The sequence below is a fragment of the Nycticebus coucang genome, chromosome 15 (genome assembly GCF_027406575.1).
Source record: "Nycticebus coucang isolate mNycCou1 chromosome 15, mNycCou1.pri, whole genome shotgun sequence".
NCBI lineage: Eukaryota > Metazoa > Chordata > Mammalia > Primates > Lorisidae > Nycticebus > Nycticebus coucang.
In genome coordinates, this window is record NC_069794.1 from 95,507,583 (window position 1) to 95,638,440 (window position 130,858).

Genomic DNA, 130,858 nt, shown 5'->3' on the forward strand with positions numbered 1-130,858 from the left:
AAAGTGAAAAAACAAACACAGGGCAGCACCTGTGGCTCAAAGGAGTAGGGCACTAGCCCCATATACCAGAGGTGGCGGGTTCAAACCCAACGCAGCCAAAAATTGCAAATAAAATAAAAAAATAAACAAACAACTGGGCAGACAGACATTTCATCTCATTCTGATCTCCAAAGCACTGTCAGACTCAGCCTTCTATCTGAGGATTAGAAAATTACACCCAATTTTTCTGTTGATTGTCATGTGAATCTTTGATAAAGAAGCATAAGTGTTCGTGAGAAGGCTCTATCTCTTCTGAAAGTTCTGATATAGTGCTGCCGTATGTCACTATGAAGGTAATTAGGGATACGATTCAGTGCCTGATTTGTCTTTCCAAGCATTATAGTCCATTCCTTTTACATCAAGAAAGTGAGACCTATTCCTACAATGATTTATGAAGCTTGATTTTGGATAATCTAATCTATTTTGCCATTAATCTTAGCTGAATGCACTTAGAAAAATAAACTAAATAGTGTATGTAACATGCCCAAAGTCAGAAATGATTTGAAGGTTATTCTTCAGAAGTAAAGTCTGTTTACTGACTGCCCTCTTCACCCCTTCCACCTGGATGACCACCTTAGTTCACTGAGGGACTGTGGCAGTGTATTTTACCTGTGGCCCCAATGAACCATCCTTCTGGTACTCAAATCCTTGTATAGACCACTCCCCTCAATCTGAGCAGGTCCTATGATTTGATCAATCGACAGACTGTGGCAGAGGGAACACGATGCTGGGCCCCAGCTTTAGCTTTAAGGCTTAGCAGTTTGTACCTTTGCACTGCTGGAAGCTCTCAGGGGCCATCTAATAATTCCAGGCACTGACTGGAGAGATCATATGGAGTGGAGAGGCTCCCTAGCCAAGCCCAGCTGCAGCCAGCCCACCAGTGAATGCAGCCACAGGAGTCACTAGAATGCTCAACAGAAGCCCAGCTAAATTGCAGACTTGTGAGCAAATACGACTGCTGTTTAAATTAAGCCAGTCAGTGTTGGGAAGGTTTGTATATTGCAATAGATAAAGCATGGAACATTGTCGAATCTTATGGTGCTCCTACTTAAAGTTTCTAAATGCAATTGTCCCACAGTTCTATTTGGCACATCATCTTCTGTTCTAAATTCTTCAGGATTGCCATGTGTGATTGTGTAGGCTGTACGCTGCTCAAAGGCACCCTGCCAAGGACGCCACAGAGACTGTTTGGCCTTTTCCTGGAGAGGACACTTTTTCATAAATTGAATGAAGAAGTCTGATGGGCTCCCAGAGCTCTGATAAAGGGTACTTTGTGGAATCAAGTCCAAAGCTGTTGAGCTGGCCTTGAAGACCCCCCTTTAACTGCCTGCGGCCTCCTGTGCCTGCCCCTCTGACTTTCTCCAACCCAGTCTCTCACTGCTTATCTCCAGTCGGCTTCGCTGAGTTTCCTGCCTCCCCCTGTAAGATGTGCCCATTCTGCCTGATTGGCAGCAGTGCACACAGTGCTCCCCATGGGGGCCAGGCCTCCTAAAGGAGGCTGTGAGGCCCCTACCAACCCTCTGTACACTTGGCACAAGGGCAGTTTTAGTCTTGTAAACCTCAGAGGATCTAATGTTCACGTACAGACACATTTTTGAGGAGCCCCAAAGCACAGAGAAGCCACCTGTTCTTCATGTTTTTGGTCTTCATACGTGGACAGCCAAGCCCCAGAAGAGTGCAGCTGCTCTGCACTCCAGCTGTGTGTCCTTGGCCAAGGATCCAGAACATGGGGCATCGGTGTCTGAGCAGGGAAGCTTATCTCCAAGGAAAATTCTCTCCCTCACAATTCACAGCACCAGCAGAATGCCGAATGTTCCAATACGCTGCACAAATGGACCACTGTGACATGGGATACACAGTGTTGAACTTTGCAATCTTATCCTTCATTCAATATTCAGCACGTGTATTTGAGCTCTTCCTTCTCTCCCTTTCCCCTGCTTCTTCTGAGCTCCTATTTCACTCCTCTCCCCACCTCCCTGCCCCCACGCTTACCTGCCTTCTGGGAAGTGCTGACTCAGAGTCACCTGTCAGGGACACACCCAAGGGGATTTCCAGATGTGCAGTTAGGGGAAAAGGTTCTGATGGTCGCCTGTGACTCAGCACTCTTTAGGGAATGCAGTTGCTGGCAAGTGGGATTAAAGGAGCCAGGACTTTGAAATGTGTGTCCCAGGGTTACCACACAACAGACACATCCAACTGAAGGGAGGGAGTGATGAAGGGCTGAGATGCTTTGGCATGTGCCCTGTAAGCAGGTGGGCTGTTCATGACAGGTGACCCAGGTAACATCTCAGGGAAATTTGGCATTGTTCATGACAGCAGGCTAAATAAGCGATTTCTAAGCTGATTATCACCTGTATGAAGGCTGTCCATTTGAGCCTGTGATCTTCACAATATGGATGGATGAGAGGCCTCTTGAATCATGACTGGATCTGAAATATTTGCCTGTGGTTAATAGTTTGTCAACTGTATGCTAGAGAGCTGCAAAGCGGAAGTAGTAGTAATATCTTTACATTATTAAAAAGTCGTAATTGCTGCTTTTGACTGAGCAAATAAGCCATTAAGCATTCCCTCTACATTATATCATTAAAAAAATTTTATTTTGTATATTTAATCTGTACATGATGTCTTGATATATATATAATGAAATGGTTATTATATTCAAGTCAATTAACTTATCCATCATTTCACTTAGTTCCCCCACCCCCTTTTTGGCAAGAGCCCCTAAAACCTACTCTTTTGACAAAAATCCCAAGTATAATACTATTATGTCACTACAGTTCTCGTGTTGCACATCAGACCTCCGACACGTTCATCCTGCGCATCTTCACGTTGTAGCATCATTCACAGCAGCCAGGATAGGGGACCGGCCGTGCGTCTAATGAAGAGACTGTGATACGTGTGGATGGTGGAGTGTTACTCAGCTTTTATGGAAGGAGGTTCTGCCACTGGGCATAACGCAGATGGACCCGGAGGACATTCTGCATAGTAAACTAGACACAGAAAGAAAAATATTGCAGGATGCCATTTATGTGGAATTTAGTAAAAAGTCAAATGCAGGGCAGCACCTGTGGCTCAAAGGAGTAGGGTGCTGGCCCCATATGCCAGAGCTGGTGGGTTAAAAAACTCAGCCCTGGCCAAAAAACTGCAAAAAAAAAAAAAAAAAGTCAAATGCACAGAAATAGAGAATAAAATGGTGGTTACCGGAGGTCGGGTGGGGATGAAGTGAGGTGACGGGAGACCCAAGTCAAAAGAGTGTCATCTCCTTTGATCATCACAACATGTCACAACAACCCTTTCTGATATGTGGTATCTACTTTTGCACTTGAGGGACCCAAAGCTTTGAGAGTTTAAGTGGCTGAGCTGTGATGCACACCTGATCCGAGCGAGGCCCGCTCTCTCGCTCTTTCCCACCACCCCGCCCTGCATCTTGGCTAGATGAGGCTTGCCTAGGAGCAGACAGGTCACCCTCCTTCTATAAAGACTGCCCCCCACTGCCGGTGGGCTTGGCTTGGAGCAAACCCTGTGGACTACGCTGCAGCTGCCCTGGGATTCTGCCCTTAAGTTTGAGAAATTCTGGAAGAAAGCAAGTTCTGTTCCATGCCTCAGTTTGTGCAGATTCTCTAGCCAAACCTCAAGGCTCTGATGCTGCTGTGAAGAGCAAGTCTGCTCTGTGCCCAGTGAGGGGCACACGGTGGCCGCAGGGCTGGGAGGGGGTCATCTCTGTCCCTGCCTAGGAGGTTTTCTGGTGTTTTCCATGATGCATGGAGAGAATCAGGCTGGGGTTCCTGACTGGGATTTGGTGGGTATTTGTAATGTCCTCAAAATACGCTTTGTAAAAACACAAGGTGGTTCATACCCATTTCTTAGAGCTGAGGCCAGGAGAAAATCTAAAGAAAGTGTGATAGAGACAGCCACCATTTCGGATGGCTTTCCTACATCCAGCAGAAAGGACAAGTATTTCTGCAGGGAGAAAGCATTCTTTCCCATGGACTTCCTCAGTAGGAGCCCAGGAGAGGCTGGCGTGGGGACAGCACAGGCATGGGAGGCAACGATAGCCAGCAGGTTGGATCATGGCTGTTGCTATGTGTCTGGTCCCGTAGTCTTTGTGAAATGCTCTGCAAGTTGAGGTCAGTACAATTTTCTCACTATTTTCTTGATAAGGTGGGTCCTTGAGAAGAATCCAGTGGGGAGGTGAAGAGAAGGAGAACATACAAGGAGATGGTTTTATCCACTTTACGATCGAGGTTAGTTCACTTGTGCATATGAAGGGAGACGTCATTTTCATCTATTTAAACTTTTCCTAAATTCATTTAAAATAAGCATAATTGTAAAGCCAATGGCACAAGCTCCTGAGAGAGGCTGTTTTGTCACGTGCCTGGGGTCCCCGAGAAGAGATTCAGGCAGCCGTGTTCATCCTGGGGGCTCCCACATTGTATCCACGTTGAGCCAGAGAACGGGCTGGCTTTCTAGTGGGAGCTTCCCCCACCCCAGAGACCCGGGAACCTGTGACTTCCCGGGTCCACAGTGACCCGGAGAGAGTGGGGTTAACACAGCGACTGGAAGCTGAGAGCTGGGGCTGAGGACTGGCTCGGAACTCACCTGAGGGGCACTTAGAGCAGTCCCCCCACATCTCCAGGGGCCCCTCTGCAGCTAAGTGATACAATAAGTGAATTGACAAGCACTGAGGATAATAATGGGGATGATGCTTCTCTACCAAGGAAGCTACACGGATTAAATAAACTTATGTGTGAGAATGCTTCACCACCTCTAAAGCATTCTGCAACTGTGAGGCTTAAAGGCTTCTCCACAGGCCGGGCTATGCCAGCCCAGTTCCCAGGACAGTGTCCTGAGCAGGGGGCACCCTGGCTACGAATACATTCATAATGTTATTTTATATCTACCCGGAGCAAAGCCTGGTTATTGTTCTAGAGCAGGAGAGGAACATTTTTAAATGTTTTTCTTCCTGTCACAGATCTCTTTGACTATCTGATAAAACCCCAAATGCTTTCTTTTTTCAAAAAAAGAAACAACAAACAAACTATGCTAATAAATCCATCCTGGAGACTGCAGGCTAGCTCCAGTGAGGTCCAGGAGAGAGACAGACCAGAAGAATGAAGGCAACAGCTGTGTTTAGCTTCTGCCTGAGGAAAGTCTTTGAGGAACGTCCCTGGAATTCTAACGTACTCATAAAAGGCTCTTAAAAAAGTAGTTTTTGCCTGTGCGGAGCTTGTGGCTCAAAGGAGTAGGGCGCCGGCTCCCTTACGCCGCAGGTGGTGGGTTCAAACCCAGCCCTGGCCAAAAACTGCAAACAAACAAAAAACAAAGTAGTTTTTGCCTGATTCTAATCAGTTTGAGTTCAAATGCGCTCAAGCTGAAAGACCCACGAATGGGTCTGACTCACGAACGTGGCAACCCTTCATCTCACTGGTGCCTTTGTGCAAAAAGCTTTGGTCCAGATACCTGAGTCCTCCGGTCTCCACAATGGGCGGCTATCCGGTGACGCCACGGGGTCCCCTTACTGCGGGGCTGGGCGGCTCCTGGACGCTCTGATGCCTGCGCGGAGCCGGCTTATCGGGGCATCTGCCAGCTTGTGCCAGCGCCCTGGCTGCGTCCACCCTGCCCCATCTCAGCGGACTGGATTTTACCCTGAGTGACACACAGTTTTACTAAGTAGAATTTCATTTTGGACCCAGAGAATTCAGGAGCGGGGCCAGTTCAGCCCAGGTGGGAATGTAAAAAAGATCCACACCAAGATCAAGTCAAACTGGGTAAGAACGTCCGGGGATGGAGAATGAAAAGGAAAGAAAATAGGGAGAGCCGGGCGGGGCGCTCACACCTCCAAGCCCCGGCCTCCCAGGGCGGAGCAGGAAGCTTTTTGCACCAGGTGGTTCTTAACCCAGCCAGGGCAGTTGCAGGTGAGCTCTCGGCTCTCCCTCTGTCTGTGGTTGACAGGGCACCTTGGCTCCCGGATGCAAGTAGCCCCCCATGAGCGATGCGCAGGTGACCCGCCTGCTGCGGTCCCCGAAATCAGAGGCCTCCCGGGAGGCAGATGGTGTGAGGCCTGGATGTCGGCTCCTTCCCTTCCAGCTAGATCAGGTGGCGGCGGCGCAGGCAGCTGGAAGGCACCCACGGAGAGAAATCGAGACCATGTTCAGAAAGATCCACTCCGTCCTCCACTCCGGACCGCAGCGGAAGGCGGCGGCCGAGAGCCCCTTCTACGACGGAGCCAGCCCCGCGGTGCGGCTGATTCGAAGTAGCTCCATGTACGTGGTTGGGGACCACGGGGAGAAATTCAGCGACTCCCTCAAGAAACCCCAGGGCGCCGGTGGCATGGACGGCAGCCTGCCCGGGCTGCGGCGCGACGAGGACCGCGCCTGGGTGTGCGCGCGCGCCCAGGACTGCCTGCTCTACCTGCAGGAGCTGCTGGCCCTGCGCCGCAAGTACCTCAGCGGCCTGGGGGACCTGCGGCCCCCTCGCACCCCGGCCTCCAAGTCCTCCAAGTGGGGGAGAAAGGCCGCGGGCCATCTCGCGCCCAGAGGAGGCAAGGTAAGAGCTGCCCAGCGCGCGGGGATGGAGCGCGCGGTGGATGGACCCGCGCTCTCCGCTGGGGTGGGAGCTGCTCATGCCCGTCCCTGCGGATAAGCAGTCCCAGCATTCTGAGCCTTCCCGGGGTCTCCCTGCCTGAGGAAGGGTGTGGGGTTTGAATGCTGCAGACATAGGAAGGAGCAGTGAGGGCGTCTGCAGAGCTGCCTGCTGTGGCCTCAGTGGCCGGCAGCCGAATTTGCACCAGGCAGCTGCCGCTCACTGACTTCATACACCACACACAGCTTATGTGCGTTTGGATGACAGCAAATAATTTTTCAAATCATGTATTGCTTTAAAAAAAATTGTTACCATATCTAAAATTCCTGGTAAAAAGTGAAATCATAGGAACTAGATACTTCCAAATTTCTAGGCACTGAGCCCCATACTAGCCAAATAAGTAGAGGGTTTCCTGCAGCCGACCCTCGGATCCGGGCCTGCCGGAGGCTCAGGCATGGCCGCAGAGAGAGCCTGTGCCTCTTAGAAGGGGACTGATGGCTTTGACGGCTTGAGGCCTCCAGACAGACAAAAGCTTGGAGTTCGTGAGAGAAAGAACTCGCGCTGGCTGATCTCGTTGTCCGAACTTACCACAGGGTCCTTCCTGTGTGTATGGCTTTCTCTGAGCGGTCAAGGCCCACTCTGGCATGCTGACCCGGCTCTAGGAGTAGGGGCGCCTGATTGCAGTAATGAGTTGCTCTCACTAACACTCCCTCACATGTGTTCCATACACCTGTGGTTTGAGACTGTTCTGTTCTCCTGGGCACTTTCCTGATGCCAGGCCAGCAGGTGTTCAGAGCCCATGGGTCTCCCACTTCTCTCTGTCTCCCAGGAGTACCCTGCAGGCCACAGCAAACTTCATTAATGTTGAATGACTGATTGGCCTTGGCCTGCTAGCAGATCTCTAGGGCTTGGCCTAGAGTTTCAGCTGTCTGAGTGTTATACCGGGTGGGAGCTGTTGAATCATTTTAGCTCTAAATGGATGTCAAATGTTGGACCTATACAAAGGGGCCTCGTCTTGGGTTCCAGTGCTGATCTGGGATCCAGCCAGCGGTGAGCTTGTGACCAGGCCTCCCCTCCTTCTGGGCTGTCTGTGATAACGGAGGGGTTTGCAGTGGTTTCAGAACTCCTTTCCAGTTTGAATATTTTGGGGTTCTAGGCTCTGGGCAGATTCCCTCTAAGCACTATGTTTCCCTGCAACTGAAGCCCTCACTAATTGGACATGGCAAGCTCGCTCCTTGCTGAGCTGGCTGAAGGTAGGGGGAGGAAATAGAAGCTGAATGGCCAGCTCTAGCCCCATCAGATGGCTGTAAGGAGGGACACAGGCCTGAAGCAATGTATAGATTTCCCCAGGAAATGTTTCTCACCACTGTGCAACCAGGGGAGGGTTTTGGAAGGAATTGAGTCAATCAGACCAAGGTTTGAATTTTAGCCCTGCTATCTACCAGCCAAGTGCCTTTGTCAAGTCAGCTTGGGCCTCTTTCTCTTTTTCTGTAGCACAGAAATGGAAATAATGAAATCCCCTCTGAGAAGTGAGCCAGGTCCTACACGTGGTCACACCTGGCATGCACTGGCACCCCAGTGGTCACCGACTCTGAAACACCATGTGCAGGGCTCTTAGCCGTCTTTAGACAAGCTTCTCTTCCTTCTACACATCTCCTTCAAAAAGAGCTGTATGCTGGGCTTGCCTGTGAAATGACGGGTTCAGGGTCCATGGCGAGCAGGGTGGCCTATGGCTGGCTGGGACTCTGTGTACTGCAGGGACAGGGACAAGCAGGTTCCTCCCCACCACCACCCCTCCCAGGGATGCCATCCCCCTCCTGCTTTGGGAGAAAAGCTTGGAATGTTCCAGGTTTAGCACAACACCTTTCTTTTCCCTGATTCCTCCCTACCCCCCATTATGGATTTAACTGTGCATTTTAAAATCAATACAACAAAAATCTGTATCTGAATATTTTTGTGTCGGTTTTGGACATGAGCTTTGAGACTCCTTGTTTTGATGCTCGAATGTTAGAACTTCTAACTCAGGGCACAATACATGTGGCAGGAGAGCATATTTGAAATAGGTCCTGTCCTGCCATGTAGAGCCCCCTCTGCCCTGGGCACTGTGGGTGTCTCTGCCAGGGAGGAAAAGCAGTGACGTTCTGCAGAACTCCTGTGCCACCACCCAGGCATCACCAGGAACCACCAGCAGTTACTGCTGACTTTCAGTTGTCCTCCAGACCTGACCTGTTGGCTCTTAGTCCCCTTTTCAGCCCAGGGGAGAATTCAGGTGCCAGAGGTATGGACCAACCATACAGCCTTTGTCAAAATTCTCTCAAGATGTGGTTCACCCAGGAGGGAAAAATATCTGTGAACATAAGAAGTTTTCTTGTTGTGTCCCTTGCTGTTTGCACCTCACGCCCACCCTTGCCCCCCTCCTAGCTGGTCCCTGTGCAGTTGGTTCTAGGGCACGTCTGAACACGGTGGCCTCTGTGTGTTTCTCCGCTCAGCTTGCTCCTTATTCATTTTTTCAAGCCGCAGCTTTGTCTCCTGCTGTGATGGGCTCTGGATTTTTCTATTTCTTTCTTTTCTTTCCTTCTTATAAACATCACTTCTCTCAGCTTGGCTTTTTAAAAATAATTTTGTATACAAAACTCACCCTTTCAAAGTGTACACGTGAGTGTTTTTAGTCTATTCAGAGCTGTATCATCCTCACCATTATCTAATGCTGGAACATTTTTCATCTCACATTTCAGCTTTTTTTTCTTTTTTGTTGTGGTAAAATAAATAGCATAACATTTACCGTTGTCAACATGACACTTTGTAGTTCCTTAAGTGAGTGCTTTTTAAAACGTCTCCAAATGATGAGTAATGAAATATATTAAAGTTAATAAATTCTTAAGAAATTAAGTGCTTTTCTTTGAATGATTTTGTATCAATTTTTTAAAGTAAAAATGCATACTGCTATACATCTTTCAGATTGATGATAGCCGAACAATAACCAAAGTCCTTTAGACTGGCTTCATTAACTTTTCCAAATTATCATGTATGTAAACCCGTAATAATTAATCTAAAAGATTATGGAACACTAAGTAACATATTTTTAGAAAATCTTATGAAACTCATTACTAGTAACATACTAGAAAATGAATTCCTTAAAGATCATAGGCACTAAAAATACTAATCAGAAGACTGTTTTTATAAAACGTTTGACAATTATTTCTTTAAAAGTAAAGCAGTCTTTTAAAGTAAAATACTTTAAAATTCCAAAAATTACCATTTTCAGTATTTTTAAGTATACAATTCAGCAGCACTGAGTTCATTCACAAAGTTGTGTAGTCATCACTACCAGCTGTCTCCAATAACTTTGTCATTGTTTCAGCCAGCAATGTTAGACCCATTAAAAATTAATTCCTCATTTCTCCCTCTCCCCACCCTGTGAGAACCTCTCTCCAGCTTTCTGCCTCTGTGAATTTCCCCGTTCACAGATAAATGGAATCACGCAAGCAGCATTTGTGTTCCTACATCAGTCTCATTTCACGTAGCAAGTTCTCAAGGTTCAGCCCCATCCTGTGTCAGAACTTCCTTCCATTGTCCGGCTGATAAGCTCGGGCTTTGATGGGAAGTGAAGAAGAAAAGTTTGAGGCTATTCTCTGACTCTGACTAGAGAGTGTGTTGGCATTTGGGGTCCTCCCTGAGGACAGCTCCCTGCAGCCTTAGGTCCAATAAACAGGCCAGATAAACAGGTAAGCAGCCAGCGTCTCACAATGAGAACCTGACCACATAAGGGGACCCTGCCCTGGTCACACCACAGAGAAGAGCCTCAGAGAGTCTGGCCACAGCCCCAGGGATGGCTGTTGGGTTTGGCTACAACATCTATGGGCCCCACACAGTCCAGATGGTTTGGGTTGGACATTTTCTCAGACTGGGGTTATTGGTCACCCACCACAACCGGAAGAAACTTCCTTGTTCTCCTAGGGATCTTTTATCTCTGAGCCGCTTGGATTTCTGTTATGTCTGCCTGGAAGAAATAGCTGCAAAATGGGTATTCTTCTTCCTGACACCTTGACTAAAGAAAGTCACCTACTATAAGAATGATTTTTAAAGAGTCAATTGGATTCTGGTGAATGGCTGCCAAAAGTAATGATTTTTACTAAAAATAGTTTTATTCTGGTAATAGTTTTCAGAATCAATTTTCTATCAAACCATGAGACATGGTTTATAATATTAGACTATGTTAACAGTGAATAGAAGGCTCTTTCTCCTCTATGGCAGAAGGATCTGAACTCAGTTCATCCAAAAGGGCTCTAAGTCATCCACGCATGAATTGCATGTGGGCCAGAAGGCAGATTCTGGGTATTTTTTTTTTAATCTGTTTGAGAGACTTTTGGCAAACACAGTAGTATTGAAATGCAGGTTTTTAATAAGCACCAGGTACTGGGGGTAGAGGCGTCAGTCTCAATCACTGGGTCCAGTGATTGAAAAGCAGGAAAAATTCAATATAAACTGCAAAAACATATTCCCTCATGCTTGGTTGTGGTCCCCACAGATGGCAGACAATATAATCATGATTGATGATAGCACATATGATTCCTGTGGCCTCGCTCAGCCAAGACACGAGGTGCACAATCATCTTCCCTCGTCTATCCTCCAAGCACAGGACGTTGCTCTGTCTCCCCCCATTTTTCTTCTTCCCTACACCCCATTCACCTGGATAACTTCTTATCTTTTTTTTTTTTTTTATTGTTGGGGATTCATTGAGGGTACAATAAGCCAGGTTACACTGATTGCAATTGTTAGGTAAAGTCCCTCTTGCAATCATGTCTTGCCCCCATAAAGTGTGACACACACCAAGGCCCCACCTTCCTCCCTCCGTCCCTCTTTCTGCTTCCCCCCCAATAACCTTAATTGTCATTAATTGTCCTCATATCAAAATTGAGTACATAGGATTCATGCTTCTCCATTCTTGTGATGCTTTACTAAGAATAATGTCTTCCACATCCATCCAGGTTAATACGAACTTCTTATCTTTTGAGACAGCAGAGAAAGCCCTTCCCTGGATGTCTTTTCTCACATCCACCTGTGATCCATCCGGCGAGCTCCCCCTCCCGGGGTCTGGGCTGTGTGTCATGTCCTGGCACCCAGCACACCCACTGTCATTTCTGTTCCTTCCCTGTGTGTGCCCCTGACCGTGAGCTCACTGAGCTGGGGTGATGAGTCCCATTTATCTATTTTATTCCAACACTGAGCACAGTTTTGGGCATGTAGTAGATGCTCAAAAAACCAACAGCCTGAGAAATCCCACATGCCATTTAAGAAGGACATTGTTAAAAACTTCAATGGAAGATTTAGGCATAGATCTGTTGCTTTCTGTTTTTAATGGAGTAGAAGATAGTCTGAGTATTAAAATATCCACCATGTAATTGGTCAGAGCCCACCATCCAAAGGACACTTTTTCAGCTGTGCTTATTTTTCTGATGATAAAAGTTATATTTGCTCTTTAGACGAAATTTATAAAGCACAGAAAAGTGTAAGGAAGGAAATACAAGTAATTTAGAATCCTACCATCCAGAGATAATAACTATACACTTTCAAGGTCTATTTTCTTTCCATCATTTCTTTCCTGTGTATTGCATGTGTGTGTTAGGGTTGCCAGATAATATAAAGACTGCCTAGTTAAATTGGCATTTTTTAGCATAACTATGTTCCACACAGTATTTGGTACATACCTATCTTAAAAAATTATTATCTAACTGAAATTGGAATTTAACTGCCATCCTGCATTTTAATTGCTAAATCTTACAACCCTAATGTGTATGCACACACACACATATATATTTATATGTAAATTTATAAATTTGGTTCATCCTATACACACATTTTCTTCTTTTCAGTCAATGTTGCATACTGTGGGTTCTCTTCCATCTAATTAACTAGTTCTTTTTTTTTTTATTAAATCATAGCTGTGTACATTAATGTAATCATAGGGCACCATGCACTGGTTTTATATACAATTTGAAATATTTTCATCAAACTGGTTAACATAGCCTTCCTGGCATTTTCTTAGTTATTGTGTTAAGACGTTTATATTCTGCATTTACTAAGTTTCACATGTACCCTTGTAAGATGCACCGCAGGTGTAATCCCACCAATCACCCTCCCTCTCCCCACCTCTCCTCTCCCTCCCCTCCCTCTCCCCCTTCCCCATATTCTTAGATTATAACTGGGTTACAGCTTTCATATGAAAGCTATAAATTAGTTTCATAGAAGGGCTGAGTACATTGGATACTTTTTCTTCCATTCTTGAGATACTTTGTAATTAACTCGTTCTTGATGACAAACGTTTGAAAGGCAAATCTAACAACTCACTTTTTGTAAACAATTGTTAAGCATTATAAATAAATACATTTTACTTTATGTCTATAAGGCATTATTATTTTTTTTTAGCAGAGATTCCTACAAGTATGACTAATGGGTCAAGGTTTGAAAGTCATTCGTTTTTAGAGATTATTTTACATATGACTTTCCAGAAATATTTTACAAATGTATACTTTTATGAGCAGTGGGTTTCTAATAAGCTCTTCTTGCTGACCTTGTCAGCACCGACCATTGTCATCATTTTTAAGTTTACCAATTTAATAGATAAATTACACTACTTCAAGGAACTTTTCTTGATTATTACTTGTGTGAAGAATGGCCTTTGTTGTCATACTAATGTATACTTCTTTAGTGGATTGATTATCCATTCATGTCTTTGTAAATTTTTCTTTTGGCTGCATTAAAATTTTGTTATTTATGTATAGGCATCATTTTATATTAAGTATGTTAACACATTATCTGACATGTATATTAAAAACATTATCTCCAAGTTTTTATGTATCTTTATATTGGACATTATCTGATGTCCAGATGCTACCAATTTTTATGTCTTTGATTTTGGTCTTTGTCATTTCTCCTTTTACTTTCATACCTAGAAAGTTCTTCCATTTCTCAAGGTCAATTGCGTGTTAACCATTTCCCCACTTTTTATAGTTCTATTTTTTTTTTAGAGACAGAGTTTCACTCTGTTGCCCTCCGTTGAGTGCTGTGGCGTCACACAGCTCACAGCAACCTTCAGCTCTTGGGCTTAAGCGATTCTCTTGCTTCAGCCTCCTGAGCATCTGGGACTACAGGTGCCCACACAACGCCCGGCTATTTTTTGTTGCAGTTTGGCTGGGGCCGGGTTTGAACCGGCCACCCTCGGTATGTGGGGCCAGCGCCCTACTCACTGAGACACAGGCACCACCTATAGTTCCAGTTTTTAAAAGCCAATCCTTTTGTCTATCAGAAATTTATTTTGATGTGTAGTAGGAACTGAGAATCCAGTTTGAATTTTCCCAACACTTTTTATTGGCAACTCCATACCTTTTCTCATTGGACTGTGATATTTCACTTATTTATTTATTTTTGAGACAAAACCTCAAGCTGTTGCCCTTAGGAGAGTGTTGTAGCATCACAGCTCACAGCAGCCTCCAACTCTTGGGCTTAAGCGATTCTCTTGCCTCAGCCTCCCAAGTAGCTGGGACTACAGTCGCCTGCCACAATGCCAGGCTCTTTTTGGTTGCAGTTGCCATTGTTGTTTAGCTGTCCCAGGCTGGGTTCGAACCTGCCACTGTTGGTATACGTGGTTGGCACTGTAACCACTGCACTACGGGTGCCAAGCCAATATTTCACTTATCGTATGTGAAGATTTTGTGCTATGTTCCAAGGATAGTAATTTGCTAATATTAGGTAGGCTTCTAACAGTTTGGTAAATATGAGCAAATTTTTTTCACTCACTGTTTTTTTAAAGTTGAACAATCATTTACAGAACACCTAAGACAAGGAATTATGAAATGCTAGCAAAAGAAGTAAGGGCTTTACCATTATAAAGCTGGGGGGAAAAAAAGCTGGGCAATAATAAGCCTAAAACTGTCATTTGGAACCTGTGAGTCTCTAGAACCTCTCTTACCAGAGGCAGAAAATGTGCAGCTGTGCTCCCCAAACTATTTTAATGTTTAATTTTAGGAGATAATGCCAAGGTTTTGTTATACTAGGCTTCCTAACACATTTTGTGTTGATTTTCTTAGCTCTGTTGTCTGTTTCTCTGATTTTTTTCTTTAGCCCTGGCATATCCACCACTTAGCTTATCTATTGAAAATTTGGGGGTGGGTTTGTGTGAATATGTATTTGAATTTCAGTGACTTTACTTATTTCTAGGATGTTTGTTTTTTATATCTACAGTTCTTGTTGAATAAATGCCCATTTTCCCCCACAAACCTTATTCCATTATGGATATACATTTCCGTAGGTGCTGCAATATAAAAGGGATTACGTGTCACTTCTTTCCCTCCCAAGCATAGCAGAAGGCAGAAAGGATGCATTAGATGGAGCTTTTAAGGTTTATACTGAACATCTTCTTTTGATAATGTTAAATTGCTTGTGGCTAAATTTGAGCTGTTTGCTTTTCATTTCACCTAGACGAATGATCCAAAGGTAAAGAGGTCTTCTCAATCCAAAACCAGTTTCACATCTAATACTGAAACTCCATCACTAATATTGACATTCAGATGTCTAAGTCTGGTTAGCCTGGAGAGTATTATCAGCACTTCATAAGAAATAAGAAGTACAGAATTTTTAAACTTTTCCAAGTTAAATCCAAAAGCATAAATTAGCAATGTGAAAATTGGTTGGAGAATATAACCATTATGTAAAGTGTTTATGTGCTATACATGTGCACACATGGGTACATGTATAGTGGCATACGTACATTCACTCAACAAATATTTATTTTTTATTCTTATTCTTTTTTTAAATTTCAGATTAATATGAGGGTACAAATGATTTGGTTACGTTGTTTGCACTTGTTAGGAAGTCCAAGTTGTAGTTGAGCCCTTCACGTAGGAGGTGTGCCCTGTATTCTCACATTGTGCCAGGACGTGAGAGCTTACCATTCCTCCTTCCTTATCCCCCCACTTGAATTTAATTATGTGTTTCTCTCGTGTGGGTGTGTAGTTTTGTTCACCTACTGCATTCATATTAGTGTTGAGTACATTGGTACTTGCTTTTTCATTCTTGTGATACTTTACTAAGGAGGATACAAAATATGTAGCCTCAGGGCGGTGCTTGTGGCTCAAAGGGATAGGGCACCAGCCCCCTATGCCGGAGGTGGTGGGTTCAAGCCCAGCCCCGGCCAAAAACTGCAAAAAAAAAAAAATGTAGCCTCAACAAATATTTATTACTCTGGGTCAGGCACTAAAATAGATACGCTTCATTCATAGATGAAAAAATACGTTTGCCCTGATGTAGCCCAGAGTTTGAAGCAGTGACTGAACTACACGTTTGTGAAGATGTCTTGGCAGAGAAACAGGTAGAATTACACCCAGAATGTTGGGAATTGTGAAGATCTTACAGTCTCTCTCACGTATGGAGCATCTGGCACCGAGCATTAGTCAAAAGGGGATATATTTGTAAGAGTTACTTGCCAAAGCCAGCTCAAAGAAGAGGTTCAGGATCACTTGTCTAGTGAGGATTAATACCAAGTGCTGAAGTAGACCTATCCATGCAAGACAGAAAACAAGCACCAAAAATATATCCTAGGTCTGTCTGCTGTGGTTGGCAAAGCTCCAGTGAGGAGGTGGCACGTGAGCCGTCCGGACCCTCTGAGGAGGTGAGGGGACTGCCCAGGAAGCAGTGAGGGGGGGATGAATGTTTAGTGACAATCTCCTGGGTGGTGAGTGGGTTTAGAATGTCCTCCACCTTTCCCCTCTGACAGAATGTTTAGGCTTACAATTGAAGGTTCAGTCTGTGGAATTCAGGTCTCTTGAAGATAAATATTGACAGAGCCTAGAAAAATATAAACAGATTGGAGAAGGGGGCAGCCCACGTACCCAGAGGGTGGGAGAAAAATAGGTAAGAGGACAGGCCAATATGAAATGCAGACAAATATCAGGAACTTCTCTCAAGGAATTAGAAATTAAAATGAGAAATATGCAGGAGTTTGGTTAGGGAAACTACAAAGGATTTCATCTGGGAAAAATAATCCAAGGCACATGTCTGGGGTGGGGCACAGAGGAGGTTTGGAAAATGATAACCCTGAGGCCACGGAGGATTCAATGTGAAAGGCAAGCTGGAGTGGAGTGCAATGGGATACAGATGCTCTCAGAGAAAGTTCCTTCTCCCTGGGGCTGCTTCAGGGCTGTGGGCAAAGGAGAGAGAGCTTGTGAAAGCCAGGCTGGTGCAGACTGCAGCACAAAGCAGGCCCCAGTGCACTCAGCCTTCCAAAGACCAGAAGGTCTGGGCTGGAGAGAGCCAAGAGGGGAGTTTTGAGTTCAGGGAGGGAGGACTCTTTGTGGTCTCACCCCAGGGTGTTGATGACCAAAGTCTCATTTTGCACAACCACCTCTTTGTAAAGTAGATTTTCTTGTGACATTAGCCAGAGTCCTGAGGGAATCACCAAGGGAATGTCACAGTGTATGTCAGAAAGTCCCATGGAAATTCTGAGCAGGCAGAACAAGCTGAAGTCAGCCCGAGTTCAACTCGGGACTTGAAAAGTCTCTCATGACTTGTAGCTTTGACTTGGCACTTAGAAAATAATCACAGAATCCACTTGGAGACATTTAAAAAGTATGCTTTGTGAAAGGGCAACAGAAACTTTGTTAACCAAACCCTGCCTAATTTGCTTGCTATATCCCTTGTGCTTATTATTCTCTCTTCAAAACACCCATAGAAAGCTGGGTACTTAGAAGTAGAAGCCTACCCCAAACTATAGTATTACAGGCAGAATGAAAAATGACTTATGCTCAAGAGTTTTCATTGCAGTACTAAGTGTAATAGCAAAAGATTGCAAACAATCTGAAGATCCATCAGTTGGGGACTATCATTTGTTCCTGTAGGGTATGGATAATGATGCAGCTGTTAAAGTGGGGTGGGAAGGACCTGTATTTACTGTCATGGGCTAATCCTCAGAACATAGTAGGTGAAAAAAGCAACGTTCACAGGTGGACATTGGATGCTTCTTTTTTTTTTTTTTTAATTAGTAAATACAAATATGAAAACATCCTTGCTTATATTTTTAAAAAGAAATGATGGAAAGATAAATTAAATACTAAAGAAGGGATAGAGAAAATGAGAAGGGGCTGGCATGGAAGCTGATGCTTTCTTGAATTTTAGTATCATTTTGGTTTTGAAACCATGCATATTGTTGACATGCCTTTAAAACATTAAATCAAAAAAGTAAAAATCAATCCCTAACACATGAAAACCAATGGAAGCATATGAACCTAACTGATTACCAAGTCGACAGCATAATAACACAGAAAAGAATTATCTCAAGGGACTTTAAAACAGAATGTTGGTTATACAATCCAAGGACAATACACACCCCTTAAATTGCATTCAGTGGGCTTACTAATGGTAATGTGGGTGTTATTTTGAAACTAATAGATGTAATAATATAAAGTACATAAGTAATTTTTGTTAATGCCATATAGAATCAAGATTTTCAGGGTAAAAGAGGTACCAATACAAATTTAAAAAGTTAAATATGAAACCCAAAACATTTAATTTGAATTAGAGACACTGTCAATTTATGTTCAGGATGTAGAGAGCTGGAAAGACTATCACTCCCACCCTTACGACAACAACAACAACACAACAAAACCAGGCAAACTGCAAGTTGATGATTGTTTTTGAAACCACCAGAGAACTGAGGTCTCAGGGAACCCAACCAGTGCAAACTCTAAGGGGAGAGAGGAGCCTGCAGGGGGAACAGGATGACTGTACTTGCCGCTGGAAAAGATATAGACTGACTTTGGTAAGACTTCACTTAGAATTGTTACCAAATTGGTTATGGCAGAGTGTGAGTGGGGGAAAGGGCTGGGAGTCCCCAAGACCTGAAGATACAGGTGGAGTTCACATTCATGCTACATGAATCTCAGTGGGTGCTTACAGAGACCTGAGGAAGTGTTCTTATGGTGCAGGTGTGGGGACGGAACAGCAGCTTCTGAGGGAAGTTCATGGACCCTGCCCAGGTCACTCTTTCTTATCTCACTGGACCAAAATATTTAGTAGGGGAGGGATTTTTAAGGCATCCTGTGCCCACGAGTACAGCTGGGGGAAGGGCAAGACGGGAGAAGGCCACACACCAACCCAGGGACTGCGTCCCTGAGACTGGGGTCTAATCACAAAGTCAGGGCACACCCTCCTGCCTCTCCCCACCATGCTGGCAAGCACCAGTTGGTAAATTGCAGTGGAATACTGCTAGGAGAGGGCAAAAGGCGTGGAGAGCGACCCTGTCTTAAGGGCAGCACAAAGGGAAGATCTATCTAAAGCTGAGATTGCAGCAGACATTGAAGAGAAACTCTCTAGAAAATTAGCCTCTGCTTTAATACAAGGTATAGAAATTTAAAGTCGGTGATGCACTTCAGTAACTATAGCAGCAACAGACCTCAACCCCAGCTAAGCTCCTATCTAGATTGACTCAAAGCCAAACTAAAGGCTTAACCTAGGGAAAGACCATTTCCAGACATAGAAATCTTAGTGTCCATTGACCTACACAAAATTCCTGGCTTTGTACAAAAAATATGAGTATCATGAAAAAACAAGAAGGGAACAATGTGGTGCTGAGCAGCAAAGCAACTGATGTGACCAGACTCAGACACCACACCAACAGGGGAGCTGTCAGAGAGAAGATTTTAAAAAAATCTATAATTAATATGTTAGAAGCCCTAATGGAAAAGGTAGATGGGGAATTACAGCAGAAAGATGGAAACTATAAGAAAGAATCAAATGAAGAGACTAGACATGAACAGCTCAGTAAGAGAGATAAAGAAGCCTTCGATGGGTTTGTTAGTAGGCTTGATGCAACCATGAAGAAATCAGAAAACTTGAAGATGGGCCAAAATAAATGACCGAAACTGACACACAAAGAAAATGTAGTGAAAACATGATCCTAAAAGTGGCATAAAGGACACTGGAAATTAAGAAGAGGAGAGAGTGGGATGAGGCGGCAGTGATGAAACTTATCACTCGGTGCAGTGATGAGGGGGAAGCGATAATGACTTGGTACAGTGAACACTCAGACGGGAGATGGGATGAGGGGGAAGGGGTGATCACTTTGTGCAGTGAACACTCAGAGGGGAGATGGGACGAGGCAGAAGGGATGATCACTTGGTGCAGTGAACACTCAGAGGGGAGATGGGATGAGGGGGAAGGGATGATCACTTGGTGCAGTGAACACTCAGAGGGGAGATGGGACGAGGGGGAAGGGATGATCACTTGGTGCAGTGAACACTCAGAGGGGAGATGGGATGAGGGGGAAGGGGTGATCACTTGGTGCAGTGAACACTCAGAGGGGAGATGGCACGAGGCAGAAGGGATAAAACTTATTACTCGGTTCAGTGAACACTCTTCTGGTGACAGGCACATGAAGCCCTGACTTCAACCATGTAACCCCTAATATTTTGAAATAAAAATTATTGAAAAAACTAAAATAATAAGAGCATTAATTCATAAAGAAGAAAAAAGGAAATGTAGTAAAGAAAAATCGGACGAAACATCTGAGAACTATTCGAAAGATTTGGACAACATTGAATAGTCAACCTAAGTGTAACTGGAACCCCAGAGAAGAAGAAACAAAGCGGGGAGAAGAAATATTTGAGAAAACAGTGGCTGCAACTTTCCCCAAATTAATGACACACATTTAACCACAGAAGTTCAGAAAACACCAGCCGCCCAATGGGCACAGCGTAGGAGTATGTGGCCCACCAGCTGGGTGAAGGCTCAACTGCAACTTGGACTTTACCTAACAAATGCAAACGATGTAACATAATCATCTGTACCCTTATCTGGAAAAAAATTGCTGAAAAGACACATTATATACAGTAACATATCTCATATAACTAAGATAAAAGTTACAGCCGATTTCTCATCCGAGATGATGCGAGCTGGAAGACAATGGAAAACAGCATCTCTGTGCATACAAGATTATTACAGATAAGTAAATTAGATGCTTTTCTAGTAGTATAGATTTTAATGTGGAGTTCTTTCCTTTGTATGTTTGTAAAGAGGTTTCTTAGAGAAAATATTGAAGGACTACAATATACACCCGAATCTTGTCTGTTGAAAGTAGAAGCCTAGCAACATGCAGTGGGTAATATTGGCAAAATTTCTCACCTGTTAAAGATACATTTTGGAGTATTAATATTTATGAATAAACTTATATTTTTTAGGATTAGCTTTAAGAAAAAAAGTGGGAGGGTGATAGATGAACAAGAATGGCATAAGTTGATGGTGGCTGAAGTTGATGATGAGTATATGGGTTCTTGATTATATTTTCTATAGTGTTTGATTTAAAACTTTTATAATAAATTATTTTTTTAAACTAGGTATGTACTTCTGAAATACTGCCTATGAACTTCTAAACTCTCAGAAGCTGAATTATGTACTTATTAAAATTAAGTTACATCTGTTCTCAAACTGGCTTATTGTATTATACTATTATAATTTATATTAATGTAATTTAATTTAGTATGATATATGTATAATTAAATATGAGTGACGAAAGAAAATTTCTTCTATGAAAACTAAGTTGGATGCTTTAGAAAGATCCATAATAGACAGTTGCTCAAAAAGGCAAGAGAATGAGGTTTGGATAAAGCAAATGTGAGAGATTTGAAAAAAAATCAAAGATCTAGCAGGATTTTGTACTCAGATTGGTTCATTAGTGCCTTAAATTTCCAAGATCACTTTAAGCAAACTAAATTTGAAAATTTTAGGTGATTATTGTGGTTAAGATTTAGATAAGAAAAATAATGAAGAACTCAAATTCTATTCGAAAGATTGATAATCAAAAAACGTGGGTTAAAGTGAAGAATTTAGGAAAGTATTAGGTATACAAACACTAACTCGATAGTCAAACAGACCATGTATTGCAGATAGAAATTGGAAATGTGGGGATGGTGTAACTTGTGGTTTGAGTTGAGGGACCAGGTGATTTATCTTCCAACCAGGGGAAGAGGAGCTATTCCTGTCACACTGGAATAACTGGCACAGACTGGGATGACCCCTGGGCAAACCAGGACGTGTGGTCATCCTGGCAATCACAGAGAGGCTCAGAATCCCAAGCCATTTTAACACTTAGGAGCAGCAGCTGTGTCTAGCTAGACTGAAGACTAGCAGGGATCACGCAAACAGGAAACCAAGGAAGCAGACACAGGGCATGATCTGAGCGTGGAGGGAAGGCCTGCCTGGGAGGTGGTGCAGGTGGAGGCTGGAGCCGGAAGGCGCCGCCTGCAGGTGGGATGAGAGCAGCCTGCACGTGCGCTCTCTCTAGGCTGTTAGGATGGACCCCTTCCCCTGGGCCTGTCTATGCTCTAGGCACCAGGAGGCACAAAAGGACAAAAGGAGTCTGGGCCTCTCCACCCAGGAGCTCTGGCCCTGTTTCCTCAATGACCTGTATCTTGCCCCCTTGGTTCCTGTCCCCTGTGTTCCCATCACTGAGAAACTCCTATCTGCTCTTGCACAGCCAGGGAATATGACTGACAGTTCTGTTTCCATCCTGACATCAAGGTGAGGATTCATACTCTGCCTTGCTCCCTCTCCCATGTCTGGGTCCCCAGAGAGTGGCAATTTAATTTCTGTGCATTAGAATCACTTGATTGTCTGAATTCATTGCTTTGGGGAAAGTGTGGCCGAAAGGACTACTATTTTCTAGCTTTGGTGACAGAGTTCAGTGGCTGAGGTGGTGATTTCTATGCTGTAATCCATAAATGTTAAACTCGAGGACAATGCTCGGGGAGATTCAGAAGATGCACAGCCGTACGGCGTTGGTGTTCACCTAACCGAAGGCAGGGTCTTCATCGCTTTCTTAGCCTCTGATAGTTACGGCACCAAAGTTGACTTTCTTCTAAACTCTTTAACAAACTATAGCAGCTGATATAGGCTGCTTTGAGCTACTGGCCACAGTCTCCTTTTGGAGACGCTGAGGACTGAATTGCTTAGATCAAATTGTAGAGCAACCTAGATAAAAAAGGATTTGATGTCCATAAGAAGATTGAGAGTCTGGCATTCAGCCCCACGCTGATGGTAGTTGCCTTCTGGAGCCTCAGAGACGGCCCTCCATGTGCAGGTGGGTTTTAAGACTTTGTATTACTATTGAGGATCGTCTGGATTGGGTGGCTTTCTCCAATCTTTTGTTTCTGTTTTCCCTGCTTTGCAAAGAATCTCTAAAATGGTATGTGTCATGGTGGAATTAGGTAAGGTTATGAGACCCCTAGGGACTTGGAAGCAAGAAACAGCCCCCAAAAGTGGTGGCTTCCTGCAGAAGGAGCTCTCTCGGCCGAGTCTCAGCGGATCAGTCAGAGTCAGCCAGTGAGAACAGTCAGGGGAGGAAGCAGCAAGGGAAATGTGAGGAGGATGAAAGAGTGAGGCCGCCCTCACCTGCCGGGGGGAGGCCTGCTGCCCTTCGAGACGTTGCCATCAGCCCCTCCATGTTTCAGTCTCACATCCCACACTCAGCCCCTGGTAGGCCTGGTGTCACCAAGTCTAGAGAATGTCTCCTCCCTGAAGGTGGGATCGTCCCGCTTCTCAGCCGCTTACCTCTCCAGCTACTTTCCGACCAGCAAAAGCTCCTGGAAATCTACCTCCCACCTTTCTCTCCTTCTCACTGTCATTCTGTCCTTGTTTTATGTGTAGCGAGCTCTTAATCGGGGACAGGTAACTACATTTGGCCGAGCTTCCACTATACCAGACAAGATTTAGGTGTGTGTTGGGGTCCTTTCACATAGATTCCAAGCGAGCTCTTTATAAACAGAACAGAAAAAAAACAATCTTTATTTAAAAATGTTTCCAAGTAGTACAAGATGCACACATCTCACAGCAATTGGGTCACGTGTAGAGATGCTGCTCTCTCCTTCCCAACGTGCTAGCCTATAATTCAATCATATCCACTTTCACACCATCCCACATAAAATAAAAACTCTACATTTGGTCAAAAGAGCTCACATTTTAAGATGTTTGTCCCTTTTCCCTCAATTTCTCTTATTTCTTAAATTCTGCGGAGAGCTTCTTGTTCATTCCTATGTTGGCCTGTCTGTTCTGGAGTTGACGAGCTCCCCACTGCAGCCCCTGTGGTGTCTGAGTGTCTGTGATGCTGGCTGTTCATGGCCTTGTGTGGGCTGTTGTGCAGATGGAATGTGACCACGGAGAGGGACAGAGCTGGAATCTGGGTGGCACTGAGTAGATTTTTTAAACTCTGTTTCATTTTTCCTTATACTTCTCTTGAGACAGAGTTTTGAACTGTCACTCTTGGTAGAGTGCTCTGGCGTCACAGCTCACAGCAACCTCAAACTCTTGGGCTTAGGTGATTCTCTTGCCTCAGCCTCCCAAGTAGCAGGGACTACAGGCACCTGCCACAATGCCTAGCTATTTTTTGGTTATAGTTGTCATTGTTATTTTGTCAAGCCTGGGCTGGATTTGAACCCGCCAGCTCTGGTGTATGTGGCTGGCGCCCTAGCTGCTTGAGCTACAAGCACCGAGCCTTCCTTATACTTTTCAAACAATCATACAATTTCAATTTATTCCATGACTTGTGCCCAAATTTGGCCCTATTAGAAGCCGACAAGTCGTAGGGAGCATCTCCACCATCTTGTCCTCTCTCTCCTGCTGGGAGTATCTCCTCACCCACCTATGGAGCTGTACAGACTCCTAATTGGGTGGTTATCAGTAAAGAACACGGCCAAAGAAAGACTAATTCTTTTGCCTAATGTCTAACAGCAAATCCATGACCAAGAAAGAAGTAGGCCTCATGGTCCTTGCCTCCCGCCTCCTCATGCTAATCTGGCATTGTAATTGCCCTGCAGCCTTCCTGGTCCTGAGTGCTCATCTGACATTTCTTGCCCTGCAGCAGTCCTGGCCATGAGTGTCTGCCTTTCGTCCACAGCGCACTTAGTCAAATATTCCTTTGAAACTCTAAAATCCCTAACTCCCTGTGCATTTTTTTTTAGCAACATTTAACTCTTTCTTCACCTCTAGCAGAAACCCTCCTTGAAGAAATATGCACAGTTCAGCGCTGACGTGGCTGAAGCCATGGCCTTCTTTGACTCCATCATCGCGGAGCTGGACACAGAGAGATGGCCGCGGACTGCTGAAGCTGACTCTCTGAATGAAGATGTGGACTTTGATGGTGAGTTCAGGGGACAACCGTGGGCTGGGGATTCTGAGGTGGACTTGCAAGACAGGCTACCAGGAATCCCACCTCCCTGATGGAAGGAGAGCCCTGTACCTGCAAGCCACAGCCTGGGCCCCGAGCCGTCCTTTTTGGGGACCTTGTGCTTCAGTTGTCCACAACTCTGGCCTCTCCTCCAATGTCTGTGGCCACATTGGGACAAGAACTCCTAACACAGGTGGAACTTTCCTGAAACTCTGAAAGGGAAAGCGACAGGGACATGATTAAAGAAAGAGAATCTATTGGATGGTGTGTTGGTGACTAAGTATGAAGTTTCAGCTTTGTGGCACGTAACCCTGGAGATTGCTTAATAATGTGAAGAATAGACTTAAAGGTGCAGAGCTGCGTGCTTAAAAATGGCGACAATGGCAATATTTTATGTCATAGACAATTCACCACAATTTTTTAAAAAGTAAGTGAATAGAGAAACTATATTTGAAAACCCAGCTCTAACCCTACCTAGGCAAGGAAGTAGGGGGGTGTGCAGAGTGGGAGCGGCACAGGTGCCTGCCCAGGCCCAGCCTGATCTCTGGACCAGGAGTCCATCCAGGAGGTCAGGCTTCTCCTTACTGAGGTGTGGCCCCAGCTCCCTTTTGACACAGAATAAAGAATCCAAGCACATTCATGAGCCTCAGCCCAGTTTCTTATTTTTTTATTTTTTTATCGTTGGGGATTCATTGAGGGTACAATAAGCCAGGTTACACTGATTGCAATTGTTAGGCAAAGTCCCTCTTGCAATCATGTCTTGCCCCCATAAAGTGTGACACACACCAAGGCCCCACCCCCCTCCCTCCATCCCTCTTTCTGCTTCCCCCCCATAACCTTAATTGTCATTAATTGTCCTCATATCAAAATTGAGTACATAGGATTCATGCTTCTCCATTCTTGTGATGCTTTACTAAGAATAATGTCTTCCACGTCCATCCAGGTTAATACGAAGGATGTAAAGTCTCCATTTTTTTTAATAGCTGAATAGTATTCCATGGTATACATATACCACAGCTTGTTAATCCATTCCTGGGTTGGTGGGCATTTAGGCTGTTTCCACATTTTGGCGATTGTAAATTGAGCTGCAATAAACAGTCTAGTACAAGTGTCCTTATGATAAAAGGATTTTTTTCCTTCTGGGTAGATGCCCAGTAACGGGATTGCAGGATGAAATGGGAGGTCTAGCTTGAGTGCTTTGAGGTTTCTCCATACTTCCTTCCAGAAAGGTTGTACTAGTTTGCAGTCCCACCAGCAGTGTAAAAGTGTTCCCTTCTCTCCACATCCACGCCAGCATCTGCAGTTTTGAGATTTTGTGATGTGGGCCATTCTCACTGGGGTTAGATGGTATCTCAGGGTTGTTTTGATTTGCATTTCTCTAATATATAGAGATGATGAACATTTTTTCATGTGTTTGTTAGCCATTCGTCTGTCTTCTTTAGAGAAGGTTCTATTCATGGCTCTTGCCCATTGATATATGGGATTGTTGGCTTTTTTCATGTGGATTAATTTGAATTCTCTATAGATCCTAGTTATCAAGCTTTTGTCTGATTGAAAATATGCAAATATCCTTTCCCATTGTGTAGGTTGTCTCTTTGCTTTGGTTGTTGTTTCCTTAGCTGTACAGAAGCTTTTCAGTTTAATGAAGTCTCATTTGTTTATTTTTGTTGTTGTTGCAATTGCCATGGCAGTCTTCTTCATGAAGTCTTCCCCAGGCCAATATCTTCCAGTGTTTTTCCTATGCCTTCTTTGAGGATTTTTATTGTTTCATGCCTTAAATTTAAGTCCTTTATCCATTTTGAATCAATTTTTGTGAGTGGGGAAAGTTGTGGGTCCAGTTTCAGTCTTTTACATGTAGACATCCAGTTCTCCCAACACCATTTATTGAATAGGGAATCTTTCCCCCAAGGTATGTTCTTGTTTGGTTTATCGAAGATTAGGTGGTTGTAAGATGTTAGTTTCATTTCTTGGTTTTCAATTCGATTCCAAGTGTCTATGTCTCTATTTTTGTGCCAGTACCAAGCTGTCTTGACCACTATGGCTTTGTAGTACAGCCTAAAATCTGGTATGGTGATGCCCCCAGCTTTATTTTTATTACTAAGAACTGCCTTAGCTATACAGGTTTTTTTCTGGTTCCATACAAAATGCAGAATCATTTTTTCCAAATCTTGAAAGTACAATATTGGTATTTTGATAGGAACGGCATTGAATAGGTAGATTGCTTTGGGAAGTATAGACATTTTAACAATGTTGATTCTTCCCATCCATGAGCATGGTATGTTCTTCCATTTGTTAATGTCCTCTGCTATTTCCTTTCTGAGGATTTCATAATTTTCTTTATAGAGGTCCTTCACCTCCTTTGTTAGGTATATTCCTAGGTATTTCATTTTCTTTGAAACTATGGTGAAGGGAGTTGTGTCCTTAATTAGCTTCTCATCTTGACTGTTATTGGTGTACACAAAGGCTACTGACTTGTGGACATTAATTTTATATCCTGAAACATTACTGTATTTTTTGATGACTTCTAGTAGTCTTGTGGTTGAGTCTTTGGGGTTCTCTAAGTATAAGATCATGTCGTCAGCAAAGAGGGAGAGTTTGACCTCCTCTGCTCCCATTTGGATTCCCTTTATTTCCTTGTCTTGCCTAATTGTATTGGCTAGAACTTCCAGCACTATGTTGAATAGTAAAGGTGACAGAGGACAACCTTGTCTGGTTCCAGTTCTAAGAAGAAAAGCTTTCAGTTTTACTCAATTCAGTAAAATATTAGCTGTGGGTTTGTCATAGATAGCTTCAATCAGTTTTAGAAATGTGCCACCTATGCCTATACTCTTCAGTGTTCTAATTAGAAAAGGATGCTGGATTTTATTAAATGCTTTTTCTGCATCAGCCCACTTTCAAATCCCATCAATTTGTTGTCAGTTTCTTTAACTGGTCTTCTGTAGTGCAATTTAATGATGATTTTATTCTGGGTTATTGTCCCCTGGATATCGAGACAATAGCTTTTGGAGCCAATATTAAATAATTTGTATTTTATCTACTACTCAAAAGATGACAAGCATGTGATTTACGGTTGTTGTTGTGGACTAGACAGATGTGTATCTGTGAGACTTGGGTCCTCAAATTGGAACATGGGCACTCTCACAGAAGGTTACTTGGCTCCTTGCTCCCCACGCTCACTTGAACTTGTGGGTAACCTGTCTGCCCTCCTCTCCACACAGCCCCTCCGGTCCCTGGCAGAAAGCAGCTTGGGAAGTCTGGGAAAGGGCTAAAGGATGACAAAATCCACTGAGGATTCCAGTGCTGTCTTCACATTTATGATTGTTTTAAAGAAAATGACAATTGTCACGAAATTGATACGGGGTTCCCCCATTCAAGGCTGGACAGGAGGCCCCAGTTTTCCTAGGCCTGAGGAATTTCCTGAAGGGAACACCCTGACCTTTTGCCCTGAACTGGAGGGATTGCATTCGTTCACTTGTCAGTAACCCTCATAAACTTTGAAAAAGTGTTTCCATCTGCTAAGTCCTGGCCAAACGCAATTCTCAAGACTTTATACCCCTAGACAAGGACCCACACAGTGACTTTCCACTTGGGTCTTTCCCTTCGCCAGAAACTCTGGGGCTTTTTTTAGGCCTTCTGTACAGAAGCTCTGGCGCGTTTTACTCTTTCTGTATTCCTCTCTGTCTAATAAATCCTATCTTACCACTGACCAAGGACCCAAGACCAAGGACCTACTGAAGAAACAAATCCCCATAACAAAACGGCTCTTTTTCTCCTATAACAAGAATAATATGCATTCATTGTAAATCAAGTCACTCAACACACCAAGGTACAAAGAAGAAAGTGAAAAACAGGATCAGCCAGGGAGCATCATCGCTGCTAACATTTGAGTGATGTCCTTTCTAGAGCATTTTCCACACAGACACGCACGCACGGTCCTGATTTGAAACAAAATTAACAATTTATAATGCACCGTAGGCGTCTTTCCAGGTCAATTAATACACATATATTTCCTAGTTTTTAACACTCCACTGTATCCGGTAGGTCAGCTGTGAGTCAAAGGGCTTGGCCCACTGCTTTTAGGAACGCGGCTGCCTCTGCCTGTTAGCTGGAGTTTCAGTGTGACGTGTGTACTTGCCTTAGCAGTGAATCCTCCCTTGCCTTGTGCTCCTCCCAGCAGTGAATCCTCCCTTCCCAGGTCACCTTGCCCTCTCTTCCAGTGGCCACCAGCTCCCGGGAGCACAGCTTGCATTCCAACTGGATCCTACGGGCGCCGCGCAGACACTCTGAGGACGTTGCAGTGCACGTTACGCCCACCACAGATAGCCAGCCGCAGAGGGGCGCTGAGCGCAGGACCATCAGCACCCAGAGGAGGCTCGAGAGGCACCCCATTTATTTACCCAAAGCTGTGGAAGGGGCGTTCAACACCTTGAAATTTAAGCCCAAAGCCTGCAAAAAGAAGTAAGTGCTTGGGCTACAGAGCATAACCAAGATGTTCCTGTGTCTTCCAGATGCTTCTTAAGAAGCCTTGAGCCCAGTCCCTTTTACCAAAAAATATTTTTGTATGTTTTGGGGTGAGAGGTCTTAGTTTAAAAAGTATTTTGGGGGGGTCTCCATTCTGGCCTTGTTCAGAGCTCTCACCTGCTCCCAACCTGCTCTGGGCCTGGGCCTGTCTCCCCTTCTTTCTGGCCAGTCAGTCCTTCTGCTTTGTGTCACCTGCTTTCACGGCTTTCCCCAAGTGCCTCCAACACATTGTGTGCCTCTGATTTTTAAGAAGAGGGTTAACCAGAGATTAACAGCAATTACAGAAGGGCAGAGCAGAGCACCAAGAGGGAGCCAGGGTCAGAGACACCAGATGCCTCTGCCTGGAAGGCCCTGGCCAGGTGCTGAGAATACAGGTCTTGTTGGCCGGGCCCCTCTTGGGAAATGTCCCTTGGCCTCTTCTACTCCGGGTCTTTCTTTCCCAAGAGTAGTCTCTATCAGCAGCCACAGGGTCTCCTTCAGCGCTGCCACATGGACTCCTGTTGCTATTGGAGCAGTGTGTTCTGTCTGCGTCTGGCCTCACCTGTCAGGACAGAAGGGCCTGTCAGGACTCAGAGGCAGTTTCTCTTTGCTTCTACAAAAGCCATTCAGTCATTCGGTCCTGAGGGGTTCAGGGGTTTTCTAGATGACATTTTCCTCCCATAATAATAGGCCATGTACTAGATATATTAAAACCACAATTCAGCCCTGGTCAGGGCTGCCCCTTCAAGGCCAGGCTGCAGTCCATCCGAGGTCCATCCACAGCCCCAGGCTGACACCATTTGGTCTCCACAAGACCCAGCACCAGGGAAGCTGGTCTCCGGGGAATGGGGTAAACCCAGCATCCCTTCCCTCTGTGCGGCTGGGCAAGACAGGTTTAACCCTCTGCCCTTTCCTCCCTTCTAGTTTGGGGACCTCTAGACAAATCTTCTTCAACTTCTTAGAAGACATGGAATGGGATGCAGAGCTCTTTGCCCTGGAGCCCCTGGAATCTCCCCGGGGGAACCACTACGAGACAGAGAACCCCAGAGGGCAGTGGCTGCTTCGAGAAAGACTCTGGGAGCGGACAGTGCCCTGACTCCATCCGGGTTCCCTGGAGAACTTCTGGTCCCTGAGAGGGTGTCTGCTTTCAGCACAGCATGAGGCGTTTGGTAGAGTTAACAATGGAAATCATAGCAAAATCAACACCCTCCCCCCGCCCCCACACACACAGCCTGCTGGTGCCCAACGAGTGCCAAACAGAGCTGCGGCTTCCCAGAGGATGCACCTCAGGAGACATTCAGCCCTGCCACACGGACCAGTTAGCAGGGAAGGCGTGAAGGTCTGCAGGGGAGTGGCTGGGCTCACTCCTGGCCACACCTGGCCTGTCCCTGGTTGTCCAGGAGTCTGTCCAAATGGCTGCTAGCACCGTCCTCAGCACTGGAAGCAAATCTGCCTGTGAATCTCTGGGCCAAATTTTTACAAGGGGTAGCTCCCCTTTCCACGGGGCTCAGAGACACCTGGTTCTGCGCTGAGGCTGCCTTCTTTTATGCAAAATGCAGTTGAAAAAGCAGTTCCTTTTGCTCTGTTTTCAGAGTTTTCCAGAAACTGCCACTGTTTGGGCTAAAGGTGATGCCATTGTCCTGCAGTGGGTGAGGGGAGGGTGTGCTGGGGCCCTGCCTTGGGAACACAGTATCTCCTTCAGCCCCAAACACACACTTCTTATTGGCAACTGGCTGGAGGGGAGTGAAGATGGAGTGATTCTGTTTACTTTTTCCTAATTCCCAGTCCCAGAAAATCTTTATAAATATCCATGGAACCTGTGCCTCTCCATTCCCCAATTAGGAGGGCAGTTAGATTCATTACGTCCTTTCAGTCCAGGAAGGATTTCTCTACTGCAGGAACTATCTGAATCAGAATTACATTTAAAATATATTCTTTGCCTTTCTAGCATATATTTTGCATTTTTGTATATAGCTGTTCCCATTGAAGCTTGAGGACCACTGCTGTGGAGAATATACTGAACTTTGTCCATCTCGCTTTATGCCTAGGAGTGTATGAGGGCTTTAGGGACAAAGCAGGAAGACAGACTAGGAAAAATGAATCATTTACGTTAAGCCAAGGATGTTGTAGGTTACGGTCACTCTGAGAACTGAGTAAAGGCTTCCCTTTGTAGGGTGATATTCCTATTATTCTGTTTTTTTTTTTAGAACTTTTTTAGAACTTGCTATTTATGTGAACCTAAATACTTAGATTATCTGAATCTAAGTATTTGTAACTCTGAAAAGGAAAAAAAAAGGACAACTTGTAATTCCACGGCATTCTTAGCAATTTCATGTCAACGCATTTTCAGAATAAAAACATCCGAAAATGTTTTAATATTTCTCTTTATTATTTTTGAGTGCCAATGTCAATGTTTGGGAGGTTTTTCTCATTTTGTGGCTTATGCTAACCCAAAGATAGCCAGAAACTTGATCGAAAAATAAATGTTTGGGAAATTTGTTTTATAAACTGCATTAAAGCACCACAGTTTATCACCATGAATCTTTCTTTCTCCAGATGTTTGGCCTTGTTTGAAGTCTCCTGTATAAAAGTTCACTGCTGGGGATAAACTTAGGATAAAGGTCTCTTTACTGTGCTTCTTATCAAACTGCAGATCAACCCTGACATTATGTGGTGAAGACACTGTGTACATTGTGCTTTTGCAGATAAGAAAAAATAAACAAGACTGAGAGAATGTTTGGAGTCCTGCTCTTTTTTTTTTAGGATGTCTTGCTATGGACATGGAGCTGTGCTTTGCTTTTCTATTTTGCTCTATTTTGTTGTATTTTTTTCTTTAAGGAGACTACACACAGACTACCCGAAAAAGTCCATGATTTGAAGACCTGAGGATGGCTTGTGTTTGGGGATCACATTTAGATGTTTGAGGTTAGTGATCAACCTCAGAATCTGGGATCTGCCAAGGAATCTTAAGATGAAATAAATCAAATTTGAAACAATCAAAGTCAGTTCAGAAAACTCCACCGAGCTGAGCTGATTCTTTTCCTCTTGAATTGGCCAGTTATTTGGCATAACGAGCTGGTCCTTGGGGCACTCTGCTGGCAGCCCCACCCTTTTCCTTCCAACATCATGATTCCCACTGCTCGGCCCGCATTCCTGCCTCCCTCTAATCAGGGCCTTTATGATCACATCAGCCTCATCTGGGTGATCCAGGATCATCCCCATCTCCAGATTAATCAAATGGAATTAATTTAATCATAAGCATAAAAACCTTTTTGCCACATAAGGTGACATTCCCAGGTCTGGAGGATTAGATTGGAAATATCTTTGGGAGGCCATTACTTAGCCAGACACAGAGTCTCACAAGATGTTCTAGTCCTTCTTACAAATCCCCCCAACCCAATTCCTTTTTATGCTTGATTATACCAGCCCGATATCTGTGACTAACTCTGACAGGGCTTCATTTCAAAATTCCTTTGGTTCTAGTTGCTACCCTGCAGGTTAGCAACAGGGTTCCACTTTCAGAAAGGCTTTTCAATTATACAAAATTCCCAAGTAGTAAAACACGGCACTTCGGCCTCGTGAGGCTGTGGAGCAGGCAACAATGCTGGACAGACGTCACCGCTGGTCAGCACTGAGCTTTTTCCTCAATCAGCTCATAGAGTCTTTATTAAGCAGCTGCTAGTGCCAAGCAAAATGGTGTGAAATATGCTTTCTGCCCTTTAGCAGCCTGGTGATCCAAAGGGGAAAATAGCATGGACACAGACAAAGCAGTGCTGGCGACCTGTGTCTCTGAGGGTCTGTCCCCTGCAAAGGGAGCTCTGTGTAGGGACTGAGGCCCCACAGCTTGAGGTGGAGCCTTGGAGTTTGGACTATAGCAGAAGGCTGCTGAAGGTGGGCTGCCATGGGGGAATGGCACACACAAGGACAGCCATCAGCAGTGACAGAGAGGACACTGCACAGGGAAGACGCTCCCTTACTGAAGGGCGGGTTTCTATGGAGCAGCTGTGGAAAATGAGGTTGGGTAGATGGGAGGGAGTCCAGGAAGGGGTATGGACCCCAGGTGGGGATCAAAAATGGAGTCGTCCAACAAGGGTCTTGAGTTGGAGAGGGGAGAGGTGAGGCAGGGCTCTCTGAACATGCAGTATAACTGGGGGGTATGGGCTGCGCCCTGAAAGGTTGTGGGCTTATATCAGCCCAAGCAGCCCTGCCTTCCCGAGAGTGCCTCTCGACCTTGTGCCAGCTTCCACCCTCTTCCCTGAGGGCCTCCCTCCTGGCTGGCCTCTCTCCTCCCTGCTGTTGGCCCCGAGATCCTACCAGGTTTGGCCAGACCCAGGCTCCTGCGTGGTTCTCATGCCTTCTGAGGGGCTATCTGCTTCTAGCTGTTCTGTTGTCCCCAGACAAACACTGGGTGTTCAGGACCCGTAAGTTCTAGAAGCCTGGGCCAGCGCAGTCCTCCTTGCAGGGGCTGGTGTGCTGGGGTGGGTGGAGGGTATGGGCAAGCACGCTTTGTAAGCCAGTTCAGATGCCCTTTTGTTCTGCCTCTCAGGCCACAGAGGCTGGTGAAGCTGCTGGCACTCTCTTGGGGGAGTTGCCTGAGCTTGTTTATCCACTTATTGGTTGTTTGGCAAATGCCTCTGAGCATGATTATTTCCCAGCTCTGTGTCTGGAGATGTAGCATAAACAGAAACTCTTGCAGAGCTTCCAGTCTCATGGGAGAGACAGACATTAGTCAAAAGATTACACCAACACATGCAGGTTGGAGCTGCAGCGAGCACACGCAGGAGGCCCACAGGGTCCCCCAAACTTATAATCAAGGAGGCTGAGCTAGGGCAGGGCGGCTTGGGAGGACTTTCTAGATTCCACACGGCTTCACTTGTCCTACTCAAATGCTCACCTGTCTAAGAGGCCTCTCTCCTAATCACCCTACCTCGACCTCCACTGCCCTTTACCCCCGCTACGCCCTGCTGGAGTTGTCTTCCTCCTGTTTGCCATGACCTAACACGTGAACACACACATCTGTGCCCATGTCAGACTGTGAGCTCCAGGGAGCAAGGGCTGAGTGTCCCCCAGGGCCTAGAACCACCCCAGTGAGCCAGATGGCACATATGAGGGTACTGGCCACAGCGGACAGCTGGAGGGAAACACGAGCCATCAGAATGTGCAGGGTTGTGGCCCACAGAACGTGACTCAGGCTGAGGGATTTGTGTCAGAGGGAAGATGGCCCACGTGGGGGAGCTCCACGGTGTCCTTAATTGGTCCACAAGGTATCACTGAACACCCATATTTGCCGAGCACTCTTCCAAGTCCTGAGGACAGAACAGTAAGGCGAGATCCCTGCCTTTGGAGTTTCAAGGAGAGAAGGAACAGAGAGTACAGAGTGAAAGGTGAGGTGTTCAGCTGGAGAAAAGCCTCAGAAGGGACCTGAATGAAGTGGGGGACGCTCAGTACCAGAAAAAGGGAGGGCACAGCACGAAGGCCCTGAGAGAGACACATCAGAGGGCCTCCAGGGTGCAGAGGGGAGTGTGCTGCGGAGTTCTTGAGGACTCTGAGCCAGGAATAACACAATACGAGTCTGTTTCATTTTTATGAGGTGATTCTGGCTGCTGGGTAAGGATCTGACAGCTGGGGGCAGCCAGGCAGGTCTGCAGGGGTCCAGGCAAGAGCAGAGGCGGCTTGACCAGAGTTGGAGAGAGGAGGTGATATTGAAGATGATTGTATTTAGGGCCAAATATGTAGTAGAATCTATAGGTATTTGAGCTTGCTGTGAATTGCATACAGAGATAAGGGTTTTAATCCCAGCAACTAGAGACGGGGGCTCCATTTACAAAGATGGGTAGGGAGAGGCTGAATGTTGTGGGGGGTCGGGGGAGAAATGAAGCGTTCTGTCTTGCATGTGTTAACTTGCCTTAGAGCCTTCTGTCGACTTCTAAGCAGAGATGGCAAATCTCTACAGGTAGAGCTCAGGGAAGTGGTGGGGCCTGGAGGTGTAATCTGGGAGCCACCAGCGAGGAGATGGGGCCTGCAGCCGCTAGGTGGTGATGTTACCTCAGCACTGAGAGAAAATCTAAGTGGGAGGGAAGGCACAGGACAGAGGCCGAGGACCCAGCATCGGAGGCCGGGCAGAGAAGGAGCAGACGCTGTGAGGAAGTACGTACTAAGGAGCAGCGGAGCCCTCCATGCCGTGGGGCTGAGCCCAGACAGTGAGAGGAATGTGCCAGGGGAGAACAGCAGGGCGCACTCCAGATGAGAAAAGAGGTCTTGATTTTGACTGAAAACTGGATTGTCCAGGTTCTAGAGAGCTCACCCGCCCTATTCATGAGACTCAGCTCCGGACTACTTTTGGCTGTTTCTAAAACCCAAGCCTTCCTGAGAGGCAGTTGGGTGGAGCAGGGGGTCCCACAGCCTCCCAAGTGTCTTTGCATGACTTAGGTGCCCCTTCCCCTGGCTGGCCTCTGCCCTATACCGGGTGGTGGTGGTGGGAGGGTGGACTTCAGGCCCTGAGCACTCTCAGACAATGAGCAAGGCGCCTGGCCTCCCCCAGTCTCACAGGGCCCCACCTGAGCTACAGACCCTGGAGCTTGGGCTCTGCAAATGTAGAGAGGTGATATAGGCTCTTAAAGAGGCATATTTTTCTCAAGTGGGAATTGAGCATGATTGTAATACTTGGAACGTTTCGAATTACAGTGTTATAGTGAAGATTAAATGAATTGAAGCCCCTTAAAGCATCTGGTATGTAGTAATTGTCGACTATTGTCATTATGAAAGGATGTTGATTTGCTACCACTTAGGATATTCATAATTTTTTCTATATACTCTGAAAATAACTGCAAAGGAGAAGTGCTAAAAGTGTTTCAGAGGTAATTGGAGGATGTGTAGCCTCCTGAGAAAGCTGGAAGAAGATAGCACTGTACCGACTGTGGTTAACGGTGGGGCCCATAGGCAGAGGTCTGGCTGGAATCCGGGTGATCCTGCTACTCCATTGCTCCAGCCCCAGCTCCCTAATTGTAAAATGGACACAGCATGGGTGTCAGCTTCATGGGATTGTCCTGAAAACCTGACCGGCTAATGCAGGCAAAGCACCCGGGTAAGCACAGTTAATACTACTCATAGGGCTCTGGAAACACGTGGTCTGTAAGGTAGTTAGTTGATTTCAGTGTGATAGTCCTTTATTCTCATGCCTCCTTACACAGGGTCCCCACATCACTGGACTTATCTGTAGCTTTTCCTTTACCAAGTGGAAGTGTAGATGAGGTTGGAGTTGTAGGTCACTGACTGAGGTCTGAAGTCACTTTTGTGTTCACTTTTCACCTCCAGTGTTGCCTGATTTCTGCCATCTAAAGTGGAAAGGCAAATGTACTGTGCACCCACTTTGCAGTCCCAGGACTGCCACAGCTGGAGGTCGTAGCCCCATTTTACAAAGAGGGGAACCACTCCTGGGAGACTAATGACGCTTTCATGATGAATCCAGACCTGGAGTACCAGTCGCAAAGCAAGAACTCGGACCTGAGCCCAGTTCTCTGGGCCGCGCTCCTCCACCTGGTGGGATCTGTGGGTCTTCAAAGCTGTAGACCTCAGCCCCTGCCCCCTCCCAGGAATGACACTCCGCCACCTGTTGCTGGTGGCTCTTTGGCCACACGGTGGCGCGTCATGCCCAGCAATCTCCTTGGTCCTTTTCACATATCATTAAAGATTTAAAATTCAAAGGGAAAGGGCTATGCCCTCTCTTCCTTCTCACAATACACATCTTCTTAGTTACCATTGTCAGCGAGCATGGGGCTATTACGACGGTGGAAGTGACCTGGGTTCATTAGCTGTCGTCACAATCCAGAAAGTCCTAGAGGAAAGGCTTTGGTATGAAATCAAAGGACCCAGAATCCCATTATTCAGAGCCCATTTTCACATGTTTTCATGACATTGCACCCAACCTAACACACACACATTAAAACGTCATCTTCCAGTGTGGTAAATGAAAGGAAATGGGCCCACATGAGACAGAGTTTTGACTTTCCTGAAAAAAGATTTTCCTGAAGATAATCACCTGACTCTAAAACAGGCTGAAACTTCTTCCAGAAAAAAAGACCAGGGTTAATACCGGCTATGTTTACTTTTTTCTTTAAGGTGATATAGGGCGCAGGCCTGTGTTTAAATACCAGTTCTGACACCAGCAAGTTTGGGAATGCACGGCTCTATCCCTGGAATGCACGGCTCATCTTCCAAGGGGTTAACACTCCCAGGATGTGCTTTATGGAATTGTGGTGCAGATGGATTAATATTAACCAGAACCAAATGACATTGTCAATATTTAATAGTCCCTGATCTACCAAAAATGGAAATTCCCGTGATTCCTTCTAAACCAGTGATTTTTAACCTTTTTTACTTCAGGGCACACTTGAACCTGTAGTTAAACTTCGGAAGCACACTTAAATTATTTTGCTCAAGGAAAGAAATAGTGTGGAAAAGAATATACTTACTGAGCTTTAAACATCTTTCAAACAATTTAATAAATAACCTTAAAAAATGTTTGCCGCACACAGTTGAAAATCACTACTCTAAACCATGGACACCTCTTTATGCCAGGGACATGGTGAGGTTTGGTAAACGTGAGCTATGATCACAGCAGGTGTGAAAAGACCACATCAACGTTGCTACCAACACTTAGGAAAGTAAATGGCCCGGTCTTCCAGACACTTCTTCCAGGAGATTCTTACTGATAGGCAACCCTGTTGTTTCTGGGTGCTCAAGTTCTGAATGTAAAAATAGGCTGAGAGAAATCTGGCTCTTCACCCAGCTCTGCCTTTAGCCAAGTCATCCCCACCTCAAACCATCTTTCGGTGAGATATTAGTCTCCCCAAGGGAGAAAACTCAAGGCCACTGCAGTACTACCTGCCACATGAGTAAAGCCAAAGGCTCTGTCATCCTTTTCTTCACCCGGCCCTGGACAACGAGCCCTCTCCTGCAGAACTCGCCTCTCAGAGAGGACCCTGTGCTTCAGACAGACCGGGAGAATGGCCCTTCTCAGTCTCTCTGAAGCACACACGTCAAAGTCCATCTGTCCCTTCTCCCCTTCCTTCTCAGTAGCTAATCTGATGCCATTTTTATTTTGGCAGGCGTTTTCCAAGGTGGAGAATGAAAGGAGTGAGAATTTTAGACACCTGGCAGGCATGAGGGTGGATATTTTTGATCAGAAGGGCATCTTGGGCCCCGTAATCCAGCCGCACCTCACCTCATGTCAGGGGGCACTGTCCTCTTCTGATTTAGGCCCTGGCAGGGAGCCAGCAGCAGCTCGGAAGCCAGGAAGTCTGAGGGAGAACTGGGAGCAGCACATGGACTGCAGAAGGGGCTGCCCACCAAGAGTAAGACGGCTACAGCCCTCCAAGTGCAAAGAGAATCCAGTGGAAACCACATCGTGGTTCTGGTTCCTCCCGGCTACTCTTACCCAGCCGCCTTCCTCTCATTTCTTAAATGCAGAGTGTGCTCTGGCGGCCTTTCTCCCCACGCACTGTGCATGGACTGCAGGAGATGGTGTGTGGCTTGTTAGAGCTCATCACACATCACAGGACACACAGCAAATAAGGCCTGGTTTACACACCTCTCTCTAATTCAAGGAATGAAGTCTGAACTCTTCATGAATTCAAGATTAAGAACAGACGCAGCAGAGACCATACCATGAGATTAAACTCATGTGAAGGTCGGGGGCAAGCACAGCTGTCCGTGATGGTAGCATGGCTGTGGTCTGAGCTGTCCGTGATGGTAGCATGGCCGTGGTCTGAGCTGTCCGTGATGGTAGCATGGCCGTGGTCTGAGCTGTCCGTGATGGTAGCATGGCTGTGGTCTGAGCTGTCCGTGATGGTAGCATGGCTGTGGTCTGAGCTGTCCGTGATGGTAGCATGGCTGTGGTCTGAGCTGTCCGTGATGGTAGCATGGCTGTGGTCTGAGCTGTCCGTGATGGTAGCATGGCTGTGGTCTGAGTTGTCCGTGATGGTAGCATGGCTGTGGTCTGGGTAGTGGGCCTGGGGGCAGCAACTGAGAAGTGGCCCCAGGGAACCCCTGTGACAACAGAGATGTTCTGTGTCTTTATTAGGGTGTGAGTTACATGGTGTACACATCTGTCAAAAGTCATGAAACTGCTTGCTTAAGATCAAAAACAGTAGCAGTGAAAGATGTTGCTCAAAACAATGATCACAGTATGGGCAGGAAGGCTCGTTATCTTGTGGAAGAGAGAAGCGGGGTTTCCATATAGTCACAGTTCCCCTCTGGCTGTCCATGCGATTGAAAAACATATAAAACGTCAGCCAATTTTCCAGTCAGTTTGGAGATCCGGGGATGTTTTTCTTCATGCACACACTGTCTATGTCTTTTCAAATGTTTACAGAGTATTTACAAAACGTGGTCCATCGGGTGGCAGTTGTAATTAGGGAAACTGGCAGAGAAAATTAACACATACCATAAAAGAGGGATAATTACTCCACTGTCATATACAATATTATTATCAAATGGTATTCACCCAGGAATCCAATTGGTCCACAGGCACCCAGCCTCCTTGTTATAGGAAAGATCCTCCCCTCCTTGTTGCCCTGAGCATGAAGCTGCCACGTTCCTTGGATGACATGCCATATGGCACTTAACATCAGAATCACAATGAGCTTGTGCTTTTTGTGTAAGATGCTGAAATTTATTAGAAAATCAGAAAGCCTAATTTCCACCAAGTTCCTGAGAACTGCCATCTGCTGCATGAAAAAGAAAATGGAGATTTTCTTTCTTTTTTTTTTTTTTTTTTAGCCCTTTACTTAGTGTGAAATGTGAGGGTGCTGGTGTTGGGGCGGGGGTGGGGGTGGAATGTGAGAGGGAGCCAGACCCAGACCAAGCCCACTTGGCAAAGGCAGAAAGAAAGCGTGTCAGTTAAATGGTGGCAAAAGGCTTGGGACGCATAATTATGGAAATCATCCAGGCCAGAGCCTGTTTTCTCCTTCGGACCACATGTCCCTTCCACACAGGAATAGCACATGGAGTCCAGCTTTTGAGAATAAGCAAAGTCCCCACTTTAGAAAGAAGAGGGGCCTTCAGCAAATGCTAGTCTCTCGAGTGTGAGGTCTTGCCATGGAAGAAGTGGCCTGAGTGAAGGGTGACCTGCAGGGGACCAGAACGGCTGGATGGAGGGAAGAGGCAGAGCCAGGAGGGTGACCTGCAGGGGACCAGAACGGCTGGATGGAGGGAAGAGGCAGGGGATCTTTCTAGGGGGAGCCGCAGAAGGAGACAGCGTATGAGAGGGATTTGAGTAGAGGAGCATGAACAAGTGGCTACTGAGAAGGAACAAGCCTTTCAACCAGCTGGGGGTGCCCAAAGATGCTGCAGGAGTTTCAGGAGGGCGTCCGATGTACAGACATTCATCTCAGCAGCCTGCCTCGGCGTGTAGGCTCATGAGATGCCATCCTAACTGCGAGTTGCATCCATCCAGCTGCCCTGTGCCTCCACCCTGGAGCCCAGAGAGCCGCAACCCCATTTCTTGATTTTATTGCATTTATTTATTTTTACTCTTGTTTTTACACCAAAGCTGGCACGTCTGCTGGAAATGCTGTGGGTGACATCTACCAGACCTGGTTAGTGGCTGGGCTTCTCCCTTCTGACCACTCAGGAAATGGACTTCTGGCAAACATCTTTCAGGAGCCTAGAACCAAACAGGATAGATAGACCTTCAGGCATCAGGAGACTTCACGCTAGGACATAGGGCCAAGTTTTGGTCAAGACAGGCCACTTTTGGATGGTATCCAAAGTGATTTGATTAAAGAGGGACTAAAAAGACTTCTCAATAGACAACCTCATCTACAAGGACGTCTTCCTGTAGTAGACTAGGGTATATACCCAAAGTCAAGTTCTAGGGTCTGATGTCTGTGACTGGCCAGCTGGGAGCAGAGCACATGCGCGCAGTCCCTTTCTTCCCAGGTGCATTTACTGGTGCTGATTATGGTGACTCTGTGCATGTGGGAGACCAACAGTCTGTGAAGGAAAAGACGAGAGGTTTTGCAAGAGCCTACCTGGTTTCAGGAATCAGACACCAGACTCTCAGGGGAGGAACTGACTAGGAGAGGGAGAGGAGTGGGTTTCTGGATTTGCAGCTAGATTAAGTGGGAAGCACTGAAGAGCACCCAGGGTCCAGCAAATCACAGGTGAGCTGGTCGCCCAAGCTTTCCCCCAGGCAGGTGGCAGCCTGCAGGGCCCTCCTCCCCACGCTCTGCAGGGCTGGGCAGGCAGATGGCATTCTGTTACGTTGGCACCTTGGGAGAAACTTCAGGTTTCAGGCTGAGCTCCCAAGAGCTTCACATCCGGGATGTGTGGAACTTGGGGTGCCAGGTGGCAGGTCATACCTGCTCACTGGGAGGGGCAGCCTTACTTTTTATTCCCTAGACGGCTGAGGGCTCAACAGTTTGCCCCTTGCGTGGAGGCTGGTGATTAGTTCCTAATTTCCCTGTGGACCACCCAGATGCTACAAGGCTGGCTTCTGCAGGTGCAGAGGGTTCTTCTGAGCAACGAGGAGCCAGCTGGAAGATTGGGCTCTGGGAGTCCTGCAGCGGAGGGGACATGGTGAGTAGCCCTTGGTGCCCTCGGCCCCGCCTTCCCCTCAGCTTCTATGTGATGAGCGCCTGTTGTTGGAAATGCACAGTAGCTAAGAAGCCCGGGTGTAGTTTCCTGAGCTCTCACCACGGGCCCTGTGCCTTGCACCCACCACCTGTCATCTCATTCGATCCTTACTAAGACTCTCTGAGGAAGGAACCATCTCCTCCCCATTTTCCAGAAACCACTGAAGGCTGGGGACATCTGGCCAAGGTTGAATAGCTGGTGAGACTTGGGTGTGATCAGCCCTGCTGCTTTTCACGCCTGACAATAGTCCTGCAGCAGAACAAGCAGTGTCATTGTCACTTTGATTCATGAGAAGATGGGTTCAGAGAGGCTAGGCAATTTACCCAAAGCTGCTTGGCCACAAGATACAGGGGTAGAAACCCCGTTTAAGCCCCTTTCCCCAGCCAATGGATGGCGAGTGTGACGAGCAGAATCAAATATGCAATGTGGAAAGTCATCATCGCAGGAGAAAGGTTTAGCTGTACTTCAACATGCTCAGATGTTTTAATTGGTTCTTTTGAACTTGATGTTCAAAAGATGTTTGAACTTGATGTTTCTCAGGGATGCCATAGCTATGGACCCAGGTAGCCCCCGAAAGACGTGGGTGCCCCCGGCCCGTGAGAGTGGCTGCTGGATTGTTGACCTCACTGGTTTAATAGTACTAGTTCCAGAGTGTTAGAGATCTGTGGTGCTGGTGACTCTTGCCCCTTTCAAACAGGCCCTCAAATGCGTAAGGGGTGTCTCCCTGGACGTGCCTGCCCCCGTGATGCGGTAATGCTCAGGCCCCTGCGCACACTGCACACTTTGTGTGGGGCCTGCCTTCAGCTGCCCCTTTTGCTCTTTCCAGGGGTGGGGAAAGCCCACTAATTTCAGTGGGCAGGAGAGGGTCACTCGTGTAATCAATAGAAGGTGCAGGCCTCCCTCTGACTTATCTACATAAGCTCAAGGCCTCCGAATGACACGCTCTATCATTGGCCTTGGGCACTGGCAGACATCAAGGAGAAGTGCTGGCCATGGCTCTCATTGACCGTGAATCCATCATACATGATTCTGTGCAGCTAACCCAGGAGCACACCGTGGGTTCCCCTCTGTCTCTCCCTGGGACCCCACACGAGGAAGATGTCGTGGTCACTCAGGCTTTGGCAGTGGGCACAGTGAGACCCAGCACTCTTTTGCAAAGATTGTTGGGAAAAATAATTATTGTCTTTGTTAACACTGGATTGATGTAAGATACTTGGACGGACTTTTAATGATTTTTATGAGTTCAGACTGGAGGCATCAATTCCGCAGTTACTTATTCAATAAGTATTTTTGCATCTGTGTACCAGGCACTCCCTTGGCACATTAGTGAAAATATAGATAAGTGATATTTACTTCCTGACCCTTAGGAGTCTGTAATCTAGCAAAGAAGAGGAAGAAAATATGTATGAATATATAAAAATAGTATATACGTATATACAAATGCATACAGACCTATACACGTGTGTGGGCGTTGACAGGTAGATGTAAAATGTGTGTGTGTGATATTTTACAAGCAGCCCCGTGGTGATAAGTGTGACACAGGGAATGGTCCCTGGTGCTGGCAGAGGGAGTGGGAACAGTTCCTCAGACGGGGCAGTGTGGAGCCCAGACTTGCCCTAAGCAAGAGGGGGCCTTGCTTCAATACGGGCCTTCTCTGTTTGAGGAAGGGTGGCAGGCCGGAGCCGGTGACAGAATGAAATGTAAATTAAGACAGCTCTAGGGAGTCCTTTGAAAGCTGGGCTGGAGTGTGGGCACACCTGGGGATACGTGGAGCCAGGAGAAGGTGGAGGAAGGGTGAGGGTGACCTTGTGGTGGGCGACCATAAATACAACCAAGCAGGATAAATGTTTTTGCTTCCAGAAAAAGAACATCTGCCAGACTTTAGACCCCTCTCTTTCCTGTTGGCACTGGGCTCTTTCTCTTTATGAAATTCCTCCATGTGAAAATCCAAACCTATAAAAATAAACCATGAGCCTGACATTTGGGGGACAAAAGGTTCATCCTATTAGGAAGCAATCTTTTGACAGCTGAGCTCACCGAGTGCTATTTAAATACAATTCCATCACCTGCCCTGAGGTCAGGAGCCCCCACCTTGCAGAAAGCCGGTGGCCAGTGTAGAGTACGGCCCTCAGCATGTGGAGCTGCCCAGGGGCCTCCTTCTTTCCCTGATAGACTCAGGAATAGATAGAGAAGGGAGAGCACAGATGGATGGATGGATGGGCGGACAAAGGGGAAACCGAGAAGGGAGGTCTTTCTGCTTATCTGGTGTCACGTTTCTTTATTGTTGATTTTCTCCATTTCCTCAGCTCTTTATGTCCTACACACCACACACATACCCCTAGATTCATTTTTTATAGAGAACAATTTGTCCTTTCACTGGATTTTTGTATTTGACCCAAAGTGTGTAACCATCTTCTGTCCCACATCTAAGTGCCCCATGGCCACTGGTACGTTTTTAAATTCTTTGGTGTAACCAAACCAGTTCCCAATTTTGGAGAGCATTACAATGAACAGTAAGGACTTTGTTTAACCTCCTCTGATTATAATTTGATTTTAAATGTAGTCCAGATATATTCTCTAGGGAGATAACTGGAGTGGTAGGCTGCAAGGTGTTCCCTATTAAGCAAATAAAGTCACAAGAAAAACGGGAAAGGTTAATCCCCAAGAAGATACCTGGAAGACACTCTGAAGAAGCCCATGAAGTGAGATTTCTGGCTTCCTTACACTTATTTGTCTCTGGTTTTGTATTCTAGTATGGATTTATCAACATCTGTCTGCAGTCTCTCGTGACAGAGAAATTCGGTGAAGAGACATGGGAACAATTAAAGTAAGTACATGAAAGGAAAGGTGATGGATCTGGGAGCAGTGGAGAAGCCTCCAGTTTTTGAAGGGTACAGATTTTTCTTGACTTTTTGATGTAGCAAGTTAGTTGAATGGACCCATTGTAACATATGGAGTTGGTTCTTAAGGAGATTCTCTTACTAGGGAGATCCATTCAAGCACCTTAAACATACCAATCAGACAGAAAGATCTGGTAAGCCACATCTGTCTTTAAGGAAGATCTCAGTCCTAATTCCTAACGTCAGCCTTAAAACAGAGTCGCAGTTGTAAGTAACACCGACATTATCCTAACTTTCACCTTATGGGTGAACTCTCCTTTTCTCTTACTATTCTCATTAGAAAAAGCAGCTCCATATTTCCCATGCACATCAATGGAATTCCCAAACTGAAGAGGGGAGATCCCTTCTAAGCCTGGCCAATTCTTGAGAAATTCTCTGGTTAGTTTTTAATATTCCCCCTCTGCCGCCTTCCAGTGAGTGCCTAATGCTGTCACTCCCGTCTCCACAAAGTCTCCTGTCCCACTCACGTCACCGTGTATCACCCATGGGCATCCTGGGAGGCTCCGACCTTAAAACGTTAGAGGTTGGGCCTTAAAGGATCTCAAAAATCACCGGGGCCTGGAAGAGGGAGGAATACAAAAAATATGCCAAAATGATTGGCTTCCTCAGTTTATCAACAACATGCAAATTAAAACAATTAGGCATCACTTTGCCTATTAAATCTCCAAAAATTTAAATGATAATAACCAATTCTGGTTAACATGCAGTAAAATGGGTAATTGCAGATGGCGCAGGGAGTTAGTACAGCCCCTTTGGAGAGCAATTTCACCACATGCACCAAAATCTGGGAAAATCATCAAATCCTTTGAAGTAGTAAGTTTCTTTCTTAGAAACACATATATGCATGTATGTATAAAATGATGTAATGTTGCCTTATATTTACAAATAAGAGAAGGAAAAATTAAGTCTTTAAAAATTAAAAACGAACCAATGAACAAACTGAATGACAAAAGAAATATGCATCATTATTTGTGGTGACTGTAAAAATCAGGAAGCAACTTGTAAAATTTTTGACAATATTAAGTAAAACCACCTGAGAAAGCAATGAATAAAAAAGACACAACCTATATAGCTGCTGGGTAAATCACACAAATTTAAAAAAGATCAAGAGAAAGACCAAATCATGACTAATAGTGATTGGGTTAGAAAGATGAAATGCTGGATGATTTTTTCCCCTCTAATATTGATTTCCCAATTTTCCTGTATATTTTTTTAATTGAATCAATTTTTTAATTTTTTTATTAAATCATAGCTGTGCTATCAATGTGCTGGTTTTATATGCCATTTGAAACATTTTCATCAAACTGGTAAACATAGGCTTCACAGCATTTTCTTAGTTATTGTGTTAAGACATATATATTCTACATTTAGTAGATTTAACATGTACTTTGTCAGATGCACCGTAGGTGTGGTCCCACCAATGACCCTTCCTCCACCCATCCTCCCCACCTTCCTGTATGTTTTTAATGCTTTTGTAATGTAAAAACAACTTAAAATGCGCAGTGCAAATTTTCTCTTTCTCCCTCCTGCCCCCATGGGACAAATAACATAATTAGAGCTCAGGACGCCTGTTGTGCGTGCGCCAGCGGCTGTAGGGAGGCCGAGCCCGCTGCTCAGTTCAAGGTCACAGAGCTGCTGTCTGCGCACGTGTCTGCAGGGTAACCGAGCTGGGGTCAAAGGCCAGGAGCATCCTCCCGGTCTGACGTGGGACTTAACCACTCTGTGACCCACGTATTCCGCCTTAAAGGAATGGTGCTGAAAGCGGCTAGACTCTGGGGCTTGTGGCCCGGGTTCAATGAGCTTCTGCAAACCGGACGGCAGCGCTCAGCGAGGGTGCGCGGCGGCTGCGGCGGCCGCTGTTGCTATTGGCTCATTTTCCAGACACTGCCCCCTGGCGGTGGGGCGGAGGGAGGGCGGCGGCGCGCCCTGGCCTGGGTCTGAGCACCTGCTGCGCTGGGAACTGCGCACCCCAGCAGGCGCTTGGCCTGTCCGAACTTCTGCGTCCTCATTGTCTCCTAGGGCAGAGGAGAGGATCGAGGGGCGCGGTCTACCCCCAAAGTCCTTGGTGGAAACTGAGTAAGCATCATGCCCCTCCTCCGATAGGCAGCTGTCGCGTGAGGATTAGACTACACTTGACATTCATAAAATCACTCTGTGCTGGGCAGATAACTGTGCCTGCCACGGTGAAGCAGCAGGTGCGTTGGCGCGATTCGACGAGGCTCTGCCTCTGCAACTCCTCTCAGATTTGTGTCCCTGACCCCCAGTGTGGGCCACCGTCTGGTCCTGCCTTGAGGATCCCTTGGGATGCTAGTGACCAGCCTGTGCAGGGTGTGTGTGTGGATTTCTGTTGATTACTTTCTGACTCCTGAACCTTATGCCATTTGATTTCCTGGTCAGGACTTTCAGGCTCGGCTTAGCTGCTGATCATAAGAGTCTGCCCAGCCTGGGAAAAAGGCTGGGGATCTGGAAATAGCTGGAAATAACCAGGAATCACGGAAGCACTTAGACACAGTGGGGGTTAAACAGTGTGTCCAGCTAGCTCTGCCTGTGATAGGAGGACCCCGAGCCCTCCCTGTGTTGCAGAGCAGAGGTAGAGTGACCCACCGCAGGAGCCCTGACTGGTTGAGATATTCAGCACAAATGTCCACATCAGGAAAAAAATAAAAAGCAAATGGCTCTCACATGTAAGTAGACAGAACAGTGTCTGTCTATTTACATATGGATTCTTACACTTTTTTCTTTGGGGATCTTTGGAGCAACTGCCCTGAAAGGATGAGATGTCATCTCTTATTAGGAGGAAAGTCCTCATTACATCCCCAAGCAAACAGAAAGCCATAGGAACTGCTGCTGGTAAAGGACATTTGAATGAGGGCTGCAAGGGAATCAAGGAAATATGGCTGGGAACAGAGAACACAGCAGGGAGAATCCTGAGTCTGTGTCACTAGGTTTTATCTCTTTAATCTTCAAGTACCAATTCTCTACTTAATTGCATTTTGGAGAATATGTTTGTATATAGACCACTAGACTCTCATGTCATTGCCCTGGAAATGTGTCTTGAAGCCAAAAAACTAAAGCTTATCCCACCAACTATGAAAATTGCATCATGTCAGAACTCGTTAAAAAAACAAAAAACTTTAGTGCAGAAATGTCAACTAATGAAACAGAAATGAAGGCAAGATTATTTGCTGTGCAAAAGGAATTGCTTCAGGCTACATCTAAATAACAAGTTCCCCAGTGCTTTTAAAACACAATTTCAACTGAAAAAGAAAAATCCATCAATTCCTACACAAATTTTAAGATATGATTAGGTAAAATGAACTATGTCTCCAGATCTGATGACATAAATTTAATTTTATATTAAATGATCAGAAACAGATGTTTTTCCTCCTTTGCCTGCGTTGTTTATTTCCCTCTCGTATAGTCTAGATTTATAAATTTCCAATTATGAACCACTCTTTTATAAGCTCTTGGTTAAAACCTTTATCAAAACTTAACAATGAAAAGCAGCTGATAGACTGAGAAGAGTCAAGACCTTCGGAAGCAGCCAAACTTTCACATTTTGTCTGGACCACATACTAGCTATTTGACTCAGGAAAATTCATTTATTCAAGTATTTATTCAGCTCCTAGTGTGTGCAAAGGAAAGTTAGTCACTGGGAATAGCAGTGAAAGGAATAGAAGAGGGCTTTGTTCCCTGAAAATGGATTCCAATGGCAGGGGGAACACAAGTAAATAAACAAATAAACAAAATCCTCTCAAATTATGCAAAGAGTAAAAATAGCATTTGATAGTAACTGAGGAGAAAAGATGCCAGTTTCCCTGAGGCAGTCAGAAAAGACCTCTCTGAAAAGGCAAAGTTTGAACTGGAAGGAATGAGCCAGCCTTGAGTCAGGGAAGTGTGTGTATTCCACGCAGAGAGGATAGCAGGTGCAAAGGTCCTGAGGTCTGACAGAGCTTAGTGAATGTGAGACCCACAAAAACGTGCAACATGATTGCAGTATTATGCATGAAAAGTCTGACAGGAGATTAAAGTGGAGAAGTTCTTAGGGATCAGAACACCCAAATGTGCAGGAGATGGGAAGGAGTTGAGATTATATTCCCGGTGCTGTGGGTTGCCAACGCCTCGGAGCCTTGTGGCCTCACTCATAGATGGAGATGATAATGCTGTTCATCTCACCCCCTGTGAGGACTGAGGCTGGCACGGGTGAGGGGCTAACAGCCCCTGGCACTTTGGTTGTAGAACTTAGTCCAGGGTTTTGCTAGCAAGGACCGATAATCCACTGTGTAAGCTCAAGTTCAGAGGAATTAGTGTCAGGATTCAGAGGACTCCCACCAAGCTTGCTTGTGGGAAGCACAGAGGGACCTCAGGGGAGGGAGAGCCAGAGCTCTGCAGCTCTTCGTTCTCCTTGTGTTTCCTCTGTGTCCTTGGCTGTCTCTGCAGGTCTCTTCATTTCTGTTTCTTCCAAACTTTTCTATGTGCTCTTTTGATTCAAGAGATCACCATTGTCTGACTGGCTCAGTTTCAGAGTGTCTCAATTCCAGATGCCTAAAACAGTCAGATGGGCTTTGGAGGGCAGGGACACTAAGAAGAAGTTATGGGTAGAGCCATCAGGACCAGCACGGGTGTCCACAGTGTAAATAAATATGGGGAGGATAGGAGGGGCCGGGTGGTTCACGTGTGTATGAATGGAAGATACATGACCAATGGGGGGGGGGGGGTGGACGGGCGACCACGTCAAATCAACCCATTGAGGGGGAGGTGGATGAGATCACACGGCTTCTCCTTGTGTCTTGGGTCGTCAGCCTTGAGAGGGTCTGAGAATCCTCTGAAATCATCAATGACGATGTTGTGTACCTGTGTCCACATGTACTAGGGAGAGGGTCGGTGGCAGTCATCAGAATCTCCAAGAGCTCTGACCTCAAAAAAATTCAAGAATCCTTGCCTATGTGTTCTTGGGATTTTTGTCCTTACTAAATAGGAAATGCTGCTGCCTTGTGCCATCTTGAGAAACGCCCATCCTTTCAGGGATAGTATGTCACAAATGATTTGAGCCACAATAATTGTAATGACTTCCTTCCACTCCCCCTTCTGCTCTCGGTCCTCCGCTGACTCAGCACGCCTCTCACCCACGCCTCTGAGAAGGTGAGACCCCTTTCCCTGTGTGGGATCTACTTTCCCTATAAAGTCTAGTTAAAGAAGTGGGCAGCAGAGAGTTTTTATTTTTAATTTTGATCCAGAAATGTTGCCTGTCTTCTTGCTGTTGCCCCATTCCTGGCTGTGAATGTGTTTGCTGGTTTGTCTGGCTGCCTAAAGCCATGGGCCGCCACAACCAGACAGGGCCTTAGAGATCAGTCTGGCCAGGGTCGTTTCAGCTGGAGAATCAGCCTTTCCAGCATCACACGGAAACATCCAAGGTGTGAGAATTCTAAACATGCAGCTAATATTTTATATATATATATAATATATATTATTAATACACACATATGTAGCTGATATTATATATTATATATGTTCTATACAGCACATTATATATACTTTATAATATACATTACTTTATATATGTGTGTCTGTACAGGTAACCATCAAAGGTAAAGCTTGAGAAATATTTTTGTTTAGTGAGAATATATGGAAGATAAAATTAGTAGGATAGAAACAGATAACTTAGGGCCTGAAGCTTACAAAATGTGGAGAGCTTCCTTTAAAAAGGAAGATAAAATCACAAATAAAAATTCAGCCGCAAAACCTGTCTTTATTTAGAATGAGGAAAAATAATTTTAAAGCTGACAGATAACATAAATGTCAAAAGCCCCCCGTAGTATGTTTGTATTATTATCACTATTAATTAACTGACTGACCTGCTCTCAGAATATGTCCCCTGTGTCTTTGGCTGCATTTGGTTTGTGGAATGACTATGTAATGTCATTTTCTATAAAGAGAATAGAATGAGGGTGGCACCTGTGGTTCAGTGGGTAGTGCGCCAGCCCCATATACCGAGGGTGGTGGGTTCAAACCCGGCCCCGGCCAAACTGCAACCAAAAAAAATAGCCAGGTGTTATGGTGGGTGCTCGGGAGGCTGAGGCAAGAGAATCGCCTAAGCCCAAGAGCTGGAGGTTGCTGTGAGCTGTGATGCCACGGCACTCTACCAAGGGCGACAAAGTGAGACTCTGTCTCTAAAAAAAAACAAACAACCTAGTGAGAAGTGGCATTATTTTACCTTTGGAAAATGTAAAATCTGCCTTAATGGAAGATGTAGGGATTCTATCTTTTGCACTTTATCTGTTCTACTATGTGGTTTGGGTTGAAATATGTGAAGAAAATATAGAAGAAAGAACCTTAATGTTCTTTGCAGATAATTATGGCTATTCTTTTAACCCTCACCAAAGCTCAGCAAGCGGTAATTTTTCCAAGGTCAGCTGCCGTGTTGAATCTGAAAACATTCTAAAGACTTTCTTCGGACTCTGTTAGGTGTGAATTCCTGGATCTGTGTTACTCTTTGAAATAAAACTTTTACCGTCCTTTTGTGCTCACATGCGTTAGTCTTTTGGAAAGTCTTAGCTCCCGGAGTTGTGCTGGATCTTTACAGACGCTGACATGTTTTATTACAATATCAAAATCCCATTTGTCAGTATCACCACAATCCTAGCAGAGAAGCCTCCGGCAATTGGGAGGCTCGTGAGCTGACAGCAGCAGATGCAAGTTTCTTCCCCCAAATTATAATTTTTACTTGAAATCTTGAGTCTTATCATTGGCAGCACTTTCTGCCAACTATTTTTCTTAAAGTGACAGACTAACTTTGTTCTTTTTTTTTTTTTTTTTGCCAATTTAAAAAAAGAACCTTTACTAATAGAAGAGGTTTATTTAACACCCTGAACTTTGTTCTTTTTTTTAAAGAAAATGTCTGCCAAATATACAAGTCTGAGTGACCCTAGTTTGTCTGTTGCTGGCTCTTTCAAGTAGAAATGGTATCCCTTTTTTTTTTTTTTGCAGTTTCTGGCCGGGCCGGGTTTGAATCCACCACCTCCGGCATATGTGGCTGGCACCTTACTCCTTTGAGCCACAGGCGCCACCCAGGTATCCTATTTTTTAAAAGTGGCTAATTCAACTCGTAACTTAATAATCTAAGTACTTTTCTTCACGGTGACCATACACACCTAGGTGTTCAGCAGAAGACCTTTATGCAAATGTGTATTTCCCATTTCATTACATACAGTGTTCAAAAAAAAAATGGGTACTCAGCTTTAAGATTCAATAAAATTGATCATTTTTACTGTCTCAACAAGAACAATCTGAAGTGAGACCGACAATTTCTTTCTCTGCATGTGTGTGCCAGGAAGAATATAATGGTTAAAAAAATATGACAAAGATTTTTTTAAAAAAATAAAATATCTGTAGTGAGGAATGCAATAGTTTGGTGCCACTGCCTTGATTCACGCTAAGGCACCAATAACTTTACTCACTGGGTGCTTTTGCACCTTCAGCCCAAATATCAACTAGTAAAAAAGCAAATAATGTTTCGATTTTATTCTAAAAATAGCTTTGATCTCATGGATCCCTAAAAACACCTTAGGGATCTGTGGGGCTTCTGAAGATCCTACTGGGAGAACGGCTGGTTTATGTGCCTCAGAGGTCAGGAGGGGCATGGTTCTGGTGGCTGGGGCAGGGGAGAGGAGGACTGGACATCACAGTCTGCGTGAGAATAGTGACTGAACCCAGTACTGTCACTGTGAAAATGAAGACATGGGAGCACAGCGCAGTTTGTCCCATGTCATCTAGCTGAACCGTGGTAGCGTCAGGGCTCTTCCCCAGGCCTCCTCGTGACTCTCACTCAGGGACGCTGTGAGCCTCTAGCTAAGGTCTCTCACCTAAGTTCCTGGTATGGCTGGGGAAAGAGAGGCCTGGACAGGTGCAGGGATCCTAATTTCTCTTGTAAGTATTTATTGAGCAGAAACAAAACCTCGCAAAGAATGAATGAAGACAAATACGTTCAGAAAAGAAATCAGACGATTGCTGCAACGAAGTATTAAGCAATAATAATAATAATACTAATGCAAAGAAAGTAACATTCACATTGTCAAATAAGAGTATGTCTATTATAGAAGGCTTTGACTCTGAGGTTCAGTATGGAGTCATCAATTAACTTCTTATTATTTTTTTCCCGAAGTATCAAAGAATAGACAACTAACATTTATAAATAAAAATAAAAGATAATTTCAAAAAATAGGTCATACCCAATCTTATGGACAATAGAAAAAGAAGAAATACTTCAAAATCATTCTACTTAATCTGGATATACCTGATATTAAAATTGGAAAAAAAAATAATAATAAAAAAGTTGGAAAAAATATATTATTATAAAGGGGAAATTACAAACATAATTCACTTATAAATGAGGATGCAGTATCATGTATGCTAAACAACATATTAACAAGTTGAAGTAAAAACTCATTTTTTACTCATTTTTCCCAAGCTCTTTCACTGCTATTTTTCTGTTTTATCCTTGAGAACACTCTTGTCACACAGGCAGGGAAGATAATAATAATTACCCCATTTTATAGGGATGAAGATGAAGTTCATAAACATAAAGGTATATTTATCCCAGGGGAAAAAATTAGAAATGAATAAGAATATTGAAATATTGGAAGGTTAGGTGTCTAGAGTGGAGATCAACTGGTCTGCAGGGAGATCAGTCCCGAGGCACAGCTTGGAATCAGTGTGGGTTTGAGCCCAGACCCCAGATCCTTCCCTTGTCAGCCAGGCAATCCTGGCCCCAAGTCTAACCTCTCTGAGCCTCAGGTTCTTCAGCAGTGAAAGGGTGATAAGAATAATTTGTTATCTCTTGGGCCAAAAATAGATGCTCTATATAGAATGTACTTATGAGGGCCCAGAAGTAGGTTTCATTTCACACAAGAAAGGATTTTCTACCAAAGAGAGCAGCCTGGATGGTGCCGGCTGGCAGAGGAGGGAGCTTCTTGTCACTGGAAGCATTCAAGAAACTGAAGACTAGCAGTCGGAGAAAGTGTAGGGAGAGAAATTGCACAACCAGGACATTCCACACCTCCCAGAATTCCAAGATTCTGTGGCTCATTCTGGGATAAGCCTGAGTGTTCTGCATACATCTCTGTTATTCAAATATGCTCTCTGCTGCCTGAGAGCCTGTTCTCTCTGGCCAGAGACCTTTCTTTGCCTGCCCACCTTTGCGTCTCAGTTCAGCCTCCCTTTGCCCAGTTGACTGAACACCAACTACAGTTTAATGACTGGCACAGGGACTGAGCTAAGAGTGCAAGTCTTCTGACTCCGAAGCTAAGCCTCTTTCCACCAGGTTAGTAGTTGTTGCAAGACCAAAGTCCATCATAAACGTCTACAACACAGCCACTGTTACAAAATAGTGAGAAACTCAAGTGGCTGAGAGTCACTCAGAGAAGGAGGCTGCACAATCACTGAGTTCCCAGTTCATGACTAGGTGCTGCGTTCTTGACGTGCACTAAGAACAACACCGCTTGCTGGAGGTTTGAACATAAAAAATAAGTCACAGAGCTCATCCTCCAGGAGCCCAGGCTAGAGGCAAGGCAAATAATCTAAGGAGGGGAAAGGCATGGCCTATTGAGGGGAGCTCTGGGCGCACACCAGGAACCAGGGAGGCCTTTTTGGAGCTGACTCAAATGCTGCAGAGTTTTGCGTGCCTTCTGATCAGGAGCATTCTTACCACATTGCATGGTGCTCAGTCAGCGGATGTATTCCTGGGGCAAAGCTCCCACTGACTACCGTTTATCTTCTAGAGCTGCCACGGATCTGCAAGATGCCTTCATGACTTACACCGTGTACGATGACGCTGTCACCATTAAGCTCATCCGCGAGGCCTGCAAAGTTCTGGGTGAGCAGACAGGGGCTTGTGTTTTTTTCCTTAGGGCTGCCTAAGTTGGTTTTCAGTCTTCATGGTAGTTGGGTTCTATGAAGTTGCTCTTTAACACTGAGTTAGTGAATACTGAACCATCGCTCCACGTGGAAATACAGGGTGAGGTTCCTAAGAGTCTCCAGTCACATCTTTGTCAACCAGTCAATGTACAACCTTGTTTTATGTGTGCAGCTGTTTAAAGAAACCATATTTGACATATGTAGTTGACTCATCAACGTGGAATTCCTGGTTGACTGCACTGTGAGTCATACCTGGATGGACATGTGTATTTTTTCTGTGAAGCATGTCCTGGCCTTCTGGTGCTTAGGGGCACTAGACAGCACTATGCTTGGGGCCATTTTAACCAGCCCCTCCCCCCCAAAAAGCAAACCCACCAACAAAAAGCACAAAAGTGTGTAGAACATGACACGTAATAGTCAGGACACTGGTTAATTTTATGAGAACTAAAACAAGAATGTTGAACATCGCTGTGTTTAACCTTAGCCAGGAGCGTTCATGGTGGGGGATGCAGAGTTTTCATCATTTTGCCTGAGTCTATAAATGACCTTGACATTGCCACAAGTATTGATTTGGGGGCTACTGATAAATCTCAGCAAGTGGGTAAGTTAGTGAATACGGAATCCTTAAATAACGAAGATCAACCCTATCACAAAATGCATGGTTTAAAACAACAAAAAATTCTTCTCTCATAGTTCAGGGGCTCAAAGTCCAATTGGTGGCAGGACCCTGCTCTTGGGCAGCACCCTTCCTGTTCTCTCCCGGCTTTTGGTGGCCCCAGCTGTCCCCCCATTGGTGGCGGGACTAGTTTCTATCTCTGTCTCCACGTGGCTGTCTTCTCTACATCTGCCTCTCTGTGCCCAAATCTACGTTTTTTCTTAAAGACGCCAGGCATATAGGATTCAGGGTTCACCCTAAATGACTTCATCTTAACTTTGTTACATCTGCAACGTTTCAATTTCCAAATAAGGTTTCATTCACAATTTCCTGGTAAATATGAATTTTTGAGGATACCATGTAACATGTAACCAGTACAGGGCTCATGTGTGATAGCTTTAGGCTTCTTAAAAGACCAGAGTTATGGTCACTACTGCCTACACCACTGCCATCACGTTTGGCCTTGATATTGGCCTCACAGCCTTGCAATACCTTTGAAGTTGTTTGCCGCAATTACTTCTGGGCATCAGGAGGAACAAGGTTGAGAATCCCCCAGGCCAACCACACTTGTGCTTACATGGATATGGATCTGCCCTGGTCTGTGGGGTGCTGCCCGACCTTTTCTCTGCAGGCTCCAACACTGCGTATTCTCCTATCTGCCCAGACATAAAAGTGCCCTGGCAAGGTCATAATGGGGGTGACTCTCCTAGGCTGGCTCCATTTACACATGTGCCCCCAGGATGATTTCCCCCCACTGTGCACCAGCAAGTGATTGTTTATCTTATCAGCCTGCTCACTCTCCAGGCCCAGAGGCGAAAAGGAACAGGACAAAAAGAAAATTTTAGCTCCGCCTCTTTCTAGTTTAAAGCCTCAGAACAAGTTACTTAAGTAGTCATGGTTTTCTCATTGGTCCAATGAGAATATCTACCTTTCAGAGTTGTTTAGAGGATTCAATGAGCTAATGTGTATGAAAATGCCAAAAGTGCTATCTGACATATAATAGGCTCTCAAAAGATTTCCGTTCTCCCTCCCTCTCCCCCTTCCTTCCCTCCATCTCTCCCTCCCGGCTTTCTTCCCTCCGTCAATCCCTCCCTCCCTTCCTCCCTTCTTCCCTCTTCCCTCTTTCCTTCCCTCCCTCTCCCCCGTTCCCTTTCTTCTTCTTTTCTCCCTTCCGCCTTCCCATATTAATTTCCTAGGGCTGCTGAAACCAAGTACCAACCACTAGGTGGTTTCAAACAACGACTGGCCCCACCCAGTGCTGGAGGCCGGAAGTCTAAAGCCCAGAGTCAGCAGGTTGATCCCTCCGGAGCCGTCCCTGGCTTCTCTCCCACCTCCCAGTGGTGTCCATGGTCCTTGACATGGACACGTCACTCTGCGTGGCCCCCTTTCCTGTGTATTTTTATGTGGCTTTCTCACAGGGACACGAGCCACTGGATTAAGGCCCCAGATCCTGTGTGACCTCACCTTAGCTGAATCTGCAAAGACCCTATTGTCAAACAAGGCCACGTTCTGAGGTTCTGGATGAACATAGGTTCTGGTGGGGGGCACTCATCACCCCAGCACACTCTCATTTTTGTTGGCTGTTCCTTTTCTCCATAACCAGCACTGAGCACACAGGCCTGGGGGGGAGGGGGAGGAAGAGCAGGGAAGCAGGAACATCCCTCCAGGCTCCCTGACGAGGCCGCTCTCCGTCTGCTCCTCACAGGCAGTGCTGCCCTGGGTCACTGTGAGAGTGTGAGGTGGCATCTAGGGATTGTCACAGGCAGACGCCGAGTTGGCATCTGTGCCTGGCACCTGACCCCCCCTGGGATGGAGCTGTTGGAAATGCTGGGTGAGGCCTGGTCACTTGCTTGGGCATCTAAACTCATTTCTGTGCAGCCCACAAAGAACCCGGCAGCAGGGGCTGTGGCTTGGGCTGGCTCTCTCAGAGCCTCCAGCCTTAGCAAATTGGCCTGAGAGACTCTGGAGGAGGCCCTGAGGGGGCACAGGTTAGAGTCACTCCGGGCACCTGGTGACCAGCCCAGCAGCCCCTGCAGAACGCCCTGCGGCTGCCAGCCAGTGCTAAGCCTGCAGCGACAAGTGGCTTCTCCAGAGCTCAATGGGTAATGAGGCACTGAGTGCATTTTCCTTCCCTTGGAAGTTTAGAAAACTCTCTGATTAAAGGGACAGGCCCAGTTTTGACCCCGTGCACCTGGGGCTGACAGAGCAGAGGCCTTTCTTTCCACATGGCAGTTTGACTGACCTCCTGGTCTCTCATCATGTCCGTGGTTGGGTCTGGATGCAGAGGCCTTCCAAGGATCTGTATCTGGGAGGGGCCCGAAGTCTCTGTGGAGCTGGGAGGGGAAGGCACTGGGGCTCAGGAAGCTGGACGTGTGACCAGAGTCCTCTCCAGTGAGGGTGGTTCCTGCCAAATCTGGGCCACCTGCTGCCATCAGGCCCCTCTGGTCTGACTTGGAGTCTCAGAGCCAAGCAGGGGTCAAACACACCAAGGAGGCCCGGCAGATGATGGCTGCTGGAGCTAGGAGGGATGTAGGATCCCACCTCCCAATCAGACGCGCTAACTCCTGGTCACCTGACACCTGCACCCCTGGAGAGAAGCAGACAAAGCCGCATGTGAGCCTGGAGTAGGGACAAGTGGTGAGAGGGTCATTTACTCCTTCAGCTCCCGGGACTTGGGCTCCTAGAACAGCAACAGCACCTGGGTGCTCCCTCCCCGTGGCCTTTGAGGAACAATGCAGGCACTGGTGGACAGGCTCATGTGACCTCCCAACAATCACACTGGGCCTTCCCCACAGACACACCCGTCCCCTTCCCCAAGAAGCTTCCAGAGAGATTCCTTGAGCAAGCTGGTCCTTACAAACCTCGTCCCCACCCTGTCCAGCCTGTTCTGGGGGGATTTGTAGAGCCCTTTGTTCCTTGCACAGCTGAGACCAGGGGAGGTTTATGTAAGGTGTGGATTATCACAGAGCAGGTGACCTCAAGTTTGTGTGCAGGGGCCTGAGTCCAGGGCATGCACCCCTCCCTGGCTGGGGGCTGGAGGCCTGGGTTCTGGGTTCCGCTCTGCTCCTGGCTGTGGCCCCAGCTCAGGGCACAGTAGCGGCCTGGCTGTGCTGCCTCCCAGACTCTTGTTTAACACACCTGCCAAAGAGATTTCCTGTTTTATTTTCTTAAGGATCATTTAAAAAAATATTTTGAAAATAGGATTTTGATGTTGAATATGCATTCTCAAACTACACAGACAGACCTCTTCTTGGCCATAATATGCATTACTCTGCATCAGCCTGTCCACAGCTCCGCAGGCCTGAGGGTCCCCACCTGCCCCTTCTCATCCAGCTGACCAAGAGCATCGGTTACTGTCCCTCCCTTCCCTCCACAGGGAAGCATAAAAAACTAAGTGCAAATTCTGTAATGAGAGGAGACTAATTTTCACCTGAAAAAAGTGAATTTTGACAAAGTTTAGAAAATAAAAAGGGACAAAAAAAGCTTAAAATGGGTGGTGAAATTAAGCACACCTTCAATGTCTTTTCTTGATGTTATTTGAAAGGATCCCAGACACGGGGGAATGTGGTGGTGTATCATCTGTTCAGTTCCTAGCCCTCTGCCAAAGGACCTCTTGTTATCCTACATTGAGAGTAAGAAGTTGGGGTCTGCTCTGTCACGGCAGCTCTGTGACCCTGGGCTGGACTCACCCTGAGTTGACCTCCTCCTCCCAAAGGAATGAGGCCTCAAGGGCTATGAGAAGAAGCAGATTAAATCAGAGAGAAGCTGTGAGGTGCCTAGCATCCTGCGTGGCACGTCCGGGGGTTCAGCAGACGTGGCCAACTCTTGACCCTAAAGAAAGGGCCTGAGTATTTCTGTGTTTTGTGCCTCTGGATGTTATCCCTTCAAAGTAGAGACAGGTTTGTTGTTCACTTCAAATGTGGCAAAAAATAACATTCCAAGCCCTTGATCAGTGCTCAACAAACCACATGTAGCCCCTGGGCCAGACTGGGGCCCCTGCCTGTGTGTGTAAATAAAGCTTTATTGGAACCCAGCCATGCCCATTTGTCTACGCGCTGTCTGTGTGTGTTACAGGGCGAGTTGAGTGGCAGTGACGGAGACCATATGAACCAGAAAGCTGAAAAAAATTACTATCTATGCTTTGCAGAGAAGTTTGTCATCTCCTGCTCTAGTCTGGAGAATGGATTTTTAACAAACAGATGTTTTTCAAGATTTAAAACAGCTCATTTTATTTAAGAACTGCAAGGGACAGAGTCAAGGACACCCTCACCCCACCCCCCACCCCCGCCCCCGTCCTGGCCAAAATTCGTATTTGGAGATGGGGCCTTTGGGAAATAGTTAGATTTAAATGAGGGCATGGAGGCTGGAGCCTTTATGGTAGGAGGGACACCAGAGAGCTTACTGTCTCTCCGCCCGTCGTGTGGGGACACAGTGAGAAGGTGGCTGTCTGCAAGCCTGGAGGAGGACCCTTCCTAGGGATCAGCATCTTCATCTTGGGCTTCCAGCCCCAGAACCGTGGGAACGTAAATCGCTGTTGTTTAAGCCGCCTCGTCTGTGCTGTTTTGTTATTGCAGCCCCTAGTGAACTGGTACAAGAACAATAATGATTATTTAGATCTCAAGAGGAGAAATGCTCTGTTGCACATCACCCCAGTGCACATTTGCAGCCGTGTGTGGTCACAGATGCTGAATGGTGTGCTAGGCCTTCAGCAGGGGGCGCCACCACACACCTGCACTGCTGACGCCACATTTCCACCCCCATATCCACGTGGCAGCTGCAACCAGCATTCAGGCCAATGTGTGGGCTGCCCCAAGTCACCTTTCTCCCCAAAGCCAAAGTATGCATCTAGCTCTGAACATCAGAAGTCTTTTGTCTTCCTGTTGTCTCCATAACATCCGTTGACCTATATCTGCAGGTGTAGCTAAGTGGTGGCGAGGGCGTTTTTCAAGTAAAAAGTTGGGTTGCAAAATTGAGTAAATCAAGGCATGAGATGTGCATTCCGTCCGGCCTGCGAAGCCCGTGCACAGCTATGTCTGCACAGCTTCACAAGTCAGACGGTAAGGCTCAGCCCCCAGCGGGACCTCCGGAGAGACATTCTACTGTTGATGAAAACACACTGGCCAGTGGAACCTAACTCCTCTGTTTGAAAAAGAAAAAAGCATGCCCAGTCACTACCAGAGAGGGCTTTGGTTTCCACGTGGGCTCCAGAATGCAATTTCCCCACCTAGGGGCAATTGGTGGGTCTTTTCCAGACCTCTTTGCCGACCCGTGGCTCTGTGCTTTCTTGTTTGCATAATTCAGGACAGGACCAGATGGCAGGTTGAGCACTGCATAAGGATTTGTTCTGTGTATGAATAAGTGCCTACTTGGTGTGTAAGTGGGTTATTAGTGATCTGACGTGACAAAATTCAAAACAATACACAACAGCCATTTGGCACAGCTGTGTCCGTCTAGACTTTGCTCGTTAAGAAACCCATTGTAAAATGCATTTCAACAGTTAGCTATCAGCAAATGTCAACTTCTCTGCACTTACTTTTTTTTAATTAATTAATTTATTTTTATTGTTAAATCATAGCTACGTACATTAGTGCAATCAAGGGGTACAATGTGCTGGTTTCATATACAATCTGAAATATTCTCATCAAACTGTTCAACGTAGCCTTCAGAATACAAATGTCTACATACAATAACTAAGAAAATGCACTTACCTTTTTGAAAATAAGAACAGCAATGTAAAATTTACAAAGTCCTGAAAGCAGGCACTGTAACATTTGCTCCTTATCAGGGGATGGGCCGAGTAACCCAGGCTGCACAACCAGTTGAAAATGGAGATGTGAGTTCAGGTGTCCTGATTCTGGCACTGAAACCCACAGGCTGGAGAAGACAACAGGTCTCTAGTGAGGGCTGTGAAATCAGACAGACCTGGATGTGTCCCTGGGCCATCCTCGCTCCTAATAAGGAGTCTTGGGGCACACTGCTGGTGCCGCGGTACCTCAGAGGGTCGTCCTCAAGGTGGAATCAAACTGTGGGTACAAAGGGCCTGCCAGAGCCGGTGCTCAACAAGGTGCCTGTCCCTCCTGACCACTGGCCACCCAGTAGAGCCCCGGCCCGCTATGCGACTTCTCGTTGGGCTGACTATGCTGCCACAGGGTCTGCTGGGAGACAGCGCTGTCTTATTCACCGGGCTTCAGAGGGACTGTGTCATCTTTGAGAGGACAACCCACCTGAGCTGCTGTGATCTGTTTCTTTCTTTTCTCTATGCTTGAATAAATTTACCACTGTATCTGAAATCCGATCGTACCAGGTTAGCGTCTGCTGCTTTTTTGGAAACTACAGTATCAACATGGGTAGCTGTTTCTCTCCTTTTCTTAAATTCCTCTTTCTCCTACTCACGAAATATTTTTCCTTACCATATTCTACTGCCTGACTATCAGGGTCCCTTCGTGGACGCACATATCAGGCCCAGGGCTGGTTGGTCTCCGACCCGGCCTATCTAGCCATGTGCTGGACGCGGACAGCTACGTGCTGTTCTGTCGCTCAGGAACAATTGCTTTTAGGTGCCTGAGGGCTATTTACATTAGCAGAAGGGAGAGAGAAAGATAGATAGTCTTTGAGAGAGTAAAGCAGTCTTCTTAGAAAGAGAGATCTTCGTCTTTAGCAGAGCTTGGTGATCTTCAGCAGAGAGATCCCGTGCTGGCGTTCTGCAGGCAGGAGAGGAGACAGAGTCAGAGTAAGTGAGTCCATGATAGAATGCACATGCTCCCGATTGCCTGCTCCTCCAGCCTAATAGGAGGCTGATCTCGTGCCTCTCAACAGCACAGGTGTAGAGACTGCCGACTCACCACTGCTCTCATCTCGCGAGCTCTCATGCTTGTTAGGAGCGCTAAATCCCTCTCCATGCCCTTTCCACCAAGGTGTTCCATATGGAGCTATACAGGTGTTTCTCATAACTCTCTCTCCTCCTAGCCATAGGCTATATGGGCTGCTACACCTGACGTAAGAGGTACCGTTTGAGAAAGAGTGTATGCTAGATGAATGGTTCTTTCCAGATACCTGAAAGCTTAATCTTTGGGAAACCAAAGTTTTTGGGGGAAAATTACCCACGTTCAGTGGAAAATGTTGTCACCGCCAGGGCACATGCTTCCCTTTTTTGTGGAACAGCTTACACTCTTCTGGGTGATGCAGGGCCATCTCCATGAGGACTGAATCTTGTTGCCTCCTTGTGGGATGATGGGGGTGGTGGGGCTGACAGGAGGACCACCCTGAGTGGGTTTCTCTGCCCAGGAGCCTCATCCTAAGTGGCTGTGGTGTCACTGTGCCCCCCTGGCAGCTCTCCACGGGGATTCAGCAGGTGCCCTTTACCCCCAGCCCTGGACAGTCCACCTCTACTCTAGTCCCTGGTGCTGTGACTAGAAGACATAACCCTTTCCTGGAGGCATGGAAGGGCCAAGCTTGTTAAGTCAGAAAGCTGGAGATCATGCATCATTCCTATTTAAAAGCCTGTTAGAATTCTCCATAGCTCTCCTGAAAGCCAAGGGTCGATAGTTTGTGATAGTTATTTTCCTGCTAACAAACTCTTTTATTAAAAAAAGAATCACAGCCACTTTTTAATAGAGTTTTTAATATCTTCACACATGCGGAGAGAATTGTGTACTGCAGGCTGCACGCCCTTCACCCACCTGCACTAATCATCAATATTTTACCAGCCTAATTTTATCCAGTTCCTTCTTCTACCCTTTTTCTGTTTTCCTTTTTGCTGGACTGTCTTACAGCAAATCTCAGGTTTCCCATAATTTCACCCATAAATACTTCAGCCTGAGCCTCCTCTAACGAGATAAAGACTTTTAAAAATAAAATAATAACGCCCTGAAAGCTTCACAGAGACGCGGGCTCTGCGTCTGAGCTGGCCAGGGTTAAGCCCGGTCTTTTGTGGTCTTATTATTATGTGAGATTTCTGAGGTCTTTTCAGGGCAATCAGCAAAATCCTTTCACTTCGACATGATTTCAAACTCATCAAAGATTGGCAAGACTAGTACAAAGAATTCCCATATATTCTTCATCCATATTTCCCAAATGTCAACATTTTATCACATTGGCTCTCTCCTGCTCTTGGTAAGTTCCCCCGTATTGTTAGTATGTGGGAAACGTGGTGCCCTAACGGTGCTAATCTGTAACGACAGTACAGCAGTCCAACTCAGGAAATGTACATAGATGCGGTCCTGTTATCTAATCCACAGGCGCGGTGGAGATTTTCCCCCGTTGACCCAAGGATGCCCTTCAGAACACAAGAAAATCCTGAATTAGGTTGGTTGCCATCTCTCTTCCGTCTTCTTTTGCTTGGAGCAGTTACCAAGTCTTTGTGGCAGTGTCTTTGGAAAACGTTCATCAACACTTTTATAAAATGTCCCTCAATTCAGGATTATCGGATATTCCGCATGATATATATGCTTTCGTGGTAGGAAGACACGGCAGTGATGTTTTATCCTTCCCGGTTCATCATATGAGGAGGCAGGTTATATTAATTTGTTCTGTTATTGGTGGTGTTAACTTGGGTCACTTGACTACCCGGGGTCACCAAGGCAAAATTACTCTTTTTCCCTTTGTAATTTAGTATCTTATATGGTGATACTTTCAGACTATGTGAACACCTTGTTGCTTCAAACTCTCTCTTCCATAATTGTAGCATATATTTTGGATTCTTGTCTGAATTGATACTTGTGATGGTAGCCAAATGCGAATTTTAAAGTATATTATTTTAAAATATCCTTTTACAATTATTAGCTGGAAAAACTGATTACAAGGAAAATTTTTCTCTTCCCTCCATTTATTTATGTCAGTAGACTCATGATTCTGAATTTTTAAGATAGGTTTTACTTTACTTTCATTATTTGTTTTGATGCCCAAATTCTTCGAGACACAGCCACTGGGAGCTGCTCCAGACCCCCGCCCCCTCCCGCCCCAGGGCCTTTGACACGTCCCCATCATTCCTTGACCACTTTTTACTTTCTGGAATAACACAATGTTGTAGTCTTGTCTCACTTTTTTTTTCCTGCCCCAGTCCTGGAATCTCCCATTTCTCCAAGGAGCCCTGATTCCTCCTAGTGCAGAATGGCATTGGACAACTAAGATTTGGATACTAGGGAAGCTCCCTGCTACTGGGGTGTCACTGACTTTAGGCCCTCAGAGTGGATAGAATTGGACAACAGATGTTAAACACACACACACACTTACTCACCTATATCTATCTATCAGCTATCTAGCTAAACATGATGGAGTTTTACGATCTTACTATGTTAGATTTTCTCATCCAATGCCACAGGGTTTATTGTGTTCTTTCTCTTTCCGTAATTGTGACTTCATTCTCAGATAGTGAGAAACCTGGGCCCCTCGACCCACAGTCTATTTAGCTCTATGCTCAATCCATGAACCTTCAGAAACCCATTTAAGAATTGCTAGCCTCATTGCTGTGATATGGAGGCCTACTGACTGCAGTTGAACATTTGTTTAAAGCTTTTTTTGATTTGGGCCTAAGGACACAGCAGTCTAAATGCTATGTTCAAATGTTACTGGGTTAATTTTTTTCCCTGGGTAATTATGTTATTCAAAACTGTTGTGTGAGGTCAAGTCGCAAAGATGACTCAGCAGCAGGCCACTCAGGAGGGCTCTGATCCTAAGACAACCTACCTTACAAGATTTTGGTGAGCAATGAGTAAAATAACTCTGATTAATGGATGTTGCAAGAACTATAAAATATTCTTTAAAAAATATTCTCTACTTCTCCCATAAAGAAAATGCTCTCTTGATGTCTATTCTGATAGCACAGACTGAGGGGGGGGCTGGGGGACCCCCAATGGTGCAAATCTGTCCCCAGGTGTTCATCAAATACCCACTTGGTGTCCAGGGCAGAAAACATGTAGGATGAGGTCACTGCCAGCTATAATCACTGCAAGTTAGAGAGGATAAAAATGCAGCCTTCAGGAAGAGAGAACCCAGTGTGATCTGGGACATTCAGAGCCATCTCTACAGAGAATGATGCGCATACTGCCCCCCAAGGGAGGCCCGACTCTGGGGAGGCCGACAGAGAAAGGCAGACATTACAGGCATTTGGCGGCATCTTTTGGGTAAATCAGATCCTATCACTTTGGTGGAATCTTTTTTTGTTGCATATTAGTTATTTCTCAGAGGTAGCCTCTTATTCTTGTGAGAGGCAGTTATGTTTAAAGACATTGGAGGGCCACGCCTGCCCTGTCCAGAGGGGATCTTGTACTGGGCTCCAGAGTCAGCAGTTAAGGCGGTATAGCAGTTCCCTTTCTGAACCTTGGGGATATATTTGCATGGAGACCACAAGAAAGCGCAGGGCGAGGCTGGGAAGGGCTGGAGCATCTATCTGGTGCCCCATGACATTAATGTGATTATGGGCATTTTACTGATGAGGAAAGTGACCCAGTAAGTGTCACAGACAGGATGTGAACCCCTCAGAAATGAAGACCGTGCTGTGCGGTGCAAACACCTTGCAGGAGATTTTATTTGAGGGATATGCTTTGGATTCCATAGGTGTCTCCATGGAAGCAATTCTGAAACTCTTTGGGGAATACTTCTTTAAGTTCTGCAAGCTGTCTGGCTATGACAGGATGCTGCGGACCCTGGGAGGAAATCTCACAGAGTTTATTGAAAACCTGGATGCCCTCCACAGTTACCTGGCGCTGTCTTATCAGGTGAGGCCATCTGGGTCTGGTCTTGGCACCCCCACATTCTGGGCCATCTCCCTGCCTCCGCCAAACTGAGACGTAGCTGCCAGGGAACTGTGGCTGCCCCTGTACCTGGTGTCCGTGGGCCCAGGAGCTCTTTTGGGAAAGGAAAGAAAAATAAAAACCTGTTGATCTCTTTTATAAACTGGATGACAAAAATCAAAGAAGGTCGGATTGCAGAGCTCCATCTTGGGATTGGGCATGGTCTGTTCAGATGGGGACTGGGGAGGGTCTGGACTTAAATGTAGGCGTCGGATCAAAGGCTGGGAAACAGGCAGGTTTCCGAGGATTTGCAAAAGCTCTCGTAAGGCTTCCTGGCCTGGAATAGCTTCATCAGCCAGATTTGTGTCACGTGTGTATCAGAAGGGCCAAGAGGCGAATTGAAAACCATCCAGCTCTGATGAGCCCGCGGGGGCCGACTGAGGTGTTAAGAAACTAATTTCCCTGCTGTGCGATGTTCTCCTGGAGTTCTCTCCTTGCTCTTCTTATTTGTTAAGATCACTGGGAATTCAAATGCTTAGACTCTCTTTCAGTTTTTAGAAAAGTAAAGGCAGTGCTTTATTACTTTGTGTAGAAATAGTTTGTAGTTATATTTAGGGCTCTTTACGGTTTTGCCCGCCATTTCTAAGTTGGATGTTCACAACCATCCTGGCAGGGCTGCTGTGAGGATCAGACTGGATGTGTGTTACAGGGCTCACCGCGCATCACGAGTCCTACCTTACAGACATGGAATGGGAGAAGTATTATTTTCTCCATTTTTCAGATAAGGAAACAGAGTTTGGAAACCTTAATTGACTTCAAGTAGAGGAAGTGGCAGGGTACATGCTGTTGTTAGATGTGAACTACTCCACGACAGAGTGACAAGGGCGGTGACTGCAGGTCGGCAGGGCTGTCCGACAGCTCTGCGACCTGGAGAGTGATCTGCCGTCTCTGAGTCTCAGCTTTTTTACTTATTTGTTTAATTAATATCTGTTCAGTACCTACTCATGCACTTATTGACTAAGAGCGAAAAAGAACGAAACAGAATTTTTCCTGTTTGGCCTGTCTGATAGTGACGTGTGGCTTAAAGGAAACAGGATGTAAAGGCCACTAGCATTGTTTCCAGCCCAGAAAGTGCGCTCCATAAATAATGACGCTCCCCCTTCCCTCCTCCTTCTCTCTGTTCAACACGGCCAGTTTTAAAATTACAATAGTTGGCATGACACAGGAAAGACTGTACTCCAGTATTCTTTCATGAGACAGTATTTTTCAATATCACATCTTTTGTCTGAAATCTAACTAATATATTGAGTCACAGTTCTGGGGAAGAAATTCTTTCTTTCGTTTGTTAAATTAAAAAATTATGGACTATCTTTTGTGTTCCAGATATTGTTCTCACCCTATTAGTTTTACCCTGATGAATAAGAATGAAAAGAATTCAGCTTCTGAAGTCCCAAGTTCATTATTTTTATACCCAACCCCGCTACCCTTCCTCTGATGGTTGATTCCCTCCCTAGCCCCCCCTCCATGTGCCAAAACAGTATTACTAGAGAAGTGGTGCAGCGGACCTTCTGTGAGGGTGTTGAGGACCTGCCACACTTAATGAGATGCACAGAATATTTAAATATTATGGTATATAATTCAGAATAAAATACATGCCATGATACCTGATAGCTATGCTACATGATACTGGGCAAAGTACTATAGATTATCTCTTTAGGCAAAAATAATAAAATAAAATAATGCTGACTTGTCCATTATGCCCGCCTTGTGATTAATTTGGCAGTGCCTTTAAGACATACGTTTCTGGTTATAAATGAGCCTTCACAGTAGTACTGAGTACATTGGATATTTTTTTTTCCATTCCTGAGATACTTTACTAAGTAACTAACATAAAATAGGTAAAGTTTCCATTTTTTTACTGCTGCATAATATTCCATGGTATACATATACCACAATTTGTTAATCCATTCATGGGTTGATGGCACTTGGGCTTCTTCCATGACTTAGCAATTATGAATTTAGCTGCAATGAACAATCTGGTGCAAATATCTTTATTGCCAAATGATTTTTGGCCCTTTGGATGTACACCTAGAAGAGGAATTGCAGGATCAAACGGCAGGTCTACATTTAGATCCCTGAGTGTTCTATGAAGGAGGGAAGGGGAGGGAGAGGGGAAGGGAGGGGAGTGCGTTGATAGAGGGAGGGTCAGTAGGGGGACCACACCTATGGAGCACATTGCAAGTACAAGTTGGATCTATCAGGTGTAGAACACAAATGTCTTAACACTGTAATTGGGTAAATGAGGTGAAGGCTATGTGGATTAGTAGGATGTAAGCACTCCAATTTGTACAAATAATCAACACATCAAATCCCATAATGGCAGAAATGTATTTATGATCTATGTACAAATGACTTAACAAAAAAAGTCTCAAAATTATAAATGAGCCTTTAATCTTACCATTTTTTTTTTTTTTTGTAGAGACAGAGTCTCACTGTACCGCCCTCGGGTAGAGTGCCGTGGCATCACACGGCTCACAGCAACCTCTAACTCTTGGGCTTACGTGATTCTCTTGCCTCAGCCTTCCGAGCAGCTGGGACTACAGGCGCCTGCCACAATGCCCGGCTATTTTTTTGTTGCAGTTTGGCCGGGGCTGGGCTTGAACCCTCCACCCTCGGCATATGGGGCTGGCGCCCTACTCACTGAGCCACAGGCACCGCCCTAATCTTACCATTTTTTTAGCTAACTTTTATTGCGTGCCAATTATGAGGCAGGTGTTGAGCTAAGTAATTTATAAACATTGGCTTATCCTCTTACCCAGGCGTCCTCAAACTGCGGCCTGCGGGCCACATGAAGCGGTGTGAATTGTATTTGTTCCCGTTTTGTTTTTTACTTCAAAATAAGATATGTGCAGTGTGCATAGGAATTTGTTCATAGTTTTTTTTTTTAAACTATAGTCCGGCCCTCCAACGGTCTGAGGGACAGTGAATTGGCCCCCTGTTTAAAAAGTTTGAGGACGCCTGCTCTTACCCTTATAAGCACTGGCACCCTTGTCATTAGGTGATCTTAGTTTTTCTGCTATTCAGCTGAGAAAACTGAGTTCGAGAGAGGTCAAGTAACTGCCCACACGCCCTGGGCATGTGGCCAGGCCAGAGCTCACGGCCTGGTGTGTCTGTCAGCAAAGACCCCACTCTGGGCTGTTCTCATTATTCGCCCTTTGCCCAGATTCTCCACTTTGAAAAATCCCCATTTTAATCAAGAAATAAAAGTATAATTGTATTATTCAGAGAGTTGGTGTGAACTTCTGGAAGCATCTCTGGGAAGTGGCCTGGGCTGGAGTTGAGGTCGGGAGGGCGTGGAGCAGGGGCATGCGGGTTTCCCTTTCAGCTCCTCTGCACCCTGTTACTTTATTTCCACTATGGAGGATAGGGTAGAATTTTTTATTCACTTCTGATTTCCTATTTTATCAAATGCTTTTCATCCGTGCTGCCCCATGTCCTCAGATGTAAACTCACATACATACAAATATAGATGCTTTTTCTATGCACACACTTGCAGAAATACACAGTATTTGGAAAGGGAACAAAGTAAGCCCATTTTATCTAGCAACCTCCACGGTGGAAAGGCCAAAGGAAGGAGCCACCTCCTTGCTCCCTCCCCTCGCTCAGACCCAAGCTGTGTGGCCAGGCTGCTGAGTTGCCTGTTAACCAAGCAGAGGAGGAAACTGCTTCTTTTAGAGACTCCCCCAAAGTTTGCCTCCTTCCTTCCTAATCTACATTTCACCTGCTATGAAATGATGACACTTGAAAGCCAACATTTATTCCTGGAGGAAGAAGATTTCTTCCGATGTGCTTTTGTGGGTTCTCGTTTCCAAACGTGCAACTCGACAGCACAGACGACATTATCCTTCCAGAACAAGAAATTAATTCATCAATTCCGTTTGCAAATTCCTCTAAGCCTCTGATCGGAGAGAACAGACGCCAGTGGTCACTTGGTCACAGGCCAACATGGCAGAGACTCACTGAGGCTTCCTGGTACCAAGGGGGTAGCCACCCCTAGAGAGTGATTGGAGGGAGGTTTGGGATGTAGTTCTGTGTGATGTAATGGATAGAGACTATTGATTCACAACACCTCAAAAGCACAATTTAAACAACTTGTGTCCATTGGGAAAAAATGTGTTGTGTTTTTTTAATTAGGAGATGAACGCGCCATCGTTTCGAGTGGAGAGAACTGCGGATGGGAAAACCTTGCTCCATTACTACTCGGATAGAAGTGGGCTGTGCCACATTGTACCAGGTATGGGGGGGCCTAACCGGGCAAGTGGAGGTGCCTTTCCAGTCAGCAAGGTCTCTCCACAAGGCCTGCCGCTGTCTCATATCCCACCGCGGGTAGGAAGTTAAAGCTCTCTCACAGCGTCTCACTGTACCTTCTCTACCATTACTCGGGAAGGCCTGGAGCTTTCCTTAAGTTCCCAACATTCCACAAGGAGCAATTTAATTGTGATAATTCTGCATAGATTATTTTGTATCCACTTTATATTTAGCACTGTAGAGAAAGCATGCTTCCATGTTTCTGCCTCGTATTTAAAATGACATCTTAAATGGCTGAACAATTTTCCATCTTGTAATTATCTTATCTAATCCCCTAGTGGTAAACTTGTAGTAGCTGCTGCTCTTTTGCCGTCATTAACAACGCCACATACCTCCACCGTATCTTCTATTATAACACTGGGATAGATTCCCAAAGGAACTTTGTTTTTTGAGACAGAGTCTCACTTTGTTACCCTGGGTAGAGTCCCGTGGTGTCTTAGCTCACAGCAACCTCAGACTCTTGGGCTCAGTGATCCTCTTGCCTCAGCCTCCCAAGTAGCTGGGACTTCAGGTGCCCACCACAACACCCGGCTATTTTAGAGACTGGATGTCCTTCTTTCTCAGCCTGGTCTCAAACTCCTGAGCTCAAGCCATCTACCCAAAGGAACACTTTTAAAAATCGAATCCCTCATGCTTTACTGAATTTTTCTTATATGATCTCCAGAGTTTATTCGTCTAATGAGTTAAATGTCTTCCTGAAATAAAAAAGCAAATAAATAGACGATGGAACTAGAAATTTGGTGACCAGATGTGTCTAACTTTTTTTTATTTCATTAGCTGTCCTATGCTGCCTGTTTTGAGGCTGGGCCTGGGCTTGGTGGACACTGGAATATTCACCAGAACTTGTGCAATTGGATGGTTTTATGATTTTTGCTGACTGCTATCCCTTCCTGATAAGTGTCCTTCTACTGCAGGTATCATCGAGGCTGTGGCCAAAGATTTCTTTGCCCTTGATGTGACTATGGAGATTCTTGACAGGAGTGAGGAAGTGGAGAGGACAGGGAAGAAGGAACATGTTGTATTTCTGATTGTGCAGGAGGCTTGCAGGAAGACGAGAAAGGCAGCTCCAGACAGGCCTCGAAGCAGCCAGGATGCCCAGGGAGAGCCCCAGGTACTGGGCCTGCTGTCCCCAGGCAGGGCTGCTGGTTGTGGGTGAGGGAGGCGGCCAGCAGGATGGGCCAGCCAGACCTCTCAGTCTCAGCGCTGCTGACTTCTTGGAGCAGAGAGTTCTTTGCTTGATGGACCGTGCTCTGCACCATGGGGTGTTCAGGGGTATCCCTGCTCTCCTCCTGCTGGGCCTCAGCTGTGGCCATCAAAAGGTCTCCTGACTTTGCCAAGAATCCCCAGAGTGGAGGTAGAGGGTCAAATCCCTCCCCATTGAGAACTGCTGGGTTAATGTTAACTGGACATACCCCAGGAGGCTTTCTGGGTTGTATCTGGGGCTAGAAAATGTTAACTATAAAAATATTGGTATGTACTCGGGAGGCTGAGGCAAGAGAATCGCTTAAGCCCAGGAGTTGGAGGTTGCTGTGAGCTGTGTGAGGCCAGGGCACTCTACCGAGGGCAATAAAGTGAGACTCTGTCTCTAAAAAAAAAAAATAAAAAAAAATATTGGTATGAAGGCTGAGTGTGGTGGTTCACGCTTGTAATTCCAGCACTCTGGGAGGCCAAGGTGGGTAGATTGCCTGAGTTCAGGAGTTTGAGACCAGCCTGAGCAGGAGTGAGACCCTGTCTCTACTAAAAATAGAAAAAATATAGCTGGGCACTGTGGCAAATACCTGTAGTCCCAGCTATGTGGGAGGCTGAGGCAAGAGGATCGCCTGAGCCCAGGATTCTGAGGTGGTTGTGAGCTGTGACACCAAGGCACCAGGGCAACAGAGTAAGACTCTGTGTAAATTTTTTTCATATATTTATATCTATACCTATAGGCATAAGGGGTTTAAAATTTGGAGCTAGTGGCTTATTTCTCAATCCCCCTAAAATAAATTGATCTTCTAAGTGCCCGCTTCTGCAGCTGGAGATAGTCATGGGTCCAGAGTCAACTTAAGGGACTCGGCCACCTCAGTTGTGACTTGTAGGGTGACCATTGCCTGGCTAGGGACCTGTTGGGTGAACAGCTTTCTGTGTTCACGTAGATAAGTCTGTGAAGACTGAGAGCACTTAAAGCCTCTCTTCAAATCTGTTCACTGTAGAATCTTTGACAAGTGATTTTCTTGGATCATATCATCCTGGTCACCTCTTAAGATTTTTTTAAAAAGTTATTAGTGTCTGGGTGCAGTGGCCCCTGCCTGCAGTTCCAGCACTTTGGGAAGCTGAGGAGGGAGAATTGCTTGAGGTCAGGAGTTCAAAATCAGCCCTGGCAAAATAGAGAGGCCCCTGTCTCTTCCAAAAAAAAAAAAAAAAGTTATTGATGCTTTTGGGGGAGAAACAGCATGAGGATTAATTAGAGGAGAAAATCTTAGGAGCCCGAAACTCTTGGTAGAGTTGATCCCGTAAGTCCTCACGCTATCCCTCGGGCCATGGGTACGATTTCTCACATAGGGTGGACCCAACCCCAGCCCACGGGGCTTGTGCGTCCTCTATCGTGCCACACGAGGCCTCTCTCCCTGCTGTCTGCAGGCCCGCCAGGCAGCATTCCTTAGGATGAAGGAGAAATATTCAATCCTCTCTGCCTGTCCTATGAGGAAAACCCACTGGGATGTTGTGAGAAGCGCAGTCATGTTTGGAAAAGGTAAGTGGGCTGTTCTCCCAAGCTTTGCTCTCACAGCAGAACAGTGACTTCCCTCTCAAGAGGGGCAGCCGGGGAACACAGGTGGGGCCGAGCCCTCCATGACTACGAAGTGACAATGTCTGTAGAGCACTGGTTTTTAACTTTACAACGTCAGACTCTAACTTGCCTTTCGTTACCCCTTTTAACTGTGCTGGGTGACAGGAGATGCTGTTGTCAGGGAGAACTGCTGGAGAGAAGAGGGATGGTCCTGATGTATTTTCAGGAACGAGGGATTTCCTACAGCCCCTCTTCTGTATTCAGCCTCTCCATGAGGACACATGTCTGGACTGGAGATCCCCGGGTAACAACCATGGTCATCCAGTCACGCAGAGGACATGAGATCCAGAGCCAGGATGAAAGTTTCCATCTCTGTCCCTGCGGAGCTGTGTGACTTTGGACAAGATCCATCACCTCCCTAGCTGTAAAATGAAGGCTCCAGCTTGCTAAGGTGCCCCTGTGGACACCAAACCAGTCTAACAATTAGCGCCTAACTCCTGAGCGAGGAGAAGGCTCCAACCCGCTGTGAGTAGGGAGCAAGGCGCTCCTTGTCATGGTCCCATGGGCCAGGTGACGCATCTGGGAGAAGGTCTGCTGGACTCAAAGGGCTGCATTTTGCATCCTTCAAGCCATGGCAAGTGAGTCAAATACACAGTTGACATCCTTTGTCTAGGAGATTTTCATATCAAAAAGGCTCCATTTCGAATCTCTACCCCCTGCCAAATAGGACTGTTGGCTAAATTTTCATGTGCCACCCCAAACTGTCAGTCTAAAAAGCTCCATGGCAAATGTCCCTGACGCCGGGCTCAGCACACACGCTCTGCTCATTGTCTGGCTGTCACCGTTTCAATGCTGACTCTGTGTTCATGGCGAGACATACTCAATTGGCCCAGAAACTCTTCAGCAGCGGGCAGAAACTTGGCAGGGGGCAGGAGGGCTTCTCAACCTGGTAGCAAGTTTTCTGTTTGTTTTAATTTGGAAGAAAAATTGCTGTGGCCATCTGGAGACGCGGAGGGAGCCCGTGCAAAAAGCGGGGATTGCACTTTGCCTGTCAAACACTTGAGATCCTGTCCCTGTCCCCAGCTCTGCTCTATGCGAGGGTGGTGGCAGGAGCTGCCACTCATCAGGACTTTCTTTTTCTATGTCCAGGGCATCTTGTGAACACCTTCGAGCCGGTCTATCCCGAGCGGCTGTGGATCGGAGAGGAGACATTCTGCCGGGCTTTCCCTTTCCACGTGGTGTTTGATGAATCAGTAAGAGACTCTCCCTCTGCAGCTGGTGGTTGTGGATAAGCCAGGGAAGGGAGTGTGATTTACAGTCTTTTATGGCTCATGGGGACTTTCAAGTCCTGGAGAGGCTGGGAGATGAGGCTTTAGCCTTGCATGACCATTGGCCTCTTTGTCACACTGTGGAATTCTTCAGAAACCAGCATGCTGGGTATAGTCTTGATAAAAATGAAAGAAAGCTTAGAAGTAGTGAATGAACGGGAAAGTTTACCATGAACAAAGAGGGAAAAAGGAGTGACAATAAAATTCACTACATAAAGAGATGGGAGAACATAGTAGCAATGGGCAGGTGGAATCCTAACTGTTACCTCTTAACTGTCCTTGTGGCCACCACGTACCTCTCAGTCCCACCAAACCTCCTGTGGGACAGAGGTCCGTTCCACTGTGCTGTGAGGGTTGTGAGCATGACCCTTTCTGTTTGGTCGTTATTGATTTCCTTGGATAAAATGTATGTCAAGTGAATTAATTATGAACTCATTTAAAGGACAATTAGACAAAACGAATTTCATCAAAATCAGTTAAAATGCTTTCACCCCCTTGTGATTTCCTCTGATATTTATTTAAATCCATAAACACATTAAATCATCACCTACTTTTCAACTGCCAGGCACAGATTCTATGACATTCATTCATTTGCAGGTGGTCTCTGCTCACAAAGAACTTACGATCTGAGATCAATACCTCTATGTGAAATTACTAGGGAATTATAAAGCAATGTCTCTCAACGTTTCCCTGGTGCCACAAGGGTATTATTATTATTGCCACTACTTAATATTTTAAATTCTGGGCTACTTAAAATACTCCCACTCTCTTTTTAAGTTTTGGGCACAGAATAATAGAAAATTTAATGATATGTATTCATTACCAAGTAAGATTGATTTCTGTAGTGTAACGGCATCACCATAGCCAGCAAAGCGGAGTGTTCCTGGACAGTGTGCTGGCCTTGGCCTTGGACATTTTATGTGAAAGGTGCCCATTTCACTTCTGTGTATTCCCGGGAGGCAGCAGTGAAAGGTGCCTCCTGGCTCTTGGTGGGCTCCTTCACCCGGGCCTGGTATCAGATTCAATGCTACAGAATTTGCTAGTTTCTTCATTACTTAATGAGAGAAAGAGAGGGAGAGAGAGAGAGAGACTTATGTCTCACAGAGCTGAGAAAGAGCTATTCATGCAACTGAGAGCTTTAACTTCTGTTTCTCTTTAGTCCTAGACTATTCTTTTCTCTTTCAGACATTAGTGCAAATCTGATTGTTTAAAGAAGTATTTATTTCTTCTAGGGTGTTTATTCCATCGCTGATCCCTTCTCCCTATGGTGAGACACAGCCAGCCTGTTATGAGGGCGAGTTCAGAGTGGATGAGGCTTTCCCTTCCTCAATCTCACTTTTTTTTTTTTTTTTGTATTAAATCATAGCTGTGGGGTGGCGCCTGTGGCTCAGTGAGAAGGGCGCCGGCCCCATATACCGAGGGTGGAGGGTTCAAACCCGGCCCCGGCCAAACTGCAACAACAACAACAAAAAAATAGCCGGGCGTTGTGGCGGGCGCCTGTAGTCCCAGCTACTCGGGAGGCTGAGGCAGGAGAATCGCCTAAGCCCAGGAGTTGGAGGTTACTGTGAGCTGTGTGACGCCACGGCACTCTACCAAGGGGGATAAAGTGAAACTCTGTCTCTACAAAAAAAAAAAAAAAAAAAAAAAATCATAGCTGTGTACATTAATGTGATCACAGGGCACCATACACTGGTTTTATAGACCGTTTGACACATTTTCATCACACTGGTTAACATAGCCTTCCTGGCATTTTCTTAGTTATTGTGTTAAGGCATTTACATTCTACATTTACTAAGTTTCACACATACCCTTGTAAGATGCACCGCAGGTGTAATCCCACCAATCCCTCCCTCCGCCCCCTCCCCTCTCCCTCCCCTCCCTCTCCCCCTTCCCCATATTCTATTATGCAGCCTTAAAGAAAGACGGAGACTTTACCTCTTTCATGTTTACATGGATGGAGCTGGAACATATTCTTGTTAGTAAAGCATCTCAAGAATGGAAGAAAAAGTATCCCATGTACTCAGCCCTACTATGAACTAATTTATGGCTTTCACATGAAAGCTATTACCCAGTTATAATCCTCAATCTCACTTCTGTCCTTTCTGGATAGCTGAGGGTCAAGCAAGCTGGGGTGAAGATTCAGAGGTTTGTGCCAGGACTCCAGACCCAGAAGGCTCAATTAGATGAGTATTTCTCCCTCATTCATCCTCAAGTTACCTTCAACATTTTCAGCATCTGCAAATTTATCAACTGTCAGTTTGTCCTGAGGACACGACGGGGAATGCTGCCTGAAGGATGGAAAAGTCGGCCCATGCTCGAACTCCGAGGTAAGGACTCACCCCTTCCCCCACGCCCTTCCTGTCTAGGCTGATCAGAAAGGGAAGAAGTGGAATTTTCCAATTTCTTGTCATTTTGAGTCACTACTGTATTGTCAATGCCTAAAACAGCGTGCCTGGCTCATGGTAGGAACTAAACGCAAGGGAAAAGAGAGTAAGAGGGAGCTTGGCAGAGGGCATGGAAGGTGAGTCCAGGCCACACATCCATGAGTAAATGTCTAACAAGGAGTAAGGAAAAAGCCCCACTGTTCACGGAAGTATAAATTATCACGATCATCCTCAAGGGCAATTTGGCAAGGTGTATAAAAGCTTTAAGAGCAAACATCTTCTTTGTCTAAGTATTATATCAGCCCATGTCTAAGAGTAGCTCTGAGCGCACACACAGACTTAGCAATGCTTGTGCGTTGTGATGTTGTATATGGAACAATAAACTAGACATAAAATAATTGATGTGAGTTTATTATTTAAATAAAATACAGTGTAATAGATGTAGCCAGCAAAATGAAGATGTATATCTATATTTAATGCTATGAAAGAATATCTATTATATATTTTAAGTGAAAAATTCAGATTATAAGAAGTAGATATTATATAATCTCATTTTTATAATAAAAAGATATATTTTGTGTAATGCTAACAGAGAATACCAAGACAGGTATTCTTGGAATGCAAATATTTAAGGAATAAATAATGTAAAGAGGGCGGCCCCTGTGGCTCAGTCTGTAAGGCGCCGGCCCCATATACCGAGGGTGGCGGGTTCAAACCCGGCCCTGGCTGAACTGCAACCAAAAAATAGCCGGGCGTTGTGGTGGGCGCCTGTAGTCCCAGCTACTCGGGAGGCTGAGGCAGGAGAATCGCTTAAGCCCAGGAGCTGGAGGTTGCTGTGAGTTGTGAGGCCACGGCACTCTACCAAGGGAGACAAAGTGAGACTTTGTTTCTAAAAAAAAAAAAAAGAAAGAAAAATAAAAAAAATCAAAGAAGTAGGGGAAATCTCAGAGAGAAAGCAAAGCAGTTTCAGAGAAGTCCTAGGAAGTGAGATTTGGGGAAAGGAGGAAGGTCTGGTTAATATCATCAAATGGCAGAAGGGTTGACTAGAGACAAGATGGAGAGGGCTGCGCTGGGGTGGGCGGTGTGGACGCCCAGGACCAGAGGCCAGCTCAAAGCAAAGAGCAGCTGCCCAGAGCCCTGGCAGGGAGAGCAGGGGGATGGGAATGTGGAGGAGAAAGAAAGTATAAAGAAGGGGCCTGAATTTGGCTGGAAGGGAGGGAGTGTGAGGGCAGCTGCAGGGTGCACCATGTGGGTGGTGACTTAACTGGAGAGTTGGTCCCAGCCCCGGCTGGCAACACACTCCATCCCTGCACCTCTCTCTTTCTGGCGGGGGAAGGCCAGATGATCCGGATGGAGTCCACGCGCTGCTTCCTGTACCTGTGCTCACCCAAACTCCGCAGCCTGCAGGAGCTGGAGGAGCATGGGATGCACCTCTCCGACATCGCCCCCCACGACGCCACCCGAGACCTCATCCTCCTGAACCAGCAGCGGCTGGCGGAGATGGAGCTGTCCTGCCAGCTGGAGAGGAAGAAGCAGGAGCTGCAGGTCCTCTCCCGGCACCTGGCCATCGAGAAGAAGAAGACAGAGACCCTGCTGTATGCTATGCTGCCTGAGCACGTGGCCAACCAGCTGAAGGAAGGCAAGAAGGTCGCCGCAGGTGAGGCTGCTTCCCATGCCGCAAAGCTCTGAAGCCAGCAGAAGCCGCTTTGAATTTTGGCTGTCACTTGTAAGCGGCATGATTGGGGGCTGCTCACTGCATCTGTGTCCCCTCAGCTTTCTTCTTTGTTCACTGAGAGTAAGAATGGAAGGCCAGGCTGCTGGCTCACACCTGTGATCCCAGCACTCTGGGATTGCCTGAGCTCAGGAGTTCGAGACCAGCCCGAGCAAGAGCAAGACCCTGTGTCTACTAAAAATAGAAAAACTAGCCAGTGAGATCCTGTCTCTACTAAAAACAGAAAAAAATAGCCAGGTGTTGTAGCAAGTACCTATAGCCCCAGCTACTTTGGAGGTTGATGGGAGGATCACTCAAGCTGAGGAGTTTGAGGGTGCTGTGAGCTGTGATGCCACAGCACTGTATCCAGGGTGACAGAGTGAGACTCTGTCTAAAAAAATATGAGTAATATTCAGGAGTGATATACGGAATATATATATATTGTGATGGGAGCTCACGCAGTGATGTGAGTGATGGGGTGAGGGGGAGCTCAGGTGGTGATCTATATATATATGGATAGATAGATAGATAGATAGATATAAATGGCTGTCAATCACAGACACATTAGGTTCTCTAAACTGCAGTCCCCAACTTTTTTGGCATCAGGGTTCATGAAAGATAATTTTTCCATGAACTGGGCAGGGTGGTGGTGGTTTCAGGATGATTAAAGCACATTAAATTTATTACACACTGTATTTCTATTATTATTATCTTGCAATATATAATGAAACAATTATTCAACTCATAATGAAAAAAATCAGTGGGAGACCTGAGCTTGTTTTCCTGCAACCAGATGTTCCAATCTGGGAGTGATAGGAGACAACGATGCCCAAAGTCTGATCCTCAGCTCCACCTCAGATCCCAGGCATTAAATTCTCATAAGAAGTCTGCAACCTAGATCCCTCCCATGAGGAGTTTACAGCAGGGTCAGTGCTCCTAGGAGAATCTAATGATGTTGCTGCTCAGATAGGAGGTGGAGCTCAGGCGGTGATGTGAGTGATGGGGAGCAGGGGAGCTCAGGCGGTGATGTGAGTGATGGGGTGAGGGGGAGCTCAGGCCGTGATGTGAGTGATGGGGTGAAGGGGAGCTCAGGCAGTGATGTGAGTGATGGGGAGCAGGGGAGCTCAGGTGGTGATGTGAGTGAAGGGAAGCAGGCGAGCTCAGGTGGTGATGTGAGTGATGGGGAGCAGGGGAGCTCAGGTGGTGATGTGAGTAATGGGGTGAGGGGGAGCTCAGACGGTGATGTGAGTGATGGAGTGAGGGGGAGCTCAGGCAGTGATGCAAGTGATGGGGTGAGGGGGAGCTCAGGCCGTGATGTGAGTGATGGGGTGAGGGGGAGCTCAGGCGGTGATGTGAGTGATGGGGTGAGGGGGAGCTCAGGTGGTGATGTGAGTGATGGGGTGAGGGGGAGCTCAGGCCGTGATGTGAGTGATGGGGTGAGGGGGAGCTCAGGTGGTGATGTGAGTGATGGGGTGAGGGGGAGCTCAGGCGGTGATGTGAGTGATGGGGTGAGGGGGAGCTCAGGCGGTGATGTGAGTGATGGGGTGAGGGGGAGCTCAGGTGGTGATGTGAGTGATGGGGAACAGGGGAGCTCAGGCGGTGATGTGAGTGATGGGGTGAGGGGGAGCTCAGGCGGTGATGTGAGTGATGGGGTGAGGGGGAGCTCAGGCGGTGATGTGAGTGATGGGGTGAGGGGGAGCTCAGTTGGTGATGTGAGTGATGGGGTAAGGGGCAGCTCAGGTGGTGATGTGAGTGATGGGGTGAGGGGGAACTCAGGTGGTGATGTGAGTGATGGGGAACAGGGGAGCTCAGGCCGTGATGTGAGTGATGGGGTGAGGGGGAGCTCAGGCGGTGATGTGAGTGATGGGGAACAGGGGAGCTCAGGCGGTGATGTGAGTGATGGGGAACAGGGGAGCTCAGGCAGGATGTGAGTGATGGGGTGAGGGGGAGCTCAGGTGGTGATGTGAGTGATGGGGTGAGGGGGAGCTCAGGTGGTAATGGGAGTGATGGGGAGTGGGGGAGCTCAGGCGGTGATGTGAGTGATGGGGTGAGGGGGATCTCAGGCAGGATGTGAGTGATGGGGTGAGGGGGAGCTCAGGCGGTGATGTGAGTGATGGGGTGAGGGGGAGCTCAGGCCGTGATGTGAGTGATAGGGTGAGGGGGAGCTCAGGCCGTGATGTGAGTGATGGGGTGAGGGGGAGCTCAGGTGGTAATGGGAGTGATGGGGTGAGGGGGAGCTCAGGTGGTGTTGTGAGTGATGGGGTGAGGGGGAGCTCAGGTGGTAATGGGAGTGATGGGGTGAGGGGGAGCTCAGGTGGTGTTGTGAGTGATGGGGTGAGGGGGAGCTCAGGTGGTGATGTGAGTGATGGGGTGAGGGGAGCTCAGGCGGTGATGTGAGTGATGGGGTGAGGGGGAGCTCAGGTCGTGATGTGAGTGATGGGGTGAGCGGGAGCTCAGGTGGTAATGGGAGTGATGGGGTGAGGGGGAGCTCAGGTGGTGATGTGAGTGATGGGGTGAGGGGGAGCTCAGGCGGTGATGTGAGTGATGGGGTGAGGGGGAGCTCAGGCGGTGATGTGAGTGATGGGGTGAGGGGGAGGTCAGGCCGTGATGTGAGTGATGGGGTGAGGGGGAGCTCAGGCGGTGATGTGAGTGATGGGGTGAGGGGGAGCTCAGGCGGTGATGTGAGTGATGGGGTGAGGGGGAGCTCAGGCCGTGATGTGAGTGATAGGGTGAGGGGGAGCTCAGGCCGTGATGTGAGTGATGGGGTGAGGGGGAGCTCAGGTGGTAATGGGAGTGATGGGGTGAGGGGGAGCTCAGGTGGTGTTGTGAGTGATGGGGTGAGGGGGAGCTCAGGTGGTGATGTGAGTGATGGGGTGAGGGGAGCTCAGGCGGTGATGTGAGTGATGGGGTGAGGGGGAGCTCAGGTCGTGATGTGAGTGATGGGGTGAGCGGGAGCTCAGGTGGTAATGGGAGTGATGGGGTGAGGGGGAGCTCAGGTGGTGATGTGAGTGATGGGGTGAGGGGGAGCTCAGGCGGTGATGTGAGTGATGGGGTGAGGGGGAGCTCAGGCGGTGATGTGAGTGATGGGGTGAGGGGGAGGTCAGGCCGTGATGTGAGTGATGGGGTGAGGGGGAGCTCAGGCGGTGATGTGAGTGATGGGGTGAGGGGGAGCTCAGGTGGTAATGGGAGTGATGGGGTGAGGGGGAGCTCAGGCCGTGATGTTAGTGATGGGGAGTGGCTGTAAATACAGAGGAAGCTTCACTTGCTCACCCACTGCTCACCTCGTGCTGTATGGTCTTGGACTCAGGGACTGAACCTCTGAGAATTTAAGGGTATGTCCTGAGGCCGGCCTTTTTACTCAGTGAGTATTAGTAAGAGTCTTTTTTTTAGAGACAGAGTCTCACTTTATTGCCCTCAATAGAGTGCCATGGTCACAGCAACCTCCTACTCCTGGGCTTAGGCGATTCTCTTGCCTCAGCCTCCACAATGCCCGGCTATTTTTTGTTGCAGTTTGGCAGGGGCTGGGTTCAAGCACACCACCCTTGATATATGGGGCTGGTGCCCTACCAACTGAGCCACATGTGCCACCCTAAAAGTAAGGTTCTTAATTATAACTGGAAATTGTACAGTCACATGTTAGTGAAATCACTGGGTGCCCCTGAGGACTGTTCTGGGGGGCAGGCCCTTTATGGAGGAATGGACACTGTGATTGCTCTGAGCTTGCTTCCCATTTGTCACAGGCACTTGTCCCTTCACCAGCACGTCCAGTGAACTGACTCCATGCCAGGCACTGCACCAGCTGGAGGACCCACAGGAGTTTACAGCCTGTGGGTTTGAAGATACATGCAGAATAAGTTAATGAGGGTGGAAGGGACCAAAGGCAAAGAAACCAATGTTCATGAAGGAGCAATTACTGTGCCAATTATCTATTGGACATTTTACGTAGCTATGTCATTACATTTCTCAATATTTCTCCAGGGGAAGTGTTATCCATACCACATAGGTGGCAAATTAACATTCGCCCCAGTTTATGAGTAAAGAGCTGGGAAGTAAGGTTATAAAGTCCTTCTGAAAACCTTCCAAAAAGTCCTTCTGAAAACCTTCCAAAAAGTCCTTCCAAAACCCTTCTAACTCTTTCCCCCACATACAGTGCTATGGAAACACACACACACACACACACACACACACACACACACACACACACACACACACACACACACACGCGCAACAAGGAAGTTACCAGTAAGTAGATGTCAGAAAAGAGAGAGACAGGGCCAGGGCTGAGTTGTGAGGGTGCCCTTCCAACTGTGTGCTGCTGGACTTGGGCCTGGAGGCTGAATTTCAGCCAGCAAGGAAAGGTGAGGAGAGAGGGCTAGCAAGAGCCAGGGCCAGGCAGCCTGGAAGTTAGAACTGGGTGCGCCGTGTTGGCATATGGGGCGCTGACAAGATGCGGTGATGAGTCTGACTGTCATGGAAAAGGAACTGGCCTTTTATTTTGCAAGCAGGGAGGATTCTTGTAAGGTTTTTTCTCATGATGTAAGTAATACAACTAGTTTCATAAATATAATTTTGGCTGCAGTTGGGGAAATACATTCAAGAGAGGCTGAAAGCCCAGGAGAGTGAAGGCTGCCCAGGGGCAAAGGGGGTGGGCAGCAGGATTTATTACTGACCCTAGGCCTCAGATCTTTATGACTTCCATCACACTCAGAATGAAACCCACATCTTTGCTCTGGCTGCAGCCCATAAATGTCTGCGAGTGACCGCCCTATGGGGACCGGTATCAGCTCTTTTCCGCAGGGTGCAGGCAGGTCCTTGATTCTCAAAGGACACTTGAGGTCCAGAATTTCTAGAGTTAGAGAATTTTATATCCTTGCCTATCACTGACATGTATATCCGACTTCTGTTTCAGGAGAATTTGAAACCTGCACAATCCTTTTCAGTGACGTGGTGACATTTACTAACATCTGTGCTGCCTGTGAGCCTATCCAGATAGTGCGTATGCTGAACTCCATGTACTCCAAGTTTGACAGACTAACTGGCGTCCACGAGGTCTACAAAGTGCGTGTCTGTGTAGTGTGGGGTTTGCAGGGTCCACCAGGTCTACAAAGGGCGCATCTGTGCAGTGTGGGGTTCGCAGGGTCCACGAGGTCTACGAAGTGCGTATCTGTGCAGTGTGGGGTTTGCAGGGTCCACCAGGTCACCAAAGTGTGCGTCTGTGCAGTGTGGGGTTTGCAGGGTCCATGAGGTCACCAGAGTGCGTGTCTATGCAGTGTGGGGTTTGTAGGGTCCGTGAGGTCTACAAAGGGCACATCTGTGCAGTGTGGGGTTCGCAGGGTCCATGAGGTCTACAAAGGGCGCATCTGCAGTGTGGGGTTTGCAGGGTCCACGAGGTCTACAAAGAGCACGTCTGTGCAGTGTGGGGTTCATATGTGCTCATTCAGGGCAGGTGCTTGATTCAGTGTTCCTTTGCCTCTGCCTGCAGTAGTTTGAGGTTTGGTGTAGATGTTAGTGGGGTGAAGGGGAAGAACTAAAAGGAAATGAGAAGTATTTAAGGAATTTTAGTTTTGCAGGAATTCTTCTAACATACTCAGTGCTAAGATGGCGCCTTGGTGCCTATGAGGGCCAAACTCCGTATTCCTGGAAAATAGTTCTCCTACCCCTAAATTCAACAGAAAGTCTACTCTAAATAATGTATAATTTAATGCACAGTGTCATATGATGACCCCAGGAGCTTCATGGTCTCTGGCCTTGTTCCCACTAAAAGCAGAAAGGCCTTTTGTCTCTCTTATGGCTGTTTCCTGAATCATTTTCCCTCCCACCTCCTCCCTGGTACTCCTCAGACCCCCAGCAAAGAGTCCTATGCCTTATGACTCTTTGGTCATAAGACTCATATGGTCCTTTTGTCAAAATATGGAAAATGACAAAAATGTTTAGTGACATTTAGTGCATAAAGAAGACCTGCTTAATTCCCCCATTTTCTTCTGACAGGTAGAAACGATAGGAGATGCTTACATGGTTGTCGGGGGTGTCCCAGTGCCTTCTGGGAGCCATGCTCAACGAGTGGCTAACTTTGCCTTGGGGATGAGGATTTCTGCAAAAGAAGTGATGAATCCTGTGACTGGAGAACCCATCCAGGTAGAGAGCAGCGGTACTTTGCTTATTACCAGACATCTCACACACAAAAGTGCAGCTTCACTTACCTCCTAGGTGTTTGCTGGGTATGTAATAGTAATAAAGATGGGCAATTTCTCCCAACTCTTTTCCTCCCTTGCATGTGGTCCTGATAGAGACGTGAGTCAGGCTGTTGTAGTCTCAAGTTTCAGCAGAGGCTATTTACCCAGACTGGCTCAATCCATCTTGAAAGCCAGCTCATTTATAATGCGTGCATTTCAATAAGTAGTGTAGTGGGTTTACTGAACTCCCAACTCCTACTCAGGGACCTTTGTGCCTCCAACATGCTGTCAGAACTCAGGCAGAGTGTGCAGCTGCCCATTGTCCTCCGGCCCAGCCCCACCTTGCCCTAAGATACTCAGAGTGGCTTTCCTTCCTCTACATGACCATGAGCAAGACATCTGCTCACCTTTCTCACTGGGGGCTACTCTTCCTAGTATGGAAGTTTGTTCACACTACAAAAGTTAGACAGCTTTGGAGGTGAACAGTACATGTCCTCTTGTCCCCAGGATGGCTGAGAGAGGCATCTCTCTCCTTTATATCTAGATCTGTCCCTTGCTCCCCTCCATCAGAAATTAAAAGTAAACTAAATAGCTGACTAAAAAGAAATAAAACTAGTGATAAGATGGAGAATGATTTTTCCAAATTGTAACGTCTCTGCAGGAGATTCTGAAAATGTGCTCCACTCACATTCACCACAGTGATTTAGAAGCTGCGAGACAGGGCAGAGCTCGGTTACAGTGTCCACTGCAGAATTCTCAGCAAAAGCTGCCATTAGGCAATCACAAGAACAAAACAGCCACAAAACTTGACTCATTGTAAATACACGCTATGCATCAGTGGAATAAAACCCCAATGTAATAAAAAATCAGGGTGGGAAATAGTGAGGGAATAGTTATAAGAAGGTCAGTTAAGACAGGAGTGTTTCAGATAAAGGGCCCTAATGTGAGTCACTGAAGAAAAAGAAATTGAGAACATACAGTCGTGTAAATGGAAAGAGTGGTATGTGTGCGTGTGCGTGTGTGTGTGAAGGAGCCATAGCACCAGGGGATAAATAATGCTTCAGCAACAGGAACGAAATTAAACAATGAATTCCTTAAACTCTCAAGATATATTTACTAAGAAAAAAACAGGAAAAGTTGTTAGCAATACCAAGGTAAGCACACAGACAGACAGAAGAGCATCATTAAATATCCAGCAAAAACACCGTATCGTATGGGCTTATTCGATGTTGGAAAGGAAAGAACGATAGAAACATTTTCTTTTGTAAAATAATTATGCTGCCCCTTCTACATCTTAAAATCTAGTACTCATGGAAATAATCTATTCTTTCATTCCTACAGCCTTTACTATAAATGTACTAAGATCCTTCTAAGTATGAGACAGTATTATGAGCTGTTTCAAAGGATTCAGAGAAACATATGACAGCCTTTGTTCCTAGAGGAATTTATAAACTTATTTCAGGGAGAAAAAAACTCCAGAAACAAACAAACAAAAAAAAAAACAAGAAGAAAATCTGATTAGGATTTAGAAATCTGCACCCATGCTAGCAGGGTTTATTGTTGTTGTTTTGTTTGTTTGTTTGATTGATTTTATTATTCCACCAGAGAGCAAAGAAATCTAAAAGAACTAAATTTCAGGTGGTGCCTGTGGCTCAAAGGATTAAAGCGCCAGCCCCATTTGCCGGAGGTGGCGGGTTCACACCCAGCCCTGGCCAAAAAAAAAAAAAACAACAAAAAAAACTGCAGAAAACCAAAACAAACAAACAAAAAAAACTAAATTTCAAAATGTGACAAGCACTTTCAAGCAGAAGACACCACACTAATATTCATTCCTGGTATCGGAGCAGGAAAAGCAATCCACCAGAGGTGAGGGTAGGGAAAAGTTAGCCTAAATATTAGTGAACATTTAATGGTCAGATGGGGACTGGAATGGCAGGTTAGAATCCCAAAGCTCCCCAGCCACAGAGTCTGGATTCATCCACTAGCTCCTTTCCATAGGCCTTCACTGAATGCTTGGGGTTATTCACCCCAAGTCTAGAGACAGGAGTGGAAAATTTAGGGAGCTTCATAGTCTTCAATGTGTTTGTGACCTTTCCCAAATGCAAGGCAGTGGCCATTAAAAACTAGTGTTAGAGGCTCGGAGTCTATAGTTCAAGTGGCTAAGGCACCAGCCACATACACTAGAGCTGGCAGGTTGGAATCCAGCCCGGGCCTGCCAAACAACAATGACAACTACAACCAAAAAATGGCTGGGAATTGTGACAGGTGCCTGTAGTCCCAGCTCCTTGGGAGGCTGAGGCAAGAGAATCACTTAAGCCCAGGAGTTGGAGGTTGCTGTGAGCTGTGATGCCACAACACTCTACCCAGGGTGACAACTTAAGGCTCTGTCTTAAAACAAAAACAAACAAAAAAACTAGTGTTAGAGAACTGAGCAAAACTCCTCTGAGACACTCTTGGTCTTCACCAAGTACACTTTAATAACCCTTTGAAGTCTGGGAGCAAGGAGGAATGGTGTGGGAAAGTCTCTCCGAAGGTGCAGAGAGCAAAGGAGGAACTGAAGAGCAGAGAGACCCCTGAGCATCTCACTGTTGAGCTGCAAAACAGAAAGAGATAACCCACAATTCAGAAAGCTGGAGACTTGGCTTTTCAGCTGCAGGAGTTTCTCAGAGCCTTACTAGTGCTCAGATTCTGTGCTATGTGAAGTAAAAGTCTGATCTAGCCTTTATAATATTTGAGAACAGTGGTGCAGGGAATCTATAAATACCTCTGGAAAGCCCATGCCTGACTCAAATACAGATTAGATTCACTTAATCTCCACTCTAGGAGCCTGACCTTTGCTGAGGTCTACTTCCGTTTCTACTATGCTTTCACATACAATGTGGGACATATAATTAAATGATGAAAAACATGAGATGCAAGAAAAAACAAGAAAATGGTAACGCACTGTATGGCCAACAGAGAAAATAGCCAATAGAAGCAGGTCCAAAGTTGGCTAGATGTTGGAATTAACAGATAGATGTCTAAAAATAACTCTAGCAAATGCATTAAAGGGTCTATTAGAAAAGGGGAAAATGAGGGTAAACAGATGGGTAATGCATATCTATGTCAATATCTATTAATTTATCTATATGTATCTAATAGAAATAAAAACCTGGATATGAGAAATCGGAAATAATCATTTTATGGGCTTAACAGAGACTATATGATACAACAGAGGAAAGTATCAGATAATTTGAAGACAGAGAAATAGAAATATTTCTAAAACTAAACTAAAACATAAAGAAGAAAACAGGATAAAAAAAGGAACAGGGTACCCTAGATCTCCATGACAATGTCAAATGCACCCCTATCTGTGGAACTGGAGTGCTAGAAGAAAAACAGAGTGAGAATGGGTCAGAAGAAGCATTTGAAGAGATAATCTCTAAAAATAAAAAAAAAAAAAGCATTTAAAAATAGATAGTGGTCAAGAATTTTACAGCATGGATGACGGATATCAACCCACATATCCAAGAGTTTAACAAACATAAGGAGAAACACAAAGACAGCCACTTGTACTTGGAGAATACTGGAAGTGCTACCCAGTGCAAAAAGGCAAGCAGAAATGTAAGACATAAAGATTGGAAAAGAAGAAGTAAAATTATCATGATTTTGTGGTTTATATAGTATAATATAAGGTTTTCTAGGTGCACCAATATTGGGTCACTTAGAATTGGTCAGACCCAATATTGATGCACCTAGAAAACCTTATATTATACTACATAAACCACAAAAAGTCTACAAGATCCAATAAATGACCTTAGGACAGTTATAGGATAAAATGCACAAAAATTAAATTTTTATTTAGTAAGGACAAAAAAAATGGAAAATGAAATAAAAACAAAATAAATCTATCTAAATTCCTGGGAATAAATCTAACAAAAGATACACACGAGCTCCATGATTAAAATTATAAAATATTGCTTAGGGAAATTTTAAAAAGACCTAACTAAATGGAGCGATATACCATATTCATGATTGGAAAACTCAGTATGTTTAAGCTGCCCATTGTCCCCAAGTTTGACTTAGTAGCATACCCATCAAGATCCCTGCAGGATTCTTTGAAAATGTTGACAAGTTGATTTTAAAATTTATATAGAAATGTGAAGACTCTAGACAAACCCAAATAATCTCAGAAAATAATAAAATTAGAATATTTACTCATACTACTTAATTTTAAGATTTATTCTAATCTAAAGCAAGAGTAAAAAATAGAGTGGGATTGAAAGAATAGACAAATAGATCCCTGGCCCAGTGCGGAGTGTCCAGATACAGACTACACATCTAAGGTCAATTGATTTTTGACCCAGACAACAAAGATTTGAGAAGGGAAGGCAGCCTTTTTAAAAAGAAATTTATGTCACAATTAAATATGGAAAAAAAAATGTACCTCAATGCTATATCACCCCATCTGCAAAAATTGATTAGCTGTGTGCCATGAACCCAAACATAAAAGCTGGAACCATGAAAGCTTCTTAATGGAAATGTAGGAAAAGAGCTTCATGACTTTGGGATAAACAATGATTGACTTTTTAAATAGGACACAAGAAACACTCATCACGAACAGGGAAAAAAATGATTAACTTGATTTCTATGGGCTGAATTATGTCCCACCAAAATCCCTATGTTGACACTCTAACCCTCAGTACCCCAGAATGTGACAGTATTTGGAGATTAAAGTCTTTACAGAGTAAGATGAGGACTTAAAGGTGAGCCCTAGTCCAGTCTGACTGATATCCTTATAAGAAGAGGACATTGGGACACACACAGAGACATTAGGAACACACGTGTTCAGAGGACAGGCTGTGTGAGGACACAGCAAGAAGACAGCCATCTTCTGGGGGGTGGGGTGGCGGAGACCTCAGGAGAAACCACAGCTGCTGGCGTCCCTACCTGGGACTTCCAACTTCCTGTTGGAAAAAATAAGCATCTATTGTTTAAACCATGAAGTCTATGGTATTTTGTTATGACAGTCCTAGCGAATGAATTCATTCATCAAAATTAAGAATTTCTGTTTATTAAAGGAAGTGAATAGACAAACTCACAGATGATTGAGAAAAATGTGTATAACACACACACATATATAACATATCAAAATATGTCTGAAACTAACGCACATAAGCGATGAGAGATAAACAACCCAATTTCTAAAATAGGCAATACATTTGAACAGACGTTTCACAAAAGAAAATATATGAATGGACATTGTGTGCATGAAAATGTGTTTAACATCATTAGTCACCAATTTAATGCAAATTAAAACAACAAGGAGGTATCATTTCACACCCACTGGAAGACCAAATGGTGGCAGAAAGGCGGAGCAGCTGGGAAGTGTCACGTTGCCATGGGGAGTGCAACATGGTACAACTTTGCAGAATTGTTGGGCAGGTTTTTTGTTTGTTTGTACTTCCATAAAATTAAATATTCATCTACACTGTGATCCAGAGATTCCACTAATTTACCTAAGAGAAATGAAAACATACGTCCCCCCAAATATCTATGCAGAAATGTTCACAGTAGCTCATAATTAAGATTATGGTAGCTTCAAATTGAAAATAATCTAAATGCACATGAAAAGAAAATGGCTAAACAAATTGTGGTGCATTCTTACAATAAAATACTACTAATCGATAAAAATAATGAAATACACAGTATGGATGAATCTCAAAAACGTTATGTTGCATAAATGGAGCCAGATATAAAGCAGTATGTGATATGTTATCTCATTTATATGAAGGTGTAGAACAGATAAATTATCCTTTGGTAAAAGAAATAAGAAAGTGGTTATCTCTGTTGGAGGAGATGGGGAGAGAGCACAAGGTAATTTTGCCAGGTGATGGAGCTGTTCCACATTTTATTTTGCGTAAAGGTACAGGGATATAGATGTTTGTTAAAACTCATGGAACTAAACACTTTAAGTCTATGTTTTTTAAATTTTATTTAAGTTATACCTAAGTTTAAAAGTAAAAGCAAGGGTATTAGATGATGTCTTTTCAGTGGGGGCTCTCTCTACACAGATCAGAGTGGGGATACACACTGGCCCGGTCTTAGCAGGAGTTGTGGGGGACAAGATGCCTCGGTACTGCTTGTTTGGTGACACCGTGAACACAGCCTCCAGAATGGAAAGTCATGGGCTTCCCGACAAAGTGCATCTCAGCCCAACAGCCTACAGGTAACCTTTCATTTTATTCCTTCCTTTCTTTGTCCCTCCCTCCTTCCAGAATCTACAGAGTGCTCCGCTGCCAAGGGATGAGGGTAGCGCAGAGAACAGCAAATTGTAACCCACAGTCTACGACCTGTCTATGGCTGCTTTTTATAAATAAAGTTTTATTAGAACACAGCCATGTTCTTTTATTTCCCTACTGACCGTGGCTGTGTCAGGCAGAAAGTTGAGTGACTGGGACACAGACCACATGGCCCACAAAGTCTAAAATACTTTTCATGTGGTCTTTCATAGGAAAAGTTTGCTGACCTTGGCCTAGAAGCAGAAGAGAAGATAGTTCCTGTTAATTATTTTTAACATGGAATAAGTATGGTGATGAAGGGAGGCATAAACACAGTTTCTGGAGCACTTGCTGAGAGATGAGATCTAGGAAAAAATAAGGTCTAAAAAAACAAAAGTCTTCTCACGGGAGCCCAAGAACACTCTTGCAAAGTCCTCCCTGTGGTGACTCAGGAATTTGTAGAAACATAACTTCCTTCCCCTTCTGTAAAAGCTGGAGCCCGCCTTCTCCAGGTCCATTCAGACTGCCCAATGAGAAGGGTACTGTGGACAAGGAACCCTTGCCTAGAAAGAAAAGGGGAGAGGACAGAGCCAGTTGGGGAGCTGGTCTATTTTGGGCTTTAGGCCACTGTGGCTCCACTGGCTCAAGTAAAGCCCTTCCATGGATGTCTTTTTTTTTTGAGACAGAGCCTCAAGTTGTCACCCTGGGTGGAATGCCGTGGCATCACAGCTCACAGCAACCTCCAACTCCTGGGCTTAAGCGATTCTCTTGCTTTGGCCTCCCAAGTAGCTGGAATTACAGGCTCCCGCCACAACGCCCGGCTATTTTTTGGTTGTAGCTGTCATTGTTGTTTGGCAGGTCCGGGCTGGATTCGAGCCTACCAGCTCTGGTGTATGTGGCTGGCGCCTTAGCTGCTTGAACTACAGGCGCCAAACCCCACAGATATCTTGGTGTTCAGATGATTCTCTCTCTCCGCTGGGCCCTCGTCTTTCTCCAACACTTCAATAGACCACATTCTAGTCTGCACTCTACCAGAAAGCAGTCGAGGACAGGGGAGGGCACGCAGGAGTGCCAAGGCAGGTGGCCGTGAATCTGAACTTTCGCTCGGCCCAGTGTCTGTCTGGATTTTTCTAACATCGCCAGTCTCTCCAGTAGATGAACAGAAGAGGAAACCCTTGTAAATGCCCCATATCTTGTCTCACTTCACGTCTCTCCCCTGTACTCTTTGGTTCCTTGGCAGACAGAGAGCCTGGTGGAAGAGCCTGGGTGGTTAGAATGAGCATGATGACAACCGGGGTGCTTGGGGGTGATGGAGGGAAGAGTGCTGATGGCCAGGAAGCCCAGTGCTGCAGAGCGTGGGGAGAAGGTGTGCGCACACGGGCTTGAGGACCCCGTGTGTAGGAGCGTGAGAGACGCATGGGAGGGACGAGCTGGACGGGGGAAGGCTGGGGGAAGGGCCAGAGGGCTGCACGTGCCCTCTGTGCCCTCCCCGGCCTTTGGCTCCCTATTCTGAACGTCTGACCTTCACTCTCCCACTGCCTTTGCCCCCTTCAGCAGACCTGAGAGGTGCTTCGTCCAGGAGCACCCCCGTCCGTCACCATCGTGTGCCCTGGGCCCCCGACTTCTGCTGTGTCACCCTTTGCCTTTGGCCAGTTCTTGAGCTATGTATCTTTCATAGCTGGTCCATTTTTTTCCTCTGTGCAGAGCCCTGGAAAATCAAGGGTTTGAAATCATTGAGAGGGGTGAAATTGAAGTGAAAGGAAAAGGGAAAATGACCACGTACTTTCTGATTCAGAACCTGAACGCCACAGAGGAGGAGATCATGGGCTGCCCTGCAACTCAGCCTGGTCACCAAGGTGAGCAGAAAAGAGGAGTCTTGTCATGAATGTTGGACATTTTTGCTACAAATGACCTGAGATTTGTCTAGTGTGGTCCTGGGGTCCTCAGGGCCAATGCAGGCACATCTCTGCCCACCACCAAGCGCCCAGGGTCAGCTGGTTCGTTTTCCTTGAGAACTCATCTCTTGCATACTGGGTATTGGCACTTTCCTCAAGTTGGGCTGATGGATCTGATCTAAATTTCTGAGGTTCTTCTCTGTCCCAAGAAGGGGCTTTTCCATCAAGCTGTCCTGTAGCTGAGGAATAATGTCAAAGCACTCCCTCTGCCTCTGCCTCAGAGGAACCTCCAGAACAGACCTTCCTCACACCCTGGGACCCTCTGCTTTCCTAATTTCCAAAATTGGGAAGAAGAACAAAATTTGTGACTCAGTTCCAGGGATGACAAGAGGGTTGGAGTCTTGAGTCAAACAAGCCAGTGCTAACTGGGACCAGGGATCCCTGTCCGCCTCATGGCATCCCAAGAAAGAAGGTAGAATCTGAAAATCAGGTCTCTCTATCAGCCGCAAGGCCAGCTGACCCCCACACAGAGGCCTTCAGCTCAGCCCTGCTAGGAGGGGAGGGCTGACCTGAAGGGGAGCCACAGCAGCAGGGGAAGACCTTTTGGAACCTCTCAAGTGAACTGGAGAAGGAGCTGATCTTTAGCCACTCCGGAGAGCCACACGGAAAATTGCAACCTCAGGGGTTGCTACGTACACATCTGATATCTGCAGGTGTCTCTTTCATGCAGATGGACTATCATCACTATGGAGTGTCCCCAGGGTCACCCAGAAAGTTACTCTACATACGGAAAATGGGAAACGATAGCTAAAAGTACCTTTATTTACAAAATATTCATTAAAAAGTTTTACAAAAAAAATGAAAAAAAATTTTATGAAATATAGACAAACGATTCACCACATGTTGGCCACCACTTTGTAAGTAATATTTTGTAAACATAAGTACATTTAGCTACAATTCCCATTTTCCCTATGTATGGCAACTTTAAAGGCAACTTTTGGAAATGCTGTATTTTAAAACGTAGGACTATCCCAACCAAGAGACAGATACTTGAAAAACTTTTAAAATTATTTTTGTGATGCTTCCATTCTAATATCAGCTCAGCTAATGATCCCTGTGAGATGTGGTTGTTTTGGCCACATTTTACTGATGAAGACACTGAGATACATTTAAATAAAAAATGAGAAATAACTTTGGCTAATAAAAACCAGAAATAGCCCTCCATAGTGTTTTTGGCCCCCCAATTTCTAGGCTCTGGACACCTCACCCATCAATATCTTGAGGGCAGGTGCATGTGCTCTTTCTTCTTCTAGACGATATGTGTGTGAACCATAGTAAACATCTTTAATTTCCCTAGTGTGACACTGAACAGCCTGAACTTCTGTCCAGCCCTCTACACAATCGACCCCTGAATGCCGTTGGTATTCTGAGACATCAAAGAAGGCCCCAACCTCAGGGCCGTGAAGGCTGCTGGAGCATTGATGCCCACATTCCTTCCTCTCCTGCTCTTTTGCAGAAGCAGAAGCTGAGGGAAATCATGACAGGACATGTGTTGTGAGGAATGCTGATGGTTGGCAGCTGCTCTCTGAGGAGGACACCACAGGTGGTAAGTACATAGATGTGCCTCGTGGGGGTGGGAGAGACCCAAAAAGGAACAGTGCAGGTTGTATTGGGGTCCTGGGACAGGATGCCTCTGACTTACTGGTTGCTGTATTTTGAATAATCTTTGATTTTGGGCTCCCTGCACTCCAAGTATCCTGGGTCCCTCATTCTTCACTTTGGACTCATCCAAAATAAGCTCTACTAGGCAAAATAATTCTTGACCTCCCTGTACCTACAAAACCAAATTCTCTTGGACCTCATGACCTCAGTATTGCGCCTAAGACTGAGGGGCACTTGATGAGACCCCATCGTCTTGTGCTTTGTAGACTGCACAGCTTACCCCAGTTATCCTCACCCCACTTCGCCCTGGGGTGGGAGGATTGGGAGGATTTTCTTAATCTACACTTATTCTTGACTGCCTTGGTGAGTCACTCAGCTCCCTCAAGAGCCATTGTAGGGACTGATACAGCTTGGTTTGTCGTGTGGGGTCACAAAGTGATGAAGAGTCATAGATGAGCCCCCAGTGTCATCTGTCTGCCTCTGGACTCCCATGCCAGGCACCCGAGTGGAGCTGGGCCAGGCAAGGCAGCTGTGCGTGTTTGGTAGAGAGGATCAGGCCTGTGCATTTTTCAAAATCCCTCTCTTGTCATTGAGAGAATTTCTTAAGACAAATGAGATCATCTATGTGATGTGTTAGAACAGCTTAATGATCTATTTAAGAGTTCGGCTGCTGTTGTGTTAATAGTTATTAGACGACATCTCTAAAGCTGAGCATTGCTTGAGCCCTTGGTCTTGGGCACTGTCCTGATGCCTGAAGACTTTCCTCTAGCTTGACCCTAGAATCTGAGCGGGCGGGAAGACCAGTGCTGTCTGTTGGTGTCTGGTATCACTTGGACCCCCTAGAGTCAGTTGGAGGTTTGGATTCTGAGACAGGTGCTCTAAGCAAAGTTTGTGCTGTTACCTAGAGGCCCTTCCTCCCTGCTCCTTCCTGGAGTTCTGAGTTCTGGCAGTTTGCAAGCCCTGAGTAACCACCTGACAGTCACAGGTCCACCCAACAGTGTTCCTGGGAAGGCTGGTGCTGCCCCAGTGTCTGGGCCAGATCCCTTCCTGGGATTGGTGGAGCTCCTGGACTCAAGGTAGCAGGTCCCTGCCCTCGGGCAGCGCATGTTGTAGAGGGAGACAGAAGCAGCTGACATGGGCCAGCTAAGTGAGTTCATTTGGGCATGAGGAATGTTAAGAAGATGAAACTGAGTGGTGGAGAAGAGGGTGAACGAAGCCTTCCACGAGGCAGGGGCCCTTCCTCTGAGACTTGGACTAAAGGAAAGAGCCTCCGTGGCTTCAAGCAGCGTGCTTCCAAGGCAGACACAATCATGGCCCATCAAAAGAGAGGAGGAGGCCACGTGTCTGGAGAGGGCTGGAGGTGGGCAGGGCCGCGGGCAGTCTTGGCCTTGTGCCTGCTTATCTCATGCAGAAATCATAAGCAAAAAACAAGGTGCAGTGAGGAGGGGCCAGGCTTGCTGGGGACCCCAGAGGGAGGAGGGCACTGCCAACTGAATCTCTAAATGGCTGCTCCATAAACAGATCCAAAGGGCAGGTCTAAGCAGTTCTCATGCTCCAACGGGCACACACAATCATCTTTCAAACGGCTGCTGCATGGGGGTCTCTCCACAGGGGAACATCAAGACCCGCAGGCGGGGCAGCGTGCTGAGGGGTGGGAGACAGAGGTTTCACAGCTGGGTTCCAGTTCCGTACCTTTCCGAACTGTGACAAAACCCAATGCCAACAACTAGAGGAGGAGAAACTCAAGATGCCTCAGTTTCAGGAGAAAACTGAAGGGTGGAGACCTGGCTTTGGGGGCTCCTGCTTCACGCCAGGCATTCACAACATCATCTTATTTGATACGAACAGTCACGGTGCCAGTCCCACCACAGAGGTAAGAAAGGTGAGGATCGGAGAAGTTGCATGATTTACATAAGGTCCCACAGCTAGCAAGTAGAAAACATAGGATTCCATCTTCTTTTGGGGCTCGTTTTTCTTGGGCAGACCTCGACCCTGTGTGTTTGCTCTGAGCCTCAGACCCAGATGGGTCCACAGTTCCCCGAGTGGCAGCTGTCTCAGGTGGATCTGCCGGGTGCAGTGGCCCTGCCGTGTGCCTCTCAGATCCCCGGGGTACCATCTGCGTGGCTTTCTGGTCAGTGTGATCAGCAGGTGTGCTGCCGAGGAATAGCTCACGCAGCGGGCACACTGTCTGCTGTGCGCCCAAGGCCTGGGCTCGTGGCCCCAGAGCCATCCAACCCTTCTGAGCCAGATCCCACTTTTCACAACCTCCCCTGGGAACTGAGCTTGCGTTTTCTGCCAGTGCTGGCTCTGTCCTTATCTCTGATGGGTGTCAGTAGACACGGAACTGAGCCTTGTAGGAGTCCCTTCATCTCCTCTCACAGGACTGGCTTTCATTGGGGTGTGGATCCCAGCTTTGATCTGATACATCACACTTACCTTTGAGGGAGGTGACCGATGCCAGAGAGTCACTGTGGCAGACCTCCCTCTAGGCACCACCCCAGGGATGTCCCACCTGGCCCTTATGTGGAACCCCCCTCTAAACACCACCCAGGGCCGTCCCACCTGGCTCTTACGTGGAACCCCCCTCTAAACACCACCCAGGGCCGTCCCACCTGGCACTTATGTGGAACCCCCCCTGTGCACCACCCAGGGCCATCCCACCTGGCCCTTACGTGGAACCCCCCCCTGTGCACCACCCAGGGCCATCCCACCTGGCCCTTACGTGGAACCCCCCTCTAAACACCACCCTGGGCCGTCCCACCTGGCCCTTACGTGGAACCCCCCCTGTGTACCACCCAGGGCCATCCCACCTGGCCCTTATGTGGAACCCCCCTCTAAGCACCACCCAGGGCCGTCCCACCTGGCCCTTATGTGGAACCCCCCTCTAAACACCACCCAGGGCCGTCCCACTTGGCTCTTACGTGGAACCCCCCTCTAACACCACCCAGGGCCATCCCACCTGGCACTTATGTGGAACCCCCCTCTAAACAGCACCCAGGGCCGTCCCACCTGGCCCTTATGTGGAACCCCCCTCTAAGCACCATCCAGGGCTGTCCCACCTGGCCCTTATGTGGAACCCCCCTCTAAACACCACCCAGGGCCGTCCCACCTGGCCCTTATGTGGAACCCCCCTCTATGCACCACTCAGGGCCGTCCCACCTGGCCCTTATGTGGAACCCCCCTCTAAACAGCACCCAGGGCCATCCACCTGGCCCTTATGTGGAACCCCCCCCTCTATGCACCACCCAGGGCTGTTCCATCTGGCCCTACATGAGCATCATTATGGGAAAGGGTTTGCTCCAGTAGCCAATGCCTGTTAGGACCCCCTCAATGATCTGCCTGCTTCCCAGGCGTTCAGCAGCTGGGCAGACATTCAAGACTCATCTCATTGATCGTATCTGCCACCAACCTCTCCAGGTTGTCACCTGATTGCCAGACGTGATGGCTGACCAGCCACTGGCCTTTCCATCTGCCTTGGCTCCCAGGCGTGGGAAGCTGGCGTCCCTGCCTCCCTCTCCCCTGAGGACCCTGACAACGTATCTCAGAACCTTGGCAACACATGAGGAGACCTCATAGACCCCTCTCTGGAGCCAGCTGAGGCCGGTGCTCAGCCCTTCCCTCAGCCCTCTTTAAAACTGGGCCTGGTGGAGTCCCTGCAAGGCCTGGCCACCTTCTGCCAGGGAGGAGGGAGCGCCTAGCCTGCGGGTGGCACAGACCTCATTTGCACTTCAATAATGTACTTTTCTTTTACTCAACTATGTATTTGGGTGTTAGATGTGTCTATGGAGAGACTCTCCAGTGCAATTAAATGGGAGTATTGAGCCGGAGAGAAATCAGTGTGTGTTGACTCAGATATTTAAGCAACCACCTTTCAGTACTGACTCAGAAATTGGCCTTCCAGCTGTCCCTGCTTGGCAGACTCTTCTGGCGTCTCGTCAGGTCCCTGTTAATATGTTTTTCAAATTTCAACTTGCTTCAACTTGTCTGCTCACCAACTCTCCGGATGATTATAATAATGGTTTCCAGGCTGACCAGCTTGCAGCACTTAGGCAAACAGCCTAGGCCCCTCTCTGGAGGGGACCCCTCCTCACACGGCACAGCCAGGGGGGGTCCACTTGCTGGGTTCGCCACAGGTTAAGTCAGCTTGGGGGACTCCTTAACCAACTCTAATTGTTCCTCCAGAGAACTTTAGTGGTTAGGGTCTTGGTCCTGGTGGAGTTTAGGGTTTGGTGGTCTGCCCGCCAAGGGGAGAGGATGCTAATTCCCTCCAAATTTGACTCACTCTACAAACAGAAGGAACTTTCTCACCACTTGCAATCTCCCCTGATGGGTAATTCTTGGATGAGTTTGTGGTCACTTAATCACTGGGGTCCTCACCCCTTGCCTTATGGAGTCCTGACAATACAAACACTTTTCCCAGACATGTCCAATTAGCTGGGGCCCTGCTGGTTTGCAGCCAGGCTGCTAAGGATGGCTGTGTCTCCATCCTCAGCTCGGCCTTTCAGCAGCACGCTGAGGCCTTCCTAAGGCAGCTGTCACATCCTTCTGACCTCTCCCATTTGGGGCTTATGAATGGCACAGCCGTCTTTAACCTTAGACCTTCTAGAAGTCTAGCTATTAACCCAGCAATGTTCTATAAAAGGAGGATCCTGGGAGATATAAATTAACTCTTCACAAATGAGGAGGTTACTAATGGAGAAACATGGGATTTTCAGTGCAGGGCTAGCCTCTGTTGTCCTCATATCATACACCAGCTGTCACATCAGAACTGGTCCACGCTGGTGTGTGCACAGAGTCAGAGAGTAGAGACAGCTGGCCTGCCCCTGAGAGGACCTACAGGTCCTTGGGGCACGGACACAGGTTTGTTATGTGTGCACAGCTGAGTCGGAGAGTAGAGACAGCTGGCCTGCCCCTGAGAGGACCCACAGGTCCTCGGGGCACAGACACTGGTTTGTTAAGCAGCTTCATGGGGGTTCTGATGACCAAGAGAAAGCAGAGCTCCTGGAGTTGAATCAGTCCTGGCGCTCAGCAGTCCCTACGCCACTTTGGGCAAGTCCCTCTGGAGTCATTTTTCTCATCCCAAAGGCAGGGGTAAGCAGGGCCTGCTTCCTCTAGCCACAGAGACAGCATGTGGCATCTGAGAATTGGGATGTGCAAGATGTCAGGAGTCGCAACTGTCATCCGTGAGCTCACTCACTTAACACATACGTGGGTCTTAGGCACAAAACTGCAAGAGGCACTACAGAGGTTTTAAAGAAAGAGTGGTCTATTGCATGCAAGGAGTTTTAGTTGAGTGGGACAGAGGGACCCCCACAGGGAATCAGGATCCCCAGCTTGCCCAGGACACTTGAGAGCCACATGTGTGCGAGCGAGGCTGAAACACGCCCTGGGACTCCGAGAACCTTAGAGGAGGTGCGGGTGATGGCAGAGGTGAAAACAGGTAAGGATCTGCTCTGGCCTCTGCATGATGTGGGGGCTCCTGGAAGCTGGTGACTTATTTCCTCTATGGCAAGGCCTTCTTTGTCCGTGGACAGACCGAGGAGGCTTCTGGGCAGAGCAAGCCTGGCACAGCAGCAGCTCCTGACAAGTAGATGTCTGCTCCCCCTCACTCGCGGTCTCCCCAAATTTCATTCCTGGAGTTTGTGGCTCCCTTCTCTGCACATACCTCCCTCCTCTTCTCCAAGACAGAGGCGTACCTAGAAACTACCTGGGCTAGAGGCAAGCAGGTGGAGGGACAGTGGTTCCCACACATGGAGGCCATGCAGAGCAGAGGCCAGGACGGGCAAGGAGAGAGGTCTGGGGACGTGGCAACAGGCCCAGGCTGCCCAGGACCAGGATGAGATGATGCTGTGGGTGGGATGGCAGTGTGCTGGTGCAGGGCCTGGAGGACAACTGACAAAACCCAACTGAGAGGGTCTCATTTCAGGGCCAGACTAAGCCCTCAACCTCAGTCATGGAGAATCGGTGCTGGGACCAAGATGTGGCCTTTGGTGCCTTACTCTGTCTAGGTTAGAAACAGATGCAGAAATGCAAAAAAAAAAGGGGGGGGGCGGGGGCGAGGGATTATTTTAATGGCAAATGTAAGAATCCCTTCTTATAACCCCACATTATATCCTGCCTGTGATAACCAGGCAAAAGCCCCACCCCACCTCTTTCCTGAGACAACAGTATTTCTCACTCCCCATGTTGCAGCCCCCAGCCCCCCCATGACCCCAAGTTTGTATTTGACAATGTGACTTATGTGATGTGTGTTTTCCAAATGAGAAGATTTCTTCTGCAATCATTTAATCTGTTTTTAGTCTACATTGAGATGAGTTTCTACACTGATTTTTATACTGGGCTATGTAGTTTGTGCAATTATGTTGTTTATATAGTATTTACATTATAGAAGAAATATTTAATTCTTTTTCTTAAAAAAACAAAACTAAACTAAAAAGTGTAGTTAAACCAAGAGAAGAAAACAAAAGCACCTATACTTTTATGACCCAGGAAGATGACTATTAGAATTTGGGTCATACTTCCCCTGACTTATGTGTCGGAGGGCATTTGCATATGTTTATACGTATGTGCTTTTTCTAATGAAAATGGGATCGCTGTGCATATACTATTTTTGTAATTTCCCAGTCATAAATTTCTTTCCCTTGAATATTTAAAAACATTTCATGTTTATTTATTTATTTATTTTGAGACAGAGTCTCACTTTGTCTCCCTCAGTAGAGTGCCGTGGTAGCGTCACAGCTCACAGCAATTGCTAACTCTTGGGCTTAAGCAATTCTCTTGCCTCAGCCTCCCGAGTAGCTGGGACTACAGGCACCCACCACAACGCCTGGCTATTATTTTGAGACAGAGTCTTGCCCTGGCTCAGACTGGTCTTGAACCTGTGAGCTCAGGCAATCCACCCGTCTCAGCCTCCCAAGTGCTGGGATTACAGGTGTGAGCCACTGTGCCCAGCCATTTTAAACAGAGGAGGGAAATTTTTTAAGATATAAAATAAGATATCTTTTTTTAAAGATACAATGTGCTTTACATGGCACCCTGTTTCACATGTGACTTCTGCTATCACCAAAACCACTTTTATAGTGTAGCACAGGGAAGCTCCAAATATCTTATGCTCTCCACACCTGCAACACCTGTGTTATGACCCTGATGTTCCTGAGTCCTGAAGTTTCCTCTAAATTTTCCAAGAAAGGCCAACCTGTTCAATTTTGCTTTCGTGTTTAGATTATTGCAGGTGTCTAGATATTAGTAACCCATGAAGGATACACCTTGTAACTTTCAATGAAACAGGAAAGGTAGTTAACCAGTATGCTGGGTTTCCTGTGTCTGATAACGAGCATTCACCCTAACAGAACGATGGTATTAATAGGCAGTCTTTGGGGGCTGTAAGCAATGGTCTTGTGGGAGTAAAAAATGATGGATGAGAATTCATCTCAAGGAAACGATTCTTTCATCATCTGGATTATAAAATTGAATTGGGGTAAAATGTCAAACTGTCATATATACGTGAAAATTCCAAGAGAGTCTTGAAGTTCTGGGCTGAGCAAGTCTTGTTTCAATTGTCCAGAGGCGTTGACTCAAATTGGTGGAGTCATTTTTGGCTTGTCCAGTCTTCAATATGCTGGTTCATTTTCCCAACATAATCCTAGCTGTCATCTCTTTTTCTTTCTGTCAATCAGGAATTTGGTGGGGTGAGGGACAGAGGAAAAAAAGAGAAAAAAGGAGAAAGGATTTAAGGACCTAGGAGTAGAAATGGAGGGCATGGAAAATACTGTTAAGATATAAATGTGACGGTGAAAATGGCCAGGTTAAAAGTGAGAAAAATGTGCTATAGAACATAGAAAATAAATACAGTACTACAATCAACTCCATCCTTAAAACGAAAAGGGATAAAGGATATTTGGAATAATAAAATTAGTAGAGAATTAACAAAAAGTAAAACCAAAAAAACCCTAAATCCAAATAAGTAACAATTTACAAAGAGCATCAAATACAACTAAATATGATTCAATTTTGTGAGAGAGAGAGGAAGGGATGGGGGAGGGGAGAAAAAGAGAGAAGGGCAGAGACTGTTCCATGGTAGTGGATGACCCTACAGCTAATGACATCTGTACTTACGGCCACACCCTATAAAAATGCTATAGTTGAGTGTTGGGAACCTCAATTCCTTGTCAGATTAGCCCCAGTGTGCACATCAGCTAAGCCCTCCACATAAATCACCACCCGGGAACCCCCCTTTCTCTGCTCCAGGGCTCTGTCCCCCGTTCTCACCTTGTCCTGGGCCTGAGACCAAGGAGGGATGGGCGGGTCCCCTTTACGTTCATTATGATCAGAACATTACAAATTGGGCTCCTCTCAGGCTAATTGTGCTGAAAACTGCCCCTTGCTTTTAGGTGTTTTTGGTTTTTCTTTGAGATAGAGTCTCAAGCTGTCACCCTGGGTAGAGTGGCTGTGGCATCAACTCTTGGGCTCAAGTGATTCTCTTGCTTCAGTTTTTTCTGTTTTTGGTAGAGATGGGTCTTGCCGTTGCTCAGGCAGGTCTCAAAACTTCTGAGCTCAAGCAGTCCCCGGTCTTGGTCTCCTAGAGTGCCAGGATTACAGGCACCACGCCTGGCCTGCTTTTAGGATCTTAAGACAAAATTGATCACTGATCCAGGTTCAGGAGAAGGTCTGGGGGGGGTAAACCACTCCTAAGGGTGACAGAAAACCATTCATTAATTTGGGAAGAGAAGGGTGAAGACAGGAGCCCCTCCTGATAGTCCTGCTTTCTGGAACGCTAGACGTACATGAAGCCCACATCTAACACACGAGCCTCTCTAAATGTGAATGTCTCTAGAACAAGGATCAGTATTTTTACAAAAGGACATGGGAATGATATATGACTTTAAAATCTTAGACACTCATCTTTCCAAAGGAAAGGGCAGGGGAGCAGGAGGAGATGAAGCAGGTTCTCTGATCCTGCTCGTCCGCCACGGTGGCTCACAGTCCCTGAGGCAGCTCTTCCTGGTGCCTCCTCCCCGCCTTCCCTCCTATACTTAGAAATACTCATTGGTGGCTGCGAGTCTGTGCTCTCTATGGGGCACTGTGTCAATCACATGTAAGTCATCTAATGCCGTGATCATGACAAACCAGGGAGGTAGGTGTAATTATTATTCCCTCATTCTTAAGATGAGAAAAAATGAGGCCCAGGGAGCTTATGTAACTAGTCCATGGTCATGCGGCAAGTAGGGCGTGGCCATGCTGGGGCTGGCCTGCAGCCACGGTGACATTGCTGCTGAGCCCACATAGTCACAGGGCCAGCAGGGAAAGAGGCTTGGTGCTATCATATGAGTTTTGCAGAAGTAAAGATTTGGGCTGTGACCAACAAGATAGCCCAGCGCAGAGAAGAAGAAATCCTGCAGCTTGCAAGGCAGAGGTCTCCATGGGGTGTGTGGCCTGGCCTGGGCTAGCATTCTCCCGCCCGTGTGGCCCGGCCTGGGCTGGGCTGGCACTCTCCTGCCCTGGTCATTCTGAGGTAGGACAGGAGGCCCGTGGTGTCCACACATGTCCCCCGACCTGAGAGACCAGTGTGAGACTTGACTAACTTGCTCACCCCTCTGCACTGTTTCAGCTTCCAAGGAATCCACCCCAGTGGGAAGTCCGGGGGCAGGGCAGGAGCCCGTGGAGTCAGCTGGCCGAGGACAGCCTTCAGTCCAGACAGAGACGCGCCGCTTTCCGAATGACCCTGTGCAGTCAGGTTTCTGTGTTCTGTTTTAACAGGAGAAAATGACCCCCTGGGGCTTAATTTTTTTCCCCCTACTTAGGTCTATGACAGCAAAGAAAGTAACTTCTTTTCATCTCTCAGGTCAAAACTTATTCAGCTGTGTCTCTGCCCCATTGTTCCTTTGAGAATAAAAGTCTAGAAACGAAACACAATCCTGACAAGTTTGGAAAATGTGCTTTTACGTTCGTAGTTCAAAGCCAACCCTGAACTTTGAGACTTTGGGTTGTGTTTGTTCTCGTGAATGATGAGCTCAGCCTCGGGGCCTGGAATGAACAGCTTCATGCTCTCATCACTGTGGTCTCCCTGAAGCTCTCCCTCTGAACCAGAGCCCTAGCGGCTGACTTCAGAGACACCTGAGTTTGCAGGCTCGCCTTGTTTGAAATGGGGGTGGGAGGAGGACGAGGGAGACCTAGACCCTGCAGGTTATAAATCACCCCGTAACACAACCAGGATGTGAAAGGCACTCCGCCAGGGGCTGTGAAGGGAAATCATTTTCTTTCCCAGCCCTGGGAATTGCATGAGGCAACAGAACAGAAGCTGGATTCCCCAGAGATCTTCTGAGGGTAAAATGGGAGGAACAATGTGAAAATCCCTGGAAGTGCTGAGTTAGGACAGACACCGAGGCAGCCGCGCTGGACGCCCAGCACCCTGGCCCACCCTGTCCTGCTTCCAGCTGTAGATGTAGAAACACAGTCTGCCAAGGACGGCGCTGGAGCTGCTGTCAGAGGGCTCTGCGTCTGCCTCTGCTGATGGTGAGAACAGAAGTGTCTTTTCGATCTAGATTAAAGAAAATCTTAAGGGCACACATGAGCCTGTTAACTCAGCCTTGTTAGGATCTTACTCATCCCCAGAGGTATTAACTGTCTCTCAGCAGTTCCCAGGGGGCAACGGCAGGATCTGCCTCTGTCCCCAGCCAGTCCCCAGTCGCAGAGGAGGAAACAGCAATAAGAAGTGAATTCTTCGAGCCGATCTTTCTAGATGACCATGGGGTACGGCCCACAGTTGAGCAGGGCACAGCAGGCTCTGATCAGACGGAGAACAAGGCGCAGATTTGCTCCATGTCACCACCTGTAAATGGGGTAGTAAAGGCTGCTCCCCCTACCTCCCAGGTTTTTTTTTTTTTGCAATTTTTGGCAGGGGCTGGGCCTGAACCCGCCACCTCCGGCATTTGGGGCCGGCGCCCCACTCCGTTGAGCCACAGGCACTGCCCCCTCCCAGGTTTTTTGTGAGACTTCAGTGAGATCAAAGAGCACAAAGATGACCAATAGAATCGTAGTAGCTATAGACATATGATGGGGTTACATGGGGACAAACCCATCGTACGTCGGGTAATCTTAAGTCAAAATGCATCCGGTTATGTTCTGGTGAAAGTTGGGGACCACCTGCACCAACATGTATTGAGCACCAAGTGTGAGCCAGGCACTGGCCTGGCCCGTCTGCAGGTCAACCTGTAATGGGGCCAGATAAGGACCACCAACTCAAATTAGAAGTTCAGAAAGAAGGCTTTTATTAAACATGGGGCTGTCTCAGCAAAGTCTAAAGCAGACTTAGTGAGACAGCATTGAGGGGTCTGAAGTTGGGGTTTTTCTAGTCTGAAAGTTGGCAAAGGGACAAACAGGTGGGCTGAAAGTTGGCAAAAGAAGCAAAAAGCAAGCGTGGGGTCACGATGACCCCTTTTACAGAAGTGAACCTTGCAATTTAGCGGATTAGCAGATTATGTGACATAAATGTCACATAAAGCAGATCTGGAAATTAGCAAATAAGTAGAACAATTTGTCACAGCACTTAGCTTGTTAGCTCTCATTTTGTTTTGTTCTCGCCCGATCTAAGACTAATCTCAGAGTGATGGTCCTTGGCATCATTTTATTTACCTCTTTTTCCCCTTCCTCCTACCCAGCCCCCTGGTCTTATGGGGGGTGGTGGTGTGAGGCTGTCGTGAGGCTGCCGGCATCCATCTCAAACCTTACTTGTGCTCCTGGTGACAGCCCTGTTAGACGACTCTTCTACAGCCAAGGAAAGGGCAGACTCAGAGACAGTCGCCCCATATGGCGCTGCTGGTGAGTAGCCGCAGCAGGAAGCCTGAGACTCAGAATTATTACACCATCTTGAGAGGCAGGGTATCCTGAAGGTCTGGATTAGGAGCCACGTAGGGCCAACACTGGCTCTACTGCTTACCAGCTGTGTGGCTTTGGGAAAGTTGCTTAACATCTCTGTGCCTGGGTATCTCCTTTGTAAAATCCAGATAATCTGAGGGCCTGCCTCATAGTATTGTCATGAGGATTACATGACATACCAAAGCCTTTAGAGGCAGGCCTGACACTTAGGAAACCCTCTTTAAAGGCTGGCATTTTACATTTTTAAAAATGCTCCTCTTAAGTGCTTGACGTCCATGTCTAAGTGAGGGCAAGGACAGTGGATGAAGCTCAGCTCCATCACTTCCCTAAATGGTCTCCTTCACAATGGGCTGCGATTATCTCCACTTCTCTGGGTTGGAGGCCTCAGGAGCCCTCGTGCCAAAGTGGGGATGTGACACCCCCTGAGAAGGCAGGTCAGGTCACAGTTCAAGTGACAGGACGCCTGTGCCTCTGTGTACACTGCAAGTGTGAGGCTCTAAGCCAGCATCTGGGGGTCGGCCTGGTGACCACCAACCAAATGTCTGGCTATCATTCTAGACAACAGTCTTGTTTATGAGCAGAAGCTGAGCCCCTCTGGCCTTAGAATCTTTAGGAGGAGAGCCCTCCCACCCTATAACCTCTGAGGCCCATTCCACCCTGCAGCCCTGCTGGCACGCCCAAGCTCCCTCCACCTTGGGCCACCTGTCCGGGGGATGGCAAAAAAAGAGCTAAACAGGTGGCTAGTCCAGAAGGCCAAGGGCTGACAAACACACTGGCCTCCAGCCCATGAGGACAAGTGGAACTTGTCATTAGTAAGAACCTGGAAGCACCGTCCACCACCCTCCCCAGTCAGGCGTGCGGCTGCATCCCAAGGCCCCGTGTCCCAGCCTCCTCACACACCATGCCTCCCAGGCAGCGCTGGCTTGTGGAGGTAAAGTTCACAGACGTGGTAGGGGGAGATAATCACAGTGTGCGGGATGTCCCTGGGTCCCCTCATCCCACTGCATGGCCTCCTTCATGGACCCTGAAGCAGTTCAGGAAGCCTCGCGGGGGCCTGGCGTCTTGCTCCATCTCCAGACAGTGGCCTGTGGATTCATGGCAACCACCCAACCTCCTGGGCCCTTGGGTCACCCTTCCTGTCTCCCAACTCTCCTGAGTGAGAGAAAGAGGGCGAATCATGTCCATGCTGGCTGAGGAGTGAGATCGTTTCTCTCTCCTCTTAGTGGGCTCGCTGTCTGCTCAGGGGAGAAGGCGGGAAGGCTCACTCTCCACAGAGCCATCTGGCTCCCACAGCCTCACACTGATGCTAATCTACTGGTTTCTTTCTTTCTTTCTTTTTTTTTTTTTTGTTCCCAAGGAACACTTCATCTGCAGCTGTAAATTTAGACCTGGCCGTTGTGAAGGCCAGCCTCATTTGACGTGTTTATTTATTCCCGCATTCTGTCCCCCGCCTCCCTCCTCTCTAGGTGTCAGGACACCATTGTCACCATTGGTGCGTTGACATCCTTCTAATGTCAGGGCTGTACTTTCAAATGGAAATCAGGCAATTATGCTTCACTCGAGAAACCTAACAGATGCGGAGGTTGTACACCACTGGCTGTGTCCTGGGGACAAAGGCAGCCTGTGCTCCCAGGGGCTGTGACATAAATAGAATATGTTTCTAGAATGCAGAAAAATTCAAGAGTAATTAACTGCGTGATGAGAGTTCATACATCCTGTGGCTGTTTAACTTCAAAATGTGGCAATGCTATGTCAAGGAGCTGCTGAACTCGCCCTTGCAGTGGCAGCCAGTCAGGGCGCATCTGCACAGAGGCAGAGGCTGCTCCGGCATCCATTTTCTGATTCCTAAAGGCAGAGCCTCAGAGTATTTTAGCTGTTTCATCTCCCACTTGCAGTGGGCTCCATTTGGTGTGGGGAGGAGGAGGGACTGTGGCGCGCATCTGTCCTGTGGGGGCTTCATTGTCTGTGGTCTAAGCCCTGCAGCATCTCCAGACACTGGTGTGTCCACTCAGGAATCCCTGCTGGACAGTGCAGTGGCCAGAATCTCATGGCCACTGTCGGCTGATACTTGTTTTGTGCCAAACACTTCAGCAAAGGGTTATCATACACGCCTCCTGTAGTGCTGTGAGCCCAAAGTAAGTACCGTTATGCTCCACACTTCACTGAGAGGAAACTGAGGCCCTGGGCTCAGTGGAAGGACTGGCCTGCAGACCTGACCCTGCCTAGTCTCCTCCCCCCCACCCCCCATTAGCTCCTGGGTGCAGCCCTCTCTAATGATTTAACAGCCAGTTGGAAGAAAAGTGCGCTCAGGAGCCTGTGCAAAGAGCCTCACATCTGACACAGAGATGGAGTGAACCGAACAGAAGAGACCTAATAAAAGTTAACATTTAATTTTCCCTAAAATATCTGGCTGTTTAAATGGTTAATTTGGAACCTGAATCATGCAACAAGATTCATCACTCAGTGGGTCCAAATCGGGATTCAAATCAGCTTATTTTATGAAGAAGTAAAGGGTCCCTACTACGGGGCGCTGCTCTCCTGTCATGAAGGAGCCCCTCGGAGAGCAGTGGGGTCTCGGCAGCCCCCAGATTTCCCCACTAATCAGAGGGCTGGAACTACTCTAAAGCTGAGGCCAGATAGAACTCAGAAAAGAGGGAGGACTTTTAACTCCCATAAAAAAGTGTTTTTATAATATTCAGCATTTGATAAAATAAATACATACAATACATAGGCATCTCTAACACTTGCTGAGGTTGGTAAGTGCCATTTGGAACGTCCAGGAGTCCCCTTGAAGAAAGAATACATCAATCAAACAAAACCAGAGATGGCAGTGGACAAAACACCTGCCAGTTTGCTAGGGATTAACAAACACCTACAACACCTCCCATCAGGACTTGTTTTATTTTACACGTGGGTGGACAAACATCCAAGGAGATTTGAAACCGTTTAGACCGTCAGCTTTGTCTTCTTTTAGGAAAAAAAAAAAGAAATTTCTGCTTATGAGGGATTAGTTTTCTTTTTCTCCTCTCTATGACAAACCCAGGGGTTTGAAATATTAGTGTAATAACCTTGCATTACAAAAAAAAATTATTAATGTATCCTTTCCAATGAACACTTGAATCTAAAAGGATTGAACCTCTAGTGTCAGACATAAAAGAGCAGCCAGAGGGCGGCACCTGTGGCTCAAAGGAGTAGGGCGCTGGGCACATATACTGGAGGTGGTGGGTTAAAACCTGGCCAAAAAAAAAAAAAAACTGCAAAGAAATTAAAAAAAGCAGCAGAGCCCATGTAAGAATGGATCACTCTGGAGCAGGAGAAAGCAGCTTGCAGGGCTGTGCAAGGCCTAAGGACTGAACACTGGGAATAAAAAGGGAAAAAGCAGAGAGAAAAAAATGAGAAAGCCAATATTTATTTATTTATTTTTATTTATTTTTTTTGCAGTGTTTGGCCAGGACTGGGTTTGAACCTGCCACCTCTGGCATATGGGACTGGCGCCCTACCCCTTTGAGCCACAGGAGCCACCCTAAAAGCCAATATTTAAAAATCAAGTACTAAAATTGAGTTTAGTTAACAGCCTCTGAATTTAGGGCTCATGCCCTTCCATTGGTGAATGTACATAGTTATTAGCATGTGATATCTTTCCATTAATTACTTTAACATCTTGATTACACGTTCTTTACACATCAAGAACTATTGTAATTAAACACTTGACAAAAAATTAATATAGAGAGGAATCACTAATATTTTCCCAAATCGAACAAGTGCCATTTTGAAGTTCAAGATTAACAAGATGAACGATTGCAGAGAGATGATATACTAACCAAATAAAACCTGAGCTGTCTCCTACTTTGCCTACACCCACCAGCATTAGCCATTTAATCCCAGGCCATGTTTCTGCCACCTGCACACTCCCCAGCTCCTACTTACTTAGGTGGGAAAGAGGTTGGTGGCTTACTGTAATTATCCTACAGTTTTAAAAGACATAAACATAAATATGAACTCACCTGATGATTTTATTATCTCTTTTAGGTTATATAAAACAATTAGAGTGCGTTTGTTTATTTTTGCTTCTAATTTTTTTTGTGTGTGACACTTCCTGAAGCCACCCTCAGGAGGACGTCCGGGCTTCCTCTCGCGCGTCTACAGTAGAAAGTGGTTTCTCTCCTTCCATCTTTCCCTTTTCTTCTGCTGCAAACCCTGCAATCCTTTGTTGACTTTTTTCATTTTGCACCCAATGCACCTTCCCTGTTAGCCTTTCCTCACTGTCAGAAGATGCTGGTCTTCCCTTCTTTGTTGAATTTCTGTTCCTCACAAGCTGAGTGATGAGATTTTTCCCGTAACAAAGGTGCGTTTGCACCTTTTCTCCACTGACCTTCTCATCGAATGAGTAAAGGACGGCACTGTTCACAACCGCAGCTTGCAGCAGCCAGAGGAATAATTTTTCCCACCCTTGTAGGACCCCCTTGTAAATCCGTGACATCCACTCAGCTCTGTTCACTCTTCCCAAACCTTTGTGTCTTCTAAAATAACTGCTGGTTTTTCAACTTGAACAGACTGTTTCTTCCTATAACTAGTAATCAACTGTGCTTAAGGGCCAAAGAATGTATCAGCATTGTTGATAACCTTTTATCATAGAATGAGACACACCCCCCATATGGGGCATCTTCTGACAACAGAATGAACAGAAAAATCATTATGTTGGACAAGGCCCGACATAAGATCAGAAAGGTGCTCAAATACAGAAAATAACTTAGAAGTCCATTCAAAAGATGTTTGGCCATCTACTTACCTTCTGGATATAATTTTTTGTAAGTCTCTGATTAAAGAAGAGTTTAGAGCTTGCTTTTTTCTTTTGCAAAACATTTATTTGAAAATATTATAATAACTTTGTGATTGTGACTTTTTCAAAGTGATTGTAATTGACAAAATTAAAATTGATTTGACCTAGATCTTCAAAAAAAAAAAAAAAGTGTGTGTGTTCATGTGTGTGTATTTTCATACAGGCCAGCCTCTCAGGTCACATGTTCACTGTGACTACATAGGTAACTGTGTGTATGTCACCGTGATACCTAAGCATTCTAGGAACAGAAAAGCAAGAGGCTGAGCAGAGAGCTTACGTGTCACTCAGTAGAGTTGTGACAGTGAAGGAAGGCGCTCAGTCACACCAATAAGGACATATCTCTTTATACTTGATCAAGGACAATGTAAACTTTGAAACTGCATGCCATTTAATAGGAGGAGAATAAAACCAAACAGTGGACAGATCATGTAAAAAACACACGTGGAATTGAGAGGGGATACCCAGAAAAAGTAAGCTCTAAGAGAACAGAGGTCTTCTCAAGGAGACCCCTAGGATACATCTTCGAGGTCCTCCCTATGGTGACTCAGCTCTTTGGAATGTGTAGAAACTTAACTTCCTGGGACCTGGAAACTAATGCCCGAGGTTCTGTAAAACCCAGACCCTGCTACTCCAGTTTGATTCAAACTGACCAATTAGAAAGGTACCTGAGGGCTAGAACGTTTTTTGACTGGGTATAAAAAGGAGAAGACTGAGCCAGTCGGGGAGTGTGGCCATTTGAATTCTTCTGTATCGTAGCTCTATGGGCTGAAATAAAGCCCCTACTCTTTTAAACAAGGTGTTCATTCTTTCCACGGGGCCTTGTCTTCCTGCAACAGAACTTTTCAGATTATGCCCTGCATACCCCTGAGGCCCAGTGATTCACGGAAATGAGTCTCAAAGCTCAGGTGGATTGGGGGGGGGAGAAACAGCAGACAGCCACTGATTTAGATGAAAAAATGAAAGAGTGGCCATCTTTAGGAAATAGAATTAGGGTGATTTTATTTTTCTTCTCCATGCTTTTCTAGTTTTCCCAAATAAAAATGTGATGGGTTTTCAGGCTGATGCAGAAATGAGTGATGATTCGAGCCAAGGCCCCAGGTCTGGAGGTGGTCTCTGCAGCTCACTGGTCTGTGCAAACCATTTGCAGCTGTGGACCCAATGTACTCTCTGTGGAAGGGAATCCATCACAGCAGCTACTCTCCAAAGTTGGGACGATGATTAGTGAAATAGTGCCGGCCAAGCGCATAGCACCTTGCACATGTAAACGGTGGAATAAATGTCAACTGTTTAAGTAAAAATCCTTGTACAGTTCAAGTCTCTTTCATAAATAGTAAAAGTGGAAATTCTAAGTCTTATTACGACGTCAATGAACGTTCCCATTATAGAATTAGGCCACATTGCCTAATTACCTGGTATAAGTGAGCGCTCCCTCTGATTCCTTCTCTGCCACACTTCCCTGAGTTTCTCATTCCCAGCACTCATTGCAACCTGAAAGTATTTTTTTGTTTGTTTGTTTATGTACTTGTATCAGCCACCATGGCTGATTATAACCTACTAATGACTTGCAAAACTCCTGAATATTTAACAAGGGGCTGTCATGAGCCAGCACACACTACTGGCTGATCTTCTATTTTGACAATTTCAATGTTTTAAATTGCATATTAAATGTAGCTTGGGTTTGACAATGATGGAAAATTCACTTCCTTCCATACCCTCAGGCAAGCACAAATATGGCAAGTGAATAGTAGGCAATATTTCTAGGGGAGGGTGTTGGGGCGATTAAACACATGACCGAGTGGACCCATTTTCTACATTGACTTTTATTATTGTAGTAGTAAAATATAAGATTCCTTGGAAATTAGTGGAATTCTACGAATAGGCCCCATCATTACTTCCCCCAATAACTCCATCTCCCTGAGGACATGAACAAGGTTCAGCACCCTTGGGTTCTTTAATATCAAAGTACAGTGTGTTTTCCTTTTGCAATTTATTTCGAAAATCAAAATAATATAAAAAGGCGTACATGAAGAGATCTCTCTCCTTTTGCTGTCACTATTGGTTATGTTTTTATGAAAACAGAAGCCAACACACACAGGTGTTCTATTCCCCACTGCGACCTTTCCTACATGAAAGACATTACGATATGTTTTCACTGTTCTGCACTTAGCTTTTCTCACTTAACAATAAAAACTGACTGTTGAGGTGCAGGAAGGAACCCACCAGCATACCAAAGAGGGAACTTTCTCAACCACCCTGAAAAAGGCGCCAAGAAATTACCACTGCACAGTTTCTGAGAAAATGTACTCTGAGACTCGAAGAGATGGCCCGTCTCAGCCACTTGTGAGGCAGATAGGTGCTGCGCTGAACTGAATTCTCAAACGTTTTATTAAGATTTCAGAGCATCGGGCGGCACCTGTGGCTCAAAGTGGTAGGGCGCTGGTCCCATATGCCGAAGGTGGCAGGTTCAAACCCAGCCCCGGCCAAAACCCACAAAAAAAAAAAAAAAAAAGATTTCAGAGCATGTGTTTCCAGAATGAAGAAGTAAAGAGTTAATAGCCTCGGGTCTCAACCATGCAGGTGGTCTTTTGATTAACAAAAAGGTCATCAGGGTGGAGGCCTAAGTCACAGTACAGGGCAGAACTAAGTGGTGACAGACCAAGGTGCCTTAGGAGACGGGGGAGGAACAGGGTATGTTACCACCTGTAGCTTAGATTGTCTCCCCTCAAGGGTAATTTCTAACCGCCTTCTAACTCTGCTGAAATCCTGTCTCCACTAAGCTGCTGAATTTTACTCAGATGTCCCCAAACTGCCTATGAGGACAAAGAATCTAACCCCACTGGCCACCAGCACCTGGAGATATGCTGAGTAGTGGGGGGCTGAGGCCCTGGCCACAGCGAGGGACGGAGGCTGGGGGCCACTCCTGCTGACTCTTCTGGAAGGTCCATCTGCATTGTTTCTGCCCACACTGGAGAGTTCTGTGTTAGCGTATGGAAGAGCGTCCTTGCTCTTTCTTACTGACATGTGAGTTTTCATTACATGGCACATTAAAGGTGGCCCCAATTTGGGGCACCTCTTCCCTTGGTGTCAGGCACTAGTTCTCCTCCCTTTGAATCCATGACGGCCTTAGAGACGTGCCTGACCCACAGAGCACAGGGCCAGTGCCGTCCAGCAGTGATGAGGAGTGACCCACAGAGCACAGGGCCAGCGTCGTCCAGCTGTGAGGAGTGACCCACAGAGCACAGGGCCAGCGTCGTCCAGCTGTGAGGAGTGACCCACAGAGCACAGGGCCAGCGTCGTCCAGCTGTGAGGAGTGACCCACAGAGCACAGGGCCAGCGTCGTCCAGCTGTGAGGAGTGACCCACAGAGCACAGGGCCAGCGTCGTCCAGCTGTGAGGAGTGACCCACAGAGCACAGGGCCAGTGCTGTTCAGCTGTGAGGAGTGACCCACAGAGCACAGGGCCAGCGTCGTCCAGCTGTGAGGAGTGACCCACAGAGCACAGGGCCAGTGCCGTTCAGCTGTGAGGAGTGACCCACAGAGCACAGGGCCAGTGCCGTCCAGCAGTGATGAGGAGTGACCCACAGAGCACAGGGCCAGCGTCGTCCAGCTGTGAGGAGTGACCCACAGAGCACAGGGCCAGCGTCGTCCAGCTGTGAGGAGTGACCCACAGAGCACAGGGCCAGTGCTGTTCAGCTATGAGGAGTGACCCACAGAGCACAGGGCCAGCATCGTCCAGCTGTGAGGAGTGACCCACAGAGCACAGGGCCAGCGTCGTCCAGCTGTGAAGAGTGACCCACAGAGCACAGGGCCAGCGTCGTCCAGCTGTGAGGAGTGACCCACAGAGCACAGGGCCAGCGTCGTCCAGCTGTGAGGAGTGACCCACAGAGCACAGGGCCAGTGCTGTTCAGCTGTGAGGAGTGACCCACAGAGCACAGGGCCAGCGTCGTCCAGCTGTGAGGAGTGACCCACAGAGCACAGGGCCAGTGCCGTTCAGCTGTGAGGAGTGACCCACAGAGCACAGGGCCAGTGCCGTCCAGCAGTGATGAGGAGTGACCCACAGAGCACAGGGCCAGCGTCGTCCAGCTGTGAGGAGTGACCCACAGAGCACAGGGCCAGCGTCGTCCAGCTGTGAGGAGTGACCCACAGAGCACAGGGCCAGTGCTGTTCAGCTGTGAGGAGTGACCCACAGAGCACAGGGCCAGCGTCGTCCAGCTGTGAGGAGTGACCCACAGAGCACAGGGCCAGTGCCGTTCAGCTGTGAGGAGTGACCCACAGAGCACAGGGCCAGTGCCGTCCAGCAGTGATGAGGAGTGACCCACAGAGCACAGGGCCAGCGTCGTCCAGCTGTGAGGAGTGACCCACAGAGCACAGGGCCAGCGTCGTCCAGCTGTGAGGAGTGACCCACAGAGCACAGGGCCAGTGCTGTTCAGCTGTGAGGAGTGACCCACAGAGCACAGGGCCAGCGTCGTCCAGCTGTGAGGAGTGACCCACAGAGCACAGGGCCAGTGCCGTTCAGCTGTGAGGAGTGACCCACAGAGCACAGGGCCAGTGCCGTCCAGCAGTGATGAGGAGTGACCAACAGAGCACAGGGCCAGCGTCGTCCAGCTGTGAGGAGTGACCCACAGAGCACAGGGCCAGTGCCGTTCAGCTGTGAGGAGTGACCCACAGAGCACAGGGCCAGTGCCGTTCAGCTGTGAGGAGTGACCCACAGAGCACAGGGCCAGTGCCGTTCAGCTGTGAGGAGTGACCCACAGAGCACAGGGCCAGTGCCGTTCAGCTATGAGGAGTGACCCACAGAGCACAGGGCCAGCGTCGTCCAGCTGTGAGGAGTGACCCATAGAGCACAGGGCCAGTGCTGTTCAGCTATGAGGAGTGACCCACAGAGCACAGGGCCAGCGTCGTCCAGCTGTGAGGAGTGACCCACAGAGCACAGGGCCAGTGCCGTTCAGCTGTGAGGAGTGACCACAGAGCACAGGGCCAGTGCCGTTCAGCTGTGAGGAGTGACCCACAGAGCACAGGGCCAGTGCCGTTCAGCTGTGAGGAGTGACCCACAGAGCACAGGGCCAGTGCCGTTCAGCTGTGAGGAGTGACCCACAGAGCACAGGGCCAGTGCCGTTCAGCTGTGAGGAGTGACCCACAGAGCACAGGGCCAGTGCCGTTCAGCTGTGAGGAGTGACCCACAGAGCACAGGGCCAGCGTCGTCCAGCTGTGAGGAGTGACCCATAGAGCACAGGGCCAGTGCTGTTCAGCTATGAGGAGTGACCCACAGAGCACAGGGCCAGCGTCGTCCAGCTGTGAGGAGTGACCCACAGAGCACAGGGCCAGTGCTGTTCAGCTATGAGGAGTGACCCACAGAGCACAGGGCCAGTGCTGTTCAGCTGTGAGGAGTGACCACAGAGCACAGGGCCAGTGCTGTTCAGCTATGAGGAGTGACCCACAGAGCACAGGGCCAGTGCCGTTCAGCTGTGAGGAGTGACCCACAGAGCACAGGGCCAGTGCCGTTCAGCTGTGAGGAGTGACCCACAGAGCACAGGGCCAGTGCCGTTCAGCTATGAGGAGTGACCCACAGAGCACAGGGCCAGTGCTGTTCAGCTGTGAGGAGTGACCCACAGAGCACAGGGCCAGTGCTGTTCAGCTATGAGGAGTGACCCACAGAGCACAGGGCCAGTGCTGTTCAGCTGTGAGGAGTGACCCACAGAGCACAGGGCCAGTGCTGTCCAGCCGTGAGGAGTGACCACAGAGCACAGGGCCAGTGCATTCTGGGTGTGAGGAGTGACCGCAGAGCACAGGGCCAGTGCCGTCCAGCTGTGAGGTGTGACCCACAGAGCACAGGGCCAGTGCATTCTGGGTGTGAGGAGTGACCCACAGAGCACAGGGCCAGTGCCGTCCAGCTGTGAGGAGTGACCACAGAGCACAGGGCCAGTGCATTCTGGGTGTGAGGAGTGACCGCAGAGCACAGGGCCAGTGCATTCTGGTGTGGGGAGTGACCACAGAGCACAGGGCCAGTGCCGTCCAGCTGTGAGGAGTGACCACAGAGCACAGGGCCAGTGCATTCTGGGTGTGAGGAGTGACCGCAGAGCACAGGGCCAGTGCATTCTGGGTGTGAGGAGTGACTGCAGAGCACAGGGCCAGTGCATTCTGGGTGTGGGGAGTGACCGCAGAGCATAGGGCCAGTGCCGTCCAGCTGTGAGGAGTGACCCATAGAGCACAGGGCCAGTGCTGTTCAGCTATGAGGAGTGACCGCAGAGCACAGGGCCAGTGCATTCTGGGTGTGAGGAGTGACCCACAGAGCACAGGGCCAGTGCCGTCCAGCTGTGAGGAGTGACCCATAGAGCACAGGGCCAGTGCCGTTCAGCTATGAGGAGTGACCGCAGAGCACAGGGCCCGTGCCGTCCAGCTGTGAGGAGTGACCGCAGAGCACAGGGCCAGTGCTGTTCAGCTGTGAGGAGTGACCGCAGAGCACAGGGCCAGTGCCGTCCAGCTGTGAGGAGTGACCGCAGAGCACAGGGCCAGTGCCGTCCAGCTGTGAGGTGTGACCGCAGAGCACAGGGCCAGTGCTGTTCAGCTATGAGGGGTGACCCACAGAGCACAGGGCCAGTGCCGTCCAGCTGTGAGGTGTGACCGCAGAGCACAGGGCCAGTGCATTCTGGGTGTGGGGAGTGACTGCAGAGCACAGGGCCAGTGCATTCTGGGTGTGGGGAGTGACCGCAGAGCACAGGGCCAGTGCATTCTGGGTGTGGGGAGTGACCGCAGAGCACAGGGCCAGTGCCGTCCAGCTGTGAGGAGTGACCCACAGAGCACAGGGCCAGTGCATTCTGGGTGTGAGGAGTGACCCACAGAGCACAGGGCCAGTGCCGTCCAGCTGTGAGGAGTGACCGCAGAGCACAGGGCCAGTGCATTCTGGGTGTGGGGAGTTGCTATATTCTCTTTCTCCACTGGAAAAAAATCCCTTCTGAATTTTTGGAAAGAAGTCTTCCCCTCCTGACACCACCTGACTGGGATGAAGTTCAATGTTGCCATGTGGAGAGACTGGTCCCTAGACCCTCTGCCATGCCAGCCCGCACACCACGCTTGGGAATGCGGACGGTTGAGGCTTCAGATCATTCTGGCCCAGACAATATCTGAGGGCAACAACATGACAATCCCTGAGTCAGCTGCCCAGGGAGCAATGAGACAGAATTACAAACTGTTTTCTACTCACTATGTCTTGTCATATACCAATAGATAACACGAACATATTATTCTGATCTATCATGCTTTATTTATTTAGTCACTTACAGATGAGCATTCAAGTAATTTAGAATCTTTTGTAATTTTCAGCAATGATGCCGTGAGTTATCTTACCTCTATCTGCTTTTGTATTATTGAAGGTGTATCAATTCTCAGAACTGAAATTAGTGAGTCAAGGACAAAGGCATTTGCAATTGGGTCTATATCTTTCCATTCAAATTGTCCATCTCCTTGCTAATTTTTCTATTAGTTTATTCTTTTAATTTTCAAATAAAGAAAATTAGTTCTTTGTGTTATGAAGTACAAATATTTTTTACAGTTACCTTGTCTTTGGGCCTTGGTTATGTTGATTTTTGCCAACAACTTAGTTTCGAGGCTTCCACGTTTCTTCAGTTAATTTTATATTTTAACATTTAATCTTTCATTCATTTGGAAGTCAATCACATGGAGATAAATTTAATTTGTTTTTTTTTTTTAATGATTACTTTCAATTGTGCCCAAATCATTTATTGAAACACCTCTTTTTGCTTCTGATTTGAAATGCTACTTTTATCATACACTAAATTTTGGTATGCATTTGGGGCTATCTGTAGTCTATTTTGATTCTTTTTTTTTTTTTTTTTTTTTGGTAGAGACAGAGTCTCACTGTACTGCCCTCGGGTAGAGTGCCATGGTGTCACGGCTCACAGCAACCTCCAACTCTTGGGCTTCTGTGATTCTCTTGCCTCAGCCTCCTGAGTAGCTGGGACTACAGGCGCCCGCCACAATGCCCGGCTACTATTTTGATTCTTAATGTTTATTCATTTAATACCATACTCTAATTTTTGTAACTTAAATACATATTTTAATATCTGAGACTGGGTAGGGCATCCCTAGTTATTCTTGTTTTAAAGAATTTTTCTGAATGTTATTTCTAATGTATTTTCTCATATAAATGTTAGTATCAACTTGTTGGTTTATAAAAATACCCTAGTAGTGTATAAATAGACTAATTTAGAGAGATTTGGTGTCTTTCTTACATTCATTCCTCCTTTCATCCAAAAACATGGTATGTCTTTGTATTTGTTCAAGGCTGATTTGAGTCCTTTTAGAGTCAGAGTTTCCTCATACAGATATGGAATATTTCTTAAATTTATACTTTGTTATTTTTAGCTTTTTAAAGGGTCTTTTTGTCCATCACATCTTCTAGCCAGTAGTTGTTTAAATGCATGAAGGCTTTTGGTATTTATATGTTGATTTTATATTAAGCCACCTTATTGAATTCCTATTTTCATTATATTTTTTAGATGATTCTCTTGGGTCATCCAAATATACAAACATACAATCTGCAAATAATGATCCATTTGCTTCCTTTCAATTGTTATGTGTCTATGTTCCCTCTCGGATCTGTTGGGAACATCCTCATCTCATTCCTGACTTGAGTGGGGATGCTACTGACACTTCTCCACTAAACGTGATGTGGACTTTCAATGTGGTGTGTGTCAAGGACGAGAGTACCTGTTCCTGCTTCATTGATTCTTTTTAGGGCGATAATGGAAGTTGAGATTGGCTAAGTTTCTTTTCTTTTTTTTTTTTTTGAAAATCACCATAAAGAGTTTTAAATATTTAATTATAGGGATACAAGATCACAAAACAGAAGTGGAGAGTGGGAAATCTACAACATCTTTTTACCTGTGGACGAGTTAAATTAAACAGCCACGTTACCGATTTGCTGAAAAATGAGTGACACGCTCAGTTTCCTACTCGTGTGAGGTTTTAAGAAAAAAAGGCTGGTAGGCTGTTTCTGATGGCCAAACTCAGAGACCTTTATCTCTGTATTTAAAGAATGCTCAGTGTGAAGGTGGGCCCTGAGGCAAGGGTGAAGCTGATCAATGAAGTGCTCATAGGCTCAGCATCCGTGGCTCAGTGGTTACGGTGCCGGCCATGTACACCGGGCTGGTGGGTTCGAGCCTGGCCCAGGCCTGCTACACAACAATGACAACAACAACAAAATAGCCAGGCATTGTGGTGGGCACCTGTAGTCCCCGCTACTGGGAGCTGGAGGCAAGAGACTCACTTAAGCCCAAGAGTTTGAGGTTGCTGTGAGCTGTGACGCCATGGCACTCTACCGAGGGTGACACAGTGAGACTCTGTCTCAAAATAATAATAATAATGATATGCTGACAGTGGGAATATCAGTAAGGACGCAGCACAGAGTGAAGGGCACAGTACAACTTTATCTCTCAATGAAGTGACCCACATAGTCACAGAGCCACACTGCCAGACGACTTTTGGAACCACGTCGAGCATTTCAAAAAACGGAAACGTGTCAGGTATTTCTTTACCTTTTAAAAATGTAAGACTGCAAACATCAAATTAAAGTGCCATAAAACAGCACTGGCTAAAGTAATGGAATCTCAAGCTCTTAACTCCATGGCTTCTTTCAAAATAGTACAGAGACCCCAAAAATAACCGTAAGAGAAAAACCACAAAATAACTCAAGGCTGAAACATTTGCAAAGACAAATGTATAGATAACTTAATCTAGTTAATATGCTAAAATTATTATCTCATGCCTCAATGGTATCTGTGGCTGACATTTTAAATTGACATAGAATAGCCGTCCATATTTACAGGGTAGTGTGGCACTCTGATGCTTACATACAATGTGTAATGACCAGATTGGGGTAATAGGGATATTCGTCACCTCAAACATTTACCATTTCTCTGTGTTGACAACATTTTGATCTTCTAGCTATTTTGAAATATACAATAACTTATCGTTAGCGTAGTTGCCCTATTCTGCCTTTAAACACTAGAACTTACTTTTTTTTGAGACAGAGCCTCAAGCTGTCACCCTGGGTAGAGTGCTGTGGCAACACAGCTCACAGCAACCTCCAACTCCTGGGCTCAAGCGATTCTCCTGCCTCCACTTCCCAAGTAGCTGGGACTACAGGTGCCCACCACAGTGCCTGACTATTTTTTGGTTGCAGCTGTCATTGTTTGGCAGGCCTGGGCTGGATTTGAACCCGCCAGCTCAGGTGTATGTGGCTGGTGCCTTAGCAGCTTGAGCCACAGGTGCTGAGCCATAGCACTTACTTCTATCTAACTATACTTTTGTATCCACGAACCAACCTCTCTTCAGTACCTACCCCCAGTGTGGTTGACTTTTGCTTGGCTTTTTGTCCATTTTGCACATCTTGGCGTGTTTGGCTTTCAATCATCTTGCTTTGCAGAGAAGCAACCATCTTTCCAATGTTTTCTGATGTTGTTGTCATAGCTTCGTAAACTTTTTTATCTGTAGCGACCGGTCTTAACTTTTCCAATTTTATTTCTTCATATTTTTCATTCCTTGTTTCTCCAGTTTTAAAACCAAGATATCTGTGTATAATACAGAAGGTGACAAAATCTGAAGCAGATATGCCAGGTAAATTTTGTCCGATGCAGCATAAATTTTCGCTCTGAGATTCTCCTACGTTTGTAACTGCAGAGATGGGCAGGTACAGGCCCATCTTGCTCTTCTTGAAAACTAGTAAATGGAGGTTTCTTTGTATCAATGCTCTTCCCATTTCGCCACGTCTACTCCTAGTTCCGTTTCTTCTTTTCTCCACAGTCTTTTAATTAAAAGATGAGTGGCTGCCTGGTCTTTCTTCCCTTGACAACCATTGACATGAGCTGCAGTTTGGGGATTATCACCAAGTTCAACCATTATTCCAAGTATTAGATTACAGAATTTATTTTTGTTTGGTTCATTGCCAATAAATCCAAAAGGAGAAAAATACCTTCCTTCAAGAAAGCAATTCTCTGAGAGATAACATCTCAAAATGCGGCACCAAATGCTATCCAATGTACTAGGAAAAGGCACTTATAGCCCAAGCCACTCTGTAACTTCTTGTTGAATGAAGAATTGCATCTATTCCTCAGTTCCAAAAATATTCCTTTTTTCAAATGTGATATTCACAAAGATCAGATAAAATAAGCAATACATGGGACTGGATTTCCAAAACAATTGGCTCTTCTTTTTCATGAGGCTTGCTGATTATATTTTTAAAGATTCCAATCATTTGCTGAATTGCTCCCTTTTCACAAAGATCTACGTTTACAGTCTCATCTTCAAGGTAGACCATGGCTCTCAGGATCTTAAACTATAAGACATCTGGGCTAACTTGTTGCCATGGCCACCCACACCATGGAAACTGAAGAAAGGATCTTCACTCTGACACCACTCTAGCTTGGCAAGGCCTCGGGTATTCCTTGGCATGGCGTATATCCTCCTATTAATAAAGCATCTACTGGAGACAAAGTGGCAGTTACATGCAGTTTTAATTCTTCATACTGGGCTGCAGACCATGCAACTATTTTGTGTTTCTCAGGTTTTTTAACATTGGTTAACAAAGCCAAAACAACTTTGCCATCAGATAATGCCTTCATTAAAGGTCGCAAATAGTATCAAATCCTTGGTAAAGCCATATCTAATCATTGGTGCACCAGGATTTGAGCAATAATTGTAGTCATCACTAATGTATCATTGCCGAGCTGACTAAACCTCTTGTAAACAGATTCTTAAACACTTCCTTCAAAGTCGGCAAATAGTCAAAGTTACTAAGCTTTTCTATTACTTCTTCTTTTGAAGATTTTTCCAATAAGTTCCAAAGTATTTCTGATGAACCAAACAGAAGCTGTCCAGAGGGATCTGTGCTTTGAGGGGCACAAATTCCATTGGCTGCTTGCGCTTTCATCATTTAAGTGCAATTAACTCAGAAGTTGAGAGATGTTGCAGAACTCTAAGTACCCAAAGCTTCTCAGCAAGTTCAAGCAATGCCGTTGACTGCACCATTGTTTTGCCCATTCTCCGACTCCAGCCACTGAATCTTGTATTAAGAACCAGCTTGCTGGTAATCTGGAATATACTTCCGCAGTGGTTCAGCATGATAACAATCAATAATACCCTTACAAATCTGTGTCCTGAATTCAGAACTTGGTATTTTCATTAAGTAACCCCAAAGTGCAAGTGAATTAGCAGTTATCTTCAGCATAAGCCATTTTGTCCTATGCTCTCCAAACAGCAAGCCACACAATTTTAGGATATGCAAATTCTACAAAACGGGGCTATCCCATCTTTTCCGCACACAGATTCCGAATTTTATAAGGGAAGTCCATGCTGATAACACAGTTTCTTACACATGTAAGTTGTTTTCCTTCTAAATCATCTTTACCAGTCTCTTCAAGGAGGCTGATGACACAATTAAAGTCCACAGGTTTGAACACATCCTGGGCCTCTTCGTCCTCTGCCACCACCCACACCCACTGGATTGGATGGGAAGTGCTAGCCTTGTTCCTATAGCTGGGTTCCTGGGCCTGGCCAACCCCATGGCCTCCGGGGTGAGTGTGGCTGACCGCAGTGGGGAGGGGCGTGGAGAGTGGAGGGATCTCCCCTACATTCTGCTTGGTGCCACCAGGCCACAGAGGCCCTGCCACCAGGAAGGTCAGGCAGCCTGAGGGCCACCATTGCTGCCCAAGGACCCCGAAGCTTCTGTTGTGACCTAGGCCACCGTGACACCACCTGCGTTGCTAGGTGCTTCTCTTTACTGAAGCACTTTACACGTGTAAGCCTAAGGAGAAAACCTCATTTCTTTCTTTGATCATTAATATGGTGAATTAATATAAATAGACATCCTCCTATTGAGCCATCTTGCTGTTATGAATAAACCCCATCTTGTCACATATTTTATTCTATCAATGAATTGAGTCTATCTGGTAATATTTTATTCAGTATTATAATTTTTTAATTGTACATTACCGGGTTTTTGTATCAGCGTTAGGCTCACTTTTTGTCCTGTTTGGTTGACTTTTCCTCTACTCATCATGCTCATTTCTTTGTATTTGGTTTTCTCACTTTTATCCTCTAAGTGCTCCCATCTCACTTCTGTCTACCTTCCCTTTGAATGCATCTTCATTGCTTGGGTGGTGTATTTTTTCTCCCTGCACCTTGCCAGCTGAAACACGTCCCTCCTCATCTTCCCATCGCCTCCGTGGATTGCCGTGTCTCTGCTTTGTGCCCACACATCCCAGGTAATTGCTTTGTTAAGTGTTTTCTGCTTTTTGGCAACATTTTATCTGCCATTTGCCTTTCCTAACCTTTTCCTTATTTTATGTCTTGGATCTTTGAAGTCACTTAGGTTGGCTCTGTTTGATTTCTCATCTTTGAGGCATAAGAGTTTTTCTTAGGCCAAATATTTGCAGGGCCACATTCCAGCCTAGCATGAATTTTTTTTTTTTTTTATAAACGAGGTTTTAAAAAAGGTGAGTTTTAGATCTATTTCTCCCCATTCAATAAAGACAGGCAGCCATAGGATTTTTCAAAAAGCAGTGTCTCTCTTCTCTCCCGCCACTGAGATAGATATTCCCTGCCCATGTGGTCTATGTGTGTGATTCATTGTAACCCCATCATGTCTTCATTTCAAAATTAAATTGAGTCCTGGAGGGTTCTTGCTGCCCTGGCATGTACGCTGTTCCCTCTGCAGTAAACACGCCACTTGGACTGTTCTTCATCTCACCTCTTCCATTTGCAAACACATTTTTGTTGACTGGGTCTGACGTCCATGGACACTCACTCTCCTTTCATCTCTCTCCTGGACGCACCCTGCTTTGGCAGCCCCTGCACCTATTTGTTGCTCCTGGTTTTACCTACCTCTTAGTTTTGCTGAAAATGGAATTTTTGTTTCCATTTCTTATTCTCCTTTTGCTTCAGATGATTTCAAAGAAGAGACGGGTTGGGGCGGGGATAGAGAGGAGGGGACAGACTTCTCACTTCCATCTTTAAACCAGAAACATAGACAGAAACTCATATTTTCAAGAGTTCAGTATTAATAATCTAAAGCGTTGAAGGCAACTAATGTTGAAAATCTCTTAAAGACAAACAATATGGGATTGGGTGGCACCTGTGGTGCAAAGGAGTAGGGCACCAGTCCCATATGCTGGAGGTGGGGGGTTCAGACCCACCCCCTGCCAGAAACTGCAAAAAAAAAAAATTAAAAAAAAATATATATATGGGATTTACTTTATAGCATATAGATGTTTTGAAGTCTTGAGGTAGAATTAAAGCATTCATGATATTTTCTTGGGCAAGCCTCTAATCTCTCTGGACCTCATTTTTCTAATGAAGGGGCTTGACAAGAAGATTCCTAAAGCCTTAAGATAAAGTAGATAAAACCCAAGATTTAATTTTAAGAATAGAAGCACTTCTTAGATATTGCTGGTGATATTTAGGCTTAGGGATACTTGGATGGGGCAGAAGTTTGGGGTTTTGGAGTAGAAACAATAATTTATATTGAGAAATTATATATGTGAAAATGTATGTGTGGGTGGGACAGTGTGGAAAATTTATGTATGTTAATATTTTGGGAAGGTAGGTTTTATATCAATTCTATTTTAAAGTCATAGAGAATGGGATTCCCAGAAGTTAAAGGAACTAATTCAAGATGGCACAGCTATGAAGGAAAGATCTAAAAATAGACCTGCCATTCCATCCTATAATTCCTCTACTAGGTATATACCCAGAAGACCAGAAAAATACATTATAACAAAGATATTTGCACCAGAATGTTTATTGCAGCCCAATTCATAATTGCTAAGTCATGGAAGAAGCCCAAGTGCCCATTGACCCCCAAATGGATCAATAAATTATGGTATATGTACACCATGGAATATTATGCAGCCTTAAAGAAAGATGGAGACTTTACCTCTTTCATGTTTACATGGATGGAGCTGGAACATATACTTCTTAGCAAAGTATCTCAAGAATGGAAGAAAAAGTATCCAAGTATCAGCTCTACTATAAAACTAATTTATAGCTTTCATATGAAAGCTATAACCCAATTATAGCCCAAGAAGAAGGGAAAAGGGGAGAGGGAGGGGAGGGGGGAGGATGGGTGGAGGGAGGGGGATTGGTGGGATTACACCTACGGTGCATCTTACAAGGGTACATGTGAAACTTACTAAACGTAGAATATAAATGTCTTAACACAATAACTAAGAAAATGCTGTGAAGGCTATGTTAACCAGTGTGATGCAAATATGTCAAATGGTCTATAAAACCAGCACATTGTGCTCCATGATTGCATTAATATACACAGCTATGATTTAATAAAAAAAAAAATCAAGGAAGAAAAGGGATACAATAATAAAATGAGAGTAATTTTCAAAAAAACCCCCAAAACTTGGCCTTTATGGCCTTGGAGCCCAGTGCTCTTCCCCAGAGAAACGGCAGAGGTGTGCGCAGCTGTCCTGAGGTCCACAGGCTGAGTGTATGTTCCAGCCACTGCGGCCCTTCCGACCCCTGTTTCACCTCATCTCCATGGCAATATTTTAAAACCAGGGCTTTTAATACTCATGGCAGTGATTGAGTATCTAATTATGAATCCACCCAAAATAATTGAATCCACTCTGCTAACAGACTGCTGGCCTGTTAGCTAGTCCAGGCTGTGTTAAGGGCACATTAACCGCATTTAGCCTGTGTTCTGGAAATTATGCTCCATACAAGAAGGTATTCATTTACTAAAGCTTTAATAAAATAATTCCAGGCAAATCATCTATTTAAAAAATAGACCAAGGGTGGCGCCTGTGGCTCAAAGGAGTAGGGTGCTGGCCCCATATGCCAGAGGTGGAGGGTTCAGACCCAGCCCCGGCCAAAAACTGCAAAAAAAAAAAAAAAATAATAATAATAATAGTAATAGATCAAGTAGACATCTTTGAAGACCCAAGGAATATTTACCCAGATCATTCTTTCAAAACAAGAAAAACAAATAAAAAACTCATTGATGCTTTTGTTCACATTTAAAAACATAAGATAATACATTTTGAGTGCTCACCTATCATGCTTTACTGACAAAATCAGTGCAAATTGCCTTTGTATTGTTACAAAAGGTAAAAATATATTTCCTAAAAATACATTTGCTTAGAAATTCTTTTTACCTTTTGAACTTCCTTGGCCTTATAAACCTGTCAGCAGAACAAAGTGGGGGCCAGTTTCCTGCAGCCATAAACTGCCCACCCTTTTTACAAGTCTTCATTCCGTGTTGAAAAGCGTTATTGGAGAAACAAATGAGCAGCTACGGGCCCGGTTTCCTCAGTGGTCAGTTGCCTCTGGTTGGCTGGTTCACAGTGGGAAGAGCCTCAGTTAGCTGTGAAAGCTGATGCCTTTCTTAGCACCTGACTCCACTGGGTCCTGCCTGGGCCTGTCCACCCCCAGCTTGCAGCCCCCATGCCCAGCGTTTGCCCCTCCAGGCTGGGTCCCCGCTGGCCTGTGAGCTAGTCCTTGAGGTTTTAACCACAGCATACCTTAGAATTCCCACTGCCACCTTTAGACTGCAGCAGGAGGCACAAAAAAAGTGAAACTTTGTCCAAAACCGATTCTCTGAACCCAAAGAGCTCAGACTGCCTTCCTTCTGAATTCTCACTGCTTCTGATTTTGTCGATGGGATGAGTGGGACACACCGCAGGTGCAGGAGCTGTTAACTCCCCTCCCCTTAGGCTTTTCCTCAGGATGTGCCCACTAGAATCCATTTCATTCCAGCGTAGGCCCACCTCCTCCATGGAGCCTCCAGCTCTACACCTGGCTACCCCCAAACGCCCTTTCTACAGCCCTTTTATTCTGTTTGAAAACCTACATGTCCTAAGATCTGAATAGCCTTACTTCCCCCAATGTATTACCCACTGCTCACAGACACATAATCCACATCCCAAGCCACCTTGCTGGGTCCTAGGAAGGAAAGATAAATCACAGCTCTGCCAATTAACAGCTCACGTATCTCATGGTCCACTGCCTGGTCTAGAGAAGGGTTAAAGCATGGCAAAGGGGTGGTTTACACTTGCTGGAGGAGGGAGCTTCCCAGCGCCTTAGATAACATATGCCTCATCATCACTGATAATGAGCTGTTACCAAAAATTCAAAATAAAATGAATATCATCTTCTACGGAAAGTGAAGTATACACTTCTGAGTGGGCAACTGGTGGTATAGACCACTGGTCATTATGAAAAACCATGCTCTCCAGGCCAGGTGCGGTGGGTCGCACCTATAATCCTAGCACTATGGGAAGCCAAGGTGGAGGACTGTTTGAGCCCAGGAGTCTGAGACCAGGCTGGACAACATGGCAAGACCCCATCTCTAAAAAAGAACAATTAGCCAGGTATGAGTGCAAGCTTGTAGTCCCAGGAGTTTGAGATTGTAGTGAGCTATGATGATACCACTGCAGTCTAGTTCAAGTAACAAAGTGAGACCTTGTTATAAACACACCAAAACTGCCCACGCTGTCCACAATGATTATGTTCTCACGCCAGCAATGCCCTTGGCAGCAACCTGGTCTGCAGAGTCCTGATTTGTGCAGTTGTTTTTGAGACAGTCTCACTTTGTCACTCTTGGCAGAGTGCTATGGCATCTTAACTCACAGCAATCTCAAACTCTTGGGCTCAAGTGATCCTCTTGCCTCAGCCTCCCAAGTAGCTGGGACTACCGGTGTCCGCCACAACACCTATTTTTTTTTAGAGATGGCTCTTGCTCAGGCTGATCTCAAACCTGTAAGCTTAGGCGATCCACCCACCTCAGCCTCCCAAGTGCTGAGATTACAAGCGTGAGCCACCACGCTGGTGATATGTGCAGTTTTGAGTTCACTCACTCGTCCTGTTTGCTCCAATTTTCTTGTGCTGGGAGGGAAAAGGTGCTATTTCCTCCTCTTACACATGTGCCTGCCTATTGGCTGTGAGTTAGGAAACCAGAAACTGGAAATCTTAAGTGTTTCAAGGCTCGGTGCCTGTGGCTCAAGCAGCTAAGGCGCCAGCCACGTACACCTGAGCTGGCGGGTTCGAATCCAGCCTGGGCTCGCCAAACAACAGTGACGGCTGCAACCAAAAAACAGCTGGGCGTTGTGGCGGGCGCCTGTAGTCCCAGCTACTTGGGAGGCGGAGGCAGGAAACTCACTTGAGCCCAGGAGTTGGAGGTTGCTGTGAGCTGTGATGCTGTGACTCTACCCAGGGTGACAGCTTGAGGCTCTGTCTCAAAAAAAAAAAAAAAAGAAGTATTTCAAAAATAAGAAAAAGCTGACCTTGCTGGAAACATAGACCTCATGAAATCTGTTTATTAAAGGCAGAGAAGGAGAAGAAGGGTGCATGTCAAAGACTACCTGTTAAAATCCGCGTCTAGACCACAGCTCAGACCAATTATAGCAGCATTGGCGGGGGGTGGGAGGAGCAGCCTGGCATCAGTATTTCTTAAAAGCTTCCAGATGATTCCAATGTTACCCAGTGTTAAAAGCACTTGCCACCCCAGACGTGGGTATCACCCTGTGTGAGGAGGTGGCTGACAAAGGAAACACGGGCCGGGTTGGGAAGAGCCGGAGAAGCATCAGGCCCATCTCTCCTCTGCTGCCACTTCAGACGTAAGAACTTCATCCTCATGAGAGAAAGATTCTGTTGGACTTTTACTGTGCCACATTTCCTGAATCAGTTTTTATTCTGCTTTTCCCCAGAAGGATGTGCCTTCTCGACTTGGGTCATTAGGATGTCGTTGATAAATGACAATATTTCTTAGTTGCTTTGAGAAATTCCACAGAATAGGCTTTTAGCTTTATAATTCTTAGGTCATTTTTAGTTTCATTAAAAAAAAATATGTAGTAAGCCACTTATCAAATGTCAAATACCATGCAAAGTTCTGGGGATACAATGGGGTTTTCAGGGTCCAAAGACAGTCTCCTGTTTGAATATTTGCTATGGGGACTCACGAGACTCGGCACAGAGTTGCATTCATGGCTAACCTTTATTTGGTGTTGTGGTGAGGATACACAGCTGAATTGGGAGAAGACATCAAGGGGACAGATCCGAGTGCAGGCTTCCTTGCGCTCCCTCCCTGCCGTGGGGCCACGCAACGTGTACCCCAGCACTCTGCCTGCAGCATTTCTGCCTAGGGAAGCCCATCGGGAGACTTGATGCCCTTGGGGGCTGGTCACACAGACACCCTCTGCTTGACTCAGACCACAGCCGGAGCCCCAGAAGCAAAGTGCTGTTCCGCGTAACCCACATTGCCTATCCCAGCGGCGCAGGCATGGACAGCCTTGATGAGCCTATCTGCATTTCATGGCCGTGGAGGGAATTGCTCCCCACTTGAGTTCCCAGACCCCAGACAAAGGCCAACCTTGCAAGCAGGCCTTGCTAAGGACAGCAGACTCAGGCCCACT

At 46.4% G+C, this 130,858-nt stretch overlaps 2 protein-coding genes across 11 annotated transcripts; both read left to right on the plus strand.

Moving 5' to 3' along the window:
- Window positions 1-5,837: 5,837 nt before the first annotated feature.
- Window positions 5,838-32,053, plus strand: C15H13orf42 (chromosome 15 C13orf42 homolog). Of its 2 annotated transcripts, none has more exons than XM_053563647.1 (4): window positions 5,838-6,585; window positions 24,652-24,802; window positions 29,047-29,287; window positions 30,254-32,053. In XM_053563647.1, the coding sequence occupies exons 1-4, from the start codon at window positions 6,025-6,027 to the stop codon at window positions 30,423-30,425; spliced, it is 1,125 nt and encodes a 374-aa protein (XP_053419622.1). In that variant the 5' UTR covers window positions 5,838-6,024; the 3' UTR covers window positions 30,426-32,053. The 2 variants fall into 2 exon arrangements, with proteins under 2 accessions (XP_053419622.1, XP_053419623.1); XM_053563648.1 differs by having other exon boundaries at window positions 24,655-24,802.
- Window positions 32,054-34,471: 2,418 nt separating this feature from the next.
- On the plus strand, window positions 34,472-104,611 carry LOC128566855 (guanylate cyclase soluble subunit beta-2-like). Of its 9 annotated transcripts, none has more exons than XM_053563934.1 (17): window positions 34,556-34,593; window positions 41,732-41,908; window positions 44,719-44,792; window positions 54,642-54,736; window positions 65,987-66,147; window positions 70,357-70,456; window positions 71,445-71,641; window positions 73,150-73,261; window positions 74,447-74,550; window positions 76,736-76,952; window positions 78,346-78,666; window positions 83,630-83,778; window positions 84,709-84,855; window positions 90,947-91,101; window positions 92,858-93,009; window positions 94,565-94,654; window positions 104,318-104,611. In XM_053563934.1, exons 2-17 carry the CDS (start codon window positions 41,906-41,908, stop codon window positions 104,461-104,463), a joined length of 2,223 nt encoding a protein of 740 aa, XP_053419909.1. In that variant the 5' UTR covers window positions 34,556-34,593; window positions 41,732-41,905; the 3' UTR covers window positions 104,464-104,611. The 9 variants fall into 9 exon arrangements, 8 of the variants coding, with proteins under 8 accessions (XP_053419915.1, XP_053419909.1, XP_053419913.1 ...); XM_053563938.1 differs by lacking the exon at window positions 34,556-34,593 and adding an exon at window positions 51,853-51,936 and having other exon boundaries at window positions 40,180-41,908; XM_053563936.1 differs by lacking the exon at window positions 34,556-34,593 and adding an exon at window positions 40,180-41,493 and having other exon boundaries at window positions 41,808-41,908.
- The last annotated feature ends 26,247 nt before the right edge of the window (window positions 104,612-130,858 follow it).

What these genes read in the sequence shown, in the direction of transcription:
- C15H13orf42 (XM_053563647.1), top strand. Translation starts at nt 6,025, where the DNA reads ATGAGCGATGCGCAGGTGACCCGCCTGCTGCGGTCCCCGAAATCAGAG. An exon ending in TGAAGATGTGGACTTTGATG is followed by an intron (nt 24,803 to 29,046) that starts GTGAGTTCAGGG and finishes CCTCTCTTCCAG; the next exon opens with TGGCCACCAGCTCCCGGGAG. An exon ending in CCCAAAGCCTGCAAAAAGAA is followed by an intron (nt 29,288 to 30,253) that starts GTAAGTGCTTGG and finishes CCTCCCTTCTAG; the next exon opens with TTTGGGGACCTCTAGACAAA.
- LOC128566855 (XM_053563934.1), top strand. An exon ending in ATGCCCAGGGAGAGCCCCAG is followed by an intron (nt 71,642 to 73,149) that starts GTACTGGGCCTG and finishes TGCTGTCTGCAG; the next exon opens with GCCCGCCAGGCAGCATTCCT. An exon ending in AACTCAGCCTGGTCACCAAG is followed by an intron (nt 93,010 to 94,564) that starts GTGAGCAGAAAA and finishes GCTCTTTTGCAG; the next exon opens with AAGCAGAAGCTGAGGGAAAT.